This window comes from Nomascus leucogenys, chromosome X (genome assembly GCF_006542625.1).
Source record: "Nomascus leucogenys isolate Asia chromosome X, Asia_NLE_v1, whole genome shotgun sequence".
NCBI lineage: Eukaryota > Metazoa > Chordata > Mammalia > Primates > Hylobatidae > Nomascus > Nomascus leucogenys.
The window spans coordinates 33,224,943-33,369,121 of NC_044406.1; the positions used below are offsets into that span (position 1 = coordinate 33,224,943).

The following is a 144,179-nucleotide window of genomic DNA, read 5'->3' on the forward strand; positions in this document are numbered from 1 at the left end:
TTGCCAGACATTGTTTCAAATGCCTTATACACATTGACTTGCTTAATTTAATATTTACAACAAGCAATTAACAGATGAAAAAGGTCGCATAACTTTGTAAAAGGCAGAGCCAGATTCCAACCAAGTTAACGTCTTCGATCGCTATTCTTAATCTTTCTGCAGGGTCTGAGTCTCTTTATTTCTTGTCAGCATGGGTTTCTCTGTTTCTTGCTTCAGGGACTTCACGACTGGTCACAAGAAATTCTTGACCTTGGTTGGTTCTGACATGGCTGCAGCATGGTCTTTCTGACAGGAATGCATAGCAGAATATCAAGTTCTCCTAAGCCCTGTGAAAATCATAGAGCACATACAGCATAGATTTTGTTTAAAAAAATCTCTTTTGGTGCGTATATTCTTCTTGTTTAACGTCTGAATTGATATTTGCACACTGCTATAACGTCTCTCATGAAGCATTACCTATTTTCAAAGCTACATAAGGTGCTGTTGTAATCATACGGTTTTGTTGTATACATAATCCCGCTTTAATTATTCATCATTATTTATTTTCCTTTTGTTATTTTAATTATAAAAACAACACATACTCATTTTAAGAATTCTAATAATACAGATCTGTGTGTTGTTGTTGGTGAAAAGTCTCCAGTTTTTTTCATCCCTTTTCTTTATAATTTCCAGCATAATGCCATAGAAATAGACGACACTCTCAGCGGGCTTATTCTGCATTCACTGGCCATGGTGATTTGAGGGTTAACTTTAAGAAGCACTCTCTCCTTTTCAGCTGACTGCTACATCCGGGAGAAAAGCGCTATTGCCTGGGAAACTAAGTCACGTGAGAACCTGGGGACACTAGGTTCCGGAACCTGACCTGCGCTGGGGCCTGTGCTTCCAGTGGGTGGTGGGGGGCCTGGTGTGCTGGCATCAAGTAAGCGGACTACCTCGGCAAAGGCTTAGGGACAAGAGACCGGCAGCCTGAACTGGCTGGGGCATCCGGAAGGCTTAGATCTTGTGGCCAAGAGTTCAGACCGTGGCGAAGTGGAGAGTGACATGCAGTTGGATGGCGGTGACTGCGTGGTAAGTTGTATTTGCACACCCAGCTGGAGACAAGAAGTGGGGATGAGCTAGGACTCATCCTCCCTTTATTGAATAATTTGCCTTTTTCCAGAGGGAAGGTAGCCAGACCAGCTAGCAGGACGCCAGGGGTAGGAGTGCGGGAAGAGAATAGGTGTCTGGAACAGGGCAGAGGGGGAGGGGGACCCTGAGGCGCAAATTCTTTTTCCTTACATGGCTTTTTCTTCTCGTTTTTCTCCTTCTTTCTCACCCTCTATGTCCCCATTATTCTTGCTCTTTCTTTTCCTGGTTACGCATTTTCATTAATCCAGAGCCTTAATTCGAATGTAAACATTTTGGCTCCTGATCCAGTTCTCCGTTAACTTTCCTGGTATTTGTGATTTCGTGTTTGGTAGCATAATAGGACGACTAAAGTTAACAATAATTTATTATGCATTTCAAAATAACTAAAAAGCGGAATTGAGATGATTCTAACATAAAGAAATGATAAATGCTTCAGGTGATGGTTATACAAACAACTCTGATTTGATTATTACACGTTGTATGTTCTAATCAAAATATCACATGTACCCCATAAATATGTACAACTATTATGTATCCATAATAATTAAAACTTCAGAAATGTTAACAAAATGGCAAAAAATCAGAAGAAGTTATTCAAGTATGGTGAGTAAACGTTTAAAAAGTGACTCAGCTTCACTAATAAATGCACATGAAAAAACGGAATAGCAGATTATGATTGACAAGGGGATAAAAAGATTGTTTATGCCCAGTGTTGTGCAGAGTTTGGGGACACTGGCACTCATTTACAGTATTAAGTGTGTTAATTAGTATAATCATTTATTGTTGGCCAATTTGGTATATGTAACAGACTTGAAAACCTCTTAGTCTTTGACCTAGAAATTCCACCCTTAGGAATTTTTTTTCAACACAGTTACTACTGAAAATACACACAAGCATGCACATACACATATAATGTGTTAATTGCAGCATTATTTGTAATAGCACACTTTGGAAATAATCTAAATGCCCATCAATAGTGATTTGGTAAAATAAATTGTGGTATAACAATATGATTGGATAGAATACAGCCCTTTTAAATGGCACTGATTTGGTGCCTGTGAAATAAGTTACAAAATAGGTTTTCTAGTAGTAGTCATAATATTATCAAATGTTTCTTTACAATATATGTGAATACATACTTCTATCTGAACAGAAAAAATACTGTAGGAAATTATGAACAAAACAACTAGCAATGAAAATCTCTGGGTAGTGGAATTGTAGCATTTGTTTTTCCTCCCCTCTTCTGCTTTCCTTCTCAACGTCCTTCCCCAACTTTCTTTCTTTTTTTCTTAACGATCCATGTACATTTATTTCAACATTAATTTTTATGCTCCAGATACTATTTACTTTCTTTTTTAAAGTATTACATATTAAGCAATACACAAAGTTGTAAAGAAAATTTCAACCGATACCATTGTAGCCTTAGCTCAGTTTAACAAGTAAAAATTTGATCAATGCAGCTGAGATCTTCTGTGTAGCCTTCCTTAATTCCATTACTCCAATCATGAATTTGGTGTTTATTTTTTCTATGAATAATTTTTTAAATTTTTTACCACATGTACATTTATATCTCAGAAATATATAATATTTTACTTCCTTTAAAATCTAATATAAATGGTATACTGTATATATTCTTCTCAACTTGTTTTTAGTCAAAATATAGTTTGGAGCTTTATGTTGATAACTTTTATTAACAGTTAATTTATTTTCCCTACTGTACGGTTTCTAATGTGTAACTCTACCACAATTTATTTTTCCATTCTATGAATGACCACTTTGATTGTTTCAGTTTTTAGTACATGTATTTATGTTAATTGACATTGTAATGCATTTCCTTGCTCTATGAATTATTTGATGGATTACTTTGGAAAAGTTATTTCACTTTTTTTTTTTGAGACAAAGTCTCACTCTGTTGCCCAGGCTGAAGTGCAGTGGCACAATCTCTCCTCACTTCAACTTCTGCCTCCTGGGCTCAAGCAGTCCTCCCACCTCAGCCTCCTGAGTAGCTGGGACTACAGGCACCCATCACCAGGCCCAACTAATTTTTGTATGTTTTTGTAGAGATGGGGTTTCACCATGTTGCCAAGGCTGGCCTCAAAATTCTGAGCTCAAGTGATCCACCTGCCTCGGCCTCCCAAAGTGCTGTGATTACAGGTATGAGCCACCATGCCAGGCCTAGCAATACTTCTATTTTATCAGTTGTAAAATGGGAATAATGGCTACCTAATTCTCAGGGTATTGTGAGCCATGAATGAAGAAGCTGTGTAAAGGGTTTGAGATAAATTAACTTTCAATGATTGCACTCCTTTCCCATCTTCCTGTCATAAAAGAGATGACTTTGGCTTAAACTGAAAAGCGTAACTAGCATACATTATTTTTAATTTTTTAATTTTATGTATACATAATAGTTGTATGTGTTTATGAGGTAAATGTGATATTTTGATACAAGCATGCAATGAATAATGATCAAATCTGGGTAACTGGGATACCCATCACCTCAATCAACTATTATTCCTTTGTGTTGGGAGCATTCCAATCTATTCTTCTGCTTATTTTGAAAAGTACAATAAATCGTTGTTAACTATTAGTGGCCCTATTGTACTACTGAACACTAGACTAGATCTTCCTTCCATCTAACTGTATTTTTGTTCCCATTAACCACCTGTCTTTATCTCCCCCCACCCAACTGAAATTCCTAGCCTCTGGTAACCACCATTCTATTCATTACCTCCATAAGGTGAATTTTTTAGTTTCTATATATGAGAACATGTGACATTTGTCTCTGTTTGCCTGGCTTATTTCACTTAGCATAATGTCCTCCAGTTCCAGCTATGCTATGGTAAATGACAGGATTCTATTATTTTTTGTGGCTCAATAATTCATTGTGTATATATGCCATATTTTCTATATCCATTCATCCACTGATGAACACCTAGGTTGATTACATATCTTTGGTATCATAAATAGTGCTGCAATAAACCTGGGAGTGCAACTATCTGTTCAATAACTAGCATAGAGATCTTTTAGAACAGTAAGGGCAAGAAATAGCCTGTACCCAATGATGTTATTTATGGGCTTTATTGTTTTGTGCAGTGAGTTGTGGTATTAGAAGAAGCTTATCTGGTTTACTACATATCTTGTTTAGTTTTCTGACCCCTTATTTTACCTTCCATGTTAGCATCAGGGAAGATATATTTCCAAAATGACAAGATACTACAGAACTAAGATAATGAAGGACCTGTTATGTACAATCTTTTAGTGAGTGTTAGGTGATCTGATTCCCATTACTATCCTGTAGCATCTTGGGTAAATTATTTCACCTCTGATCAATGATTGGTATCATTGTAGTTGTTAAGGTTCTTTTTTGTTGATGTCTTAGTTTGTTTGGGCTGCTATAATTAAGTACCACAAACTGAATGACTTATAAGGAACAGAAATTTATTTTTCACAGTTCTGGAGGTTGGGAAGTCCAAGATCAAGGTAGTAGCAGATTTGGTGTCAGGTAGAGGAAGTTCCAATTAGCTCTCAGAATCAAAGGAGTGAATACCCAAGCTGGAATAGGGCACTTCTCTGTCCAAGGATGTTAGCAACAATAATTTTCTATATTTTCTTTCTAAAGTGCTGCTATTAACATGATTTCTCTCTCTGTGTCTCCAAGTTAAATTTCCAGTGAAGAGATTCTGATTGCCCAGCTTGAGTCACAGGTGGCTGTGAAGGCAGGTTAAATAACATCGACATAACCATTAGGTAATCTTATGAGCCAGGAAGCCATCCTAATTGTTGTCTAGCAGCATCTACTATTCTATTCACCATTTTTTTGAGATTAATATATGTCAATTTTATTACCAGATGAAATATAATAATAAATTATTTTCGAAGTAGCTTATATGTGGTGGCACACATAGAAAATGTTTTTTTTTTACTTTTTTCCTCATCTTAAAAATACATCTTTAAGGTACATAATAAACTGTTTAAAAAATTTTTAGGTTGCCAGTCACAAGGTGCCTTTTAGTAAGGTACACAATACCTTCTATGAAATATTTTTGCCAGAAAAGTTCACTCAAATCTGATCAAGCTCTAAATTTAATAATTTATGGGAAATGCAAAGCACAGAATTACATGACAAATGACATCATTGAATGCAGTCAGAAAAATCCAGCCTGTGGGAAACTCCGCAGTGCAAATACGGGTTTTTAGACAAATACATTTAAATAAAAAAAGACAGGGATTGGAGTAGTTCAGAACACCTAAGATTAAAAGAGAACTAAGAAACGTATCAACCACTTGCAATGTATGGAGTTTATCTGGATCCTGATTTAAGCAAGCATATTGTTAAAGACAGATAAGACATTGCTGGTGCCAATGCAAGCTAGTATAATGCTTTTGAAAGCATTGCTTCTAGGTCCTCTCAGTGAACAAAGCTAGGAAATATATGCATGTATACACCCACACAAATATCCACATCTACATTTATTTTTGTATCTATCCTATCTATACCTAACAAATAATACAGCTTTATCTTTTGGCTTACCAATCCCATTTCTAGAAGTTTTCCCTGTAGATACACTTTCAACAATACAAAAGTGAATATGCACAGAGTTATTCAGTGAATATGCAACATTATTTATATTTGCAAAATATTGAAAATAACATAAATACCCATATACACTGTGACACATTCATACAGTGTGGTGGCATGAAGCTGTAAAAAAGCAAATGGAAGATCATTATGAGCTAATATGGAGTGATTTCTGGAACATATCATTAAATTAAAAGTGTTAAAGGCAAAAGAATATCTGTAATACGTTACCCTTCATGTGATGAAGGAGGTGTAAAAACATGCACATATATCTGCTTAATTGTGCAAAAGAAATAAAGGAAGCCAGAGACTTAATGAGAGGCTACCAGTAGTTAGTGTGTATGGGGTGCAAAGAATGAGAGAATGAGAAGGGGGTGGTAGAAATGAGGGGGAGCAACAGTGCTGTGAATATACTTTTTTGTGTAGCTGTAACACTTAGAGCCATGAGAATGTTTCACATACCCTCCAAAAATAAACAAATAATTAAAATCAACCATGATTTTGCAACAAACAAAAGTCCAGTGCAATTCATTACAAGGGATCCTAGCTATATTACAAATGAGTAATATAACCACACTGAAGTGAGTGGGGAAGAAAAAAAGTAAGCTAACCTAAGTAACTATGGAAAGTACTATTAAAAATGCATACTGTAAGTCTAAAGACAAAAATAAATGTACATAGCAGTTGTACTCTAGTGAAGAAAGTTGGTTTTTACAATGGTGTGTGTTAACAATTTTATAATTACTTAATGGGTATATTAGGACTGGACAAATGTTGTGAGTAATAAGAGGTTTCGTAAAAGGAGTTACAAACAAGGGAAAGGGAGAAGGCTAAAATGAACTATGTGAATTAGAATCAGAGATATCAGTATAAATGTGTGTATATATGTATATGTTGTATATATGTATATATAAATGTAAATGTAAGAACATTATCAATATGTAAATGTGTATATATCAATATATACACATGTGCATACATAAGGATAGATATAGAAATAAATGTAGATGTGGATATTTGTGTGGGTGTATACATACATATATTTCCTAGCTTTGTTCACTGAGAGGACCTAGAAACAATGACAAAACATTAGCTGTGATCATACTTAATGCCTGGATTGTGGTTTCTAAATTTTTTTTTACCATAAAAATAATTAGGGCTTTTTGGAGTCATGGTTGATTTCAAGCCTGGGGCAGGGAACAAAACAAGAGTAGCCAGAAACATCTTATGTTGCCAAAATGTAAGGAAGGATAAATAAATGATGGGGGCATGTTGAAAAGACGTGGACAAAGCTTGAAGGAGCTCCCAGTCAACAAATCTGTGATAATTTGAACAAAAAAGTAAATAGTAATAGTCTTGGATTATAATATAATACAATGGATACCCATAAATCTATAGTCATATAAAAAATAAATAAATGAATAATAAAGTTAAGATTTGGGAAACAGCTCTTCTTGCAGATGAATTTCAATTAAAAATGTACAAAAGTGATAGAAATAGCCACCATTAAGCACAAACCACAGTAACATTTATTACAGGCAAGAATCATCAATGGATGCTAAAATTAGTGGGTGGAAAGATGAGACATAGGGTATCTGTGTAGTCTCAGACTGTCTCCCCATAAGATGCGTATTAATTGCAAGGAAAATATAGTAACTTTACAATGGAGAAACCTGGCGGAAACCACTGTAAACCAAATCATTAAAGTCATCATCACCAGTCACCAATAAAAGACATGTGAACCTTGTGCGCCTTCTGATACTATGTGCCGAGAAGGATATAACATCACCTCCATGGTGTTCTTGCCAAAATGCACTCATGAGACAACACCACTATTTATTTTTACAAAGACATTGTGAAAATAACTGCTTGGCATACCATACTACTTCAGAGTGTCAAGGTCATGAAAGATATAGAAAGACTGAGGGGCTGTCATTGACTGGAGGAGGCTAAGGAGGTATGACAACTAAAAGCAATATGGGATCCCAGATTGCAATTGAACCATAGAAAGGAAATCAGTGGGAAAACTGCTGAAATTCTAATAAGATCTGTAGATTAGTTGATAGTACTGTTTCAATGTTAATTTCCTGATTTAAGTAGTATTTTAAATTATGATCCTACACATAATATTAGGAGAAGCAGAAAAGAGTATTCAAGAAAGTTCTGCACTATTTTTTACAAAATTTTTGCAATTTTCAACTAAGACAAATTATCCCAATATTGAAAGATTAAAAAATGAGATGATTGGGGATATCTGAACACTGGATGGGTGATGATATTAAATAATTATTATTAATTTTTACCTGAGATAATAGGATCATGGTTTTTAAAAATCATTGTCTTTAGAGATTAATTCAGAAATATTTACATATGGTATAATATGAAGCATGGAATTTGCTTGGAAATAATAAGTGTTGGCTAATGGGCCAGGAATAGATGAATTAATAATTGTTGAAGCTCAGTAATGGGTATATGGGGGAGTTCATGATTATTATTCTCTCTAGTTTTGTATGAGTTCAAGACTTCCTACAATATGTTAAAAAACTAATTCAATGTAGAAAACTGGAAAATTGCAGAAGAATATAAGTAAGTAAAAACCATCTATAAATCCTCTAGATATTTATAATCAGTGCTACATGTTGATGTGTGTGGTGTATGCATGGGGGATTGGTGCTCAGCATTTGTTCTACCTTCTTGCTATAACTTCATGCACTTCAGGAAAAGGAGTTAAAAGTACAAACTCAAATCAGATTGCCTGGGTGAGTGTCCCATTATTGTCATTTACTAAATGTCTGATGTAGAATAGACTACTTAACTTCTCTGAATCTCAGTTTCCTCATTTATGAAATGAGAGCAATACTGTATGCTGTCACAACCAGTAAATAGAGGTTGAGTATGCCTTATCTGAAATGCTTGGGACAAGAAGTGTTTGGGTTTTGGATTTTTTTTTTTCGAATTTTGGAATATTTGCATTATACTTACCAATTCAGCACCCCTAATCCAAAAATCTCAAAAGACGTGAATCTTAGAATTGAGGAAATACAGCAGTGCCAACCTCACAGGCTTTTTTTGTGACAAGTAAATAAGTTTATAAATGCAAAGTGCCAGACGTGGGTATTCAGCAAATATTAGTTACCATTATCATCCTCATTACCATCATCATCATCATAAATATGCTACTTAAGAGTGTTCATGGAGGCCTCTCTGCATATTTGTCCCTTTCAAGCAAGGAAACCAAATTATCTGGACCTCGTTGAGGATTTAATAGCCATTACTTCTGGGAGATAGATGTTTTTGTAATACTCTACATTGATAATGTATAAGAATGTTCATTGCAGCATGGTTGGTAGAAGCAAAAATATTTGACATAGCCTAAGTTCCCATCAACAGGAAATGGTCAAATACATTGTGGAGATATTCCCACTGCAATACTATACAATGTTGCAAGAGAATGGCCGGGCGCAGTGGCTCAAGCCTGTAATCCCAGCACTTTGGGAGGCCGAGGCGGGCGGATCACGAGGTCAGGAGATCGAGACCATCCTGGCTAACACTGTGAAACCCCATCTCTACTAAAAATACAAAAATTAGCAGGGCGTAGTGGCGGGCGCCTATAGTCCCAGCTACTCGGGAGGCTGAGGCAGGAGAATGGCAGTGAACCCGGGAGGCGGAGCTTGCAGTGAGCCGAGATTGTGCCACTGCGCTCCAGCCTGGGCAACAGAGCCAGACTCCATCTCAGAAAAAAAAAAAAATGTTGCAAGAGAATGAGGGAGTAGTAGTAGTAGTGTAGTGACATGGAAAGATGTCTGTTATGTCGACTAGTAAAGAAAGCAAATCATAGAACCAAATGTATAGTCCCATAGCACTCAAGAAGAAAAAAGCTTATTTATTTGTGTGTATTTGCAGACAGATAGATAAATATGTTCCAAACGTTTAAAAGTGGAAAGATAAATATGTTACAAGCGTTTAAAAGTGGTTGCCTCTGAGGGATAGGATTCAGATCAGAGGGAGTCGAAATGAGGCTTTCACATTTTCCCCTTGTATATCTAGGTATGATTTGATTTTTATACTATGTATTATTTTGTATTTAAAATGCGTTTTTTAAAAGTTGGGCAAGACATTTTTTAAGAGTATGTAAATGTACTCATTAAATTTCCTTCTAAGTAAGATTTGTTCTTTTAGCATCTTATTATAGGCATATACCATAAAACTTAAGAATGAAAGCATAGGCCGGGTGCGGTGGCTCACACTTGTAATCCCAGCACTTTGGGAGGCCGAGGCAGGCGGATCACGAGGTCAGGAGATCGAGACCATGGTGAAACCCCGTCTCTACTAAAAATACAAAAAATTAGCCGGGTGTGGTGGCGGGCCCCTGTAGTCCCAGCTACTCGGAGAGGCTGAGGCAGGAGAATGGCATGAACCCGGGAGGTGGAGCTTGCAGTGAGCCGAGATTGTGCCACCGCACTCCAGCCCGGGCGACAGAGTGAGACTCCGTCTCAAAAAAAAAAAAAAAAAAAAAAAAAGAATGAAAGCATAAAGTTTAAAACTGTGTATTTTTGTCCAGGCTACCTTTACAAATTGTGAAGTCCTTGTAGCCAGCACATTGTTGTCAGTGTTCGTAGCTGTTAGGCCTGTTCATAATGGTCCAAGCATACTATTAACATAGCAACATATTGCTATCATAATAACCTTTTAATTCCATTTTTCTCAAAGTAAGATTTTATAAAGGATGTCATAAAAATTAGGGTCTTTCACATTAAAGTGGAAAAACAAAATTCATTTCCAGTTATAGTGAATTAGGACAATTTATAAGTTACATATGTCCCACAGAATAGATTTTTTAAAGTCTTTTCAAATAATTCATTGTGAAATTTGAGCTCCCTATACTCTGATTCCCTCAAGTTGATTACTCCCATATACCTCACAAGCACATACTTCAAAAGTGTAGTTTGTACCATCAGAGAATACTATAAACACCTCTATGCAAATAAACTAGAAAATCTAGAAGAAATTGATAAATTCCTGTATACATACACCTTCCCAACACTAAACCAGGAAGAAGTCAAATCCCTGAATAGACCAATGTCAAATTCTGAAATTCAGGCAGTAATTAATAGCCTACAAACCAAAAAACAACCCAGGACCAGATGGAATTACAGGTGAATTCTAGCGGAGGTACAAAGAGGAGCTGGTACCATTCCTTCTGAAACTATTCCAGGCAATAGAAAAAGAGGGACTCCTCTCTAACTCATTTTATGAGGCCAGCATCATCCTGGTACCAAAACCTGGAAGAGACACAACAAAAACAGAAAATTTCAGGCCGATATCCCTGATGAACATCGATGCGAAAATTCTCAATGAAATACTGGCAAACTGAATCCAGCAGGACATCAAAAAGCTTATACACTACGATCAAGTTGGCTTCATCCCTGGGATGCAAGCTGGTTCAACATATGCAAATCAATAAACTTAATCACATAAACAGAACCAATGACAATAACCACACGATTATCTCAACAGATGCAGAAAAGGCCTTCAATAAATATTAACATCCTTCATGCTAAAAACTCTGAATAAATTAGGTATTGATGCGACGTATCTCAGATAAGAGCTATTTACGTCAAACCCACAGCCAATATCATACTGAATGGGCAAAAGCTGGAAGCATTCCCTTTGAAAACTGGTACAAGACAAGGATGCCCTCTCTCACCATATTCAACATGCCCTCTCTCACCTATTCAACATAGTATTGGAAGTTCTGGCCAGGGCAATCAGGCAAGAGAAAGATATAAAGCATATTCAAATAGGAAGAGAGGAAGTCAAATTGTCCCTGTTTGCAGATGACATGATTGTATATTTGGAAAACCCCATCGTCTCAGCCCAAAATCTCCTAAAGCTGATAAGCAACTTCAGCAAATTCTCAGGATACAAAATAAATGTGCAAAAATCACAAGCATTCCTATACACCAATAATAGATAAACAGAGAGACAAATTATGAGTGAACTCCCATTCACAATTGTTACAACGAGAATAAAATACCTAGGAATACAACTTAGAAGGGATGTGAAGGACCTCTTAAAGGAGAACTACAAACCACTGCTCAAGGAAATAAGAGAGGACACAAACAAATGGAAAAACATTCCATGCTTATGGATAGGAAAAATCAATATCGTGAAAATGGCCACACTGCCCAAAGTAATTTATAGATTCAGTGCTATCCCCATCAAGCTACCATTGACTTTCTTCACAGAATTAGAAAAACCTACTTTAAATTTCATAGGAAACCAAACAAGGAGCCCATATAGCCAAGACAATCCCAAGCAAAAAGAACAAAGCTGGAGGCATCACACTACTTGACTTCAAACTATACTACAAGGCTACAGTAACCAAAACAGCATGGTACTGGTACCAAAACAGATACATAGACAAATGGAAAAGAACAGAGGCCTCAGAAATAATGCCACTCATCTACAACTATCTGATCTTTGACAAACCTGACAAAAGCACTGGAGAAAGGATTCTCAATTTAATGAATGGTGCTGGGAAAACTGGCTAGCCATATGCAGAAAACTGAAACTGGACACCTTCCTTACACCTTATACAGAAATAAACTCAAGAAGGATTAAAGACCTAAACGTAAGACCTAAAACCATGAAAACCCCAGAAGAAAACCTAGGCAATACCATTCAGGACATAGCATTGGCAAATACTTCATGACTAAAACACCAAAAGTAATGGCATCAGAACTCAGAATTGACAAATGGGATCTAATTAAACTAAAAAGCTTCTGCACAGGAAAAGAAACTATCATCAGAGTGAACAGGCAACTGACAGACTGGGAGAAAAGTTTTGCAATCTATCCATCTGACCAAGGGGTAATATACAGAATCTATAAGGAACTTAAACAAATTTACAAGAAAAAACAACCCCATCAAAAAGTGGGCAAAGGATATGAACAGACACTTCTCAAAAGAAGACATTTATGCAGCCAATAAACATATGAAAAAAAGCCCACCATCACTGGCCATCAGAGAAATGCAAATCAAAACCACACTGAGATACTATCGCACACCAGTCAGAATGGCGATCATTAAAAAGTTAGGAAAAAACAGATGCTGGAGAACATGTGGAGAAATAGGAACACTTTTACACTGTTGATGGGAGTGTAAATTAGTTCAACCACTGTAGAAGACAGTGTGGCGATTCCTCAAAGATCTAGAACCAGAAATACCGTTTGACCCAGCAACCCCTTATTGGGTATATTACCAAAGGATTATAAATCATTCTCCTATAAAGACACATGCACACGTATGTTTATTGCAGTACTGTTCACAATAGCAAAGACTTGGAATCAACCCAAATGCCCATCAGTGATAGACTGGATAAAGAAAATGTGGCACATATACACCATGGGATACTATACAGCCATAAAAAAGGATGAGTTCCTGTCCCTTACAGGGACATTGATGAAGCTGGAAACCATCATTCTCAGCAAGCTAATACAGGAACAGAAGACCAAACACTGCATGTTCTCACTAATAAGTGGGAGTTTAACAATGAGAACACATGGACACAGGGAGGGGAACATCACACACCGGGGCATGTCGGGGGGTTTGGGGGCTAGAGAAGGTACAGCATTAAGAGAAATACCTAATGTAGATGACGGGTTTATGGGTGCAGCAAACCACCATGGCACATGCATACCTATGTAACAAACCTGCACGTTCTGCACATGTATCCCAGAACTTAAAGTATAATTAAAAAAAAAGTGTAGTTTGGTAAAAAGTCTTTTCCTAGTGATCTGAACCTGAAATGTGACTTTACAATCCCCCTCATGCCCCACACATCTAGCAAAGCATTTTTATGTATTTTAAATCTAAACTTGAAGAGTCTGGAATTTCTTTCAGTTCTCAATATGAATGTAATACATAATTTCTAAATATATTCTAAAATAGGTGTTACCATGATTAGTATTATGTTATTATTAGTTTTTGCTATTTTGTGCTTTGAGAACAAACAGCCCTAAAAGCTCAGTGACTTACAACAACAAAGATTTGCTTCTTATACACATTACTTGTTAGCTCTGGAGGTGTTCCCTGTATCATTTTTGTTCCAGGATCTAGTTTGGAGGAGCCCCCCAATCTGAGACAAGCTATTTGTAGAATGAAAAGAATGATGAACTCATGCAATGCCTCTTAAAAAATAAACATGACATATGTCAATATCAAGCTTGACATGCACAGGGCAAGAAAATATAATCTTTTCATGGGGAGAGGTAACAAATAATTGGGAACATTAATACAATATACTGCAATGATTTTGCCACACTTTAATAATTTTGAAACATACCAAATCTTGTAAGTATGTATGCCTTAATATATATGAATCTATATTAATAATAAAAATTATTCCAGATAATTTTACAATGTAGTATTTCAAAAGGAACTGTATGTTAGAAAAACATGAATCAAATAAATTTTGACTATAAATTTCATAGACTGGCTTAGCATGATATTGTAATTATTATTGAGTTATTAGTAATAATCATTATTCAGATCAGTTAAATGGATATGATAATGCAGCCATTTTTCAAAATATATTTCAGATGTTTTTATCTCCTATTTATCTCTGATCTGCAACTATTCCTGCGTATTAATATCTGTTTAATGGGGTTTGAGGAAAAGAATAATTACTCAAGAAACACAATGTTAAGAGCAGGGACCTTGTTTTTTAAATTTGTTTTGTTTTGAAGTATTTCAAATTTACAGAAAAGACAAAAGGACTAATACAAAGAATATTCTCAACAGGTTATCCCGCTCACCAATGAATATGCTTATCATGGGATACTACTCACCAGATTCACATTGTTAATCTGGTTAATCTTGTCTAGTCCACCCAAAGATTTTCTGAACATATATATGGCCTTCCCTTTTGGGAAAATGTAGAATTTTCTTCATCTGAAAGTTCCTCATCATGCATTTATCAGGAAGAAGAACATATTTTTAAATTTTACTTTAGGTTTGAGAGCACGTGTGCAGGTTTGCTATATAGGTAAATTGCATGTCACAGGGGTTTGGTGTACAAATTATTTTGTCACCCAGGTAATAAACATAGTACCCAATAGGTAGTTTTTCAATCCTTACCCTCCTCTCACCCTTCACCCACAAGTAGGCCCCAGTGTCTATTGTTCCCTTCTTTGTGTCCATATCCACTCAGTGATTAGCTCCCACTTATAAGTGAGAGCATGTGATATTTGGTTTCTTTTTCCTGTGTTACCTTGCTTAGGAAAACAGCCTTCAGATGCATCCATGTTCCTGCAAAAGATATTATCTCATTCTTTTTTATGGCTGCATAGTATTCCGTGGTGTACATATACCACATTTTCTTTATCCAGTCTACTACTAATGGGCATTTAGATTGATTCCATGTCTTTGCCATTGTGAATAGTGCTGCAGTGACCATGTGCATGCATGTGTCTTTCTGGCAGACTGAATTATACTTTTGGGGGAAATATACCCAATGATAGTGATTGCTGGGTCAAATGTTAATTCTGTTTTAAGTTCTTTGAGAAATTGCCAAACTGCTTTCCACACTGGCTGAACTAGTTTACATTCCCAGCAGCAGTGGATAAGTGTTCTCTTTTCTCTACAACCTTACCAGCATCTTCTATTTTTTGACATTTAATGATAGCCATTCTGACTGGTGTGAGATGGTATCTCTTTGTGGTTTTGATTTGCATTTTCCTAATAATTAGTGATATTGAGCATTTTTTCCATAGCTTGTTAGCCACATGAATGTCTTCTTCTGTAAAGTGTCTGTTCATGTACTTTGCCCACTTTCTTAATAAAGTTGTTTGGTTTTTTTTGTAAATTTGTTTAAGTTTCTTATAGATGCTGTATGTTGTTATAGGTGCTGGATAGTATACTTTGCAAATATTTTCTCCTATTCTGTAGGTTGTTTACTGTGTTGATAGTTTATTTTGCTGTGCAGAAACTCTTTAACTTAATTAGGTATCTTACAATTTTTTTTGTTATTGTTGCAGTTGCTTTTGGCACCTTTGTCATGAAGGCTTTGCTAGGTCTTATGTCAAGAATGTCCAGAATGGTACTTCCTAGGTTATCTTTCAGAGTTTTTCTAGTATTCGGTTATACATTTAGGTTTTTAATTCATCTTGAGTTAAGGGGTCCAGTTTAAATCTTCTGCATATGGCTACACAGTTTTCCCAGCAACATTTATTGAATAGAGAGTCCTTTCCACATTTCTTATGCTTGTGTATTTTCCTTAAAGATCAGATAATTGTAGGTGTGTGGCAATATTTTTGGGCTGTCTGCTCTGTTCCATTGATCTATGTGTCTTTTTTTGTACCAGTGCCGTGCTGTTGTCATTGCTGTAGCCTTGTAGTATAGTTTGAAGTAAGGTAATGTGATGCTGCCAGCCTTGTTCTTTTTGCTTAGGATTGCCTTGGCTATTCAAGCTCTTTGTTGTTGTTGTTGTTCCATATGTATTTTAAAATACTTTGATTTAATTCTGTGAACAATGTCATTGGTACAGTGATAACATTGACTCTGTAAATTGGTTTAGACAGTATGGCCATTTTGACAATACTGGTTATTCCTTTCCATGAGCATGGAATGTTTTCCCATTTTTTTTGACATCTCTTATTTTTTTGAGTAGTGTTTTGTAATTCTCATTGTAGAATTCTTTTGCCACCTTGGTTAGTGGAATTTCTAGATTTTTTTTTTTTTGTGGCTATTGTGAATGGGATTACATTCTTGATTTGGCTGTCTGCTTAGATGTTGTTGATGTGTAGGAATTCCACTGATTTTTGGACATTGTTTTTGTACTGTGAAACTTTGCTAACCTTCTGTATCAGATCAAGGAGCTTTGGGACACAGACTATAAAGATTTTTAGGAATAGAATCATAATGTTTGCTAACAGGGTTAGTTTGACTCCCTCTATTCCTATTTGGATGCCCTCTATTTCTTTCTCTTGACTGATTGCTCTGCCTGGGACTTCCAGTACTGTGTTAAATATAAGTGGTGAGAGAGGGCATCCTTGCCTTTTTCTAGTTCCCAAAGGGAATGTTTTCAGCTTTTGCCCATTCATTACGATTTTGGCTGTGTTTTTCATAGATGGCTCTTAATATTTTGAAACATTTTTCTTCAATGCCTTTTTTTTTTTTTTTATTGAGAGTTTTTAACACAAAGGAATGTTGGATTTTATTGAAAGCTTTTTCTGCATCTGTTGAGATAATCATGTTGTTTTTGTTTTTAGTTCTGTTTATGCAGTGAACCACATTTATTGATTTACATATGTTCATCCAATCATGCATTCCAGGGATAAAGCCTACTTAATTGTGATGGATTAACATTTTATTTTTATTTTTAATTCGGGGGTACATGTACAAGATGTGCAGGTTTGGTACACAGGTAAAACATGTGCCATGGTGGTTTGCTGCACGTATCAGTCCATCACTTAGATATTAAGTCCAGCATGCATTAGCTATTTTTCCAAATGCTCTTCCTCCCCCACCCCACCTTCTGGCAGGCCTCAGTGTGTATTGTTCCGCTCCCTGTGTCCATGTGTTCTCATTGTTCAGCTCCCACTTATAAATAAGAACATGTGGTATTTGGTATTCTGTTCCAGCATTAGTATGCAGAGGATAATGGCTTCCAGCTCCATCCATGTCCCTGCAAAGGACATGTTCTCGTTCCTTTTTATGGCTGCATAACATAGCATTCCATGACGTGTGTGTACCACATTTTCTTTATCCAGTCTATCACTGATGGGCATTTGAGTTGATTCCATGTCTTTGATATTGTGAATAGTGCTGCAATGAACATACATGTGCATATATCTTTGCAATAGAATGATTTATATTCCTTTAGGTATGTACCCAGTAATGGGATTGCTGGGTCAAATGGTATTTCCAGTTCTAGGTCTTTGAGGAATTGCCACACCATCTTCCACAATGAATCGAATTAATTTACATCCCTACCAACAATGAAAAGCATTCCTATTTCTCTGCAACCTCACCAGCAATTGTTGTTTCTTGGCTTTTTAATAAACACCATTCTCACTGAGGTGAGATGGTACTTCATTGTGGTTTTGATTTGCATTTCTCTAATGATCTCTGATGTTGAGATTTTTTTAAATATATATTTGTTGGTCACATGAATGTCTTGTTTTGAGAAGTGTCTGTTCATATCCTTTGCCCAGTTTTAATGGGGTTGTTTGTTTTTTTCTTGTAAATTTGTTTAAGCTCCTTGTAGATTCTGGATATTAGACTTTTGTCAGATGGATAGATTGCAAAAATTTACTTCCACTCTGTAGATTGCCTTTTCACCCTGATGATACTTTCTTTTTCTGTGCAGCAGCTCTTTAGTCTAATTGGATCCCATTTGTCAATTTTGGCTTTTGTGGCAATTGCTTTTGGCATTTTCATCGTGAAATCTTTGCCCTTGCCTGTGTTCTGAATGGTATTGCCTAGATTTTCTTCTAGAGTTTTTATAGTTTGGAGTTTTACATTTAAGTCTTTAACCCATCTTGAGTTAATTTTTGTATGAGGTGTAAGGAAGGGATCCAGTTTCTCTATTCTGCCTATGGCTAGCCAGTTCTCCCAGCACCATTTTTTAAATAGGGAATTCTTTCCCAATTGCTTGTTTTTGTCAGGTTGGCCAAGATCAGGTAGTTGTAGATGTACAGTCTTATTTCTGAGTTCTCCATTCTGTTCCATTGGTCTATGTGTCTGTTTTTGTACTAGTACCATACTGTTTTGGTTACTGTGTAGACTTGTAGTATAGCTTAAAGTCAGGTAGCAAGATGCCTCCAGCTTTGTTCTTTTTGCTAATGATTATCTTGGCTACATGGGCTCTTTTTTGGTTCCATATGAATTTTAAAGTAATTTCTTCTAATTCTGGGAAGAATGACAATGATAGTTTAATGGGAATAACGTTGCATCTATAAATTACTTTGGGCAGTGTGGCCATTTTCGCGATGTTGATTGTTCCTATCCATGAGCATGGAATGATTTTTCATTTGTTAGTGTTCTCTCTGACTTTCTTGAGCAGTGGTTTGTAGATCTCCTTGAAGAGGTCCTTCACTTCCCTTGACAGTTGTATGCCTAGGTATTTTATTCTCTTTGTAGAAATTATGAATGGGAGTTCATTCATGATTTGGCTCTCTGCTTGTCTGTTGTTGGTGTATGGGAATGCTTATTAGTTTTGCACATTGATTTTGTATCCTGAGACTTTTCTGAAGTTTCTTACCAGCTTAAGAAGCTTTTGGGTGAATATAATGGGGTTTTCTAGATATAGAATCATGTCATCTGCAAAGATAATTTGACTTCCTCTCTTCCCATTTGAATTCTCTTTATTTCTTCCTCTTGCCTGATTGCACCTAGCCAGAACTTCCGACACTATGTTGAAAAATGGTGGTGACAGAGGGCATCCTTGTCTTGTGCCTGTTTTCAAGAGAAATGCTTCCAGCTTTTGCCCATTCAGTATGATATAGGCTGTGGGTTTGTCATAAATGGCTCTTATTATTTTGAGGTATGTTGCATAAATATCTAGTTTATTGAGTGCTTTTAACGTGAAGGGATGTTGAATTTCATCAAAGGGCTTTTTTGTGTCTATTGAGATAATCATGTGGTTTTTGTCTTTAGTTCTGGTTATGTGATGAATAACGTTTATTGATTTGTGTTTGCTGATCCATCCTTGTATCCCAGGGATGAAGCCAGCTTGATCATGGTGAATAAGCTTTTTGATGTGCTGCTGGATTTGGTTTGTCAGTATTTCATTGAGAATTTTTGCATCAATGTTCAGCAGGGATATTGGCCTGAAGTTTTCTGTTGTGTCCCTGCCAGGTTTTAGTATCAGGATGATGCTGGCCTCGTAAAATGAGTTAGGGAGGAGTCCCTCCTTTTTAATTGTTTGGAATCATCTCAGAAGAAATGGTACCAGCTTCTCTTTGTAACTCTGATATAATTCAGCTGTAAATCCATCGGTTCCTGATCTTTTTTTGGTTAGCAGGCTATTTATTACTGCCTCAATTTCAGAACTTGTTATTGATCTGTTCAAGGATTCAGCTTCTTCCTGGTTCAGTCTTGGGAGGGTGTATGCGTTGAGGAATTTGTCCACTTTTTCTCGATTTTCTAGTTTATTTGCATTTTTTTTCAAAAGACAGCTCCTGGATTTGTTGATTTTTTGAAGCGTTTTTCATGTCTCTATCTCCTTCAGTTCCACTCTGATCTTGCTTATTTCTTGTCTTCTGCTAGCTTTGGGGTTTGTTTGCTCTTGGTTTTCTAGTTCCTTTAGTTGTGATGTTAGACTGTCAATTGGAGATCTTTCTAGTTTTTTGATGTGGGCATTTAGTGCTATAAATTCCCCTTTTAACTCTACTCTTTTTGCTTATGATAGTCCTGCTTATACAAGCTATTTTTTTGGTTCCATATGAATTTTAAATAGATTTTTCTAATTCTTTGAAGGATGTCAATGGTAATTTAACGAGAATAGCATTGCATGTATAAATCGCTTTGGACAATATGGCCATTTTCACAATATTCTTTTTATCCGTGAGTATGGAATATTTTCCATCTGCTTGTTTCCTCTCTGATTTCCTTGAGCAGTGGCTTGTAGTTCTCCTTGAAGAGGTCCTTCACTTCCCTTGCTAGCTGTATTTTTAGGTGTTTTATTCTCTTTGTGGCAATTGTGAATGGGAGTTCATTCATGATTTGGCTCTCTGCTTATCTGTAATTGGTGTATAGAAATGCTTGTGATTTCTGCACATTGGTTTTTGTATCCTGAGACTTTGCTGAAGTTGCTTATCAGCTTAAGAAGCTTTGGGTTGAGTCGATGGGGTTTTCTAGATATAGGACCATGTCATCTGCAAAAAAAAAAAAAAAAAGACATTTTGACTTCCTCTCTTCCTATTTGAATATCCTTTATTTCTTTCTCTTGCCTTATTGCCCTGGCCAGAACATCTGACACTATTCTGAATAAGAGTGGTTACAGAGGGCATCCTTGTTTTGTGCCCGTTTTCAGGGGGAATGCTTCCAGCTTTTGCCCATTCAGTATGATATTGACTGTCGTAAATGGCTCTTATTATTTTGAGGTATGTTGCATAAATACCTAGTTTATTGAGAGTTTTTAACATGAAGGGATGTTGAACTTTATCAAGGATGTTTTCTGCAGCTATTGAGATAATCCTGTGTGTTTTTTTTTTCTTTAGTTCTGCTTATGTGATTAATTACCTTTATTGATTTGTGGGTGTTGAACTAGCCTTGCATCCTGGGGATGAAGCCAACTTGATCATGGTGGATAAGCTTTTTGATGTGCTGCTTGTCTCAGTTTACCAGTATTTTATTGAAGATTTTTGCATCAGTGTTAATCAGGGATATTGGCCTGAAGTTTTCCTTTTTTTGTTCTATCTCTGCCAGATTTTGGTATCAGGATGATGTTGGCCTCATAAAATGAGTTAGGGAGGGGTCCCTCCTTTTCAATTGTTTGGAATAGTTTCAGAAGAAATGGTACTGGCTCCTCTTTGTGCCTCTGGTATAATTCAGCTGTAAATCCATCTGGACCTGGGCTTTCTTTTGTTGGTAGGCTATTTATTACTGCCTCAATTTCAGAACTTGTTAGTGGTTCATTCAGGGATTCAGCTTCTTTCTGGTTCAGTCTTGGGAGGATGTCTGTGTCCAGGAATTTATCCATTTCTTCTAGATTTTCCAATTTATTTCCCTAGAAGTGTTTATAGTATTTTCTGATCATTGTTTGTATTCTGTGGGGTCAGCGGTGGTATCTCCCTTATCTTTGTTATTGTGTTTATTTTAATCTTCTCTCCTTTTATTTTCATTAGTCTCACTAGTGTTCTGTTTTATTGATTTTTTTTCAAAGAACCAGCTCTTGGATTTGTTGATTTTTTTGAAGGGTTTTTCGTGTCTCTATCGCCTTCAGTTCCTCTCTGAACTTGTTTATTTCTTGTCTTCTGCTACCTGTGGAGTTTATTTGCTCTTGGTTCTCTAGTGCTTTTAGCTATGATGTTAGCTTGTCGATTTGAGATCTTTCTGGCTTTTTGATGTGGACATTGAGTACTATAAATTTCCCTCTTAACACTGCTTTAGCTGCATCCCAGAGATTCTGGTACATTGTCTCTTTGTTCTCATTGGTTTCAAAGAATGTCTTTATTTCTGCTTTAATTTCATTATTTACTCCAATGCCATTCTGGAGCAAGTTGTTCAATTTCCATGCAGTTGTGTGGTTTCAAGTGGGATTCTTAATCTTGAGTTCTAATTTGATTGCACTGTGGTCTGAGAGACTGTTATTTTTTCAGGTCTTTTGCATTTTCTGAGGAGTGTTTTACTTCCAATTATGTGAACAGGTTTAGAGTAAGTGCCATGTGGCACCAAAAAGAAAATATGTATCTTCCATTGTTTTGGGGTGGGGAGTTCTGTAGACATATATCAGATGCACTTGGTCTAGAGCTCAGTTTAAGTCCTGAATATCTTTGTTAATTTTCTGTCTTGATGATCTAATACTGACAGTGGGGTATTAAAGTCTCCCACTTTTATTGTGTGTGGGTCTAAGTCTCTTTGTAGGTCTTTAAGAACTAGTTTTATGAACCTAGGTGCTCCTGTATTGGGTGCATATATATTTGGGATAGTTTTTCTTAACCCTTTACCATTATGTAATGCCCTTCTTTGACTTTTTTGATCTTTGTTCATTTAACGTCTATTTTTGTCATAAATTAGGATTGCAACCCCTACTTTTTTCTGTTTTCCAATTGCTTGGTAAATTTTCCTCCATCACTTTATTTTTGAGTGTACGTGTATCTTTGAATGTGAGATGTGTCTCTTGAATACAGTACACCAATGGATCTTGTTTTTGTATACAGCTTGCCATTCTGTGTCTTTTAGCTGAGACATTTAGCCCATTTTCACTTAAGGGTAATATTGTTATGTATGAATTTAATCCTGTCATGATGCTGCTGGCTGGCTAATTTTGCAGACTAGTTAATGTAGTTTCTTCATAGTGTTCTTGGTCTGTTTACTTCAGTTTGTTTTTATAGTGGATGGTAACAGTTTTTCCTATCCATGTTTAGTGATTTATTCTGCAGCTCTTGCAAGGTGGGCCTGGCAGTAACAAAATCCCTCAGCATTTGCTTGTATGAAAAAGATTTTATTTCTCCTTCGCTTATGAAGCTTAGTTTGGCTGGTTATGAAATTCTTGGTTGGAATTTCTTTTTTTAAAAATGTTGAATATTGGCCTTCAATCGTTTTTTACTTTTCTGGTTTCCACTGAGAAGTCCACTGTTTGTCTGATAGGCTTCCCTTTGCAGGTGACCTGGCCTTTCTCTCTGGCTGCCCTTAACATTTTTTTCTTTATTTCAACCTTGGAGTATCTCATGATTATGGCTTGTAGTAGATCTTTTCGTAGAGTATCTTACTGGGGTTCTCTGGATTTCCTGAATTTGAATATTGGCCTTTCTTGACAGGTTGGGGAAGCTCTCCTGGAGGATCTCCTAAAGAATATTTTCCAAGTTGGTTCCATTCTCCCCGTCTCTTTCAGGTACTCCAGTCAGTCATAGCTTCAGTCTTTTCACATATTTCCATAGTTCTTGGAGGTGTTGGTTGTTCCTTTTCATTTCTTTTTTCTCTAATCTTGTCTGCCTGCCTTGTTTCAGCAAGACAGTCTTCAAGCTCTCATCTTCTCTCTTCCGCTTGGTCAATTCAGCTATTGATACTTGTGTTTGCATCATGAAGTTCTCATGCTGTGTTCTTTAGTTCCATCAGGTCATTTATGTTCCTCTCTAAATGGGTTATGTTCCTCTCTAAACTGGTTAACAGCTCCTATAATCTTTCATTATGGTTCTTAGCTTCTTTTCATTGGGCTAGAACATAATTCTTTAGCTCATAAAAATTCATTATTGCCCACTTTCTGAAGCCTACTTCTGTCAGTTCATCCATCTCAGCTTCAGCATTTTTCTGTGCCCTTGCTGGAGAAGTGTTGCAGTCATTTGGAGGAGAAGAGTCATTCTGACTTTTGAAATTTTTGGGGTTTTTACGTTGTTTGTTTCTCATCTTCGTGAGTTTATCTACCTTTGATGTTTGAGGCTGTTGACCTTTGGATTGGGGTTTTTGTGGATGTTTGTTGTTGTTGTTGCTTTCTGTTTGTTTTGATTCTAACAGTCAGGCCCCTCTTCTGCACATCTGCTGCAGTTTGCTGGGGGTCCACTCCAGAGCCTGTTTGCCTGGGTATCACCAGTGGAGGCTGCAGAACAGCAACAATTGCTGCCTGCTTTTTCCTCTGGAAGCTTCATTCCAGAGGGGCACTGACCTGACGCCAGCCAGAACTCTCCTGTCTGAGGTGTCTGGCAACCCCTGTTGGGAGGTTTCACCCAGTCAGGAGGCATGGGATCAGAGATCCGCTTAAGGAGGCAATCTTACTGTCCTTTAGCAAAGCTGGTGTGCTGTGCTGTGGGAATCCCCCTCGTCAGGATCAGCTGGTATCTTCAGAACCAGCAGTCAGGAAAGATTTGGTCCACTGAACCTGAGACCGCAGCCATCTCTCCTCCCATGTGCTCTGTCTCAGGGAGATGAGGGTCTGTCTCAAAGCCCCTGACTGGAGCTGCTGGAATTCCTGCAGGGAGGCCTTGCCCAATGAGGAGGGGTGGATCCAGGTCTCACCTAAAGAAGCAGTCTGGCCGTGATTTGTCACAGCTGCAGTGCTGCACTTTGGGGAATACTGTCCAAACCTCCCAGTCTCTTTGACACTGGCAGGGGGAAACCCACCAACTAGAGCCACAGTAATGGTGGTCGCTCCTCCCCCCGGGAACTTGGTCTTCTTAAGCAGACTCCAGACTGCTGTGAAGGCAGTGGGGATTTCAAGCCAGTGGGTCTTAGCTTGCACGGTTCCATGGGAGTGGGACCTGCTGAGCAAAATCGTTTGTCTCAGCCATTTTTCCACGGGAGTGGGTGGTTCTCTTGCCTCACTTGAGTTCCAGGCACCGCTGGAGTATTTAAAAACTCCTGCAGCTCAGTGCCTAACAGCCGCCAGTGGGAGTGGCTGTCATTTCTCTGCCCAGTTTTGTGCTTGAGACCCAAGGCCCATGAGGAAATCTCCTGATCCATGAATTGCAAAAATCTGTGGGAAAATCATGGTACCCTGGCAGGTAGCACAGTCCCTCACCACTTTTCTTGGCTGGGGGAGGGAGGTCCCTTTGCCCCGTGTAGCTCCTAGGTGAAGCAATGCCCCAGCCTGCTTTTCCTTGGTCTCTGTGGGTCGCACCAACCACCTAGTCAGTCCCAATGAGATGAACTGGGTACCAGAGGCTAGGAAGGATAGTGGGAGGATTTGGGGGAGGTGGTGATGGTTAATGAGTACAAAAATTACTTAGAATTCATAAAAGCTACTATTTGATAGCACAACAGGGGAGTATAGTCAATAATAACTTAATTATACATTTTAAAATAAAGAGTTCCAACCTCAGTTGGAAATGCAGAAATCATTTTCCTTTTGCGTTCGTCTTGCTGGGAGGTGCAGACCAGAGCTGAATATCTTGTCCCCTCCCCTTAAGTTTTTATTTTTATTTTTAATATATGTGGGTACATAGTAAGTGTATATATTTATGGGGTACATGAGATGTTTTGATACAAGCATACAATGTGGTATAAGAACATCAAGGAGAAAGGGGTATTCATCCCCTCAAGCATTTATCCTTTGAATTACAAATAATCAAATCATACTCTTTATTTTAAAATGTATAATTAAGTTATTATTGACTATACTCCCCTGTTGTGCTATCAAATAGTAGCTTTTATGAATTCTAAGTAATTTTTGTACTCATTAACCATCCCCACCTCCCCCAAATCCTCCCACTATCCTTCCTAGCCTCTGGTAACTGTCCTTCTACTTTCTGTGCCCATGAGTTCAACTGTTTTGATTTTTATATCCCACAAAAAAGTGAGAAAATGCAATGTGTGTCTTTCTGTGCTTGGCTTACTTCACTTAATATAATGATCTCAAGTTTTACCCATGTTCTTGCAAATGACAGGATCTCAGTCTTTTTATGGCTAATACTCCATTGTGTACGTCTACCACATTTTCTTTATCCATTCATCTGTTGATGGACACTTAGTTTGCTTCCAAATCTTAGCTGTTGTAAACAGTGCTTCAACAAACATAAGAACCCTTCAAAAAATTAATGAATCCAGGAGCTGGTTTTTTGAAAAGATCAACAAAATTGATAGACCGCTAGCAAGACTAATAAAGAAGAAAAGAGAGAAGAATCAAATAGATGCAATAAAAAATGATAAAGGGGATATCACCACCGATCCCACAGAAATACAATCTACCATCAGAGAATATTACAAACACCTCTGTGCAAATAAACTAGAAAATCTAGAAGAAATGGATAAATTCCTTGACAAATACACCCTCCCAAGACTAAATCAGGAAGAAGTTGAATCTCTGAATAGACCAATAACAGGTTCTGAAATTGTAGCAATAATCAGTAGCTTACCAACCAAAAAGAGTCCAGGACCTGATGGATTCACAGCCGAATTCTACCAGAGGTACAAGGAGGAACTGGTACCATTCCTTCTGAAACTATTCCAATTGATAGAAAAAGAGGGAATCCTCCCTAACACATTTTATGAAGCCAGCATCGTCCTGATACCAAAGCCTGGCAGAGACATAACCAGAAAAGAGAAATTCAGACCAATATCCTTGATGAACATTGATGCAAAAATCCTCAATAAAATACTGGGAAACCGAATCCAGCAGCACATCAAAAAGCTTATCCACCATAATCAAGTGGGCTTCATCCCTGGGATGCAAGGCTGGTTCAACATAAGCAAATCAATAAATGTAATCCAGCATATAAACAGAACCAAAGACAAAAACCACATGATTATCTCAATAGATGCAGAAAAGACCTTTGACAAAATTCAAAAACCCTTCATGCTAAAAACTGTCAATAAATTAGGTATTGATGGGACGTATCTCAAAATAATAAGAGATATCTATGACAAACCCACAGCCAATATCATACTGAATGGGCAAAAACTGGAAGCATTCCCTCTGAAAACTGGCACAAGACAGGGATGCCCTCTCTCACCACTCCTATTCAACATAGTGCTGGAAGTTCTAGCCAGAGCAATCAGGCAGGAGAAGGAAATAAAGGGTATTCAATTAGGAAAAGAGGAAGTCAAATTGTCCCTGTTTGCAGATGACATGATTGTATATCTAGAAAACCCCATTGTCTCAGCCCAAAATCTCCTTAAGCTGATTAGCAACTTCAGCAAAGTCTCAGGATACAAAATCAATGTACAAAAATCACAAGCATTCTTGTACACCAATCACAGACAAACAGAGAGCCAAATCATGAGTGAACTCCCATTCACAATTGCTTCAAAGAGAATAAAATACCTAGGAATCCAACTTACAGGGGATGTGAAGGACCTCTTCAAGGAGAACTACAAACCACTGCTCAATGAAATAAAAGAGGATACAAACAAATGGAAGAACATTCCATGCTCATGGGTTGGAAGAATCAATATCATGAAAATGGCCATACTGCCCAAGGTAATTTATAGATTCAATGCCATCCCCATCAAACTACCAATGACTTTCTTCACAGAATTGGAAAAAACTACTTTAAAGTTCATATGGAACCAAAAAAGAGCCCGCATTGCCAAGTCAATCCTAAGCCAAGAGAACAAAGCTGGAGGCATCATGCTACCTGACTTCAAAGTATACTACAAGGCTACAGTAACCAAAACAGCATGGTACTGGTACCACAACAGAGACATAGATCAATGGAACAGAACAGAGCCCTCAGAAATGATGCCGCATATCTACAACTATCTGATCTTTGACAAACCTGACAAAAACAAGCAATGGGGAAAGGATTCCCTATTTAATAAATGGTGCTGGGAAAACAGGCTAGCCATATGTAGAAAGCTGAAACTGGATCCCTTCCTTACACCTTATACAAAAATTAATTCAAGATGGATTAAAGACTTAAATGTTAGACCTAAAACCATTAAAACCTAAAGAAAACCTAGGCAATACCATTCAGGACATAGGCGTGGGCAAGCACTTCATGTCTAAAACACCAAAAGCAATGGCAACAAAAGCCAAAATTGACAAATGGGATCTAATTAAACTGAAGAGCTTCTGCACAGCAAAAGAAACTACCATCAGAGTGAACAGGCAACCTACAGAATGGGAGAAAATTTTTGCAACCTACTCATCTGACAAAGGGCTAATATCCAGAATCTACAATGAATTCAAACAAATTTACAAGAAAAAAACAAACAACCCCATCAAAAAGTGGGCAAAAGACATGAACAGACACTTCTCAAAAGAAGACATTTATGCAGCCAAAAAACACATGAAGAAATGCTCATCATCACTGGCCATCAGAGAAATGCAAATCAAAACCACAGTGAGATACCATCTCACACCAGTTAGAATGGCCATCATTAAAAAATCAGGAAACAACAGGTGCTGGAGAGGATGTGGAGAAATAGGAACACTTTTACACTGTTGGTGGGACTGTAAACTAGTTCAACCATTGTGGAAGTCAGTGTGGTGATTCCTCAGGGATCTAGAACTAGAAATACCATTTGACCCAGCCATCCCATTACTGGGTATATACCCAAAGGACTATAAATCATGCTGCTATAAAGACACATGCACATGTATGTTTATTGTGGCACTATTCACAATAGCAAAGAGTTGGAACCAAGCCAAATGTCCAACAACGATAGACTGGATTAAGAAAATGTGGCACATATTCACCATGGAATACTATGCAGCCATAAAAAATGATGAGTTCATGTCCTTTGTAGGGACATGGATGAAACTGGAAAACATCATTCTCAGTAAACTATCGCAAGGACAAAAAACCAAACACTGCATGTTCTCACTCATAGGTGGGAATTGAACAATGAGAACTCATGGACACGGGAAGGGGAACATCACACTCCGGGGACTGTTGTGGGGTTGGGGGCAGGGGGAGGGACAGCATTAGGAGATATACCTAATGCTAAATGACGAGTTAATGGGTGCAGGAAATCAACATGGTACATGGATACATATGTAACAAACCTGCACATTGTGCACATGTACCCTAAAACCTAAAGTATAATAAAAATAAAAAAAACAAACAAACATAAGAATGCAAATATTTCTTTGATATATTGATTTCCTTTCTTTGGGGTATATACCCAGCAGTGGGCTTGCTGGATCATATGGTAGCTATATTTTTAGTTTTTTGAGTAAACTCTCAACTATTCTCCATAGTGGTTTTACTAATTTACATTCCCACCAACAGTGTGGAGGCTTCCCTTTTCTGCACATCCTCACCAGCATTTGTTCTTGCCTTATGTTTGACTGTAAGTCATTTTAACTGGGGTGAAATAACATTTCATTAAATTTTTATTTGCCTTTCTCTGATGATCAGTGATGTTGAGCACGTTTTCGTATCCCTGTTTGCCATTTGTAGGTCTTTTGAGAAGTGTCTGTTTAAATCTTTTGCCCATTTTTTAATCAGATTATTAGATTTTTTTCCTATAGAATTGTTTGAGCTCCTTACTCTGGTTATTAATTCTTTGTCAGATAGTAATTTGCAGTCATTTTCTCCTATTTTGTAGGTAATCTCTTCATTTTGTTTATTGTATCCTTTGTTATGCAGAAGCTTTTAAACTCGTTGTGATCTCATTTGTCCATTTTTTGTTTGTTTGCCTGTGCTTGTGGGTAGTGCTCAATAAATTTTTTTTGCCCTGACCAATGTCCTGGTGATTTTCTGCAATGTTTTCTTGCAGCAGTTTCATGGATTGAGGTCTTAGACTTAAGTCTTTAACACATTTTGATTTGACTTTTTATTTGGTGAGATATAGGGGTCTAGTTTCATTCTTCTGCATAAGGATATCCAGTTTTCCCAGCACCATTTATTGAAGAGACTGTCTTTTCCCCAGTGTCTGTTCTTGGTACCTTTGTCAAAAATGTGTTCACTGTAGGTATGTGGATTTGTATCTGGGTTATCTATTCTGTCCTATTGGTCTATGTGTTTGTTTTTATGCCAGTACCATGTTGTTTTTGTTACTATGGCTCTGGAGTATAATTTGATGTCAGGTACTGTAATGTGATTCCTCCCGTTTTGTTCTTTTTGCTTAGGAAAGCTTTGGGTATTCTAGGTTTTTCGTGGTTCCGTTTAAATTTTAGGATTGCTTTTTCTATTTCTGTGAATAATGTCATTGGTATTTTGATAGGGATTGCTTTGAATGTGAGATTGCTTTGGGTAGTATGAACATTTTAACAATATTGATTCTTCCAATCTGTAAAGTTGGAATTTTTTTTATTTTTTAATGTCCTCTTCAATTTCTTTCATCAGTGTTTTATATAATTTTTATCATAGATATCTCTCACTCATTTGGTTATTTTAATTTTATATGTCTGTTGTAAATGGGATTACTTTTTAAATTTCTGTTTTACGTTGTTCACTGTTGGCATATACAAATGCATCTGATTCTTATATGGTGATCTTGTGTCCAGCAACCTTCTTGAATTTATCAGTTCTAATAGTTTTTTTTTTCTGTTGTCTTTAGGTTTTTCCAAATATAAGATCATATCTGAAAAAAAGGATAATTGTATTTCTTCATTGCCAACTTGGATGTCTTTATATATTTATCTGGTCTCATTGCCTTACTTAGGACTTTCAGTATTGTGTTGAATAACAGTGGTGACAGTGAGCATCCTTGTCATGTTGCAGATCTCAGTGGAATGACTTTAAGTTTTTTCCTTATTCAGTAATAACACTAGCTGTGGGTCTCTTGTATATGACTTTTTTTTTTTCCTTTTTTTTAATTATACTTTAAATTCTAGGGTACATGTGCACAACGTGCAGGTTTGTTACATATGCATCCATGTGCCATGTTGGTGTGCTGCACCCATTAACTGGTCATTTACATTAGGTATATCTCCTAATGCTATCCCTCCCCGTTCCCCCAACCCCACGACAGGCCCCGGTGTGTGATGTTCCCCTTCCTGTGTCCAAGTGTTCTCATTGTTCAATTCTCACCTATTAGTAAGATCATGCGGTTTTATTATGTTGAGGTATGTTTTTTCTATTCCCAGTTTTTTGAAGGTTTCTATCATGAAGGGATGTTGAATCTTATCAAATGACTTTTCAGCATCGATTGAAATGATCACATGGTTTTCATCCTTCATTCTGTTTATATTACATTGATTCATTTGTGTGTGTTGAACTATCTTTGCATCCAAGGGATAAATCTCACTTGGTCATGATAAATGATCTTTTTAATATATTGTTGAATTCGGTTTGCTAGTATTTTGTTAAGGATTTTCACCTCAATATTCATCAAAGATATTGGCCTGTGTTGGTTTTTTTCTTTATGTGTCTTTGTATGGTCTTGGTATCAGGGTAATACTAGCTTCATACAATGAGTTTGCAAGTATTCCCTCCTCCTCTGTCTTTCATAATAGTTTGAGTAGGATTGGTATTAGTTCTTCTTTGAAAGTTTGATTGAATTCAGCAGTGAAGCTGTCAGGTCCTGGGCTTTTGTTTACTGGAAGAATTTTTATTATGGCTTTGATCTCATTAACTGCTACTGGTTTCTTCAGGTATTAGATTTCTTGGTTCAATCTTGGTAGGTTGTATGAGTCTAGGAATTGTTTTATTTATTCTAGATTTTCCAGTAGTTGCTCATAGTAGCCACTAATGATCCTTTGAGTTCCTGCAGTATCAGATGCAATGTCTCCTTTGTCATTTTTGATTTTATTTACATGAATATATCTCTTTTTATTAGTCTAGATAAAGTTTTGTGGTTTTTTTGTCTTTTTTATGATATAATTAGAACATAAAGTGTCCTGGTTTTTTATTATTATTATTATTAATATTATTATACTTTCACTTTTAGGGTACATGTGCACAATGTGCAGGTTTGTTACATATGTATACATGTGCCATGTTGGTGCACTGCACCCATTAACTCGTCATTCAGCATTAGGTATATCTCCTAATGCTGTCCCTCCCCCATCCCCCCACCCCACAACAGTCCCCAGAGTGTGATGTCCCCCTTCCTGTGTCCATGTGTTCTCATTGTTCAATTCCCACCTATGAGTGAGAATATGCGGTGTTTGGTTTTTTTGTCCTTGCGATAGTTTACTGAGAATGATGGTTTCCAGTTTCATCCATGTCCCTACAAAGGACATGAACTCATCATTTTTCATGGCTGCATAGTATTCCATGGTGTATATGTGCTACATTTTCTTAATCCAGTCTATCGTTGTTGGACATTTGGCTTGGTTCCAAGTCTTTGCTATTCTCAATAGTGCCGCAATAAACATACGTGTGCATGTGTCTTTATAGCAGCATGATTTATAGTCCTTTGGGTATATACCCAGTAATGGGATGGCTGGGTCAAATGGTATTTCTAGTTCTAGATCCCGGAGGAATCGCCACACTGACTTCCACAACGGTTGAACTAGTTTACAGTCCCACCAACAGTGTAAAAGTGTTCCTATTTCTCCACATCCTCTCCAGCACCTGTTGTTTCCTGACTTTTTAATGATGGCCATTCTAACTGGTGTGAGATGGTATCTCACTGTGGTTTTGCTTTGCATTTCTCTGATGGCCAGTGATGATGAGCATTTTTTCATGTGTTTTTTGGCTGCATAAATGTCTTATTTTGAGAAGTGTCTGTTCATATCCTTTGCCCACTTTTTGATGGGGTTGTTTTTTTCTTGTAAATTTGTTTGAGTTCATTGTAGATTCTGGATATTAGCCCTTTGTCAGATGAGTAGGTTGCAAAAATTTTCTCCCATTTTGTAGGTTGCCTGTTCACTCTGATGGTAGTTTCTTTTGCTGTGCAGAAGCTCTTTAATTTAATTAGATCCCATTTGTCAATTTTGGCTTTTGTTGCCATTGCTTTTGGTGTTTTAGACATGAAGTCCTTGCCCATGCCTATGTCCTGAATGGTATTGCCTAGGTTTTCTTCTAGGGTTTTTAGGGCTTTAGGTCTAATATTTAAGTATTTAATCCATCTTGAATTAATTTTTGTATGAGGTTTAAGGAAGCTATCCAGATTCAGCTTTCTACATATGGCTAGCCAGTTTTCCCAGCACCATTTATTAAATAGGGAATCCTTTTCCCATTGCTTGTTTTTGTCAGGTTTGTCAAAGATCAGATAGTTGTAGATATGCAGCATTATTTCTGAGGGCTCTGTTCTTTTCCATTGATCTGTGTCTCTGTTGTGGTACCAGTACCATGCTGTTTTGGTTACTGTAGCCTTGTAGTATAATTTGAAGTCAGGTAGCGTGATGCCTCCAGCTTTGTTCTTTTGGCTTAGGATTGACTTGGCGATGCGGGCTCTTTTTTGGTTCCATATGAACTTTAAAGTAGTTTTTTTCCAATTCTGTGAAGAAAGTCATTGGTAGTTTGATGGGGATGGCATTGAATCTATAAATTACCTTGGGCAGTATGGCCATTTTCACGATATTGATTCTTGCAACCCATGAGCATGGAATGTTCTTCCATTTGTTTGTATCCTCTTTTATTTCATTGAGCAGTGGTTTGTAGTTCTCCTTGTGGAGGTCTTTCATGTCCCTTGTAAGTTGGATTCCTAGGTATTTTATTCTCTTTGAAGCAATTGTGAATGGGAGTTCACTCATGATTTGGCTCTCTGTTTGTTTGTGATTGGTGTATAAGAATGCTTGTGATTTTTGTACATTGATTTTGTATCCTGAGACTTTGCTGAAGTTGCTTATCAGCTTAAGGAGATTTTGGGCTGAGACAATGGGGTTTTCTAGGTATACAATCATGTCATCTGCAAACAGGGACAATTTGACTTCCTCTTTTCCTAATTGAATACCCTTTATTTCCTTCTCCTGCCTGATTGCCCTGGCCAGAACTTCCAGCACTATGTTGAATAGGAGTGGTGAGAGAGGACGTCTCTGTCTTGTGCCAGTTTTCAAAGGGAATGCTTCCAGTTTTTGCCCATTCAGTATGATATTGGCTGTGGGTTTGTCACAGATAGCTCTTATTATTTTGAGATATGTCCCATGAATATCTAATTTATTGAGAGTTTTTAGCATGAAGGGTTTTTGAATTTTGTCAAAGGCCTTTTCTGCATCTATTGAGATAATCATGTGGTTTTTGTCTTTGGTTCTGTTTATATGCTGGATTACATTTATTGATTTGCATATGTTGAACCAGCCTTGCATCCTAGGGATGAAGCCCTCTTGATCATGGTGGATAAGCTTTTTGATGTGCTGCTAGATTCCGTTTGCCAGTATTTTATTGAGGATTTTCCCATTGATGTTCATCAAGGATATTGGTCTGAAATTCTCTTTTTTGGTTTTGTCTCTGCCAGGCTTTGTTGTCAGGATGATGCTGGCCTCATAAAATGTCTTACGGAGGATTCCCTCTTTTTCTATTGATTGGAATAGTTTCAGACAGAATGGTACCAGCTCCTCCTTGTACCTCTGGTAGAATTTGGCTGTGAATCCATCTGGTCCTGGACTTTTTTTGGTTGGTGAGCTATTGATTATTGCCACAATTTCAGAGCCTGTTATTGGTCTATTTAGAGGTTCAACTTCTTCCTGGTTTAGTCTTGGGAGGGTGTATGTGTCCTGGAATTAATCCATTTCTTCTAGATTTTCTAGTTTGTTTGCGTAGAAGTGTTTGTAGTATTCTCTGATGGTAGATTGTATTTCTGTGGGATCGGTGGTGATACCCTTTATCATTTTTTATTGCGTCTATTTGATTCTTCTCTCTTTTCTTCTTTATTAGTCTTGCTAGCAGTCTATCAATTTTGTTGATCTTTTCAAAAAACCAGCTCCTGGATTCATTAATTTTTTGAAGGGTTTTTTGTGTCTCTATTTCCTTCAGTTCTGCTCGGATTTTAGTTATTTCTAGCCTTCTGCTAGCTTTTGAATGTGTTTGCTCTTGCTTTTCTAGTTCTTTTAATTGTGATGTTAGGGTGTCAGTTTTCAATCTTTCCTGCTTTCTCTTGTGGGCATTTAGTGCTATAATTTTCCCTCTACACACTGCTTTAAATGTGTCCCAGAGATTCTGGTATGTTGTGTCTTTGTTCTCATTGGTTTCAAAGAACATCTTTATTTCTGCCTTCATTTTATTATGTACTCAGTAGTTATTCAGGAGCAGATTGTTCAGTTTCCATGTAGTTGAGCAGTTTTGAGTAAGTTTGTTAATCCTGAGTTCTAGTTTGATTGCACTGTGGTCTGAGAGACAGTTTGTTATAATTTCTGTTCTTTTACATTTGCTGAGGAGTGCTTTACTTCCAACTATGTGGTCAATTTTGGAATAGGTGTGCTGTGGTGCTGAAAAAAATGTATATTCTGTTGATTTGGGGTGGAGAGTTCTGTAGATGTCTATTAGGTCCACTTGGTGCAGAGCTGAGTTGAATTCCTGGATATCCTTGTTAACTTTCTGTCTCGTTGATCTGTCTAATGTTGACAGTGGGATGTTAAAATCTCCCATTATTGTTGTGTGGGAATCTAAGCCTCTTTGTAGATCTCTAAGGACTTGCTTTATGAATCTGGGTGCTCCTGTATTGGGTGCATATATATTTAAGACAGTTAGTTCTTATTGTTGAACTGATCCCTTTACCATTATGTAATGGCTTTTCCAACGGGCTTGGAAAACGGCACACCAGGAGACTGTGTCCCGCTCCTGCCTCGGAGGGTCCTATGCCCATGGAGTCTTGCTGATTGCTAGCACAGCAGTCTGAGATCAAACTGCAAGGTGGCAGGGAGGCTGGGGGAGGGGCGCCCGCCATTGCCCAGGCTTGCTTAGGTAAACAAAGCAGCCAGGAAGCTGCTGGGTGAAGCCCACCATAGCTCAAGGAGGCTTGCCTGACTCTGTAGGCTCCACCTCTGGGGGCAGGACACAGAAAATCCCATCATCTCAGTCCAAAATCTCCTTAAGCTGATAAGCAATTTCAGCAAAGTCTCAGAATACAAAATCAATGTGCAAAAATCACAAGCATTCTTATACACCAATCACAGACAAACAGAGAGCCAAATCGTGAGTGAACTAACATTCACAATTGCTTCAAAGAGAGTAAAATACCTAGGAATCCAACTTATGATGCCGTTTTCTTGATATACAATCATATCTTCTGCAAACAGGGACAATTTGACTTCCTCTTTTCCTAAGACTTTCTCAATATAACACAGTGAAATCAAACCTAGAGCCCAAGGAACTCAATTTTATACAATCCTCTGTGTACACTTTCAGAATAGAAAAGGTAAATTCTAATTAATTATTCCCAAGCTGATTTCCTACTAGACTCTGAATTAATGAGGTTTTATTGTTTAGAAGCATAGAAAATTTGACTATATTTTCTTACCTTATGCAAATGTCACTGACTGAAGTTATAAGACATAAAATGTTTTAAACTTGGGCTCCCTACATTTTCTCCCTGCTCTAATTTGTCTTTCCAGGGCAGCTGAAGGAGATGTTGAAGACATCCTGCTTTCAGTAAGGCAACTGGATCCTCCTGTGGTTAGTTCACTTTCTGTCTGAGGCTCCAACTGTCCCTGACATTGTATTGGCACAGTCTCCATATATCATATCTCAGGCTCAGTAAATTGAATAAAAATATTTTATTGGTTGATTTATAGGAATAAGCAATATATCCCTGAGTTATCAGAAAATACTTGCAGTTGACATTGTAAGAGTTTGATATTTTATAGAAAACATTGTTTACTGTCTCTCTGGGCACTAGGAAACATCATCTCTTAAAAAGGATAGTTTGCTCCTGTCTAAAACCGTTGTTTTGTTTTCCCCTGTGACTGATTTCTTGAGGTCATTTTAGAAGGCCTGATCATTGTAATTGTTAATGAAATGTTTAAAATGTATATTTAATTGTGTATTGGTAAGAGTTAAATATACATATAGAATGCCAATTTTTGCTAAGAAGCTTTTTTTTGAGATTACCCAGTAACAGCAGATGTTAGGCATGCTTGCCTGTAGGTAAAATAGGGATGTTTTAAAATACTTGAATTTACTGTTAGCATGAGCACCGAAAATATGTAAAAATGATTGGCTCCCTGCTTCCCTGGATCCACATCTCTTCCTAAATGATAAAATGTAAGCTGCCGCTGTGCTTCAGTTAAAATTGGGGCAGTCACTTTAACAGAGCCTTGTGTCCTGATTGCAGTGGTGTGTGGCTGCTGTACTCCAGCTGGGGGGGGGCCTTGCCCTCTCATGCAGGGAAACAGATGACCCGGGGGCTAGAGGTTCTGGATTCACATTCTCCTTGTTCTCCACCTACTGTGCCAACATTTAGGATTAAAAGTGTGTGATGGTGTGTTTCCTTCTAAAATTCTCTATCTCTTCTTTGGGAGTCTGGAACTTAGGGATGGCGAGTGTTAGCAAAATAGAGTATATTTGCTTTTGTTCACTCAAGATTTAATACAGAGGAAACTTAATCTTCATACATTTTGTTTTCACATAACTCTAAATAGATTCCTTTGAGCTAGAATTGGCAGCTATTTCCTGATATATAATGGAAGCATATGCACCTTAAAGAGGATTTATAAAGGAATCAGATGATATGAGGAAGATTCCCATTAAACAAGGTGAAATTTGACCATACATCCTTGGTAGTATTTCATGAGGCAGAAAGAAAATATTGTTGAGAAGAGACCAATGTAGTAGCATAACATCTTTTACAGAGTAAACTTTTTAGGTTATTATTGTAAGCACTCTTACTAAGTGAGAGTAATGCAGACTTAAGAACGTTTCCCTTATTACTCTTAATTAAAGCCTAGTGACAGCACCAAGGCTAATGGCGAACAAAGCAAAAATACCTAGTATTGCAATGTATTTTTTCCTATCCTTTCTTCTCTTCGTTCCATCCTTCTGAGTTACATGGATCTTATAAAATAACATGATGGAGTAATGAAGGTCATTATGGGAGCCACGATTTATTGCTTAAATCAACTTAGAGCAGAATCATTGCAGGATTTGCCAATGTCAATATCCATGTCTTTAGTTACCATATATTAAGTTACAATATCAGTGTCTTTAATTATTTCAGGTATGGAAGAAAATTCAGCTGAAATTTGCTAGAAAATGAGTTGTATTGGAAAGAGACTGTAGAGACAGGCAAATGGAAGAAGAAAGCTTCTGTGCCCCCACAGATACCGACTGAAAAGTGTTAGCATGAGCAAAAGTTCCTATCTAATACTATACGCTTTCCTTTGCTCCCAGGTAAGGTCGTGCTGTTTTGAAAAGGTTGTTTTCTTACCTTTGTCTTGCATGCATAAGAAACACTACCTTTTCTTCTTGACTGTCCAGAATGGTTGATACTGTTTTTAAAAGGCTCCTTGTCCCCTTAGTTTTATCTTTAAAGTCTTTCAAGCTATTGGCAGCTATACCAAATTTTCTATTAACTGCTAATATAGTAAACTGTTTTGTAATGCATTTTTTCATAAAAAATAGAAGCTTGATCTTTTTGAAATTGAGGCATTGATTAAATGTTCCTGAAGACATTTATGATATAGATACCCAAAAGTAATACTCAGATTAAAAGCCACTCACCACTAATGAAATCTGGATTGAATGTTTAGTTTGTTTTAAATTTAGAATTAATATTAATGTAACTGCTGTTTCTCTCTAGGTATTTTTATAGTCAATTCAAATTACATTTGTTTGGCTTCTTTCTCTTTTTAAATTAGGGAATATCCCTCAAACGGGCATGTGCCGAGGTGAATATGACTATGTTTGCAAATAATCAGGGCAGTTGTTTTTAAATTATTGCATAATATGATTTAGAAAATTTCTTCATCAGTACAAAAATATATACTTGGTCTAGAAAACATTGTCAAATTCATTGTTGTTCTCAACTGTCAAAGAGTCTAAGTTCTACTGAATTCTGCTATGTATGTCTTGATCTATACTTAGCAAAACCAGCTAAAACAGGATATACTATTCTTTTTTCATCTTACATTTCTTTGATTTCCATAGAGGAAAAATAATTTTTATATGTTCTCTGATAACTACCTTCTCTCAGCAAAATAATTTTTGTTAAGTTCTTTCCTGTTGCTCTAGCAACCCCTATTGCTTAGTGCTGCTCTCTGATATTCAGGTATTCTGTTGTGCCAACCGTTTTTAGGAAGCATCCCGTTGTATGCTGTAATTAGCAAAAAATGTTCCCTTGGAACTTACAATGGTCATGTTAAAAGGATAAATTGAGATTCCAGTTTGTAAATTAGCTTTGTGGATAGGGTATACATGAATACATTTGGGGTTTGATCACAATAGCTTGAACTAAAACACAAAAAGGTGTTTTTTTTTTACAGTGCAGAGCTGAGGACAAAACTAGAGAAGCAGTAGCTGTGTAGTTAAGCCAACCCAGTTAAATTTCACTTATCTTGGGTGATTGTATACCATACATACTATATGTCCAATACTGCTAAACACTAAGGGTGTTCTGGAAGTACAGATCTTCTGCCTCAGGGAATTTATATTCTAGTTAGGAAGTTTAAGCACTTAGAGACAGCAATAAATTGAATGCTAATGCATGTAATAAATAAGTACTGAGGAATGTAGAAAAGAGAAAAACTCCACCTGAACTTTAAAAATAATACTGTCGAAATGCTCATTTTATGCTTAGAAAAATTGAGGCCCAAAACTGTTAAGGGACATGGCCAGGATCACACAGTTTTTTAGCTTCACAAAAGGAACTGGAATCCAGATCTGGCTCATTCCAGGCTTCTTTACACTAGAGACGTCTCCTAATTTAAGCCTCAGTTATTTCTTTGACAATGATTTCAAGTCAGTCCTTAATTCAGATGCTTATTTCCCGAAGTACAAAGTAATATTTTGACATAAAATTCCCAGAAACCCATTTAATACAATGAAATATCAAAATTGATAATAAAAAGAAATGAAAATTAAATAAAACATCTATATTCATTTACAGATGATTATTAAATACATAAAATCAATTAGTGTAAAAAAGCTGCTTACGTTTCTTTCAGATAAATATTCTGTATGAGCTATATCAACTGAGGGTACTTAAATATGAATCCAGTGAAATTGGGAATGACAATGCCTTGGAGCGATTCATTGTTCAAGAATGTCTGGACTGAATTCAAAATTAGGGATTTCTACTTGAATTGTTATTTGCAATTTTATACATATACACATATTGGAGAGAGGCAATTTCCAAGACAATGTCTTCTTCCCTGATCTCTTGCTCTCCCATTTCTATAGTAGTTAGCTGAGTCACTGTAGTTGCAGACAGGCTTGTCAGTGATTGCAACTGATAGAGTAAGGAGTTATTTGGGCTTCAGTGTTAACATCAGCACAGTTATTAGGCAATCTCAGTGGAATTTTGGCCACAAGAGAGGGAGCACAAGTCAAAGTATTTTAAATCAGAGATTTCCAATATACTTTATTGGATATGAGAGTTGAAGAAGAGGAAGGAATCAAATTCAGGCCTAAAGACATGGAATTACTGTGTCTTAAACAAAAGTGGGAAAAATAGAAAGGAAATTCTGCCTCTGCTACTGATACAAAGAGGCATGGATGTTTGCATTGAGATGTACTGAGGCAATAGTGAATGCTTTTATTGGAATGGATCTTTGGCACACTTTGCTTGATAGTGTATCTATGCCATTATACTGACAGTCCACCTTGAGCTCACACACATCACTCTTCCCATCATACATCATTCCACAGAGGCCAGATCATGGCTTCCTCTGCCATTTGGAATGCTCTGACCTTAAGCAGTTGTCTCAGCAATGCTTTTTATTTGTTTTTCCTTCAGGCCATGCCAAAGCAAAGCTCACTGAGGTATAGCCAAAACTGCCAGATGTTGCTGGATGTTATTTTGTGCTCTCTGGGGAAAGCATTGTTTTCCAGTGAAACTCGTCAATTATTTCCTCCAAAAACTTTCTGAAAATTTTACTGAAATAAGTAAAAAATGGAACAAACCTTCAGAGATATGAGATTCTATGAGACATTGTTTCTGTGTCTCAGATACATCTGCCTGGTGTCAATCCCAAAAGAAGAGGCTGAAGCACAAAATATGATTGAAAGAGTTAACCTGAGCCAAAGTAAGGAAAACTGCCTGGAAGACTCAGACCCAAGTAACCTTGGATATGAGCTCCATTTGGCCTTTGTTCCAAGCAGGTTTTTAAAGGCAAAGAAGGACAGGCAGTGGGCTGTCACAAAGTTGTTTGTCAGGAATTTTCACTGGTTTACAGAAATTACATTGGTTGGCTATATATTTTTATGGTATAGAGTGTTGGATATCATGTCCAGTGTAGCATTATTAGATTAATTTGTAGCTACTTGTGGCAAGAGTTTGCAGTTTTTATAGATAAATACACAGCTCCAAATGGGGGGAAGTAGGATGTGATTGTTATTTCATTTGAATGCCTTTCTGGGCCTGATAATTTGAAAGGGCTCACATTCCTCAGAAAGAAGTTCTTTTCTTTACTCATTTCCCTTTTTTGATAAAAAATCTTTCTTCTTGAAAACATTGATGATCAAAATCTGTGTGTCAAGATGTCCCCCATTGCAGGAAAAGCTCATTCCTGGATAGTTCTTTCAAAGTCCCAATGTGAAGATGTCCCTCATCATTGGGAAAGCACATTCGCTGGTAATCTCATTCCATGCTAGGTAGAGGGAAGGAAAGGAGACATCTCAGCAAGGAATTTTGAAAAGCACCCAAAAGCCAAATTGGGATGGTATCACAGAGTGGCAAAAAATGAGACCTGTCAAGTCACTGATCTACAGCTGGTGTCACTTGCTGAATAATCTCTATTCTTTGGAGAACCATGAATGTAGTTTTCTCAGAAAATGAAAAGAAATGAGAAATACATAACATTAATAATTTGAATGGTAAAAATGTAATGTACATAAGAATTATAATCAGCAAGAAAATTTATATGCCAAATAGAAAAAGGGAAACTATTTCCTCACGGAGCAAACTAAAACCATCAGGAAGAAAATTAAATCCTGGTTCTTCTTTAGAGATTTGCTATAGTTAAGTGGCTTCTTTTCTAATTTTCCATAGATGATTTCTACTTCATAGGAAGTGTTTATGTATATACAACAAAGAATATTTGCCACCACACATATACATCCCTGTTCAGCTAATATATAAAGCAATGTGATTTTCTAGTACAACCTTAGCTAGTGAATTAGTAGGTTTTTTTGATTTGCTGAAGAAGTAGCAGTTTCATTAGCAATCTTTCCTAAGGTTGTAGAAAGACTTCTAATCATGTGTTAATGGGAAGCAACAACCTGCCAAGGCAAAAACATTCTCCCAAAAGCATGCATGGAACTATCTTCTTGATGGTCAGTCAGATAATTAACAGGTTTCCCTCAAACAGAATCTTTATCTCAAATAGATCATTAGTCATGCTTAGAGAAAAGTTTGAAGGAACTAGTCCAATATTGGATTTCTTCTGAGCCATATATATATATATATATATATATATCTCCAAATATTTTAAAAGACACTACCATTCCTCATTCTATGCCCTTAGACATTTTTATATCCATGGATATAAAATCTCCTTCACAGACAAAAGTAAATGTCTGTGATCTCCTTCACAGAAAAAAGTAAATCCTAGTGGAGTAGAGGTGAGTGTACTATAATTTCAATATATCAGTTTTGGGACATTTTTAAACCATGGGTCAGAAACGTTAGATCAAGAGAAAAGACTGGATCCTGATAGCAGGAGGGATTGTTTTTCTTTTAACATTCTAGCAGCATCATGGTTTTTACCACTGTCATTTCAGAGTGAGGCAGCGGTTGTTTTGACTGTGAGATTCTGATGGGTTAAATTGAAACATGGCAGGTTAGAATGAATCAGACAGACCTATTTGGTTTTGCTTTATGTGACCCCTGAATTGGGTTATGAGTACAATTAGAAATACTGGTGGCATTTAGGACAGAATGTAGCAATGGGTCACTGTAGTTAAAAGTTGTTTATGGTTTAGGGTGGCAAACCCAGCATCTTGTTAGATTTCCAAATGTAATAGCAGTTTGTGAGATTTGGACCAGAGAACTATTTCTCCATGCTGTAATTCAATTAATTAGGGACAGTAAAAACTGAAGCTTGATCATGGGCATGTTGCTAAAGTACATATATTAACAATAAGACTAGTATGCTATATCTTAAGAGAATGTATATATATATGTGTGTGTGTGTGTGTGTGTGTATAAATGTGTATATGTGTGTGTGTATATATATGTGTGTGTGTGTGTATATATATATATATGTACACATATATATGATGATTATTTTACCAAAACCACCAAGAGAGGATTCTTACAATATGAAGGCAGCCTAAAAACATAATATTCCAGTCAACAGAAAAAGGAGATGAAAATTTCAGGCACAGTAATCATTGGAATCATGAGGAACTGGTTATACAGGCCTGAACCAGTATCTTAAGCAGAAGCAGACTACAACAAATGCCAGTTACTTGCGGTGCTGCTCAGGAAGATTGCAGGTCAGCTTTAATTGAGCATGTCTGGTGATAGAAAATGCCCACTCTGGTAGAGCCGCTTTTATAAAATGAGAAACATGAATCCTTGAGTCAACACTCTTAACTTTGGCAGCACAAGGATTGGTCAATACGTGATATGATCCCTTCCAGTGGGGTTGCAGGGAATCTTTTATTTGATGTTGTTTTCAGTTAATGAAATCTCCAGGTTGTAGGCCGTGGTCTCTGATATCTTTATCTCCCTGGAGCTCATTGTGAAAGGAATCCTTTATTAATTTGGAATTCATGGTAAGAAGTTTTGTGAGACCTTGGCAATAATGGAGGATATCACCTTTAAGAAGTACAGGTTCATAAGCTCTTTTATCTAGCCACATAGGCCTTCTTGTTGTTACTTCAAAGAGAGAGAGTTGATGTTTTATGAGTGGGGTGGATTGTAGGTTGAGCAGAACTAATGGGAGAGATGTTGGCTAGAGAAAGTTAAAAATTTCTGTTAGCTTTGCATTGAGCTTTTTAGTATCATTTGTTCATTTCACCAGTTCAGAGGATTGGGGGTGATGGGCACAACAGAAATGATGGAATATAGGCCAAATGTTACAAATGGATAAAATTACCTGACTAGTGAAGTGTGTTCCTCAGTCGCCATGGAGCTCAGATTGAACTACCTATGGGGGAAAAAAAAAAAAAACCCTTTTCTAATAACACTTTACCTATTACTTTGGCCATGACTTGTCAGCATGGAAATGTTTCAACCCCCAATGACAGAAACGCAAATTAATACCAGAATACACTGGTAACCCTGAGATAGAGGCAGCTGGATAAAGTCCAGTTACAATATCTCAAAGGATCCAAAGGTGAAGGAAAATGCCCCTGTGACCCATGAAGGGGATTTGCAGGATTATGTTTGGGACAAACAGTACAGTGAGAATACATTGTTTGTGCAATAGTAGGAGATAGTTTTTAATATTTTTTTCCTCGTGCTATCATTTTGTCTAGATTTCAATGAGTGAGCTCAAGAACATACTATAAGACATGTAATTGAAGCCTTAAGGGAAAGATCAGTCTATCATCAAGTCCATAACATAAGCCCATTTCTGGGGACAACTTGCCTTCTTTATCTTTCCAGAGCTCTATCTCCTTCTTAGGAGCTCCCATTTGTGCTTGTAAAATTGTAAATGGGTAGTAAGTTTGTAAGGTCATTTCAAGACATGCCTGATATAACCTTCAGGGCTGCATGCTTACCTAAAGTGTTAGTGAAATGGTTGTGCTTGCTCTCTGGAGTTTCTAATGTCGAATAACCAGAGATTTTGGTGATGGCCAATGATTTTGGTTTGGGGATTGCTTCCAAGAGGTTGGAGACTTGTTGACCATTTTTGATGGGTTGACTTGATGAAATCAGATATCCACGTTGCTTCCAAAGCATTCCACAATCATGGGCTACTTCAAGTGCATATCTGGGGTCAGTATAAATGTTAACCAATTGACAAGCATGAGTTGGGGCAGTCAATTCTGCCTGCTGAGCTGATTTAATAATCTGGAAGAGGATTATTCTCCCCCATTTGGAAGAGGATTATTCTCTATAATCCCAGTTAGAGACACAATGGCATAAACATCCCTGTAAGTTCCAGATTTATCTTTCAAATAAGAATTATCGGTGAACCAAATTACATCAGCTTTATTTGTAACTGTTTCTTGTAGGTCCTGTTGAAGTGTAAGAATTTGGTTGGTCAGGGTGATAAAGTAGTGTGGTGTCTTGTCAGTAGGAAAAAGCAAAAGAGTGGCTGGGTTAATACTATAACAACAGGAAATAGTAACCTTAGGTGAGGGCAGAAGAAAACCTGCATAAGAAACAATTCTATTAACAGAGTAATGTTGGACATGAAAGAAGTTCATAAGAGTTTCCGCTGAATGAGTTAAGTACATGGTGAAAGAGGACCCCATATCTAAAGAGGGTGGCAGTAGCAGAGATTGCTCTTAGGCAAGGTGGCATCCTAGCAACTGCATCAGGTTGCCGGCTGTAATATCCACCAGGTGCATTATAATCCCCATGTTTCTGAGTTAGTACTCCCAGAGCATCTCCCTTGTCTTCATGAATGAACAGGGGAAAGAAAAAGCTGTCAATAGGATGACCTAAGACAGTTGCTTGTTATAAGACATTCATTGATGACTTATGTGGCTTTTAGTCTCTCTGAAGACCAGACACAAAGATCAGGTTGATCCATTTCCAGGAGGGTATATAAAGGGTGAGCTATTAAAGAAAAAATATGTATTTAATTTTAACAGTATCTAGCCAATCCCAGAAATCCTCAAACTTGCTTCTTTGTTGAGGGCTTAGAGAAAAGTAGGATGTCTTTAATCCTGTCTGGGTTTATGAACAACCCTTCCTTAGAAATAAAATATCCTAAGTATTTTACCTGTATCTGGCAAAATTGGAGTTGCTTTTTAGAAACTTTATGTCCCTTAGATGCCAATTATTGTAAGAAATTTATGCTATCATCCTTAGAAGTTTGCATATTTGGAGAACAAAGGAAAAGATTATCCACATATTGGACAAGCACAGATCCCTCTGAGAAATATACATTAGCCAAGTCAGATTTCAATAATTGAGAAGAATTGGTAGGACTCCCAGTATAATCTTGGGGCATAATGGTCTGGGAATACTGGCAGTTGTCATAAGTAAAGGCAAATAAATATTGACTCTCTGGCTCTACTGGAATGCTTAAAAAAAAAACTGCATAAATCAGCCACAGTAAATTTCTCACTTTCAGGAGGGACTGCTGCCAAAAGAATATGGGGGTTTTGTACCATCGGATGTCTTGGGACCACAGCGTTGTTGATAGCTCTCAAATCTTACAGAAAATGCCAGCCCTTCCTGTTCAGCTTCCTATGGAAAGGGTCAGAATGTTACATGGGCTGATACAAGGAATAGTTATACCTTATTATAGGTCTGGTTCCTTCCATTGCTTCAGGCCCTAATGGGTATTGTCTGATATTGGGTAAATCTTAAGCAGGTTTACTTTCACTTTGATGGAGGTAGTTGAATATATCTTTTCTTTTGAGACAGAGTCTCACTTTTTCGCCCAGGCTGGAGTGCAGTGGCACAATCTTGGCTCACTGCAAGCTCCGCCTCCCAGGTTCATGCCATTCTCCTGCCTCAGCCTCCCGAGTAGCTGGGACTACAGGCGCCCGCCACCACGCCCGGCTAATTTTTTGTATTTTTAGTAGCGACGGGGTTTCACCGTGTTAGCCAGGATGGTCTCGATCTCCCAACCTCGTGATCCACCCTCCTCGGCCTCCCAAAGTGCTGAGATTACAGGCGTGAGCCACTGCGCCCAGCCAGTAGTTGAATACATCTCAATGTTAATGGAAGATTGGGACCATAAGTGGTCCAGCAAAGCTTGCAATAAATTATTAGTGCCATTTCCTATTCTTGGTTTAGAAAAAATGTGTCAGATCTGTAGTTTTATAATCTCAGTAGTTTAATTCTCTTTCTGTAATTGTTCCATTAGCTCCTTCTACTCTAAATTTAACATTTCACCTTTCTGAGAGAGGGAAATGTATGTATTGCGAAGTTCCAAAAAATCTCTGCCTGAGAGGTGTATAGGAGCCAAGGGACCATGCAGAAAGGAATGAAGGTTACTCAATGAGCCTTCATGAAATTCTAAGGGTTTGGACTTAAATACAGTCACAGGTTGATTAGATACCCCTACTATTTGTATAGTTTATTACTCTGAAGAAGGGGACAATTTAAGGAGTGTAGGGTTGAAGACCTAAAGTGACTATGAGTGTGCATGTCTGTTCTCCATTTATGAACATTTCCACTTCTCCTAATGGGAAAATCCCATTTTGATCCTCAGAGCAACCCTGTTCATCTTATGGCATCCTGTGCTTTTGTTGTTCCTGCTATTATTTAAGTTTTCTACAATCCTTTCCGGAAATGGCCGGGCTTTTTGAAATAGAAGCAGACACCTCTTTTATCATTAGAAAGAGGCATTTGTCTTTTCTTAAAAGGCCTGGTTTAAATAGCCAGTTGTTGAGGTGAAAATTAATAATCTTTGAAGCATTAGTTCTATCTTTTTTCTGAATCATTTTGGTCTGAAAGCTTACTAATTCATGGGTTTGTATATTCACCCAGTTAAGAAGCTGGTGTCTTTTAGCTAAGGTAACCAAGTCCTCATTTAAGCAATTGAAGAAAGTAGAGTTTATGAGAAAATTGTTCTGGTAATCTTGGAGGCTAGTGTCAACCGTTTTGGAATATTGTTTAAAGCTTATCTCATTACCATTCCAAATATCTACAGATTCATCTGGCCTTTTGAGTACGTTGCTCAACTCCCTTCCAATATACATTTTTTTAAAAGAAAGACCTGGGGAATGGCATCATGGAGAGACTTGGACAAAATGCAGACCCCTTCATGGTCTGCTTCAGTCTGTTTTTGAAAATCCTCTAAAGGATTATTTCAGTTTGCCTTTTTTAACCACCCAATGGCCTTGCCTTCTGACACCAGCATGTGGATTAATTGATATAGGTGAGAATATCCAGGCTCATAAGTTCAAAGAGTCAGATCAAATTCTTTCGCAAACCATATAGAATCTTGGAACAGGTCAGGGAAGCCTTTGATAACACTCTTAAATTCAGTTTTTGCCCAAGGAGTATTAGACCCACCTCTTCCTGTACATCACACCTTGAAAAAGGCTGCCAGAATGGAAGTTTCAGGGAGGGGATCAGAGACATGGAAAGTTCCCTCAGGTACTGGTGCTAGAAGAAGTAAAGCAAGACAGGAAGGTTCAGATAAAGGAGAATATGAAGATGCAGGGGTAGGAGAAGAAGGAGCAGTTAGAGTTGAAATGGAAAACGTGTTTCCAATGGCAGTTGTTTCTTAAAAGAGTGTTCAGAGTTTGAAGCTTGATTTCCCATAATTTAGGAGTTTTTCAAAAGTCACCAAGGTCATGAATATGTTTTGTGTTTCAAGTATACTTCTTATGAACATCACTCCTCTAGATGTCACCCAAGAGTCATGAATAGCTTTCTTGTGTATCCTAGACTGTTTCTAACTGCTTGGTGGCAGCAGGGTACTCAACATATAGGGGACCAGTCCCTCATATTATATCCTAGTGGAAGAGCAGAAAAGGGAGTTCATAAAGATATTCTTCTGGGGGAGAGGGCCCCATGGGGAGTCAGAGGCAGCAGAGTCAGTTTTGTTTTTGTTTTGCTTGTAACCCAAATATCTTACCTTTAGGGTAAAGATGGAAAACCTCAGTTTTGAGGTTTGGAAAGTGAGGTTTGGAAAAAAACACCTCAAGCACAGTCTAGACCTTCAACCAAAAAGTGGGAAGGACCAGATGTCAGCAGGCCTCAACACTTCACATTCAATAATTTCTCAAAGAGTCAAAATAAATCAAGAGGTTCAGAGCTGACCAAATGCTGAGTCAAGGAGGAATGTCAGATGGTCAGGGGTGTGTTGCTCTGAATCCTGCTCACAGCACCAGATATGTCACCCTAAAAGAAGGAGAGTGAAGGACAAACTATGATTGAAAGACTTTATTTCAGACAAAGTAAGGGCAGCTGCTGGGAAAACTCAGAGCCAAGTAATCTAGGATAGGAGCTCCATTGGGCCTTTGTTACAAGCAGATTTCTAAAGGCAAAGAAGAGGCACAGGGAGTTGGCTGATACAAAGTTGTTTGTCAGGAATTCTCATTGGTTTACAAAAATAACATTGATTAGTGATTGGCTATACATTGTTAAGCTATAGGGTATGGGATATAGTGTCCAGTGCCACATTATTAGGTTAATTCATAGCTACTTCATAGCTACTGAGCACTTTTAATAGATGAATAAATGGCTCAAAAGGGGGGAGTAGGACGTGACTATTGCCTTACTTTAATGCCTTTCTGAGTCTGATAATTTGAAAGAGCTCATATTCTTCTACAAAAGTGCTAACTTTTCTTCTGTAGGCAGAAGCATATTGATGAGCAGACGGTGGGCAGGGTTCATGCAAAGAATAGTGACGCTTGGTGTTACTGTGTTTTATTTCTCTCCATTCCCACTCCTGACAAATTATTTGATTATGAACATTGAAATTAAGCATAATCCTCCCAGTAGGATCATACATCTTCCAGAGTTTGCCTGCATTATATAGAGCTTGCTCTAGTCTTTGACTCCACCTGTCTTATTCCCTTTCTGAGATAGCATGAGCTTTTTAAGGGCTATTTCTTATTCCTTACTATGCCGAAGAAGTCCCTAGGATAGGCAGTTGCATAAAGTTAGGGCCCAATGAGTGTTTGTTGAAATGATTTACATGTTTTCCACGAGGATAAAGCAAGGTATGAAAAAAATAGGAAAGGAAGTAATAATGGGGAGGTAGTCAGAGGACAAACATCTACAGGAATAATGGCATTAGAGTGAAGCGGGTTTTGAGAAAATTTAAATAGTAAAGGAGATTAGAGAAAATTATCAAGGGGAAGAAAAAAGAAACTAACGTAAGAGTCTGACATCAGTTGTGGAAGGGCTGTGAGAGTAAGGATTCATTTCTTGTATGTGATGCATGATTTCAACTTTTTCTATCTTGTTTTTAAAATTGGTAGTCACAATTTAATATTAAATAGTCACAGAGTAATTAGCTGTGGATTTTAACATGTATAAAAGTATCTTTCAGGCTGGGCGTGGTGGCTCACACCTGTAATCCCAGCACTTTGGAGGCTGAGCTGGTGAATTACCTGAAGTCAGGAGTTCAAGACCAGCCTGGCCAACAGAGTGAAACCCCATCTCTACTAAAAATACAAAAATTAGCTGGGTGTGGTGGCACGTGCCTGTAATCCCAGCTATGTGGGAGTCTGAGGCAGGAGAATCACTTGAACCCAGTAGGCGGAAGTTGCAGGGAGCCAAGGTGGAGCCACTGATCTCCAGCTGGGGTGACAGAGTAAGACTTGCCCCTCCCTCTCAAAAAAAAAAAGTATCATTCAAATGCAAATTTTAGGAGAAAAAAATATTTTTCTACATGAAAAATAGGCAGATTGCAATTATTGGTGTTTAAAGAAAATTTTATAAGACTATTAAAATAACCATTTATATTCAAAGATGTGCTGTGCCTTCAACAGATTTTACATGAGTTTCGGAAATTGATTTTAGCTTGTGGTAGGACAAATAATGGCTTCCAAAGATATCCAGGTCCTAATCCCCGGAATCCGTGCATGTTACCTTATAAGGTAACTGAGACCTTGCAGATGTGATTAATTAAAGGATCTTGAGTTGGTGAGATTATTCCGAATTATCTGGGTGGGCCCTGAATGAAATTATAAGTGTCCTTATAAGAAGAAGGAAGAGGCAGATTTGAGGCAGAAGACAGTGTGTTACCAGTGAGGCAAGATGTTATTTTGCTGGCTTGAAGACAAAGGAAGGAGTCACTAGCTAAGGAATGCAAGGAATGCAGCTCTAGAAGCTGCAAAGGCAAAGTCTTTTATCCCCTAAACCCTCCAGGGAAAGTGTGGTTCTGCCTACATTTTGATTTCCCTCCAGTGAAGCTGATTTCAGACTTCCAATCTTCAAAACTGTAGGAGAAAAAATGTGCATTGTTTAAGTCACCGAGATTGTGATAAATTGTTAGAGCAGCCATAGAAAAGTAATACATAGCCCTTTTAGTTACTATTTAAATTATGCCAGAGTCTCTGAGATATTCTTTGAAAGTGGCTTTACTGTAGAAATATATTATCTAACTATAGCTTACTATTAAAATCTTTTACAAATATAAATATAATTCCTCAAAAATTCTGTAAAATATATTATTTTAGGCTTATTTAATCTCTTTGAAAACAAAATTTATTCTTCTAAATATTTTCAATCTTAAATATCTTGAATATGTAAAGATTATCAGTGATTTTTCTTACTTTTTACCACATTTTAAAATTAATCAAAAATACAAACATAAGTTTATGTGTAATAAAATGTATTTAAACCTAAGTTGTGTGAATATTGTAATACTGTTATCTAAGAAGAGTCCTACTCTCTCTCCAACTTCAATTTGTCTTTACAAAAAGGCACTAAGAAAGGAGAAGAAAAAAACTTTAACATTGTGTCAATATATGTAATACATTGTGATAGAGAAAGAGGAAAATATAATGAGAATAAAGAGTAAGGATGTTAAATTAGCTGCAGTTTTTTAAAAAAATTTTTTAGGCCAAGCACCATGTCTCAAGCCTGTAATCTCAGCACTTTGGGAGGCCGAGGCAGGTGGATCACAAAGTCAGGAGCTTGAGACCAGTCTGGCCAATATGGAGAAACCCTGTCTCTACTAAAAATACAAAAATTAGCCAGGCGAGGTGGCGGGCACCTGTAGTCTCAGCTACTCGGGAGGCTGAGGCAGGAGAATCACTTGAACCTGGGAGACGGAGGTTGCAGTGAGCCGAGATCCGACCACGGCACTCCAGCCTGAGCCACAGAGCGAGACTCTGTCTCAAATAATAATAACAATAATTTTTAAAAACTTATTTTTGAGGATACCTCACAGTGTATCCTGGATATAGATAAGAATAAAGTTCCTCAAAAGGTGAATTATAAAACACATTTTGGTACAAAAAATTTAGCTATAATCTATTTAGCTATTATGTAATAATGTAAATTTTTACAAGTTTTTAAAAATTTATTATGTAAATAACAAGTTTAGCTGTTATGTAATTGGAAGTGTATCCTTGTTTAAAGTATTTAGTAAAAGATAGAAATAAACATTAGTTACCTCACATTTTCTCTTCACTAATTGAGAGTACTTCTCCCAACTCTTTACACCTCAAGCCATGCTCTTGCAGCTAGAGCAAGAAAATTTTACCCAATCTCTTTTTTTAAAATTTTCTAAGACCTTTACCTCCATAGCAGCACATAAATTTATGAAGTTTTTATTTTTTCATTGACAAATAAAAATTGAATATATTTATAGTATACAACATGAACTCTTGAACTATGTGTACATGGTGGAATGGCTCAATTGAGCATGCATATATATATATATATAAATAAGTAGGATATATATATATATAAATAAGTAGGAGATATATATATATATATGTATATATATATATCTCCTACTTATTTTTTTGGTGAGAACACTGAAAATCTACTGTTTTAACAATTTTCAAAACATTAAAGCTATATTAACCACCTTATATAATAGATCTCTTAAACTTATTCTAGTTGAAATTTTGTATCCTTTGAAAAAACTTCCCCCAACACCCAGTCCCAGTAACCACGCCAAGTCTCAGGTAACCATTATTCTACTCACTACCTATATGCATTCAACGCTTTTGGATTCCACATACAAATAAGATAATGCAGTATTTATCTTTCTGTGCCTGCCTTATTTCACTTTACCTAATGTTATCTAGGTTGATCCATGTTATTGCAAAAGATAAAATTTCCCTCTTTTTAAGACGGAAGAGTATTCCACTGTGTGTGTGTGTGTGTGTATATAAGTATAAAATACATTCTAATATATATAATATATTCTTCATTTATTCATCAATAGATACTTAGGTTGATTCCATGTCTTGGCTATTATGAATAATGCTGCAATGAACATGGGAGTACAGACATCCTTTTGAAATACTGATTTCATTTCCTTTGGATATACTTCTGGATCATGAAGTAGTTTTATTTTTAATTTATTGAGGAAACTCCATACTGATTTCCATAACGGCTGTACTAATTTACATCTCCACCAAAAGTGTGCAGGGGTTCTTTTTTCTCCACATCCTTGTCAACAATTCTTTTACCTTTTTGATAAAAGGCATTCTAAAAAATGCGAGGTCATATGTCATTGTGGTTTTAATTTGCACTTCTCTGCGGACTAGTGATTTAGAACATTTTTTCCATATGCAAGTTGGCCATTTATATTTCTTCATTTGAGAAATGTCTCTTCAGGTCCTTGTCCCATTTTTTATTTACTGTTATTTTTATTTTATTTTTTAAATTTTTTTATGTTTGTGTGTACTTAGTAGGTGAATATATTTCTGCAGAACATGAGATATTTTGATACAAGCAAACACTGCCTAATAATCACAGCAGGGTAAATGGGATATGAATCATTTAAGCATTTATATTTTCTTTGTGTTACAAACAATCCAATTATAATCTTTTAGTTCTTTTAAAATGTACAAGAAATTATTGAAGACTGTAGTTACCATGTTGTGACATCCAATACTAGATCTTACTCATTTTATCTAGCTTTATTTTTGTAACCATTGACTTTCCCACTGCACTATTCTTTCTGGCCTGTGGTAACCATTGTTTTACTCTCTATCTCCATGAGTTCAATTATTTTAATTTTTAGCTCCTACAAGTAAGTGAGAACATAAGAATTTTGTCTTTCTCTGCCTGGCTTATTTCACTTAACATAATAATGTCCAGTTCCATCTAAGTTATTGCAAAGGACAGAATCTCAATCTTTTTATGGCCGAATAGTGCTCCATTGTGTATATTTAGCACATTTTCTTTATATATTCATCTGTTGATGGACATGTAGATTGCTTTCAAATATTGGCTATTGTGAAAAATGGTACAATAAGCATGAGAGTGCAAGTATTTTTTCAGTATACTGATTCTCATTCTTTTGGGTATATACCTTATAACAGGATTGCCAGATCATATGGTAGCTCTATTTTTAGTATTTTTAGAAAACTCCAAATTGTTCTCCATAGTACTGTACCAATTTATATTCCCACCAACAGTGTATGAGGGTTCCCTGTTCTCCACATCCTCACCAGCATTTGTTATTACCTGTCTTTTGGCTATAAGCCATTTTAACTGAGGTAAGGTAATATCTCATTGTAGATTTGATTTGCATTTCTCTGGTAAGCATTTATGATGAGGAACTTTTCGTATACCTCCTTACCATTTGTATGTCTTCTTTTGAAAAATTCAGATCTTTTGCCCATTTTTTAATGAGATTATTAGATTTTTCCCAATAGAGTTGTTTGAGCACCTTAGATATTTTAATTATTAATCCCTTGTCAGGTGGAGAGATTGCAAACATTTTTTTTCCCAACCTGGGTTGTCTCTAGACTTTGCTCTTTGTTTCCTTTGTTCTGCAGAAGCTTTTTAATTTTAACATGATCCCATTTGTCCATGTTTGGTTTGGGTGCCTGTGCTTATAGGATATTACTCAAGAAATCTTTGCCTATTCCAGTGTATTGGATAGTTTCTCCAAGGTTTTCTTTTAGTAGTTTCATAGTATGAGGTCTTAGATTTAAGTATTTAATACATATTCATTTGATTTTTGCATATGGTGAGAGATAGGAATCAAGTTTCATTCTTCTGCATATGGGTGCACAGTTTTCTTATTGGTCTATTCCGGGATGCAACTTCTTCCTGGTTTAGTCCTGGGAGGGTGTATGTGTCGAGGAATTTATCCATTTCTTCTAGATTTTCTAATTTATTTGTGTAGAGGTGTTTATAGTATTCTCTGATGGTAGTTTGCATTTCTGTGGGATTGGTGGTGATATCCCCTTTATAATTTTTCATTGCATCTGTTTCTTTCTTCTCTCTTTTCTTCTTTATTAATCTTGCTGGCAGTCTGTCAATTTTCTTGATCTTTTCAAAAAACCAGCCCAGGATTCATTGATTTTTTTGAAGGTTTTTTTGTGTCTCTATCTCCTTCAGTTCTGCTCTGATCTTAGTTATTTCTTGCCTTCTGCTAGCTTTGAAAGTGTTTACTCTTGCTTCTCTAGTTCTTTCAATTGTGATTTTAGGGTGTCAATTTTAGATCTTTCCTGCTTTCTCTTGTTGGCATTTAGTGCTATAAATTTCCCTCTACACACTGCTTTAAATGTGTCCCAGAGATTCTAGTAGGTTGTGTCTTTGTTCTCATTGGTTCCAAAGAACATCTTTATTTCTGCCTTCATTTTGTTATGTACCCAGTAGTCATTCAGGAGTAGGTTGTTCAGTTTCCATGTAGTTGAGCGGTTTTCAGTGAGTTTCTTAATCCTGGGTTCTCGTTTGCATTGTGGTCTGAGAGACAGTTTGTTATAATTTCTGTTCTTTTACATTTGCCGAGAAGTTCTTTACTTCCAACTATGTGGTCAATTTTGGAATAAGTTCAACGTGGTGCTGAGAAGAATGTATATTCTGTTGATTTGTGGTGGAGAGTTCTGTAGATGTCTATTAGGTCCTCTTGGTGCAGAGCTGAATTCAATTCCTGGATATCCTTGTTAACTTTCTGTCTCGTTGATCTGTCTAATGTTGACATTGAGGTGTTACAGTCTTCCATTATTATTGTGTGGGAGTCTAAGTCTTTTTGTAAGTCTCTAAGGACTTGCTTTATGAATCTGGGTACTCCTCTATTGGGTGCATATATATTTAGGAGAGTTAGCTCTTCTTGCTGAATTGATCCCTTTGCCATTATGTAATGGCTTCTTTGTCTCTTTTGATCTTTGTTGGTTTAAAGTCTGTTTTATCAGAGACTAGGATTGCAACCCCTGCCTTTTTTTGTTTTCCATTTGCTTGGTAGATCTTTCTCCATCCCTTTATTTTGAGCCTATGTGTGTCTCTGCGCGTGTAATGGGTCTCCTGAATACAGCACACTGATGGGTCTTGAGTCTTTATCCAATGTGCCAGTCTGTGTCTTTTAATTGGAGCATTTAGGCCATTTACATTTAAGGTTAATATTGTTATGTGTGAATTTGATCCTGTCATTATGATGTTAGCTGGTTATTTTGCTCATTAGTTGATGCAGTTTCTTCCTAGCATCGATGGTCTTTACAATTTGGCATGTTTTTGAAGTGGCCGGTAGCGTTTGTTCCTTTCCATGTTTAGTGCTTCCTTCAGGAGCTCTTGTAGGGCAGGCCTGGTGGTGACAAAATCTCTCAGCATTTGCTTGTCTGTAAAGGATTTTATTTCTCCTTCACTTATGAAGCTTAGTTTGGCTGGACATGAAATTCTGGGTTGAAAATTCTTTTCTTTAAGAATGTTGAATATTGGACCCCACTCTCTTCTGGCTTGTAGAGCTTCTGCCGAGAGATCCTCTTTTAGTCTGATGGGCTTCCCTTTATGGGTAACCTGACCTTTCTCTCTGGCTGCCCTTAACTTTTGTTCCTTCATTTCAACTTTGGTGAATCTGACAATTATATGTCTTGGAGTTGCTCTTCTCGAAGAGTATCTTTGTGGCGTTTTCTGTATTTCCTGAATTTGAATGTTGGCCTCCCTTGCTAGGTTGGGGAAGTTCTCCTGGATAATATCCTGCAGTATTTTCCAACTTTTTCCATTCTCCCTATCACTTTCAGGTATACCAGTCAGGCATAGATTTGGTCTTTTCACATAGTCCCATAGTTTTTGGAGGCTTTGTTCGTTTCTTTTTACACTTTTTTCTCTAAGCTTCTCTTCTTGCTTCATTTCATTCATTTGATCTTCAATCACTGATACCCTTTCTTCCAGTTGATCAAATCGGTTACTGAAGCTTGTGCATTTGTCATATAGTTCTCGTGCCATGGTTTTCAGTTCCATCAGGTCATTTAAGGACTTCTCTACACTGGTTATTCTAGTTAGCCATTCTTCTAATCTTTTTTCAAGGTTTTTAACTTCTTTGCCATGGGTTTGAACTTCCTCCTTTAGCTTGGATTAGTTTGATTGTCTGAAGCCTTCTTCTCTCAACTCGTCAAAGTCATTCTCCCTCCAGCTTTGTTCCATTGCTGGTGAGGAGCTGCATTCCTTTGGAGGGGGAGAGGCACCCTGATTTTTAGAATTTTCAGCTTTTCTGCTCTGTTTTTTCCCCATCTTTGTGGCTTTATCTACCTTTGGTCTTTGATGATGGTTACGTACAGATGGGGTTTTGGTGTAGATGTCCTTTCTGTTTGTTAGTTTTCCTTCTAACAGTCAGGACCCTCAGCTGCAGGTCTGTTGGAGTTTGCTGGAGGTCCACTCTAGACCCTGTTTGCCTGTTTATCAGCAGCAGAGGCTGCAGAACAGTGAATGTTGCTGAATAGCAAATGTTGCTGCCTGATCGTTCCTCTGGAAGCTTAGTCTCAGAGGTGTACCCGGCCCTGTGAGGTGTCAGTCTGCCTCTACTGGGTGGTGCCTCCCAGTTAGGCTACTCAGGGGTCAGGGACCCACTTGAGGAGGCAGTCTGTCCATTCTCAGATCTCAAACTACGTGCTGGGAGAACCACTACTCTCTTCAAAGCTGTCAGACAAGGACGTTTAAGTCTACAGAAGTTTCTGCTGCCTTTTGGTCAGCTATGCCCACTCCTATGTGGAGTCTACAAAGGCAGGTGGGCCTCCTTGAGCTGCAGTGGGCTCCACCCAGTTTGACTTTCCTGGCTGCTTTGTTTACCTACTCAAGCCTCGGCAATGGTGGGTGCCCCTCCCCCAGCCTCGCTGCCACCTTGCAGTTGGATCTCAGACTGCTGTGCTAGCAATGAGCGAGGCTCTGTGGGCGTGGGACCCTCCAAGCCAGCCACAGGATATAATCTCCTGGTGTGCCGTTTGCTAAGACCCTTGGGAAACCGCAGTATTTGGGTGGGAGTGACCAGATCTTCTAGGTGCTGTCTGTCAAGGCTTCCCTTGGCTGGGAAAGGGAATTCCCTGACCCCCTTGCACTTCCTGGGTGAGCTGATGCCTCACCCTGCTTCGGCTCTTGAAGTGGGCTGCACCAACTGCCCTGCACCCACTGTCCGACACACCCCAGTCAGACGAACCTGGTACCTCAGTTGGAAATGCAGAAGCCAGCCATCTTCTGTGTTGCTCATGCTGGGAGCTGTAGACTGGAGCTGTTCCTATTTGACCATCTTGGAACCACCCCCAGTGTCTTTTCTTCATCACTGATTTTATTTATTTGGACCTTCTCTCTCTTTTTCTGGGTCTGGGTAAAGGTTTGTCAATTTTGTTTAACTTTTCTAGAATCCAATTTTCATTTCATTGATCTTTTATTCATTTCAATTATATTTCTGCTCTGATCCTTATTATTTCCTTTTTTTCTTCTATTAATTTTGAGTTTTCATTGTTCTTGCTTTCCTAGTTCTTTAAGACACCTCATTAGGTTATTTACAGTTTTTCTACTTTTTTGGTGTAGGCACTTATAGCTACATATTTTCTTCTTTGTACTCTTTTCACTGTATCCCATACGTTTTGATATCTTGTGTTATCATTATCACTGGTTTTAAGAAATTGTTCATTTTTCTTCTTAATTTACTCAGTCACTCAGGAACATATTGTTTAATTTCCATGTGTTTTTATAGTTTCCAAAATTTCTCTTGGTATTGATTTCTGGTTTTATTTCATGTTTATCAGAGAAGATATGTCATATAATTTCAATTTTTTTAAATACTTTAAGAATTGTTTTGCAACCTAACATATGTTCTATCCATGAGAATGATACATGTGCTGAGGAGAAAAATGTATTTTCTGTGCCCATGAATCCAATGTTCTATAAATATCTATTATGTCTATTTAGTCTGTAGTGCAGATTAAGTCCAATGTTTCTTTGATTTTCTGTCTTTATGACAGAATGCTGAAAATAAGCTGCTGAAATCTCCACCTATTGTATTGGAGTCTATCTCTCTTTAGGTGTAATAATATTTTCTTTATATAACCAGGTGCTCCTTTGTTGGGTGCATGTATATTTATAATTCTTATATCCTCTTACTGAATTAATTGACCCTTTTCTCATTGTAGAGTGACCTTCTTTGTCTCTTATAGTTTTTTTTCCTTAAGTATGGCAATTTGTGCTCTTTTTTGGTTTCCATTTCCATGGAATGTTTTTTCATCCCTTTATTTTCAGTCTCTGTGTGTTTTTTATATGTAAAGTGTGTTTCTTATACGTAAAGTGTGTTTCTTTTAGGCAAGGGATCATTGGGTCTTGTTTATTTATCCATTTAGCCACTCTATGTATTCTGATTGGAGAGGTGAGCACATTTACATTCAAGGTTGTTGACAAGTAAGGACTTACTCTTGCCATTTTGTTATTTGTTTTCTGGTTGTTTTGTGGTCTTCTTTACCTTCTTTCCTTCCGTCCTTCCTGTCTTTCTTTAGTGAAGGTGATTTTTCTTTGGTGATTTATTTTAATTTCTTGCTCTTTTTTTTAAATATATCGTATGTTTTTTAATTTGAGGTTACCTCATGGTAATAGTGTCTTATAACCTGCTACTTTAAACTGATGACAACTCAACACTGATTGTCTCAACAAACAAGCAAACCAGCAAAAAGAAAATTAATAAAAACTCTACCTTTAACTTTTTTCTTCCACTTGTTAACTTTGTGTTATTTCCATTTATATTTTGTTGTACTATCTCTCTTGAAAAGTTGTTGTTTATTATGTTGATTTTTTAGTCTTTTTACTAAGATGTAAGTAGTTTACCTGCCATAATTACAGTGTTATAATATTCTGTATTTTTCTGTGCACTTACTATTACCAGTAATTTTTACACTGTCAGGTGATTTCTGATTGCACATTAATTTTGTTCTCTTTCAGAATGAAAAACGCTTTAGCATTTCTTGTAGGACAAGCTTGGTGTTAATGAAATCCTTCTACTTTCTATGGCTGGGATGGTATTTCTCCTTCATGTTTCATGGATATTCTCAGTGGATAAAATACTTTTGGATAAAAAGGGTTTTTTGTTTTTTTGTTTTTCTTCAGCATATTACATATGGCATGCCACTCTCTCTTGGCCTATAAGGTTTCCACTGAAAAATCTACTGCCAGACGTATTGGAGCTGCATTGTATATTACTTGTTTTTGTATATTACTTGTTTTTGTATATTACTTGTTTCTTTTATCTTGCTGCTTTTAAGATCTTTTTTTTATCCTTGACTTTTGGGAGTTTGATTATTAAATGCCTTGATGTAGTCTTCTTTGCATTAAATCTGCTTGGTGTCCTATAACCTTTTTGCACTTGTATATTGATATCTTTCTCTAGTTTGGGGAAGTTATCTCTTATTATCTATTTGAGAAAACTTTCTACCCCTATCTCTTTCTCAATGACCTCTTTAAGGCCAATAACTCTTAGAAGTGCTTTTTTGAGGCTATTTTCTAGATCTCATAGGTGTGCTTCATTCTTTTTTTGTCTCCCCTGACTATATTTTCAAATAGCCTATCTTGAAGCTCACTAAATTCTTCTTTCTCCTTGGTCAGTTCTTCTAGTGAGAGACTGACATATTCTTCAGTATGTCAATTGCATTTTTTCATCTCAAAATTCTGCTTAATTCTTTTTAATTATTTTAATCTCTGTTAAATTTATCTATTAGGATTCTTAATTTCTTCTCTATGTTATCTTGGATTTAGTTGTGAATCTTCAAAACAGCTATTTTGAAATCTCCGTCTGAAAGGTAACCTATCTCTGTCTCTCCAGGATTAGTTTCTGGTCCTTTATTTAGTTCATTTGGTGAGGTCATGTTTTCCTGGATGGTCTTATGGATGTTCATCAGTGTCTGGACATTAAAGAGTTAAGTATTTATTGTACTCTTTACAGTCTGGTCTTGTTTGTACCCATCCATCTTGGGAAGGCTTTTCAGTTATTCAAAGGGACTTGGGTGTTGTTATCTAAGTTTTGGTTTTCTGCAGCCATATCTACATTAGGAGGCCCCACAAGTCCAGTTAAGCTGTGGCTCTTACAGACTTGAAGAGGTATTGCCTCAGTAGTCTTAGATAAGATTTGGAAGAATTCTCTGGATTACCAGGCATGGACTCTTGTTCTCTCCCCTTACTTTCTCCCAAATAAATAGAGTCTCTCTCTCTCTCTTGCTCTCTCTCTCTCTTTTCCTCTGTGATTAGCGACCTGGAGCTGGATGAGGGGTGACACAAGCACTACTGTGGTCCCCACCACTGGGACTGTGATGGGTCACACCTGAAGCCAGCATGGTACTTGTGTGATGGGTCAGACCTGAAGCCAGCATGGTACTTGGTCTCGCTCAAGGCCTTGGGTAACCACTGCCTTGTTCGCACAAGGTCCTAGGCCTCTGCAATCAGAAGGTGGCAAAGCCAGCCAGGTTTGTGTCTTTCCATTCAGGTTGGCAAGTTCCCCGCAGCCCCAGTCAGGTCCAGAGATGCCATCAGGGAGCCAGGTTCTACAGTCATAAACCTTAGAAATCTAGCCAATGCTCTTTCTACTGCAGCTGAACTGGCATCAAAAAGGCCCAAAGGCTCTGCCTTCAGCTTGTGATGAATGCTGCCAGGCCTGGAATTCTCCATTCAAGGCAGTGGACTCCCCTTTGGCCTGAGGCAGGTGCCTCAGGACTCTGCTTGCTGCCCTGTCCTACTGTGGCTGAACTGGTATCCAAGTTGCAAGACAAAGTCCTCTTTACTCTTCCCTCTCCCATCAAGCAGAGGGAAGGAGTTTCTCCTGGAGCTGCTATTTGTGCTTCCTGGGATTAAGGAAGGGGTGGAACAAGCACTCCCTTGGAAACCCAAGCGGTGTCCCACTAGGTCATATTCCCCTCAAGTCCACTGGCTCTGAGCCAAGCACAGAACCAGGACTTGCCCAAGAATTGCAATTATTATTTCACAGACTGCCTTTCCAGTTTGTTTAGGGTTCCAGAGGATTTTATCCCATGGTGAGAGGCTTGCTGGAACTTAGGTTCCTACTGCTGGGATTGCTGATTTCTAGAGCTGGTTTAATTGCTTTCTCTGTGGACACAATGTGAGTTCTGCCTGGTGTTGCTTTCTGTTGGGACAGGGCAGCACTGAGTTCCAATGGAAAGTTCCACAATCAGCGTGCTCTCCCTCCCCTAGATGCACAGATTCTAAGTGCCACGTAGCTACTGTGATGACATCAAAACACCATATCAAATAACGTTTCAAATTAATGTTCAATTTTCTGTGGTGTTTCATAATCCTGTATGAATTTTATATCTTTGTCCTATTTATGTAATTTATTAACCTTGTTCTGTCAGTGTCAACTGAAAATGAAATATCTCTAGTTTGGCCAAGTATAAAGGCAAAATATGCAATGTTTTTCACTACAGGTACAATTGTTAAATGTATTCTAATTATTGAATCTAGGGCAAACCGGAGAAAAACATTTATTTTTACGCTGTTAGCTGAAGTTATGCAACTGTAACTAAATCATACATTATAAAGCAATAAACTATATATCTGATTTCATTTTTCTCCTCACCACTTTCATCAGTTAGTGGACAGTCTGTTTGTCTGTCTTATAGCCACAAATAAGGTGCTTTCTGACTCCTCCTACAATTAAGATCCATTGCTAATTAACACAGTGCTCCTCTTGAATGCAGTGCTCGTCATAGAATTCAGAAAAGAATCTGAGTGACTGGGGGAGTTTGATAAGGATGATAAAGGGGTCTGGACCCATGGCTACTGCTTGCACCACAACCATATCTGTTTCCTCTGCAAGTTTTAGCATATATTGGAAATTCTTTTTCCAATTTTCAAAATTTTATTCTCAAAAAACAAAACAAAAAAAACAAACAAAAAAAAGCAAATCCAGACTGGGTGCGGTGGCTCACGCCTGTAATCCCAGCACTTTGGGAGGCCAACGCAGGCTAATCACCTGAGGTAGGGAGTTTGAGACCAGCCTGACCAACATGGAGAAACCCCGTCTCTACTAAAAATACAAAAACTAGTTAGGCGTGGTGGCACATGCCCATAATCCCAGCTACTCAGGAGGCTGAGGCAGGAAAATAACTTGAACCTGGTAGGCAGAGGTTATGGTGAGCCAAGATCACACCATTGCACTCCAGCCTGGGCAACAAGAGTGAAACTCTATCTCAAAAAAAAAAAAAAAAAAAAAAAGCAAATTTGTCAGTTTGATTTGAAATTTTTCTTATCCAAAAATATTATTATATCAGAACATTAGCATACCTCAGAGAGATGGCACCTTGTTCAAACTGGCTACAAGGATCATTTGTTCAACTAGACAGCCATAGTGTGTTCACTCAGAATGAGGATATTTATCCGCATTTCTGTGAATCCCAATTTGTAAAGAGGGCATGATAAGATAGATTTGTGAGGTATTTGCAGTAAACAAGATGTGAACCATACAAGATAATAATTAACTGACTTCGGCCTGCAGATAAGATTCTGTGGAACAGTAAGAATGTCCAGAGTTCTCTATGTGAGTAGAGGGCAAATCATTGGAGACCCAAGACCTCATATATATGACATAAAATTTCAAACTTGTACAGTAACTGCTAATCTTATTCTCAATTTTGTTTAAGTGTAATCACTTTATCTCTCTGATCAAGCCATGCCAGAGGCAAGTCTTCCCTGGGAATTTGCAATTAGGGAGACAAAATTTGATCTTTTTGGCCAGGCAAGGGGGCTCACGCCTGCAATCCCAGCACTTTGGCAGGCTGAAGCAGGTGAATCACTTGAGGTCAGGAGTTCAAGACCAGCCTGGCCAACATGGTGCAACCCCATCTCTACTAAAAATACAAAAATTAGCCGGACATGGTAGCATGTGCCTATAGTACCAACTACTTGGGAGGCTGAGGCATGAGAATTGCTTGAACCTGGGAGGCAGAGGTTGCAGTGAGCTAAGATCGTGCCACTGCACTCCAGCCTGGGTGACAGAGCAAGACTCTGTCAAAAAAAAAAAAGTATTTTTACTTAACTCACTTGTGATTGGGTTTCCTGTCATTTGAAATCAAAATAATCTTAATACAAAAAGGAGGATAATTATCATTTTTTCAACTTTTATTTTAGAACCAGTGGGAGCATGTGCAGGTTTATTACAAAGGTTTATTGTGTGACGCTGAGGTTTGGGATACGACTGAACCCGTCAACAAGGTAGAGAGCGTACTATCCAAAAGGTAGTTGTTTAGCCCTCCCCCTCCCCCTTCTCTCACACCCTAGTAGTCCTCAGTGTTTATTGTTCCCATCTTTATGTTCATGTGTACCGTGTTTAGCTCTCACTTATAAGTAATAACATGTGGTACTTAGTTTTCTGTTTCTGCATTAGTTTGCTTAGCATAATGGCCTCCAGTTGCATCCATGTTGCTGCAAAGGAAATGATTTCATTCTTTTTTATGACTGTGTAGTATTCATGGTGTATATGGATTACGTTTTCCTTATACAATCCACCATTGATGAGCACCTGGGTTGATTCCCTATTTCTGCTATTGTGGATAGAGCTGTGATTAACATACAGGTGCATGCATCCTTTGGGTGAAATGATTCATTTTCCTTTGGATATACACCCACTAATGCGATTGCTGAGTGGAATGGTTGTTCAAATCTTGGTTGTTTGAGAAATCTCCAAAATGCTCTACTCAATGGCTAAATTAATTTACATTCACACCAAAAAGGTATGTGTCCTTTTTGCACAGCCTTTCTGCACAGCCTTGCCAACATATTATGTTTTTATTTTTCCACAAAAGAAATTCTGACTGGTTTGAGATGGCATATCATTATGGTTTGATTTGCAATTCTCTTATGATTAATGATGATATATTTTCATATGTTTGTCGGCCACTTGTATGTCTTTTTTTCAGAAGTGTCTGTTCACGTCCCTTGCCCAATTTTAAATGGAGTGGTGTTTTGCTTATTGATTTGTTTAAATTCCTTATAGATTCTGCATATTAGACCTTTGTTGGCTGCATAATTTGTGAGTATTTTCTCCCCTTCTATAGTTTGTCTGTTTACTTCCTTGATAGTTTCTTTTGCTATGCAGAAGCTCTTTAAATTAATTAAGTCTTAATTAATCAATTTTTATTTTTGTTGCAATTTATTTTGAGGACTTAGCCATAAATTTGTTGCCAAGGCCAATGTCAAGAAGGGCATTTTCTAGGTTTTCTTCCAGGATTTTCATAGGCTGAGGTCTTACATTTAAGTCCTTAATCCTTCTCAAGCTAATTTTTGTATATGGTGGTAGGTAATGGTCCAGTTTCATTCTTCTGCATATGGATAGCCAGTTCTCACAGCACCATTTATTGAATAGGGAATCTTTTTCCTATTGCTTGTTTTCCTTAAGTTTGTTGAAAATTAGGTGGTGGTAGGTGTGCACCTTTGCATCTCAGTTCCGTTTTCTCTTCCCTTGGTGTATGTGTCTTTCTTTGTTTTTGTTTTTTGTACCAGTACAATGCTGTTTTGATTACTGTAGCCTTCTAGTATAGTTTGAAGTCAGAAAAAGTGCTGCTCCAGCTTTTTTTTTTTTTTTTTTTTTTTTTTGCTTAGAGTTGCTTTGGTTATCCAGGTGCTTTTTTTCGTTCCATATGAATTTTAGAAGTCTTTTTTTCTAATTCTGTGAAAAAATGATGCTGGTAGTTTAATAGGAATAACATTGAATCTGTCAATTGCTTTAGGTGCTATGGCCATTTTAACAATATTAAGTCTTCCGAACATGAGCATGGAATGTTTGTTTATTTATTTATATCATCTCTAATTTCTTTCAGCAGTGTTTTGTAATTCTTTTTGTAGTAATCTTTCACCTCCTTGGTTAGCTGTATTCCTAGGTATTTCTTTTGTTGTTGTTTGTGTGGATTTTTAGAAATAAGTATTTTTTGTTTTATTATACTTTCAGTTCTAGGGTACATGTGCACAACGTGCAGGTTTGTTACATAGGTATACATGTGCTGTGTTGCTTTGCTGCACCCATCAACTCATCATTTACATTAAGTCTTTCTCCTAATGCTATCCCTCCTCCAGCCACACACCCCCCGACAGACCCCAGTGTGTGATGTTCCCTGCCCTGTGTCCAAGTGATCTCATTGTTCAATTCCGACCTATGAGTGAGAACATGCGGTGTTTGATTTTCTGTCCTTGTGATAGTTTGCTGAGAATGATGGTTTCCAGCTTCATCCATGTCCCTGCAAAGGACATGAACTCATCCTTTTTTATGGCTACAGAGTATTCCATGGTGTATATGAGCCACACTTTCTTAATTCAGTCTATCATTGATGGACATTTGGGTTGGTTCCAAGTCTTTGCTGTTGTGAGTAGTGCGGCAATAAACATAGGTGTGCATGTGTCTTTATAGTAGCATGATTTATAATCCTTTGGGTATATACCCAGTAATGGGATTACAGGGTCAAATGGTAATTCTAGTTCTAGATCCTTGAGGAATCACCACACTGTCTTCCAAAATGGTTGAACCAATTTACACTCCCACCAACAGTGTAAAAGCATTCCTATTTCTCCACATCCTCTCCAGCATCTGTGGTTTCCTGACTTTTTAATGATTGCCATTCTAACTGGTATGAGATGGTATCTGATTGTGGTTTTGATTTGCATTTCCCTGATGACCAGTGATGATGAGCATTTTTTCATGTGTGCATTGGCTGCATAAATGTCTTCTTTTGCAAAGTGTCTGTTCATATCCTTTGCCCATTTTTTGATGGGGTTGTTTTTTTCTTGTAAATTTGTTTGACTTCTTTGTAGATTCTGGATATTAGCCCTTTGTCAGATGGGTAGATTGCAAAACTTTTCTCCTATTTTATAGGTTGCCTGTTCACTCTGATGGTAGTTTCTTTTGCTGTGCAGAAGCTCTTTAGTTTCATTAGATACTATTTGTCTATTTTGGCTTTTGTTGCCATTGCTTTTGTTGTTTTAGTCATGAAGTCCTTGCCCATGCCTATGTCCTGAATGGTATTGCCTAAGTTTTCTTCTAGGGATTTTATGGTTTTAGGTCTAACATTTAAGTCTTTAATCCATCTTGAATTAATTTTTGTGTAAGGTGTAAGGAAGGGATCCAGTTTTAGCTTTCTACATATAGGTAGCCAGTTTTCCCAGCACAATTTATTAAATAGGTAATCCTCTCCCCATTTCTTATGCTTATCAGGTTTGTCAAAGATCAGATGGCTGTAAATATGTGGCATTATTTCTAAGGGCTCTGTTGTGTTCCATTGGTCTTTATCTCTGTTTTGGTACCAGTACCATGCTGTTTTGGTTACTGTAGCCTTGTAGTATAGTCTGAAGTCCAGTAGTGTGATGGCTCCAGCTTTGTTCTTTTTCCTTAGGATTATCTTGGCAATGCAGGCTCTTTTTTGGATCCATATGAAATTTAAATTAGTTTTTTCCAATTCTGTAAAGAAAGTCATTGGTAGCTTGATGGGGATGACATTGAATCTACAAATAACTTTGGGCAGTATGGCCATTTTCATGATATTGATTCTTCCTATACATGAGCATGGAATATTCCCCCATTTCTTTGTTTCCTCTTTTATTTCATTGAGCAGTGGTTTGTAGTTCTCCTTGAAGAGGTTCTTCACATCCCTTGTAAGTTGGATTCCTAGGTATTTTATTCTCTTTGAAGCAATTGTGAATGGGGGTTCACTTGTGATTTGGCTCTCTGTCTGTTAATGGTGTATAAGAATGCTTGTGATTTTTGCACATTTATTTTGTATCCTGAGACTTTGCTGAAGTTACTTATCAGCTTAAGGAGATTTGGGGCTGTGACGATGGGGTTTTCTAGATATACAATCATGTCATCTGCAAACAGGGACAATTTGACTTCCTCATTTCCTAATTGAATATCCTTTATTTCTTGTCTTGCCTGATTGCCCAGACCAGAGCTTTTCACATTGATGTTCTTCAGGGATATTGGTCTAAAAATCTCTTTTTTGTTGTATCTCTGCCAAGTTTTGTTATTGGGATGATGTTGGCCTCATAAAATGAGTTAGGGAGGATTCCCTCTTTTTCTATTGATTGGGATATTTTTAGAAGGAATAGTACCAACTCTTTATGTACATCTGGTGGAATTCTGCTGTGAATCCATGTGGTCCTGGACTTTTTTGGTTGGTAGAGTATTATTTATTGCCTCAATTTCAGAGCCTGTTTTTGGTCTATTCAGAGATTCAACTTCCTCCTGGTTTAGTCTTGGGAAAATGTGTGTGTCCAGGAATTTATCCATTTCTTCTAGATTTTCTAGTTTATTTGCATAGAGGTGTTTATAGTATTCTCTGATGGTAGTTCATATTTCTGTGGGATCAGTTGTGGTATCCCCTTTGTCATTTTTTATTACATCTATTTGATTCTTCTCTCTTTTCTTCTTTATTAGTCTTGCTAGCGGTCTATCAATTTTGTTGATCTTTTCAGAAAACCAGCTCATGGATTCATTGATTTTTTTAAAAGGTATTTTTATGTCTGTGTCTCCTTCAGTTCTGCTCTGATCTTAGTTATTTCTTGCCTTCTGCTAGCTTTTGAATGTATTTGCCCTTGCTTCTCTAGTTCTTTTAATTGTGATGTTAGGGTGTTGATTTTAGATCTTTTCTGCTTTCTCTTGTGGGCATTTAGTGCTATAAATTTCCCTCTACACACTGCTTTAAATGTGTCCTAGAGATTCTGCTACATTGTGTCTTTGTTCTCATTGGTTTCAAATAACATCTTTATTTCTGCCTTCATTTTGTTATTTATCCAGTAGTCACGCAGGAGCAACTTGTTAGGTTTCCATGTAGTTGTGCAGTTTTAAGTGAGTTTCTTAATCCTGAGTTCTAGTTTGATGGCACTGTGGTCTGAGAGACAGTTTGTTATAATTTCTGTTCTTTTACATTTGCTGAGGAGTGCTTTATTTCCAACTATGTGGTCAATTTTGGAATAGGTGTGGTGTGGTGCTGAAAAAAATGTATATTCTGTTGATTTGGGGTGGAGAGTTCTGTAGATGTCTATTAGGTCCACTTGGTGCAGAGCTGAGTTCAATTCCTGGATATCCTTGTTAACTTTCTGTCTTATTGATCTGTCTAATGTTGACAGTGGGGTGTTAAAGTCTCCCATTATTATTGTGTGGCAGTCTAAGTCTCTTTGTATGTCCCTAAGGACTTGCTTTATGAATCTGGGTGCTCCTGTATTGGGTGCATATATATTTAGGATAGTTAGCTCTTCTTGTTGAATTGATCCCTTTACCATTATGTAATGGCCTTCTTTGTCTCTTTTGATCTTTGTTGGTTTAGAGTCTGTTTTATCAGGGACTAGGATTGCAACCCCTGTATTTTTTTGTTCTCCATTTGCTTAGTAGCTTTTCCTCCATCCCTTTATTTTGAGCCTATGTGCATCTTTGCATGTGAGATGGGTCTCCTGAATACAGCACACTGATGGGTCTTGACTGTTTATCCAATGTGCGAGTCTGTGTCTTTTAATTGGGGCATTTAGCTTATTTATATTTAAGGTTAATACTGTTATGTATGAATTTGATCCTGTCATTGTGATGTTAGCTGGTTATTTTGCCCATTAATTGATGCAGATTCTTCATAGCATCAATGGTCTTTATAATTTGGCATGTTTTTGCAGTGGCTGGTACTGGTTGTTTCTTTCCATGTTTAGTGCTTCCTTCAAGAGCTCTTGTAAGGCAGGCCTGGTTGTGACAAAATCTCTCAGCATTTGCTCGTCTGTAAAGGATTTTGTTTCTCCTTCACTTATGAAGCTTAGTTTGGCTGGATATGAAATTCTGCATTGAAAATTCTTTTCTTTAAGAATGTCGAATATTGGCCCCCACTCTTCTGGCTTGTAGGGTTTCTGCTGAGAGATCTGCTGTCAGATCTGAAGTCTGATCGGCTTCCCTTTGTGTGTAACTCTACCTTTCTCTCTGGCTGTCCTTAACACTTTTTCCTTCATTTTAACCTTGGTAAATCTGACAATTATGTGTCTTGGGGTTGCTCTTCTCTGGGAGTATCTTTGTGTTGTTCTCTGTATTTCCTGAATTTGAATATGGGCGTGCCTTGCTAGGTTGGGGAAGTTTTCCTGGATAATATCCTGCAGAGTGTTTTCCAACTTGGTTCTATTCTCCCCATCACTTTCAGGTACACTGATCAGATGTAGATTTGTTCTTTTCACACATAGTCCCATATTTCTTGGTGGCTTTCTTCATTTAACTTTTTTTTTCTCTAACATTGTCTTCTCACTTTATTTTATTAATTTGATCTTTAATCACTGATACCCTTTCTTACACTTGATGAAATGTTCTATCGAAGCTTGTGCGTGTGTCACGAAGTTCTCGTGCCATGGTTTTCAGCTCCATCATGTCATTTAAGGTCTTCTCTACACTGTTTACTCTAGTTAGCCATTCATCTAATCTTTTTTCTAGGTTTTTAGCTTCCTTGCAATGGCTTCAAACATCGTCCTTTAACGGCTGGGTGCAGTGGCTCATGCCTGTAATCCCAGCACTTTGGGAGGCCAAGGTGGGTGGATCATGAGGTCAGGAGATCAAGACCATCCTGGCTAACATGGTGAAACCCTGTCTCTACTAAAAATACAAAAAATTAGCTGGGCATGGTGGTGGGCACCTGTAGTCCCAGGCACTTGGGAGGCTGAGGCAGGAGAATGGCATGAACCCAGGAAGTGGAGCTTGCAGTGAGCTGAGATCACGCCACTGCACTCCAGCCTGGGTGACAGAGTGAGACTCCGTCTCAAAAAAAAATAAAAATCCTCCTTTAGCTTGGAGAAGTTTGTTATTGCTGACCTTCTGAAGCCTACTTCTGTCAACTCGTCAAATTCATTCTCCATCTAGCTTTGTTCTGTTGCTGGTGAGACGCTGCAATCCTTTGGGGGAGAAGAAGCACTCTGAATTTTAGAATTTTCAGCTTTTCTCCTCTGGTTTCCCCCCATCTTTGTGATTTATCTACCTTTGGTCTTTGATGTTGGTGACCTACAGATGGGGTTTTGATGTAGATGACCTTTTTGTTGATGTTGATGCTATACCTCTGTTTGTTAGTTTTCCTTCTAACAGTCGTGTCTCTCAGCTGCAGGTCTGTTGGAGTTTGTTGGAGTTCCTCTCCAGACCCCATTTGCCTGGGTATCACCAGCGGAGGCTGTAGAACAGCAAATAATGCAGAACAGCAAATATTGCTGCCTGATCCTTCCTCTGGAAGCTTCGTCCCAGAAGGGCAGCCACCTATATGAGGTTTCTGTTGGCCCCTACTGGGAGGTGTCTCCCAGTTAGGCTACACAGGTTTCAGGGACCCACTTTAGGAGGCAGTCTGTCCATTCTCAGAGCTCAGACGTTGTGCTGGGAGAATCACTGCTCTCTTCAGAGCTGTTAGACAGGGACGTTTAAGTCTGCAGAAGTTGTCTGCTGCCTTTTGTTCAGCTATGCCCTGCCCACAGAGGTGAAGTCTAGAGGCAGTAGGCCTTGTTGAGCTGTGGTGGGCTCCACCCAGTTCAAGCTTCCCAGCTGCTTTGTTTACCTACTCAAGCCTCAGCAATGGCAGACACCTCTCCCCCAGCCAGGCTGCCACCTTGCAGATTCATCTCAGACTACTGTGCTAGCAGTTAGCAAGGCTCCGTGGGCCTTGGACCTGCTAAGCCAGGCACGGGAGAGGATCGCCTTGTCTGCTGGTTGCTGAGACCTTGGGAAAAGTGTAGTATTTGGGTAGGGAGTGTCCCGTTTTTCCAGGTAGTCTCTCACGGCTCCCCTTGGCTAGGAAAGGGAAATCCTCCAACCACTTGTGCTTCCTAGCTTAGGCAACATCCCTCCCTGCTTCAGCTCGCCCTCCATGGGCTGCACCCACAGTCCAACCAGTCCCAATGAGATGAACTCAGTACCTCAATTGGAAGTGCAGAAATCACACATCTTCTGCGTTGGTCACAATGGGAGCTGCAGACTGCAGCTGTTCCTATTCAGCCATCTTGGAACACCCCCCCACCCAGGTATTTCATTTTCTTTGTGGCTATTGTAAATGGGATTGAATTGACATTCTTGAATTGGCTTTCAGCTGGAGTACTATTAGTGCATAGTAATGATACTGATTTTTATGCTTTAATTTTGTATCCTGAAACTCTACTGAAGTCATTTTGTGGTTCTAGGAGCCTTTTGGCAGAGTCTTTAGGGTTTTCTAGGTATATAATCATATTGTCAGCAAAGAGAGGGAGAGTTTAACTTCCTTTCCTATTTGGATGCCTTTTATTTCTTTCTCTTGTTTGATTGCTCTGTCAAAGACTTCCAATACTATGTTGAATAGGAGTGGAGTGGTGGGAGTAAGCATCTTGTTCCAGTTTTGTCTTGTTCCAGTTTTCAAGGCATATGATTTCAGCTTTTGCCCATTTAGCATAATATTGGCTGTAGGTTCGTCCTATATGGCTCTTATAATTTTCAGATATGTTTCTTTATTTATTAAGGGTTTTTATCATGAAGGGATGTTGGAGTTTATTGAATGCTTTTTCTACGTCTATTGAGATGATCATATGGTTTTTGTTTTTAATTCTGTTTATGTGGGGAATCACATTTATTGATTTGCGTATGTTGAACCAACATTGCATCCCAGGAATAAAGCCTGCTTGATCATAGTGAATTAATTTTTGATGTGCTGAAGGATTTGGTTAACATTTTGTTAGCATTTTATTGAGGATTTTTGCATCTATGTTCATCGAGAATGTTGGCCTAAAGTTTTTATTTTTCGCTGTGTCTCTGTGAAATTTTGATATCAGGATGATGCTTGATTCATAGAAAGAGCTAAGGAGGAGTTCCTCCTCCTCCTCAATTTTTTGGAATAGTTTCAGTAAAACTGATAACAGTTCTTTGTATGTCTGCTAGAACTCTGCAGTGAATCCGTCTGTTCCAGACCTTTTTTGGTTGGCACCTGTTTTTTTATTGTTGTTCTCATTGTTTTGTTTGTTTGTTTGATTGTTTTTCTGATTCAATTTTGAAACCCATTGTTGGTCTCTTCAGGTTTTCACTTTCTTCCTAGTTCATTCTTGGGAGGTTCTTTGTTTTGAGGAATTGTTATCCATTTCCTCAATATATTTTAATTTGTGTGCATTTAGGTGTTCATAATAGTCTCTAAGGATCTTTTATATTTCTGTGGGATTAGAGTGTCATCTTTGTCATTCCTGATTGTGCTTATTTGGATCTTTTATTTATTAATTTATTTTTTGTTAATCTAGCTAGCAGTCTATCAATCTTACTTACTCTTTCAAAGAACCAAATATTGTTTTTATTGATTTTTTGTATAGCTTTTTACACCTTGATTTCATTCTGTTATTGTCAGATTATAGTTATTTCTTCTTTCTCTTGGCTTTGGGGTAAATGTCTTTGTTTTTTCCTTTTAAGTTCCTCTAGGTGTGATACTAGATTGTTCATTTGAGACCTTTCTAACTTCTTCATGTTTGTATTTAGCACTGTAAACTGTCCTCTTCACACTGCTTTAGCTACATTCCAACAATTTTGATATATTGTGTCTCCATTTTCATTCATTTCAAATAATTTTTAATTTTTACCTTAATTTAGAATTTTTAAAATTTCTATGTACTTGTGTAGTTTTGCGGGATCTTGTTATTGATTTCTATTTTTTTTTTCACTGTAGTCTGAAAGTGTTTGGTATGATTTCATTTTTAATTTATTGAGATGCACTCTGTGGCCAAGCATGTGGCTGATTATAGAATATGTTCTGTGTGCAGTTGAGAAAAATGTGTAATTTGCATTTAGTGGGTGGAGTATTTGTTGATGTCTGTTAGGTTCAATAGGTCATGTATTGAGTAAAATTCCAGTATTTCTTTGTAAGTTTTCTGCCTCAATGATCTATCTAACACTGCCAGTGGGCTATTTAAGTCTTCTACTATTATAGTGTGGTTGCCTGAGCCTTTTCATATATTGAGAAGAACATATGAACCCCTGACCTCAGGTGATCCACCTTCCTTAGCCTCCCAAACTGCTAGGATTACAGACATGAGCCACCACAACCGGCCCATTAAGGACATTCTTGATCCAAGGGAGGAGATCAAAATGTCAACATTAAGAGGAGTTTGGAAGATGCTGATTTCAACCCTCATAGATGATTTTGAGGAGTTCAAGACTTCAGTGGAAGAAGTAACTGAAGATGTAGTAGCAATAGCAAGATAACTATAATTAGAAGTGGAGCCTGAAGATGTGACTGAATTACTGCAATCTCATGATAAAACTTTGACGAATGAGAAATTGTTTCTTATGGATGAGCACATAAAGTGGTTTCCTGATTTGGAATTTACTTCTGATGAAGATTCTGCAGACATTGTTGAGATTACAACAAATGATTTAGAATATTACATAAACTTGGTTGATAAAGCAGGGGCAGATTTTGAGAGGATTGACTCTAATTTTGAAAGAAGTTCTGCTGTGGGTAAAATGCTATCAAACAACATCACTTTCTATGGAGATACATTTCATGAAAGGAAGAGTCAGTTTATGTGGCAAATTTTATTGGTGTCTTATTTTGAGAAATTGCCACAGATGTTGCAGGAATCAGGAGGACTAGAGAGACCTCGGGGTAAAGCGGGAGGATTTATTGAGTGCACTCAGATCTAGTGGTTTAACATCTTGGGACTGGGCCTTAGAACAAAGACAGCACTTAACCTTTATACACACTTCAAAAAGGGGATGGGCTGGCCTGAAATAAGCTTACAGTGGCTCAAAGCGTACTGGCACAAAAGCAAGGATACAGAGGCAGAACAAAGGCAGTTAATTAAATTGTGACAGGTGCATAACTCAGGATTACACATGACTGTTGCTATACAGCCTAGATGGCTGTTATCTATGCAGCCTAAATGGCTGTTATCTAGGCTTGCTCAGAAGAGCATGGCACTGGCTTGTCTCATAACCTTCACTATGGCACCCAGGTGGCTGTAGCTCAGGCCTGCTTGGACAGCTCATGACTTTCATTGTACTGCTTAGATAAAATGGAATACTTAAAGTTACTAGTTACAGATATCAGGAACCTTTATAAACTCATACTATAAAGAAAGGAAATTTTCTTTTTTTCTTCCTTATGTTGAGGGAGTGCTGGGAGTCTCTAGAACACATTCTTTTGTGTCTTAGCTTCTCAGATAGTGTTTATCTAGGCTCTTCTTGGGTCTGGGCTGTGCCTGTTGTTGCCTCTGGGATAAGTCAGCCTAATATAGGAAAGCTTATTTCTTTTTCTTTTTAATTTTATTTTTCTTTCTTTAATTTCCTCCTCACAGACACTCCAGTTTTCAATAGTCACCATGCTGATTAGTCAGCAGCCATCAACATCAGTATAAGACTCTCCACCAGCAAAAAGATTGGGACTCAACTAAAGGCTTAGATAATCATTAGCAACAAAGTATTTTTAAATTACAGTGTATACATTGTTTTTTAGATATAATTCTATTGCACTCTTAATATACTATGGTATAATGTAAACATAATGTTTATATGCACTGGGAAACCTTGTGTAACTCACTTTATTGTGATATTCCCTTTATTGTAATGGTCTGAAACTAAGCCCATCATATCTCTAAGGTACTGAACAAAATGGTAGTTTTGCTAATTACCTCTACCTCTAATCTGATTTTTAAAAGCTCAGTATTGATGAAATGGCCCTCTGAAGGATAAAGAGGCCTATTTGTAAGACTTTCAATTTTAGAAGAGTATACAGATGATTTAAAAATTAACATCAAAGCATATTGCAGTGCTCAAGTTTGTGCATGTTAAGAATGTTGGCCGGGCGCGGTGGCTCACGCCTGTAATCCCAGCACTTTGGGAGGCCGAGGCAGGTGGATCATGAGGTCAGGGGTTCGAGACTCAACCTGACCAACATGGTGAAACCCTGTCTCTACTAAAAATACAAAAATTAGCTGGGCTTGGTGGCGGGTGCCTGTAATCCCAGCTACTCAGCAGGCTGAGGCAGGAGAATTGCTTGAACCCGGGAGGCGGAGGTTGCAGTGAGCCGAGATCGTGCCACTGCACTCCAGCCTGGGCAACAGAGTGAGACTCTGTCTCAAAAAAAAAAAAAAAAAAAAAAGAATGTTTTCCTGGAAAATAAGTAAAAACGTGCCCAAACATAAATTCAAAATTTATTAAAGTAACACTTCTTGGCTAGAGAGATAAGACAGAAACTTAGATGATATTTTATATCTTCATTGTTGTGTTGAAATTTACAGTGTTTAAGATTATGCACGAGTCGTTGATTTATGTGCATCTGTAATCTCTATGTAACTATGTTAGTTTCATTGTGAAAAGAGATAATGGATGCATTCTGGTAAAACCAGAAGGAAGCTGTTTATTTCTTGCAAGAAAAGGGTGATGGGGAAAGGAACTGTTACATAGTAAACATTGAATGTTTGTTCAAAATCCATGGCTATTCTGTAAGGGTTAAGTCATTGCTCTTTCAGCCTTTTAAAACAGTTTTCAGAGGTTGTAAACATTTATGGAGTCAACATTCAAGCCATTTTTATTGTTTTGGAACAAAATCTAAATAAAATTTAAAGGTAGAAAATCCAAGGATTTTGAAATTATGGATAGCACTTTTATGCTTAGATTTTTTTCTTGTATACTTTTTCTCAATGTTCATGTGGACTTACTCAGCTTGGAGACAGAAAATCTTTTTAAAATTAGTGTAGAGAAAACACTTTATTCAGATTTTCTACATTTTTACAGATTTACCATTTGGTAGTTCTATCACTTTTTTGAATTATTTTGAAGATATTTTTTGCCTTTACTTTTTATGAGTTTGATTATGATATGTTTTTGTGAGGATTTCCGTCAGCTTACTTTTGCTTCTGTAGGGTTCTCTCACTTTCTTGTATCTGTAAGTTTGTGTCTTCTCTAAGTTGTGGAGTTTTCAGCCATTATTTCTTTCAATAATCTTTCAACCCCAATTTTTTTCCTCTCTTTTTTGGCCACTGATGGTTTAAATGTTGTGTCTTTGTTATTTTCCCAAAGGTCCTTGAGTTTCTGTTTTTATTATATTTGTTTCTGGTTGTGTGTGTGTGTGTGTGTGTCTTTTGTTTTGTTTTTGTTTTTGTGTTTTTGAGAGGGAGTTTTGCTCTTGTCACCCAGCTGAAGTGCAATGGTGTGATTTTGGCTCACTGCAACCTCTGCCTCCCAGGTTCAAGCAATTCTCCTGCCTCAGCCAGCCAAGTAGCTGGAATTACAGATGCCCACCACCATGCCTGGCTAATTTTTGCATTTTTAGTAGAAATGGGTTTCACCATGTCAGCCAGGCTGGTCTCGAACTGCTGACCTCAAGTGATCCACCCACCTTGGCCTCTGTTTTTAAGATTTTATATATGTGGCCAGGTGTGGTGGCTCATGCCTGTAACCTTAGTACTTTGGAAGTCTGAGGTGGGGGGTCACTTCATCTCAGGAGTATAAGACCAGCCTGGGCAACATTGTGAAATTCTGCCTCTACAAAAAATAGCCAGACATGGTGGCTCTTGCCTGTAGTTCCAGCTTCTTGGGGGGCAAAGGTGGGAGGATCACTTCAACCTGAGAGGCAGAGGTTGCAGTGAGCTGAGATTGCACCATTACACTTCAGCCTGGGCAACAGAGTAATACCCTGTCTCAAAAAAAAAAAAAAAAAAAAAGATTTGATCTACTCTGTTGATCTTTCTTCAAGACTGTGGTTTCTATCTTTTATCATTCTACCTCTTCTATTATGTCTGTCCAATAAAGTTTATTTTTTTTTCTCTTATTGTATTTTTCAGTTCCATAGTTTACATTTGGTTCTTTTTAACATCTATTTATTTGCTGAAGTATTTTAATTTTTTGTTCTTTCAAAATAACTTGTAATTGCTTTTAAAAACATTTTTTAAAGGCTGATTTAAAGTCCTTGCCAATTAATTCTAGCATCCAATTTCTCTGTGTTGGAGTGTGTTGATTGTTTTTTGTCATACAAGTTGTTATTTTTCTGCTATTTGGTGTGATGGGTAATTTTCAATTTTGTTGTAGACATTTGGGATATTATGATAGAAAATACATGGTCATGTTTAGATCTTTAGTTTTACCAATATATGATTCTGTTTAGGCGTATCATACAGATCCTGGCATACTTTTATAAACTGGTTTGCTACTACATGTGAAGGTGGAAAGAGTTTCCATAGTTCAGGCTGTCAGGTATCTCTAGGTGAAGGAAAAGAGTCTCTGGTATAGGGGGATGAAGAGATTTCCTACACTAGGCCACTTATAGGCCCAATATTCCCTTTTCCAAATCAGCCTTGTTGCCAACTTTCTCTTGATGTGAGAAGGGAATCTCTCACCTGTGACAAGAGGCTTTTCAGTCCAGGTCACTTGTTGTGGCAAGGTCCTCTTTGCTGATACCACCTGTCTACCTGGTGCATATCAGTGAGGGAGGGCGTTTCAGTCCCAGTTGGAGAGAACACTTCCACTGACTACTTATTATCAGTGGTGGTTTTGATGAATTTCTTTTTTTTTTTTTGCCAGTCCTATTGCTATTACTATTGTTGTCAGCTGGTAATTTGCTTTATCGGGTGGAGAGTTGAGCCTCCTCAGATTGCAACCTACTATTGCTTATTGAGATGTCAGAAAATGCTAGTCTTGAGTCACCTTCTTTTGGTTGGAGGTTATAAAACACCCAATTATGTTGCAATTTCAGTACATGGGTCCCTAACCAGTTGACTTTCCTCTTTACACTTCTCAGATTTTTTTGTTTCTCATTTTTGTTTTGTTTTGTTGGTTTGTTGTTGTTGTTTTTGTTGTTGCTCCTCATGTTAATGCAAAAGTTTCTCAATATACATTTGGGAGAGAAGCGGCAAGAAAGGAGTCCGTGTAATCTTGTCTGCAACAAAGACTCAAACAATTTTAAGGTATATTTAATTTCTTGAACCTGAAAATAAGAATCACTGAGGAAAACAATCTAAAAACTTATGAAATGCAAAGAATTTAAATTATAATATTTTTCTGATGTTAAGGTGAGACAGGCAAGTATAAAAGGGTCCCCAGAGAACCTCTGATCACCCTGTGCACTGGGAGGAATGCACAGTGGGTTGGAGCCTCAGGAAGTTTGCACCATTTGCAGCAGGGCGGAACCTGGACCCTCCTCTTCCTGGGGGGAACCTGATATTCAATCTGCAAAGTGGGAAGCATATACTAGCAGGACGCTCACTCTGCTGAAAGTTCCTGTTTCCATTTTTGCCAAATAAATTTCATTTTTCTCACTTTTCAAAGTGTCTTCCAGCCTAATCTCTCATGGTCATGTGACAAGAACCCAGCTTTTAGCTGAACTAAAGAGAAAGCTCTACAACAGCTTTGGTGCCCAATGTGGGGCTTGAGAAGGGGAGATGCAAACCAAGAAATCTCTTTCCCTCTCATTTCTAAGCCTTTTCATCCTCAGACATCTGAGGGTAAGGCAAACTGCCCCCACCCCATTGCTCGCAAGAGTCAGGGGCCTTTCCATTGCTCTTTCCTTACTTTTTCAGGACAGACAGGGAAGCAGTGGCTCCTCACCACCCTCCCCTCCTTGCCGGGGCTGGAACACATGGCCCAAAGCACCCCAGGTGGCTTGCTGGCATTCCCTGCCACATGCCTATGAAGTCTCCCCATCTCCCAGCCAGGGAGTCTAACTCCATCCCACAACAGTTAAGCTTTTCTTCCGGGTGGAGGAACCAGTTGCATAAGAATAGGAGATTATTCCCCCAGGCATCCTTTTTCTTCTCCACATTGTCCAACAGTTAACTTTTAAATAAGTTTTTTTTTTCCTGTTGGAAGATGTTTTACTAGGCTAGGAATGATAAAGATCACATTTTATATTCTCTGTAAAGTTTTGGTTGTGTAAAAGGATCTTGTGGGAGGTTGGATTTTCTTCTGCCTGTCTATGTAGTTATATATGTGTTGTGTGTGTAATTTATACAAAAACAGCTCTAATTAGGCCTAAAGGAAGGCAAGCACTTGCATCAAATATTTCTTAAAGGGAAGGTAAAAGCTCTAGTACCTTTCAGTTCACGTGACTTTAATCTTTGAGAAATCAAAACAGCCTTAAATATTATTGGTAAAAAGCAGACACCATCCAAATATAAATAGATGGACTAAATTATGCAGGTTAGGTACTAGGCTTCCTAAATGTTTTAAGGTTATAAATTTCCCTTTGGGTTTTAAGAACTATTTAACTTGCCAGCTTCACAATTGGTAAGGCCTGGGGACATATGGAACTAACTATGCTCTTAATTATGCCGGAAGGAGTCAAACCTTGACTGCACCTAGCACACAATTAAAACAACTTACCAGGTTTTAGATTAAAGGTAAAAATTGCTAGGACTTACCATTATGACATATAATTAAGATTACTGGAAATAGATTTATATGCAAGGTTTGTAAGAACAATAAAATGTGTTCTTTAGTTAAAGATTATAAGAAGGCATACAAATGTAAATTTCTGCCTAGGGTTGAAGAATTATTTTGAATTAGAAAGGATAAAACTAAAAGTTCGAACAAGTGGTGGAAGGATTGTAAAAATTAATCTTGCAAAATTCTGTGTATGAACATATTGCATAAATTCGAAATGATATTATATGGTTTTTATGTAAATTGAGCATTAAAACAAAAGGTTATTTGCTTATTTAAAATTTCTGAGTCATCATTTTGGCAAAATAATTAATTTATGGTAATCTAGAATTTTATTTCATAAAATCGAGTGTTTTAATCCTCTAACTTATTTAACAGGCTTCCCAGAATCAAACTTCAGTTTCAAAACTGTCTTTCCTGACACCTGGCTTTCTGGAGGCTCCAGAAGGGCCACTGGAGTGTTCAGAAAAGAGGGGTAAACAGGATTATTTAACATGTTTAGGTACATGGGAATGCCAAAATGGTGTTCAATCTCCTTTCTGTTATATTTTGGTGAATAATACTAATATATATTCCAAAATTGTATGGGATTTCTAAAATTCTAATGTCTAAGTATCTGCCTCAACCATAATTAAGGTTAAGTTATTGTAAACCACTGAGATAATCAAACTACTTTGTCTATTGTGTTTCTAACTGTAATTACCCTGGACATTTTGTTATACATAGACAATTGTCTTGTTTTAATCCTTTTCAAAAGATGGTTTATAGTAAGTAATAAGATTGACAGGTGCTTTCAAATACCGGTTTCTGATATCTTTGAACATTGTGACATTGGAATAAAGGAAAATGTAGAGCACTCATTAAGAGCTGAAATGTTCACAAGTATCAGGCAAAATAAGAGTTAACTAAGTGGACTGAACTCAGGAAGCTGAACCAAATATTTTTAACTTTTGCTTGGAATATTGCTGATCCTTGTTTTGTTTCTCAGAGTCAAGGAAACTTATTTTGAACTATATATGACCTTTAATAATTGAATAAGGTATACTCCTGTGAACAAAATTTGTAGCATGTTTGTTTTTCTCTGCCTGATTATTCTATAATTTGGAAACTATCTGTGAGTATTCTTAACCAGGTAATAGAGTTGTTTGCATCAGTGCAATAGGAATCCATTTTTCTTTTGCAACAGGGCACAATTGAAGAAACTGGTTATTTTACCAAGGCTTTGACTGGAATCATATGCTTCCCTTTAAGGAGACAACCTCAACTTGCAGAGTGGGTAAAAGCCCTGTGGGAGAAACTGGCCTCATTCCCTTGCCTACACAGTCCCTGTACAGGCTTCCTGACCTGTGGTCATTAACAAATGTCACTTTCTAACAGGCCTAGCAGCTCCAAGTTTATCTTGGGAACTTAAGAGGTGAGGATTACCCAACTCACAGTTATTTGAGGATACAAGCACGTGGTTGGGCTTGGCTTTAAAAGGTCTTATCTGAGACTCCTTGTGGAACAGAGTTTCTTCAAAGCCAATCTAAAGGGCCTATGTAGAAATAGTTATTCTTGCTGCACTTTATGCAAATAATCAGGCCAAATATAAGACTAAAGTCTGTTTTGCAAACCACTTAGCCCTATCATGATTTGAGTTTCTTAGCGAAATTTAGAACTAGATATAAAGAAATTATGTTTCAAAAGTTACCATACATTTGTCATTAACTTCTAAACTCGCTAGTTGTTTTTAAGTTTTGCCTACATTTTAAACTAACCCTACTTGTTCCTGTGAACCAATCAGCAATCTCTGGCTGCACCTCAGAAATAACAAGAGGGATGGGCAATGTAAAAATCTGGATCAGTACTCAAGTTCTGAGCAATTATCCTGCAAATCCTGCCAGGTAATGGGAATAAATAGGATGCCCACCACTCGGAGGTTTCCTTTTTGGGAAAGTAAGACCAAGGGAGCTAAACAAATACAAGCACCCTGCACCCAAAATTTACCAAGCATAACTATAGCCACCAGTTAATCTGGTCATGTCACAAGACATCTTTTTGTCTCCCTTGTTGAAGGAGGACTCAATTCTACAGCTTCACCTTAGCATTTGGCTTATTATAGGAGTCCATGCAAACCCCCAAGACAGATTTTTCTCCCAAACTCAATTCCAAGCTTCAGATCAAAGCCTTAGGAAGAAAACTGGACCTAAGGGATCCAGAGACAGATGACAACGGAGGTTAAAATATGCAGCACAGACGAGCATTGCTAATTCCTGCCAATCAAGCCAAGCCTCTTGTTTCATGGATAAAAGTAATGCTGGTATCCATGGCATAAATGAGGTCTAGGGAACATCAAAGCTACTACAGTAGTTGTGATAGAGATATAGATGAGAGCAGATAATTTCTATTTTCTAGGCCCTCCCTGCTTCATGGGTGCAAGCCATTTTGGCACCCAAGGTTCCCAGAACTTGGGGATGCAAGGACAGAAAAGGGAAAGCGGATGCTCTTCTTTCTCTCCCTAATGCATTCTGGGTATCTGCTAGGAAAAGAAGGGAACCAGGAATGCCTGCTCCCCTCTTTCTATATGGGTAGCCATTCATCTTGAGTCTGTACGTCTTTCAAATGCATCCTGATCCCTGGGACTCCTTTGAAAACCTCCTTTTTTCTATTCTCCTCCTCTGTCCTCTCTTCACTGATAGGTAACTGTGTCTCCATACTATAGGACACTACCCTCAGATGAATCCTCCAAACTGGAAAGAGTTAATTTCCCAAACCTTAAACTGGTTGGCTTAGGATTGGGCTCAAGGGAAGGGAACCCAGAAGCCCAACATGCCAGAAAAAGGGTAAAGGTGTTTGTTTGTTTTACCAATCAGGCTTTCAGCCTTCCTCTTCCTATGCCAACTGGTAAAAGGCCTTGGGATTTTTCAGCTGTCCTTACCCCTCCCCTCATTTCATTTTCATACATGTTTTGTAATAACCTGGTTTGTCTCTTCTTGGCTTTAGGCCATCAACTACAAACAGTCATGCAACTGGAACCTCAGAGAATAGTCCCGTTTGCTGGGAACCCTTAGATAGGCCTTTAAGGGAGGTCTGACTGCAGTTTTTCCCAAAATAGCACCCCCTGTAAGCAGGAAGCAGTTAAGATTAGTCTTCGTCCTTACCCTTATCTTTATTCTAATGGCAGTTAGATGTACTTCCTTAGTGGGGGAGTGAAACAGCCAAGTATAAAGGGGTCCCCAGAGAACCTCTGACTGGCCTGCACACTGGGAAGAAAGTGCACTGAGGTGCATCACTCTTTTCCATTTTATTTATTTTTTTTAGTGCAAGGTAAAAAACAGTTACCACAAAAACATTTATGAAAAGTCAGTAACACAGCAGAAGTGTGGTCATTTATGCAGCTAAAGATTTTTTTTTTTTGAGACAGAGTTTTGCCCTTATTGCCCAGACTGGAGTGCAATGGCACAATCTTGGCTCACCACAACCTCCGCCTCCTGGGTTCAAGCGATTCTCCTGCTTCTTCATCCTGAGTTGCTGGGATTATAGGCATGTACCACCACACCTGGCTAATTTTGTATTTTTAGTAAAGACAGGGTTTCTCCATGTTGGTCAGGCTGGTCTCTAACTCACAATCTCAGGTGATCCACCCACCTCGGCCTCCCAAAGTGCTGGGATTACTTGAATGAGCCACTGCACCCAGCCTGCAGCTAAAGATTTTTAAAAATCGAATACAATTTATATCAGTAAAATGGCAGACTAGGAACTTTGAGGGAAAAAAGCAAGGAAAAAAAAAGAAAAAATCAACACTGTAGGAACTCTGTAAATTAATCAAATGTGTATGGAAACCTAGGGAATAAAATGGAGAAAAATGGCTGAATACCATTAAGAATAGGGAGCTTTATCCATTTTAACTTCTATTGATACTATTCCCTATATTCCAGCTTGTCTGAACCCGTGGAAAATATAACAGTTCACCTTATTGATACTAAAGAGAGCATGTCAGTGGTATACATCTTTCAAAGCCATATTCCCAAAGAAGAGTCACTATTTAACATGTTTTGTTGTCCCTGGAACACCCAACTTGAAAATCTAGTCATTATTTTGCCTGATTTAGGACTCAGTATTAAAAACCACTTTCTGTGGACATGACTCAAAAACATTTAAATACAATTGTTTTAGTTGCTCCAGCCTGAGATGATGGACATTAGGCAAACAATAGATTGCCCAACAAACTTAAGAGGAAAAGATGAGGAGTGAAAAATGTATATGGGCTTTGAAATGTTTCAACCAATTTGGGGGATACTAAAAAGACAAATGCATGCATAGAAATATGTGCATGCTAAAGAGAGATCTGAACAGGCCCTAAGTTATGACTTCTGGCTGACTTTTAGTATCTAGGTAAACAGAAAGTGAAGACTAAGAAACAGGTGCAAACCATCTGGCTGAGTGTTGAAGTCAATGCCCCAGCATGCACACTGAGACCCTTGGCAAAAGGGGATTATACTATTAACAATAAAGGAATAAAATGTGTCATAAAAAATACTGTGAACAATTGTATGACAAATTGAATAACATAGATGAAATGGACAAATTCATAGAATGACAGAAACTGTTGTAAATTACTCAAAAAGAAATAGAGATTATGAATATATCTGTAAGGCATAAAGACGTTTAGTAGGTATCTTAAATACTTCCAACAAAGAAAAGCCGAGATTAGATGTAACCACTAAAAAATATTACCAAATGTTTAAACGATGAATGGCACTACCCCTCAAACTATTCTAAAATATAGAATTAGAGGGAATAATTCTTAGCATATACTATGGGGCCAGTACTGTCACAATGCCAATGCCAGACAATGAATTAACAAGAAAAGAAATCTTCAGAATGCACAAGCTTCAGTAGCTGATTCGATCAACTGGAAGAAAGGATATCAGTGATTGAAGATCAAATGAATGAAATGAAGTGAGAAGAGAAGTTTAGAGAAAAAAGAGAAAAAAGAAATGAACAAAGCCTCCAAGAAATATGGGACTATGTGAAAAGACAAAATCTACGTCTGATTGGTGTACCTGAAAGTGATGGGGAGAATGGAAGCAAGTTGGGAAACACTCTTCAGGATATTATCCAGTAAAACTTCCCCAACCTAGTAAGGCAGGCCAACATTCAGATTCAGGAAATACAGAGAACTCCTCGAGATACAAGATACTCCTCGAGAAGAGCAACTCCAAGACACATAATTGTCAGATTCACCAAAGTTGAAATGAAGGAACAAATATTAAGGGCAGCCAGAGAGAAAGGTCAGGTTACCCACGAAGGGAAGCCCATCAGACCAACAGCGGATCTCTCAGAAGAAACTCTACAAGCCAGAAGAGAGTGGGGGCCGATGTTCCACATTCTTAAAGGAAAGAATTTTCAACCCAGAATTTCATATGCAGCCAAACTAAGCTTCATAAGTGAAGGAGAAATAAAATTCTTTACAGACAAGCAAATGCTGAGAGATTTTATCACCACCAGGCCTGCCCTACAAGAGCTCCTGAAGGAAGCACTAAACATGGAAAGGAACAAACACTACTGGCCACTTCAAAAACATGCCAAATTGTAAAGACCATCGATGCTAGGAAGCAACTGCATCAACTAATGAGCAAAATAACCAGCTAACATCATAATGACAAGATCAAATTCACACATAACAATATTAACCTTAAATGTAAATGGCCTAAATGCTCCAATTAAAAGACACAGACTGGCAAATTGGATAAAGAGTCAAGACCTATCAGTGTGCTGTGTTCAGGAAACCCATCTCACGTGGAGAGACACACATAGGCTCAAAATAAAGGGATGGAGGAAGATCTACCAAGCAAATGGAAAACAAAAAAATACAGGAGTTGCAATCCTAGTCCCTGATAAAACAGACTTTAAAACAACAAAGATAAAAAGAGACAAAGAAGGCCATTACATAATGGTAAAGGGATCAATTCAAGAAGAGCTAAGTATCCTAAATATATATGCACCCAATAGAGGAGTACCCAGAGTCATAAAGCAAGTCCTTAGGGACCTACAAAGAGACTTAAACTCCCACGCAATAATAGTGGGAGACTTTAACACCCCACTGTTAACATTAGACAGATCAATGAGACAGATAGTTAACAAAGATATCCAGTAACTGAACTGAGCTCTGCACCAAGAGGACCTAATAGACATCTACAGAACTCTCCACCCCAAATCAACAGAATATACATTCTTTTCAGCACCACATCCCACTTATTCCAAAATTGACCACATAGTTGGGAGTAAAGCACTCCTCAGCAAATGTAAAAGAACAGAAATTATAACAAACTGTCTCTCAGACCACAGTGCAATAAAACTAGAACTCAGGAGTAAGAAACTCACTCAAAACTACTCAACTACATGGAAACTGAACAACCTGCTCCTGACTGACTACTGGGTATATAACAAAATGAAGGCAGAAATAAAGATGTTCTTTGAAACCAATGAGAACAAAGACGCAACCTACCAGAATCTCTGGGACACATTTAAAGCAGTGTGTAGAGGGAAATTTATTGCACTAAATGCCCAAAAGAGAAAGCAGGAAAGATCTAAAATTGACACCCTAACATTACAATTAAAAGAACTAGAGAAGCAAGAGCAAACACATTCAAAAGCTGGCAGAAGGCAAGAAATAACTAAGATCAGAGCAGAACTGAAGGAGACAGAGATACAAAAAACACTTCAAAAATCAATGAATCCAGGAGCTGGTTTCTTAAGACTGTTAGCAAGACTAATAAAGAAGAAAAGAGAGAAGAATCAAAAAGATGCAATAAAAAATGATAAAGGGGATTTCACCACCAATCCTACAGAAATACAAACTACTGTCAGAGAATACTATAAACAACTCTATGCAAATAAACTAGAAAATCTAGAAGAAATAGATAAATTCCAGGACACATACACCCTCCCAAGACTAAACCAGGAAGAAGGTGAAGCTCTGAATAGACCAATAACAGGCACTGAAATTGAGGCAATAATTAATAGCTTAACAACAAAAAAAGTCCAGGACCAGAAGGATTCACAGCCGAATTCTACCAGAGGTACAAGGAGGAGCTGGTACCATTCCTTCTGAAACTATTCCAATCAATAGAAAAAGAGGGAATCCTCCCTAACTCATTTTCTGAGGTCAACATCATCCTGACACCAAAGCCTGGCACAGACACAACAAAAAAAGAATTTTAGACCAATATCCCTGATGAACATCGATGCAAAAATCCTCAATAAAGTACTGGCAAAGTGAATCCAGCAGCACATCAAAAAGCTTATCCACTATGATCAAGTGAGCTTCATCCCTGGGATGCAAGGCTGGTTCAACATATGCAAATCAATAAATGTAATCCAGAATATAAACAGAACCAAAGACAAAAACCACATGATTATCTCAATAGATGCAGAAAAGGCCTTTGACAAAATTCAACAACCCTTCATGCTAAAAACTCTCAATAGATTAGGTATTGATAGGACATATCTCAAAATAATAAGAGCTATTTCTGACAAACCCACAGCCAATATCATACTGAATGGGCGAAACCTGGAAGCATTCCCTATGAAAACTGGCATAAGACAGGGATGCCCTCTCTCACCACTCCTATTCAACATAGTGTTGGAATTTGTGGCCAGGGCAATCAGGCAGTAGAAAGAAATAAAGGGTATTCAGTTAGGATAAGAGAAAGTCAAATTGTCCCTGTTTACAGATGACATGATTGTATATCTAGAAAACCCCATCGTCTCAGCCCACAATCTCCTTAAGCTCATAGGCAACTTCAGCAAAGTCTCAGGATACAAAATCAATGTGCAAAAATCACAAGCATTCCTATAGGGCAATAACAGACAAACAAAGAGCCAAATCATGACTGAACTCCCATTCACAATTGCTTCAAAGAGAGCAAAATACCTAGGAATCCAACTTACAAGGGATGTGAAGGACCTCTTGAAGGAGAACTACAAACCACTGCTCAACGAAATAAAAGAGCATACAAACAAATGGAAGAACATTCCATGCTCATGGATAGGAAGAATCAATATTGTGAAAATGACCATACTGCCCAAGGTAATTTATAGATTCAATGCCATTCCCATCAAGCTACCAATGACTTTCTTCACAGAATGGGAAAAAAACTACTTTAAAGTTCATATGGAAGAAAAAAAGACCCCACATTGCCAAGTCAATCCTAAGCCAAAAGAACAAAGCTGCAGGCATCACGCTACCTGACTTCAAACTATACTACAAGGCTACAGTAACCAAAACAGCATGGTACTGGTACCAAAACAGAGATACAGACGAATGGAACAGATCAGAGCCCTCAGAAATAATACCAGACATCTACAACCATCTGATCTTTGACAAAGCTGACAAAAACAAGAAATGGGGAAAGGATTCCCTATTTAATAAATGGTGCTGGGAAAACTGGCTAGCCATATGTAGAAAGCTGAAACTGGATCCCTTCCTAACATCTTATACAAAAATTAATTCAAGATGGATTAAAGACTTAAATGTTAGACCTAAAACCATAAAAACCCTAGAAGAAAACCTAGGCAATATCATTCAGGACATAGGCATGGGCAAGGACTTCATGACTAAAACATCAAAAGCAATGGCAACAAAAGCGAAAATTGACAAATGGTATCTAATTAAACTCAAGAGCTTCTGCACAGCAGAAGAAACTACCATCAGAGTGAATAGGCAACCTACAAAAACCATCAGAAAGTGAGCAAAGGATTTGAACAGGCACTTATCAAAAGAAGACATTTATGCAGCCAACAGACACATGAAAAAATGCTCATTCATCTCATCAGAGAAATGCAAATCAAATCCACAATGTGATACCATCTCCCACCAGTTAGAATGGCCATCATTAAAAAGTCAGGAAACAACAGGTGCTGGAGAGAATGTGGAGAAATAGGAACACTTTTACACTGTTGGTGGGACTGTAAACTAGTTCAACCATTGTGGAAGACAGTGTGGCAATTCCTCAGGGATCTAGAACTAGAAATACCATTTGACCAAGCCATCCCATTACTGGGTATATACCCAAAGGATTGTAAATCATGCTGCCATAAAGACACATGCATACGTATGTTTATTGTGGCACTATTAACAATAGCAAAGACTTGGAACCAACCCAATGATAGACTTGATTAAGAAAATGTGGCAAATATACACCATGGAATACTATGCAGCCATAAAAAATGATGAGTTCTTGTCCTTTGTAGGGACGTGGATGAAGCTGGAAGCCATCATTCTGAGCAAACTATCGCAAGGACAGAAAAGCAAACACTGCATATTCTCACTCACAGGTGGGAATTGAACAATGAGAACACTTGGACCCAGGGTGGGGAACATCACACACTGGGGCCTGTCATGGGGTGGGGGCAGAAGGGAGGGATAGCATTAGGAGATATACCTAATGTAAATGACGAGTGAATGGGTGCAGCACACCAACATGGCACATGTATACCTATGTAAGAAACCTGCACGTTGTGCACATGTACCCTAGAACTTTTAAAGTATAATAAAAAAAATTCTAGAAAATAAAAATTCATTCCATTAAAAAAATAATTAGTAAATGTACATGTTTCCTTATTTCCACAAGCTGTCCTACCCAAGTAAACCTAAGTTGGGAGCTATGGGAATTCTGATACATAGCTGGACACTCAGAAGTACAGGTGACAACCTGCTACTTCCAATTAGTGTTGAAGCGGGGACATTCCTGTGAGATAGAGACCTCAACCTGTGAGGGCTCCATCTCACAAGATTTAGCACACTAGATCTTGTGAGATATCATCTTGTGATATCTCACAAGATCTGACACTATCCAACCCAACTAAATACTGTCAGAATTGAATTGAATAATGGAATACCCATTGGTGTCCAATGAAGAATTGCTTGGTGTGTGAGGAAATAATCCTCACATATTAATAATAGAAGTGTAGTGTTCTGTGCTGTGTTAGGTGAGCATAAAAGGAAATAAAGTTTGTCTTTTCCTCTAAGTTTCTCTGAAATCCCTTTCAAAACTGCAACAGTCTTTTCTTTGCAGAAATATACAAGCTAATCATAAAATTGGAAAATTGGGGCTCAGTATTGCCAAAACAATCTTGATGGAGCAGAGGAAATTTGGAGAACCACACTTCCCGTTTTCATAAATTACTACAAAGCTATAGTAGTTAAGACAATGTGCTACTGTCATAAGGGTAGACCTATATAAGGTAATATAATAGAATTCAGAGTCCAGAAATTAACCCATGCATTAATATTCCATTGATCTTAAAAAGGAGTGCCAGGACGATTTAATGGGGAAGGAATAGCCTTTTCAACAAATGGTCCTGGAACAAATGGATACGCACATACAAAATAATGGAGTTGCACTCATATTTCACATGTATGGAAATTAACTAAGAATAGATCAAAGGCGAATGTGAGAGGTAAAAGTATAAAATGTTTAGATAAAAAATGAAAATTTTAATGACATTTGATTAGGCACCTTTTTTAAGTATGACACAAAGATCAAGCAAGAAATGACAAAACAGATAACTTTGACTTCAAAATTTATTTTGTACATTGAAGGACACTACCATGAAAAGACAATCTTCAGAATTAGTGAAAACATTTTCAAGCCATCAATGTATCTGATTAGAGTCTAGTGTACATAACATACAATGAACACTTAAAACAACAATAAAAAGAGAAAAACAAAAATAATTTGATCAATTAAAACATAACCAAGTTATGTGAATAGATACTTCTCCAAAGAAGACATATATGTGACAAATGAACACACAAAATTATGTTCAACATCATTAATCATATAGGGAAATGCAAACCAATAAGATATTCGTTATATCCACCTGGATGGCTATAACTATTTTAATAAGGAAATAAATGGTATTGGTGATTTGCAAAATTTGAATCCTCATATATTGAAGGAGGGAATGTAAAATAGTGCAGCTACTATGGAAAATACTTTCACAGTTTATAAAATAATTCACTGTAGAATGCCAATGTGACCTATCAATTCTAATCCTAACTCTATAACCATAAGAATTGAAACCATATGTTCAAACAAAATCTTGTACACACAAAAAAAAGTCCATCAATGGTTAAACAAAATGTGGTATAGCAAAACAATAATGTATTGGGCCATAAAAATAAATTAATTACTGATATGTGCTCCAAAATGGATGAATGTTGAAAAGATGCTCCCTGGAAGAAAAAGGATGTCAAGTGTAGGCAATTTCATGGAGATAGAAAGTAGATAAATGTTTGCCAACGACTTAGAGATGAAGATGATGGAGAGTATATGTTAGTGAACATGGGAGTATGGAAAAACATTCTCTAATTAGATAGTGGTAATAGTTGCACAACATTGTGAATATACTGAAAACTGCTGAAGTACACATTTTAAAATAGTAAAATTTATGTTACATATCAATAATAAAAAATAGAAAAATAATATACTCTAATATATTTCACATTGTACATGCATACCAGTAGGCTGTATGACTCCATTTTATTTTATTTGTATAAATTTATGGGGTACAAGGGTAATAATGTTACATGGATATATTGTATAGTGGTGAAGTCAGGGCTTTTAGTATATCCATCACCAGAATAATGTACATTGTATCCATTAATTAATGTTTCATCTGCCAAATTCCCATCCTTGAGTCTACATTGTGCATTATTCTACACTCTAAGTCCATGTTTACATGTCATTTATCTCCTACTTATAAGTGAGAACATGAGGTATTTGTCTTCCTGTGTCTTACTTCGTGGGTCTCTTGAAGACAGCATAGTTTTAGGTCTTGTTTCTTTATTTACCTTGCCACTCTGTGACTTTTAATTGGGGCATTTAGCATATTTACATTCAAGGTTAGTATTGAGATGTGGATTTGATTCTGTCATCATTAGCTGGTTATTTTGCAGACTTATTTATGTGGTTGCTTTATAGTGTCACTGGTGTGTTTTTAAATCAGTGTGTTTTTTCAGTGACTGGTAACTGTTTTTCTTTTCCACATTTAGTGCTTCCTTCAGGAGCTCTTATAACGCAAGTCTGCTGATAACAAATCCCCTCTGCATTTGCTTGTCTGAAAAGGATTTTATTTCTCCTTTGCTTATGAAGCATAGTTTGGATGGATATGAAATTCTGGTTTTAGAATTTTTTTTTTTTAAGAATGTTGAATATTAGTCCTCAATCTCTTCTTGTTTGTAGGGTTTCTGCTGAGAGGTCTGCTGTTAGTCTAATGGACTTCTTTTTGTAGGTGACCTGACCTTTCTCTGTAGCTGCCATTAACATTTTTTTTATTTTGACCTTGGAGAATTCGATGATTATGTGTCTTGGGGATGATCTTCTTGTAAAGTATCTAACTGTGCTTCTCTGCATTTCCTGAATTTAAATGTTTGCCTTTCTATCTAGGTTGAGGAAGTTCTCATGGATGATATCCTGAAATATGTTTTCCAAGTGATTCCATTCTCTCTCCCCATCTCTTTCAGGTACACCATTGAATCGTAGATTTGGTTGCTTTACATAATCCCATACTTCCCAAAGGTTTTGTTCATTCCTTTGCATTATTTTTATGTCTGTTCTTGTTTGCCTGTCTTATTCCAAAAAGATAGGCTTCAAGCTCTGAGATTCTTTCTTTCTACTTGGTCTATTCTGCCATTGATACTTATGATTGCATTGTGAAGTTCTCACAGTGTGTTTTTCAGCTCTATCAGGACAGTAATGTTATTTCCTATACTGGCTATTTTGTCTGTCAACTTCTGAATTGTTTAATCATGATTTTTACCTTCCTTGGATTGGGTTTCAGTGTACTCCTGTAGCTCAATGATCTTCATTCCTATTCATATTCTGAATTATATTTTTGTCCTTTCAGCCATCTCAACCTGGTTCAGAACTCTTGCAGGAGAGGTGATGTGGTCATTTGGAGGAAAGAAGGTACCCGGGCTTTTTGAGTTGTCAGGATTCTTGGGTTGATTCTTTCTCTTCTTTCTGTGCTTATCTTCCTACAATCTTTGCTGTTGCTTATTTTATTTTATCCTATCTAATTACTTTGAGGGCTTGATTGTGGTATAAGTTGGATGCAGCCATTGATGAAAAGCATCAAACTCCGTAAAATATTTTAAGAGATTTGTCCTGAGCCCAATATGAGTGACCATGGCCTGTGATACAGCCCTCAGGAGGTCCTGAGAACATGTGTCCAAGGTGGTTGGGGTGCAGCTTGGTTTTATACATTTTAGGGAGGCATGAAACATCAATTAAATACATTTGAGAAATACATCGGTTTGGTCGAGAAAGGCAGGAAAATTCGAAGAAGGGGCTTCCAGTCTATAGGTAAATTTAAACATTTTCTTGTTTACTCTTGGTTGAGTTTGTCTAAAGACCTGGGATTAATAGAAAGGAAATGTTCAGGTTAAGATAAAAGATTACGGAGACCAAGATTTCTGAAGTCTCATAGTGGCTGCCATTAGAGACAATAGATGACAAATATTTCCTATTCAGATCTTTAAAAGGTGCTAGAATGTCAGTTAATATCTTCAGGATTGGGACAGCCTGGAAGAAAAAGATCTAGCTATATTATTAGAGAGTGTTTACATGCGCAAATTTCCCCCACAAAGGATGGCTTTGAAGGGCCATTTCAAAATATGACAAAGAAGCATTTTGGGGTAAAATGTTTTTATTTTCTTCTTTGTCACATAAGGTTATGCCAGAGTCAGATTGGAAAGTAAGTCACAATATATAGGGTTAAATAAAACCCATCAGATGATAATTTATAGTTTGTAGGGCATGACTCCTCAGATCCCTTACATAGGAATTTGGACAAGATTTAAAAATATTCAGATCTTAGTCCTTACAGCCAACTGGCTTCATTTCCGAAAGATTTTAGGTGGCCAGTGCTTACCTCCCAACTTTTGGACTGCATTCTCCAACTGTGGGGAACTTGTATTGGGTCTCAACTTTGTTCTCTGCCTCCTTGAATTTAGGAATTTACTGCGCTATGAGGGCCAAGGTGCTCCTAGACTGCTGTTCACTACACTCCAATGGGTAGTGTCAGCCAAAGCGTTTTATAGTATGTTTACGGCCAGATCCTTCCTCATTCACACATGCCAGCAGCAGCAGTAGCAGCAGCTACAGCAGTGTGGTAAGTTGGTGCCAGGGTGCCTGCCTTTCTGCAAATGTTCACCACAGTGGTGAAGGCAATGCAGGGTGGGAGGGAGGTACAGGCAGCCCCTGATGGTGGCTGTAGTCATGCTGGCAATGTTTTCGGCTCAGATGTTGGCTCATGGGGCACGTGGTCATGCTGGAGATGGTGCTGGCTCAAGGGTGGGCTTCTGGCAGGCACAAGTCTGGGCGCCTTCTCAGTGCTCCACAATCAGGAGTGGTTGCTCAGGGCAGGGAAGTATCCACTGTTTTCTGTTCAGTGTTAGTGCAAGAGCTCCAGCATCATTGATTGAAAAGAGGGTCATTCTTCAATGTATGTTCTTGTCAATTTTGTCAGAGATCAGTTGGCTGTAGACATGTGGCTTTATTTCTGGGTCCTCTATTCTGATCCATTAACATATATGTCTATTTTCATACCAGTTTCATGCTGTTTGGTTACTATAGCCTTGTAGTATAATTTGAAGTCGGGTAATGTGATGCCTCCACCTTTGTTCTTTTCACTTAGGATTGCTTTGGCCATCTACACACTTTTCTGGTTTTGTGTGAATTTCACTATTGTTTTACTAATTCTGTGAAAGAGTAACATTTATATTTTGACATGATTGGATTTAATCTCTAGATTGTTTTGATCAGTATGATCATTTTAACTATATTAATTTTTCCAATTCATGAGCATGAGATGTTTTTCCATTTGTATTATCTATGATTTATTTTTGTCAGCGTTTTGCAGTTTTTCTTTCACTTTCTTGGTTAAATATATTCCTGAGTATTTATTGTAGATATTGTGAATGGAATTTCCTTCTTGAGTTTGTTCTCAGTTAAGATTACTGTTGTATAGATAGGCTACTGATTTTTATACCTTTCTTCTGTATCCTAGATCTGTATTGAACTCATTTATCCAATCTAGGAGAGTTTTGGTTGAATCTTTAGGATTTTATAGATACATAAGCATAACATCTGCAAATGGCAATAATATCACTTCCTCTTGTCCAACTTAGATGGCTTTTATTTCTTTCTCTTTCCTGAATGCTCTGGCTAGGACTTTTAGTTCTATGTTTAATATGAGTGGTGAAAGTTGCGTTCTTGTCTTATTTACGTTCTTAGAGGAAAAGATTTCAACTTTTCTCTATTGACTATGATGTTGGTTTTGCATTTCTTGTATATGGTCTTTGTCATTTTGAGTTATGTTCTTTTTATTCTTAGTTCATTGAGGATTTTATCATGAAGGGATGCTGAATTTTATGAAAGGTTTTCTCTGTGTATATTGAGATGATCATATGATTTTTATTCTCAACTATTTTTATATAACGTATCACATGTATTGATGTGTGTATATTGAACCATCCTTTCATCTATGGTATAAAACCCACTTGATCACTGTGTAATATCTTTGTGATGTGCTGTTGGATTTGATTCACTAGTATTTTGTTGAGGATTTTTGCTTCAATGTTCATCAGTGTTATTGGTCTGTACTTTTTCTGGTTTCTATTTTCTGTGTCTTTGTTTGGTTTTTATATCAGGATGATACTGGCTTCTTAGAATGAAGTAAGGGAAATTCTCTCCTCACATTTTTGGAACAATTTCAGGAGTATTGGTATAATTCTTCTTTGTAGGTTTGGTAGAATTCAGCTGTGAATCTGTATGGGTATGGATTTTTTTGTTTTTGGGGTTTTCTTTTATTACTGTTGCAATTTCCTTCTTCATTGTTGGTCTGTTCTGAATTTCCATTTCTTTTTCTTTTTACAGTTTTTGGGAGGTTAATTGTGTCCCAAAATGTATCTATTGTCTTTAGGTTGTTAAGTTTGTGAGCATTTAGTTGTTCAAAATAGTATCTGATGATCATTTTTATGTGTGTGGTATGAATTGCAGTGGTTAGTCAAGCTAGTGGTTTATCAGTTCTGTTTATCAATTCTTTTTGTTTTGTTTTGTTTTGTTTATCAGCACAAAACAGAAATCCTTTTTGTTTTGAAGAATGAGTTTTTTGTTTTATTGATTCCTTTGTATTGGTTTGGTTTTTGATGTAGTTTATTTAGTTCTGCCATGATTTATTTGTTTATTTATTTTCTTCTGCTAATTTTGGGTTTGATTTGTTCTTGGTTTGGTTGTTTCTTGAGGTGTAACATTAGGTTGTTATTTTTTGATTGTTCTACTTTGTTGACGTAGGCATTTACTGCTATAAACTTTCTTCACTTTGCTATATCCCAGAAGTTCTGGTATATATTTCCATTTGTATTCATTTCAAAGATTTTCTTAAATTTCTGTCTTAACTTTATTGACCTAAATATTCAGGAGTGTGTTGTTTAATTCCTATGCATTTGTATATTTTCAGTGTTTCCTCTTGGTATTTCTGTTTTCTCCATTGTGGTCTGAGAAGAAACTTGATATGATTACAGTTTTTAAAAATGTGTTGACTTGTTTTGTGGCCTAACATATGGCCTGTCTTGGAAAATGTTCCGTGTGCAATGAGAAGAATGAATGTTTATTCTGCAGTTGTTGGGTAGAATGTTCTATAAATGCCTGTTAGGTCTATTTGGTCTAAAGTTCAACATAAATCCAAAGTTTCCGTGTTGTATTTTTTGCCTCATTGATCTGTCTAGTTCTGTAAGTGGGGCGTTGAGGTCCCCCATTATTAATGAATTGCTGTATATCTCTTCTTTAGGTCAACTAATATGTGTTTATGAATGTTGGGAGCTTTGGTGTTGGGTGCATATAAATTTAGAATTGTTATATCCTCTTACTGAATTGATTACTTGGCCATATTTTTTATAATATGATTATCTTGCCCTTTTTTACTGTTTTTGTTTTAAAGACTGTTTCATCTGATATAAATATCGTGACTCCTGCTTTCTGTTTCTATTTGCACATAATTTTTTTCCACACTTTACTTTCAGTTTAAATGTATCTTTACAGGTAAACTGAGTTTCTTGTAAGCTTCATATGGTTGGATCATAATTTTCTAAATCCATTTTGTCAATCTGTGTCTTTTAAGTGGAGCATTGAATCCATTTATACTCAGGGTTAATAATGTGTTTAGTAACATTTAGTTACTGTCATATTGTTAAAAAAATAAAAATGTATAAAAGTATTCTCCAGGCCAGGCGCGTGTAATCCCAGCACTTTGGGAGGCCGAGGCAGGCAGATCACGAGGTCAGGAGATTGAGACCATCCTGGCTAACATGGTGAAACCCCGTCTCTACTAAAAATACAAAAAGTTAGCCGGGCGTGGTGGTGGGCTCCTGTAGTCCCAGCTACTCGGGAGGCTGAGGCAGGAGAATGGTGTGAACCCAGGAGGCGGAGCTTGCAGTGAGCCAAGATCACACCACTGCACTCCAGCCTGGGCAACAGAGTAAGACTCCGCCTCAAAATAAATAAATAAATAAATAAATAAATAAATAAATAAATAAATGAAAGTATTATCCAGCTGTTTCATAAATTGTTACTCTTTGGTGATATTCTATTGAATCACCATTTGATTTATTTCTCTTCATCCTTTGTGTGATGGTTTTATAATACCTGTGAGGTTAGTTTTTCTGGGTATTTCCATGAGGGTGAATATTGACTTTTAATTTCCATGTTTAGGATTCCTTTGGGAATTTCTCATAAGTTAGTGCAGTGGTGATGAATTTCCTCAGCATTTGCTCCTCTGGAAATTATTTCTCCTTCTTTGAAGCTTAATCTAGCTGGATATAAAATTGTTGATTGCAGCTTTTTCTTAACCGTTTGATAATACTATCCCATTCTGTTCTGACTTTTAAGTTTTCTGCTAGTATGTCTTCACTTAGTCTGATAGGGTTTCCTTGTGGGTCAGTAGACACTTTCGATAATTTTACAATTCTTTTTTTCACATTTTTTGACAGTCTGATGAAAGTATGCTATAGTGAATTCCTTTTTATAATGTATTTTCCAAGAGATTGTTGGTCCCCCTGTATGTGTATGTCTACATTTCTTTGCATAATCTGGAAGCTTTCATCAATTATTTCTTTAAATAGGTTTTATATCATTTTTAAAATTTTTATTCCTTTTTGGGAATACAAATAATTTGAAAGTTTGGTAGCTTTTAGTCCCATGAGTCTTGAAGGCCTTTCTCATTCTTTTTTATTCTTTTTAAAAGTTTTTGTCTTCATGGGCTATTTGAACACACCTGTCTTCAAGTTCTGAGATTCTTTATTTTGCTTGTTCTGGTATATTGTTGAAAATTTGACATGATTTTTTAAAGATATTTATATTCTTGATAAGTTGATTGTTTGTATTCTGAATTGATTTTGTATTTCTTTGTATTGGTTTCAGATTTTTTCTTGCATTTCATTGAGCTTTTTAAAAATCAATATTTTGACTTATTTGGTATTTTGAGGATTTTTTGTTAGAATCTATTGCTAGAGAATTACTGCGATCCTTTGAAAGTGTCATATACCTTGCTTTTTCATGATTCTTGTATCTTTACATTGATCACGGCATATCTGGAGTATTAGTCCTTTTTTATTTCTGAATGTACTTTCATGGGGGAGGCTATTCTTGATGTGACTCTGGTGTATGTTGTGTAAAGCTGTTTGGCTGTGTGCAGTGGCAAAGATTGTATGATTTCCTTGCTTCTAAATACCCTTAATATGATCTTTCACAAATGCCAGTAATCTTTCTCAAATGCCAAGTATACTAAATGGGTGAGTGCTCTCATGATTTCCTGAACTGAACAGCTGGGGTGGCATGCCTCATGCAGGTAGCAGTGGTCATAAAAACATTTTATCATTCCTGAGTGTTGTGCTCTTATGTCAACTGTTATTGTAATGGGCTGTGCAGATTCACCTCCATGCCAGTAGTTGGTGCCTGCAGGTTAGAGCCAGCTAAAGTGATAGCAGAAGTATTTATGCCCAACCTCTTTATCTGAGAAAATTGCTCAAGTGGCCCAGGTGGTGCATTATACCATGGAATGTTCAGGGGCATGAGTCTCATGTTCTGCCTTGGGTTGGAGGTGAAACTAACTGGAACCAGGCTTGGGAAGCCTACACTCAGGATCCTCAATGGTGGATTAAAGCACCAGCCCTATTGGGGGTGGCATCATGGTACTCGGGCCTCTGTAAAAATGCATGGGTGAGGGGCAACTGCTTCTTCATCAAGGTCTCAGCACAAAGAGGGAGGGGTGGTGCCAGTGCCACATTCTTAACCAGTGGAAGTGAAATGTGCTTCCCCCTCACACCCCAGACCTGACATCATTCACTCTCCTGTACCAATTGTGGTAGGCAGTTTGAATATTTGGCTAGTCACTACAATTTGCTTCTAGTTTCCAACAAAGTCCCTAGTATTAGAAGTCACTGACTTGGTCAATACCATGCCTCCCAGGAAATTCTCTTCCTGCTCTGGTCCCAGGAGAGAAGCTCAGTTCTGGTACCAGTAGCTGGAGTCCACACTACACTTATGTCTCTGTTCTGGCTGTGGGAGCTCCTCCTGTTTGAGCCCTAGTTGTCCATGCCCCAGTGCAAGTCTCTCTAATGCCAAAGACTACCACTGCCACAAGCTCCCTTAACCCCACAGAGTTTGCCAAGAGTTAAAATCTAGAATGTCATTTTTCTGTAGGTACCCAAGTCTGGGGAAGTACATGGAACGCTTCCCAGAGCAGTTCCTTCTTACAGTCGCCTGGCCATTACCCAAGTTAGATCTAGGGATTCAGAGAGTTCAGGTGCTCTCCTGTGGCCTGGATTTCACCATTCCGCAGTGGAAAAGTGAACTGCAGAGAAGCATTCACTCATGTTTTCCCATGTTGGGGATTTGTACCCAGTATTGAGCTGGTCCCAGCCAAGAGAACTTCATGCCTTCCTTCTGTTTCCCAGATTCAGAACTTTTTTTCAGTTTTCTACTTAACTGCTGTGTTCCTTGTTATATATTTTTCAGAGAAGAACCGCTATTTTTGCTCGTCTAAATGGATTAGGCATGTTGGAAAAATCTCTAGTCAGTAATCTTGAGGAAAATAAAGTATATGTATATTTCTTAGACTCATCTTCTATATTGTATTTAAAATAGACTTTTTTAAATACTGCTTTTAGTGCTTGTCCAATTTTTAATTATTTTTCATTTTTATTTCTTTGTGTTGGCAATATTGGGATAAATATTTTCCTTGTTTCTTTTTCATTTAAGTGAATTGCATGCTAGTATCAAAATTTTACCACACATATTTATTGTTCCAATCCGAGAGGTTTTATTTCACCCTATCATTGATTTATAGATAACACAAACAACTGCTGGGTTGTTAGAAATAAATAGTCACTTTGTTGTATCATTTGCTCATTTCATTTCAGAAATTGATCTGTAATTATTTTACTCAAACATTTTATTATAAAATATTTAAAAGTTCAGAAATATTGAAAGAATTAGGTTTTGAACATCCAAATATTCATAGCCTTCTAATATTAACATTTTACTATAATTGATTTTTCATCATATTATGTATTTATATTGCTATAAATTTATTAATATACCGTTTTATCTTTGCAAAATAGTATTTAACATTAATAATGAAATATTTCTAACAGGCACAATAGTAAAGTGATTAACATAAATTCCTAAATGCATACCATCCAACTATTAAATTATAACATTTTTATACTTGCTTTAGCTTCTCTTTAAACAAATAATTCATTACAAATGAAATTAAAATATTTTTTGTGCTATAATGTAATCTTATTTCCCTCTCCTTCTTGTGTTTATTTTTCCATGTATATTATTAAGATCCTAGTACATATTTTAGTATATAAGAATAACATTTATGTTGTTTTGCATGTTTTCAGTATTTACCAAAACAGTTTCATTTTGTGTATTATCCTGGGGTGTTCCACCCAATATTTTGTCTGTGAAATTGATGCATGTTGATCGTGTTAGCCTAAGCCACGCCATTTTGCAGACTACCACCATTTTACAAACTCTGGTCAGAATGGAAAATTCCACCAGGGCCTGAGCTGTGAGAAACATCCTGTTGGAAAGGTCCCAGGCCTAAACCCTGAGGGCAATAAATTCATCCTGTCAGACAGGTTCCAGGCCTAACCCCTGACCGCAGTAAATTCCTTCCTAAAGGATTTTCTCAACAATCCCCGATTTTCTCAACAATCCCCGACCTCTCCTGCCCAGGCCTAGAACTGCCCCAGCCTGTAAGAAGGACTGGGGCTCTGACGCTAGCTGGCATCCCCTATCTGCAGGCCTTTCTCCCAATAAACCTGTGTTGCCCTTGAGCCGCCTCTGCTCCATTCCTTTCTCCCTTTCATTCTAACATTTGGTGGCAAAACCTGGGATGGCGTCTGGATCCCACAAGGGAGAGATACTTCCTTGCAACCTGGGAAGAAAGAGGCAGCGGCAGCTCGCCCTGGGCTAATTCCCAAATCCTGATTGGCCCCCGGTTCCCAGCCCTGTCCACTTTCGTCTTTCTATGGAGGAATCCTTTCTCTTGGCCCAATCCTCCCACCGCTTTCTCCTTCCCCCTCTTTCCTCTCTGTGGCTCTGGCAAGGACCACTCCCATTGCATCCAACACCAGCCTCCAATTGTGGGTGAGGTTCCCTTTCCACCCTCTGGATTCGTCTCATATTTCTGCCTGTTAGCCAGAAAACCCCAGCCAGGTAAGAGGATTCCCCGGTCACCACTGGGTGACCCTGGCCTGCCTTCTCAGGGGATGCCCTCAAAATACACACGCTCTGACCACTTTGGTTTCTGGGGGACCGTGAAGAGCTACGGGGGTGCCCCGGCTCTTCTCCAACCCTTCTCATGGTTAGAACTGGGATACTCACTCCCCTACTCCACATTTTTCACCCTCCCAGCCACTCATATGGGGCAGGGCTCCTCAAAATCCCCTCAAGACACCCCTCTCAAGATGTCTCATCTGGAACCTCCAAGCACTGGGCTTGGCCGACTCCATTAAAACTAAATGCCTTATTTTCCTTTGTAATGTGGCCTGGCCCCAGTATAAGCTGGACAATGATGGCTGCTGGCCCAAATGGGACTTTTGACTTCCAAATTCAACATGATTTAAAAAATGTCCTCCAGCACAATGGCAAGTGGTCCGAGATGCTCTAGATCCAGGCTTTTGCCAATTCCCTCTGTCAGTCCTGTTCACCTTACCAGCTGCTCCTCTTAAACAAGAAATCTGCCAAATTGCCTCCCCTTCCAGACAAGCCCTCCTCCTCCTCTGATTTTTATCCAGACGACGAATCCCCACCCGCCCCCCAGCCCCACTCCCACCACCGCCTCCTCCTCCTTCCCCTTCAGCTCCCCCACCCACTTATTCCAACCCCCCTCTCCTCTGCCCTCTCCCCACCATAACTGATCTCATACTCAGCCCCCTTCTGCTGCTGAAAACCAGGCACAGGCCCTTGTGGGAGGTTATGGAGACTGAAGGCATAGTCTGAGTTCATGTTCCTTTCTCTGTAGCTGATGGCTCTCAGATTGAAAAGAGACTTGGCTCCTTTTCCACAGACCCCACATCCTTCTGCAAGGAATTTCTGTATATCACTCAATCTTACGACCTTACCTGGTATGACATTTCTGTCATCCTCTCCTCCTCCCTCATCCTGGGGTACAGGGAACATATCTGGATCAGGCCCAAGCAGACACCTTCCACTGACTAGATGCTGCCCATAACCCAATCACAACCACAGCTATTCCCAGAACTGACCCTAGTTGGGATTATCAGGCGGCTTCTGCAGACAGACAGAAACTAGGCCGTATGATAACATGCCTCCTAACTGGCATGAATAAAACCGCCCTTAAGGCTGTCAAGTATGAAAAGATAATTAAATCACTCAAGGCCCCTGACAAAAACCCTGGTCTTTTTTTCTCCTGCCTTTCAGAGGCCGTGATTAAATATACCAGCTTAAGCCCTGACACTGCCGAGGACAGAATCTACCTCCACTTACACGTCATTTCCCAGTCAGCCCCCGACATCCAAAAGAAACTCCAAAAACTGGAGGATGGCCCTCAAACCTCCCAAAGAGACTTAATCAAAGTAGCCTTCAAGGTCTTTAACAACAGAGAGGAAGAAATAAAAACCCAAAAGCTTAAAAGAGACCAGGCTAAATACCAGATGCTGTCAGCTGCCATACAACAGGATTTCCCAATGCATACAAAAATCCTCAACCTCATGACAGTCCCCATCAGGAGTCTGTTTTAAGTGTAGCCAATAGGGTCCCTGGGCAAGAGTCTGCCCCAATCTTGTGCCGCCCTCAAAACCTTGCCCCATCTGTGGTATCAAGGGACACTGGAAGTCAGATTGCGCTCAACAAGACTCTTCACCCCACTTGACCACCTCTAACTCAAACAGGTCCTGCAACACTGGTTCCAGTCTGGCAAGCATTCTAGACCTGGCTGCTGAAGACTGACGGGGCCCGGGGTCCACTGCCCCCACCGCCATCACCACCTCGGAACCCAGGGTAACACTGTCAGTCTCTGGTAAGCCCACGCTCTTCCTTTTAGATCTGGGGACTAGTTACTCAGTTTTATCAGAATATTCTTGACCCCTCCTCAGTTCTTCTGTCTCTATTGTGAGAGTTAATGGAATACCCTCTAGGCACATACTGGTCCCCTATTATGCAACCTATTCAATACCCCCTTCATCCACTCCTTCCTAATTATCCCTTAGTGTCCTGCCCGTATCTTGGAGTGGAATATACTGAGTAAATTCCAGGCCCCCATACAACTAGCCTCCTCCAATTCTACCCCTTTTATTTTACTCTGCTACCCAGATGCTTCCCTCTCCTCCCCCTCATCTTCGCTATCCACCCTGTTACCTTCTGTCAGTCCTGAAGTGTGGAACGTTTCTAAACCCACAATAGCCACACATCACATCCCAGTCAAAATAACCTTCCAAGACTCCTCCATTTTCCTTCATCAGCCTCAATATTCCCTTAGCCTAGCCAGCCTCAGAGGCCTCAAACCTATTATCTGTAAGCTTTTACAAGCTCAGATTCTCAAACTTGTTAACTATCCCCACAACACCCTTGTCCTGGCTGTCAAAAAAAGACAGATTCTACCACTTGGTCCAGGATCTCCATGTCATTTACCAAGTGGAGGTACCAACCTATCCAGTGGTCCCCAACCCCTATACTCTACTCTCCCATATTCCCCCATCTACCACACACTTCTCTGTATTGGATCTAAGGGACTTTTTTTTTTTTTTTTTACTATTCCCTTGGATCTGGCTTCCCAAAGTCTTTTTGCTTTCACCTGGTCAGACCCAGATACTCACACATCTACCTAACTAACAGACTGTACTCCCACAGGGGTTCCAGGATAGCCCCCTCTTATTTGAGCAGGCTCTCACCAAGGAACTAATTGAGCTTCCCCTTGTTCCTAGCAGCCTCCTTCAATACATCGATAACCTCCTTATGTGTAGTCCCTCCTTTGATCTATCCATCAACACATCACCTAACTTCTAAATTTCCTCCATGGCCAGGGATATCAGGTTTTACCTACGAAGGCTCAAGTAGCCCAAACCCAAGTCACTAACCTTGGACTCACCCTAACCCCTAATTCTTGAGCTATGCCAGCCCGATGGAAGGAGCTAATACAGGATATTTCCCTTCCCCACACCAAGAAGGACCCTTCCTTTTTGGGCCTTGTGGGGTACTTCCAGCTGTGGATCATTAACTTTGGCCTGTTGACCAAACCACTCTGCACAGCATCACGTGGGTCCATCCTAGAAACTTTTGGACCCAGCTTGCCCATTAACTCCCACTTCTAAAAACTGAAAGATGCCCTTTTAATGTCCCAGCACTAGGACTACCCAATCCCACTAAACCATTTACCCTGTATGTTCATTGTAATCAAGGCCTTGCCCTTGGACTTCTCTGCCAAACCTGTGGCAACACTCCACAAGCTATTGCATACTTCTGAAAACAACTGGACTCTGTCATCCAAGGCTGGCCTCCATGCTTGAAAGTTCTGGGTGCAGCTACATAGCTGGCCTCAGAGGCACAAAAACTCACCCTCTACCAGCACATTACTATTGCATCTTCCCATAACTTATGGGACCCCATGAGCCATTGATCTCTTCTTTTCCTCCCGCCATCCAGCTTACAGCAACCCTCTAACACCTTCCAGAGATGTAAAATTCTAAACCCAACCACCCTCCTCCCTATAAGTACTTCCAATTCTGAATCCCCCACTCTTGCCTAGACCTCTTAGCCTCCCCCTCTTCCCCTTTCCAACACATTTCAGAAGCCCCTTTGTGGAAGGAACCCACATGGTTCATTGACGGAAGCTCTTTTAAGGAACCATATCTGGCATCTGGCTATGCCATCATCGCCGAAAACAAACTCCTAGAATCCAATGCTCTCTCACTGCATGTCACCACACAACAAGCAGAACTATTTGCCCTAACCAGGACCCTCACTCTAGCAAAGGGAAAGAGGGTCAACATTTACACCAATTCCAAATATGCATACCACGTCCTACAGTCTCACACTGTAATCTGGCAGGAAAGGGGTTTTTCTAACTACAAAAAGAACCACCATAATAAATGGCAAACTCATTCACAAGCCACTGGAGGCAGCTAAACTACCACTAGAGGCCATCATTATCCATTGCAAGGGACACCAAAAGGCTACAGATGCCATAACCAAGGGAAACTTCTTAGCAGATTCGGCAGCCTGACAGGCAGCCCTTAGAACACTATTGTTATTGCCCATTTTCCCTAGCATACACCCAAGAAGAAAAAAGTGCCTTGCTGGCTCCAGGGCTGTTCATAAGGAAAGCTGAATTTACTTAGACTACAAACTCATCCTACCCAAGACCCAAAAACTTTCTCTTCTCACCCACATCCATAACCAATTCCATATGGCTTATCTCCCATTGCTCCAATTTCTAAAAACCTGTATATATTCCCTTACCATGGCCATCAGCTTGGACCGCCTCACTAAAGGTTGCTCTGCCTGCAGTCAGACTTCCCCTCAGGGGCCCTTAGACTGCTTCCTTTTCCCTCCCTTCAGGCCCAAAGGCCAGTTGCCGGGACAGGATTGGCAAATTGACTTCACTCATACGCTCCCCCATAAAGAAAGTCTGATATCTCCTCACAATAGTAGATACCTTTTCAGGTGGATAGAAGCCTTTCTTACTACCACTGAAAAGGCACACACCATTGCCTCTACCTTCCTCACACACATCATCCCTTGATTCAGCCTCCCCTCATCTATACAACTGGACAATTGACCAGCACTTTTCTCCCAAGTCACTCAACAGGTTTCTAAGGCTTTTAAACATCATGTGGGTTTTTCACATTCTCTATCATCCCCAATCCTTGGGTAAATTTGAACAGGCGAATGCCCTCTTAAAACAACAGTTAACCAAACTTTCCCTAGAGATCAAAATGAAAACTGAATATCACTTCTTCCCTTAACCCTTATGTGCCTCAGGGCCCTCCCCCGAAAACCTCTAAATCTAAGTCCTTTTGAACTTATGTATGGACATTCTTTCGTCCTACAGAACTTTGCTCCATCCCCTCCCTTACAGGACACCTGGCCAGCACTGCACCTCACTCAACACCTAGTCCGACAGTACACTGACACTCACCTCCCCAAACCTGAGGATTCTTCCCAATTCACTTTCTTACCCTTACAGCCGGGAGACTGGGTCTGGGTAGCAGACAGCAGACCCCTCCTCCCCTCTCCAACAAAATGGAAGGGTCCCTATCAGGTTATATTCACCATCCCTGCTGCTGCAAAGTTAACATCCTTTGCCTATTGTATACACCATTCCAAATTTAAAAAGGCACCCGACCCACACCCCGAAGTCTCCTCACCCTGGAAATATTCTTCCTTTCCCACAGGACCAACCTTGCTGTGCCTAACAAGAATTCCAGAAGTCACCCATCCGAAAGGCACTGGCCCATGACACTCTCCACTTCCAATCTTAAATCTTTTACTTCATACCTTGTCTCAGATCTCTCCTGGTACCCCTTCCCCACGCCCTTAGATAATCCATCTCAATTCCTCATGCTAATTGAGGAGCTATGGCTGCAAGGCACCTTCCAGGATTTCACACCTACACAAATCTCCTTTTTCTCCTTCTGCCTTCTCTGCTTATGGGATATTCTGAGTCCCCACCCCCAATCACTGACAGCTGGGCCCCCTTCGTCAGCCTCACACACCACGTATTAAGTCAGTCACAGTCTCCCCTCTCCTCTAACTGTTGGATTTGTCTTTCTACACACACCCAATGATTCACAGCTCTTCCGGCCGACCTACTTACGTGGACACAGTCCAACATGAGCTTACACATTTTTTACTTGGCTATACCATTCTTGGCTGATTCATTTCTGAAACTGGTTCATAACCTGGAAACTCAACTAAACACCTTTCCTCCAAACTCAGCTCTCTCAGCATGGTTTCAGGTAGGGCTGTTGCCCTCCTTCACCTAATCGCTTCTGGACTAACATCCATACAAACCAACACAACATCATCTAAACCACCAATATGGGGGTACCATTTCTGTGCAAACTTCCTTAATATCCCCACCCCCCTTATGTCTCAGCTGAACCTACCCTAATCCAGCCCACGCCACAATGGTGGGACAGGTTCCCCAGTCCCTATGTGGTCTTATTTTTACCCCTGCACTCCCTGTAGACCATCAATTCTACACCCTAATTGCAAAATCAGATCCACCTCTGCCTGGCAGAAGGTGTTACGCTTTTCTGGCTCGTCTACCATCCACACATCCCTACACCTTGCCACCGGATCCTCTTTTCTTTCATTCCATCCAATTCCTGGCTTCCCCGCTGCCAACTCTGCTCTCTATGTCTCCAGTTTAAAGGTGCCCCCTGGAAAAAATGTAACAATTCCCTCACCTGCGACTGGTACCTGACAGCCACCACACCAGGGCAGCAACGGCTAACAGTTGATAAAGACAATGTCTTTCTCTCTCCAAAACCAAACAGCCTTCATCAACTCCCCAGCCAAGACTCCCTATCAGGCCCTTACAGGTGCCGCTCTGGCTGGCAGTTACTCAATTTGGGAAAACGAAAGCACCCTTTCATGGCTACTTACCTTTACCTACAACTTCTGCCTGTCCACCCCCAGTCTCTTCTTTTTGTGTGGTACAAACTGATATCTTTGCCTACCAGCTAACTGGTCAGGAACTTGCACCTGGTCTTTCAGGCTCCAACCATCAACATCCTACCCCCTAACCAAACTATTCTAATTTCTGTAGAAGTCTCTATCTCCTCTTCACCCGTAAGAAATAAATGGGCTCTACATCTCATCACCCTGCTAACAGGATTAGGCATCACTGCTGCACTAGGCACTGGAATAGCAGGCATAACCACCTCAATCACCTCATACCAAACGCTATTCACAACCCTTTCTAACACCGTAGAAGATATGCACACTTCCATTACCAGTCTCCAATGACAATTAGACTTCCTCATAGAAGTCATCCTTCAAAACTGGAGAGTGCTGGACCTACTAACCCCTGAGAAAGGGGGTACCTGCATATACCTCCAGGAAGAATGCCGTTTCTGTGTTAATGAATCTGGCATTGTTCATATCGCAGTTTGTAGGCTTCATGACATGGCTGCAGAGCTTTGACGTCAAGTCGCTGACTCATGGTGGCAAGGATCATCCCTTCTGAGACGGATACCCTGGGTTGCCCCCTTCCTAGGACCCCTGATCTTCCTCTTCCTGTTACTAATGATTGGGCCATACATATTTAACCTTGTATCCCGCTTCATTTCCCAAAGGCTGAATTGTTTTATCCAGGCAAGCATGCAAAAACACATTGATAATATCCTTCACCTTTGCCACGTCTAATACCAGAGCCTACGAGGAAGCCATTCGGAAGCTCCAGAACCCAGGCCCTAATCACAACGCCCCTATCCAGCAGGAAGCAGCCAGATGATCAACGACGCCCTTTTTCCTTTTTATACTAAAGTAAGAAATAAGAATGTTAGCCCAAGCTGCACTATTTTGCAGACCCTCACCATTTTACAAACTGGTCAGAGCGGAAAATTCCACCAGGGCCTGAGCTGTGAGAAACATCCTGTCAGGCAGGTCCCAGGCCTAACCCCTGGCTGCACTAAATTCCTTCATTATCAGCAGCCAAACACACCGCCCCCACCCCATTTTCACAACAATCCCAGACCTCTCCTGCCCGGGCCTGTAACTGGTCCAGCCTGTAAGCGGGAAGGGGGCTCTGGTACTAGCTGGTACCCCCTCTCCGCAGGTCTTTCTCCCAATAAATCTGTGTTGCCATTGAGCTGCTTCTGTTCCGTTCTTTTCTCCCTTTCATTCTAACAGATCAAACTACTTTATTCAATTCTGACTGAGGTATAAATATTCCATTTTATGAAAATCATATACTTAATCCATTTTACTTTAGTTGTATGTCATTTTTTGCTACTACAAACAGTATTCATTCAATAAACATTTTAGAATATATTTCTTTTTGCACCTGTGCAAAAGTTTTACTTCAATGTAAATATCTTAAAGTAAAATTATTTTATTGAAGGACATACATTTGTGTTTTATCCCATGGAACTTGAACAGGAAAAAAGATCTTCAAAATATGGACTCCCAGGGATGTGAGTTTAGTACACCATAGTATAGTAGATCGTACTGATTGTTACCAATAAACACAAAGGCAATTGGAAAAATTTAAGATTTTCTACCTAGTACAAGGATGAAATACCAAGGTCTGCATAAAAAATACACATAGTAGTCATAAATGATGAGAGATTATTATGACAATTTTTTCCAAAGAGCCCCAAGGCCAAGCCCCTGGCTTTATAAAAGAAGCCTTTGAGATTCCCACCTTGTGCTGAAGTATCTAATCATGAAAGACTCTGTGGATGACTGATTGTCAGACTGTAAGCCTAAAAATCTATGAAAATAATGTTTCCCAAAAAGTTCACTAGGCTAGAAACAAAAGACAGTTATAAAATTTTGACTGATACTGGCCCCAGTGATGTCTTTCTTTAGCTTCTTTTGCACTTACTTACATTTTAGCACCTACTTGTTATTTTCCATGTTTCTCTTTTGTCTTTAACTTACTTGATAACAGAGTTCCTTTGCATTCTCACACAGCAATTATTATAATACTTATATATTGTATGCACTCAATAAATATTTGTGTCTAATTGTTTAAAACCTATCAATGAGCTTCCATCACTGTCAGAATAAATTCCAAATTCTAAAATTCTAGCCAAGGCCTTTCGCTGTCTGATTAAGAGGTACTTATCTAGCCTTACTTCTCAAAACAATCCTTAACTACTTCAATTCCTGGAAATCCCCGTGGTCTTACCACATTTGGTCTTAGGGATGTTGAAACATGGTGCTCTTTCTGCCTAAATGATTTTCCTTCATTTCCCATTTACTCACAGGTTAGATGTCATTTCTTAAGGTAAGCCTTTTCTTATCCATTGGAATATGATAAATGTCCCTTTCATGTGTTTGCATAGCACTGTATACTCACATTTGTATTGTAATTGCCTATTGACTTATGTCAATCATCGAATACATGAAAGCCTCTTAAAGGCAAAGACTAAATATGATTTCCATTGCAGATGGCATACCAGAGTTTAGGTGCAAAAAAATTCTTAAATCTTTTCTGTAATTAAAAATTTATGAAAATAATTACATCAGCATATGGTGGAGTCTGCGATCAAGCCTTCCTGTTCCCACAAAGAGCAACAATTTGTTGTGAATAAAACTAAATGGAAGAGCTTAGGGGTCCACTTAAGAGCCTCTGAAATACAGTGAAAAAAAAAACTGAGAAGAACCACACAAAAAATCATTTCATTTCACCTGCATTAACCCATTCCTCAAGCTGGCACTTCTCAGCATGGAGTGGGAACTCTCTGGCATGCCTGCCCACCTTGCACAGAAAAGAAGAGGAGGATGTATAACCAGCTTCCTCGGGCTTTTGGAATTTTGCCCAAATGACAGCTTCAGTTTCACTCCACACAGATCAGTGGGAGAACTGGTATGGCTGAGACATTTGGATGTGGCAGAGAAAAAGAAGGGGGACAGGCTCAATCAGTATCAGCCATGTGAATAGTCTCAGAGTGAACCCTAGTGGTCTGCTCAGCACAGGATTCTAGCAGACATCTCCACTGAGGACCTCAACAACCCTCCTGGTGCATGTGCAGCCCCTGCAGCAATCATTGCCCACAACTACTCCATGATCTTGATTACTAACATCATTGACTTGCTCTACAGAGGAGCCTAGCGGCTTTCACCACTGAGGAAAACTGCCAACAAAAGAGCAGAAAACCCTCTGTGGTTTTTGCCACAAAAGGCCCTGCAGTATTTTTTCTTCACAATCTCCATGTACCTTAGACACTCCCTATTCCTGGAGTCACCCAGAGTCACAACTGCTGCTGCTGCAGTCACCAGGGCCCAGGGACTCATCAAGCAACATTGACAGTCACCAGATGCCTGACCAGATGATGTTCTCTCTCTCTCTCTTTTTTTCTTTCTCTTCCCTCCTCTCCCCTCCCTAGAGCCACCTGAGCTACTCTCACCATAGTTAGCCCAACTAGGTGACTCACTACTGTATCCATTGGTATTTTCCAGGGGACTAAACCATGACTCTTTCTTTGTGGAGTCACCCCAGCTGCTGCCTCTGCAGGTGCTTTGTCCCAGAGACCCAGTGCAGCTACTGTGCTTGTGCCCACAAATAGTCCCAGGGCCCGTGCTGAAGGCTCTAGCCCCACCATCTTGCACACCCAAGGCTGGCCACTGAAGCTAGGCTGTTGCACACTGCCAGCCCAGCCCCACAGTTGAGCTTGAACAAGCACCTTGCCATGCCTCTTGTCCCCTGCCTCCAAAATACTGCCTACACACACAGCTGGCTCCTGCGGCTGCACATGTGTGCACACTTCCAGCTTATTCCTGAAGCTGCCCATGCACGCACACATGACTTCATCTTACTGCTGCACCTCAGATGGCCTGTTCAATCATTCATGTGCAAGCTGACAGCAAGCACTGCCACATGTGCACTCATACTCAGCCTCAACTCATACCTCTGAACCCAGCCCTCTAGGTGGCCTGTGCTGGAACGCTCATGATTACAACTAGTTTCTGCAGTGAAACATGTACACATCACTGGCTACAGCCTTCATGATTGCCAGCCCTAGAGCCTAGTTACTGGGCAGAGAGACACAGATGAGTTTACTGACACCCCTCACAGATACTGAAGATCTCCCACAGGTCTTGCCAACAAGGATCATTCAGGTGACAATATTAAGGTCTGATATAAGTATAGCCAACCCTGTTATAAGATGTTTTACATTACCTTCGTGGTAACTACAAAGCAAAAATGTATATTAGACATACAAAAGAAAAAGAAAAAGGAATTAAAGCATAATATTACAGAAAACCGTCAAATCACAAAGGAAGACATTAAGAGAGGAAATAGGAAACAAAGGATCTACAAAACAGCCAGAAAAGAATAATTACCTTGAATATAAATAAATTTTCCCATGGCGTGAATGGATTAAACAATAAAACACCCAACTGTATGTTGCTTACAAGAGGTTTAACTTTAAGGACACACAGAGACTAAAAGTTTAGTGATGAAAAAATTTATTCCATGGACTTTGAAACCAAAGAGAGTAGTGATAGCTACTTATATCAGACAAAATATGCATTAAGTAAAAAAACTGTAAAAATTTTAAAAGTTCAATATAAATAAAAAGTCAGTCAAGGTGATGTAACAACTTTTAATATAGATGCAACCGATTTCGCATCACATAAATATGTAAAGCAAATATTAGATCTGAAGGGAGAGAGAGATTGCAATGCAATAATCGTAGGGTAGTTAAATATCACACTTTAACAACAGGTAGATTAGTGAAACACAAAATGAAAAAGGAGCCACTGTACTGAACTGTTTTAGACCAAATGGACTTAGCAGTCATGTATAGAATTTTGACAAAATTTTACATCTTTTCATGATAAGACTTCTCAACAAATTAGGTACAGAATGAATGTAACTCAATAAAGGCCATATATGACAACCCACAGCTAACATCATACTCAATAATGAAAAGTTAAGTTTTTCTTAAAATCAGGAACAGGACAAGGAAGTCTAATCAGCACTTCTACACCACTTCTATTTACAATAGTACTTGAAGTACTAACCAGAGCAGTTAGGCAAAATAAATGAATAAAAGGCATCAAAATTGGTAAGGACAAAGTGAAATTTTCCTTGTTTGCTGATGACATGATTATATATAGAGAAAATCCTAAAGGCTCCATCAAAAACCTGTTAGAAATAATAAACAGATTGAGTAAATTTACGGGATACAAAATCAACATGCAAAATCTGTAGGTTTTTTTTGTTTTGTTTGTTTGTTTGTTTGTTTGTTTTTTGAGATGGGAGACTCACTCTGTCACCAGGCTGGAGTGCAGTGGTGTGATCTCGGCTCACTGCAACCTCCGCCTCCCGGTTTCAAGGGATTCTCCTGCCTCAGCCTCCCGAGTAGCTGGGACTATAGGCACACGCCACCACGCCCAGTTAATTTTTGTATGTTTAATAGAGATGGGGTTTCACCAGGTTGGCCAGGATGATCTCGATCTCTTGACCTCATGATCTGCCCACCTCTGCCTCCCAAAGTGCTGGGATTACAGGCATGAGCCACTTCACCTGGCCTGTAGCATTTTTATAGAGTGATGATTAAGAATGTGAAAAGGAAATTAAGAATACAATTCCAGGCCAGGCACGGTGGCTCACACCTGTAATCCCAGCAATTTGAGAGGCCAAGGCCAGCGGGTCATCTGAGGTCGGGAGTTCAAGACCAGCCTAATCAACATGGAGAAACCCCATCTCTACCAAAAATACAAAATTAGCTGGGCATGGTGGTGCATGCCTGTAATCCCAGCTACTTGGGAGTCTGAGGCAGGAGAATCACTTGAACCCGGGAGGTGGAGGTTGTGGTGAGCCAAGATCATGCCATTGAACTCTAGCCTAGGCAGCAAGAGCAAAACTCCATCTCAAGGGAAAAAAAAACAAAGAAAAGAAAGAATACGATACCATTTACATTAGCATAAAAATAAAATAGTTAGGAATAAATTTTACCAAAGCTGTGAAATATTTGTATACTCAAAACTATAAAACACTGATGAATAAAATTGGAGAAAGAAATATATATAAAATGAGAAAGACATGAGACATTTTCAAACAAAACCAAGAAAGCATGTGACCACTAGAGGTGCCCTACAAGAAATGCTAAACAGAATTCTTCAGGTTCTAATTAAAAGATGCTAGACAGTAACTAAAAGATATATGAAGATATAGCTTTTGTAAAGGTAAACACATGGGCAAATGTGCATATATAAACATATATATATAATATATACATTATATCCATAAAGTCTATTTATATATATACATATAAATAGGATATATAACTAATATCCATCCATCTATGTAGTATTATAATTTTGGGTTGGACCCCACTTTTTTGGTAGAGATTTAAAAGGAACATGCAAAAAATTATTAATGCATTGATAGGTACACTATACATAAGGGTGTAATTTGTGACATCAAAAACATAAACCGTGAAGGATAAGGAGCTGTAAAAGAGAAGAGCTTTTGTATGTAATTAGTTTATATTAATTTAAGAGGATTGTTATAACATGAAGATATTATATGTAATCCCTATGGTAAGCATAAATATATAGACAGAATATTTATTAAAAAATTAAAAAGGAATAAAAAGACATCACTACAAAATTTTATTAACACGAAAGGAGGCTGCAATAGAAAATTGAGCAAAAAGCATAAGACATACAAGAAACAAATAGCAAATTAACACTTCTTTAAATGTCAAATGATTCAACTCTAATAAAAATTCAAACTCACGACACTTTCGAGAGAATTAAATAATTCTCAAATAACAAGTTTCAATAAAAAAAGAAATTTATGAAATGTCAAAATAATTCAAAATGATATTTAAAAGCTCAGTGAGATACAAGAGAAGACATCTTAACAACAAAAAATTGAAAATCAATTCAGGATATGAATGAGAAATTCAACAAAGGGATAAATATTATAAATTTAAAAATAAGCAAACAGAAACCCTGGAATTAAATAATTCAATAAATGCAAAATATACATTTGATGGCTTCAAAATTAGACTAAATCAACGGAAGAATGAATTATAGAACCTGAAGACAGATCTTTTGAAATTACACACCAAAAAAACTGAATAAAAAACAAAAAATAAATAAAGCATATTTGACATATGGGGCACCATAAAGTAATCAAATATTCAAATTTTGAGTGTTCCACAGGTGAAGAGAAAGGCAAAGGCATAGAAAGTCTGTTTAACAAAATAATACCTAAAAACTTCTGAAGTCTAGAAAGAGATTTATACAGCCATATATAGGAAGCTCAGAGATCCCCAAATAGATACACCTCAGAAAGTTTTTTTCCAAGTCAAACTGTCAAATGTCAAAGACAGAGATTTCTAAAAACAGCAAGATAAATGCATCTACTCACATATAAAGGAATCCTCATCGGACACACTGAATTTTTCAGGAGAAACCCATGCAGGTCAAGAGCAAGTGAGATGACATATTTAAACTGCTGAAAGAAAAAGAAGAAAAAAACCCTGCTAGTCAAGAATAGTATGCTCATCAAAGTAAGCCTTCATAACTTCAGAAGAAATAAATTACTTCCAAGACAAGCAAAAATTAAGGGAATTCGTTACCACTACACTGGCCCTACATGAAATGCTTAATGAAATCCCACGCCTGGCAGCAAAACGATACCTATCATCATGAAAACACACTGAAATATAAAACATGCTGGTAGAGCATGTGCAAATAAAGAAGAGGAAGGACTCAAATGTTACCACTTACCAAAAACTACCAAACCGAAATCATAAACAACAAGAGAGAAATTAAGAGAAAAAGAATATTCAAAACAACCAGAAAACAATTAACAAAATGACAAGAATGAGTCCCCCTATATCAATAATAACCTTGAATTTACATTGATTTAATTTTAATTAAAAGATATATATTGGCTGAATATATATATATATATATATATATATATATATATATATATATATCCCAACTATATGGTACCTAGAAGAAACTCACTTCACCTGTAAAAACACATATAGACTGAAAGTACAGGAATTGAAAAATAAATTCCACACAAATGGAAATCAACAGGAAGTAGTAGTAGCTATCTTCATGTTAAATAAAGCAGACTTTAAGTCAAAATAGTAAAAAGAGGCAAAGAAGGTCTTTATACAATTTTGCAAGAGTATATAACAATTATATATATATATATATGCACCTAACACTAGAGCAGCAAGATACATAGAGCAAATATTACCATATCTAAGTGGAGATAGAGACTCAAACAGTAGTCAGAGACTTCACCACCCCACTCTCAGCGTTAGACATATTAGACAGAAAATTAACAAAATGCTTTGCATTCAAAGTACACTTTAGGCCAAGTAGACCTAACTGACATTTAGAGAATATTTTATTCAACAACGGCACCTGCTGCTGTTTATTTTGACACGTGGAGCATTCTCCTAGATAGAGCATATATTAGGCCAAAAAACACGTCTCAACAAATTTTTAAATTCAGTCATAAAAGGTATCTTTACAGATGACAATGAATTAAAACTAGAAATCAATTACAACAAGAACTTTGGAAATTAAACACTATATTCCTGAATGACTATTGGGTCAATGAACAAACTGACAAAAAGATGCTTGAAACAAATAACAATGCAAATACAACATTCCAAACCTAAGGGATACAGAAAAACCAGTGCTAAGAGGAAAGCTTGTAGCAAGAAATGCCTACTTCATAAAAGTTGAACAATTTCAAATAAACAATTTAATCATGAAACTCAAGGAGCTAGAGAAGAAAGAACAAACACAACCCCAAATTAGTAGAAGGAAAGAAATAAAATCAGAGCAGACTAATTGAAGGTAGAGACTAAAAATACAATATAAAGATTCAATAAAATGAATAGCTGCTTTTTTGGAAAAAAAATAAAAAATCAAATTGGCAAATCACTACCTACACCAACCAAGAAAGAGAAAACACCCAAATAAAACCAGAAATCACAACTGATGTCACAACATATGAAATATCATCCGTGTAAACCAAAAATAAAATTCTGAACTCCCCCTCCCAACCATCTAAATGGTCTTCTTCCTTGGCTAGGGCACTCTACCCTGAAACACTGGTTCAGGCCATGACAGGAAGTGGGGGTCAGACATGCCTCATTATACCTCTCCAGCATTAACATCAACACAGATCTTAAGTCTGATAAGTAACATTTACAATCTATTCTCTTCAAAGCCTGCTAGACGAAGGCTTTATCTGCACGCTAAACGTTTGATCTCTACAATGTCTTATTGCAACCCAGACATTCCTTTCTATTGATAACTCTTTCAACCAATGGCTAATTAGAAAAAGTTTAAATCCACCTATAACATGGAAGTCCCCACTTTTAGTTGTCCTGCCTTTCTGGACCTAACCAATGTATTTCTTAAATGTATTTGATTGAAGTTTCATGTCTTCCTACAATGTGTAAAATCAAGCTGCACCCCAACTGCCTTAGGCACACGTTCTCAGGAGCTCCTAAAGGCTGTATCATGGGCCATTTAAAACGGAATAAATCTGTTTAAATATTTTACAGAGTTTGACTCTTTTCATCAGCATTGGAGACTATTATGAAAAACTATATAATAACAAACTGAAAAACAGAAAATGTATACATTCCTGGAGAGATACAATCTACAAGACTGAATGAGGAAAAAATAGAAAATGTGAACAGACAAATAGTGAGTCACAAGTTTGAATCAGTATTAGAAAGACTTTCAACAAAGAAAAGCCCTGGACTGTATGGCTTTGATGCCAAATTCTACCACACTCATAAAAAATAAATGGCCAGGCATGGTGGCTCACGCCTGTAAAACCAACACTTTGAGAGGCCGAGGTGAGCAGATCACCTGAGTTCAGGAGTTCAAGATCAGCCTGGCCAACGTGGCAAAACCCAGTCTCTACTGAAAAAAAAAAACAACGAAAATTAGCCTGGTGTGGTGGCAGGCACCCGTATTCCCAGCTACTCAGGACGCACACTAGAACCCAGGAGGCGAAGGTTGCAGTGAGCCGAGATCGTGCCACTGAACTCCAGCCTGGGTGACAAGAGAACAAGAGGGAGACTCCATCAAAAAAAAAAAAAAAAAACAATTTCACCAATTTTCTTCAAATTATTAAAAAATGTTAAATATTGGCCAGGGTTGGTGGCTCATGCCTGAAATCCCAGCACTTTGGGAGGCCAAGGCAGGAGGATCACGAGGTCAGGAGATCAAGACCATCCTGGCTAACACGGTGAAACCCCATCTCTACTGGAAATACAAAAAATTAGCTAGGCATGGTGGCGGACGCTTGTAGTCCCAGCTACTCGGGAGGCTGAGGCAGGAGAATGGCATGAACCTGGGAGGCAGAGCTTGCAGTGAGCAGAGATCACACCACTGCACTCCAGCCTGGGGACAGAGCAAGACTCTGTCTCAAAAAAAAGAAAAAGTTAAATATTAGCAATTTCTCCATAACTGATTCTATGAGGCCTGAATTACTTTTATACTAAAACTAGATATAAACAAAAAAAAAAATTATAGGCCAATAGCTCTGATAAATATAGAAAAAAATCCTCAACAAAATACAAGCGAAGGGAATTCAACAGCGCATTAGAAAGATAACACGTCATGATCAAATAAAATTTATTCCAGGTGGGCAAGGATGATTTATCATACAAATTAACAAATGCGGTAAATTACCTCAACAGAATGAATGACAAAAATCATAATCATCTCAATAGGTACAAAAAATATTTGAATGAATTAACCATCCCTTCATGATAAAAGCTCTCAACAAACTCGGTATAGAAGGAACATATTGTGACATAATAATGGCCATATATGGCAAATGTACAGCTAACATCACATTGAATGGAGAAAAGTGGTGTAGCAGGATGAGCCACAGACAAAACTCCTCAGACACCGAGTTAAAAAAGGAACGGGTTTATTCGGCCGGGGGCATCGGCAGGACTCCTGTCTAAAGAGCCGAGCTTGAGTGAGAAATTCCTGTCCCTTTTAAGGGCTCACGACTCTAAGGGGGTACGCATGAGAGGGTCATAATCGATTGAGCAAGCAGGGGGTACGCGACTGGGGGGCTGCATGCACCGGTAATTAGATCGGAACAAAACAGGATAGGGATTTTCACAGTGCTTTTCTATACAATGTCTGTAATCTATAGCTAACATAACCGATTAGGTCAGGGGTCTGTCTTTAACTACCAGGCCCAGGGTGTGGCGCCAGGCTTTCTGCTTGTGGATTTCATTTCTGCCTTTTAGTTTTTACTTTTTTCTTTCTTTGGAGGGAGAAATTGGGCATAAGACAATATGAGGGTTGGTCTCCTCCCTTATTCCTCCCCTTCGAGACTCTCACTTAATAGTGGGAGTTCTCACTTTCATTTTTACTACCCGTGTCTTCTTGCAAGACAGATTGATAGTGATTCATATAGTACACTTATGCTGAAGCATTTTGGTGAACTAACATAGCGATGAAGCTTTTTATCATTTGAAGAAGTACAGGTAGCAAACAAGGAGCAGTAAGCAGGTTCCTATTACTATTATAACTCTTATAAGAGTTTTAAATCCTCCTAGCTCTGGGAACCATGTGCACAGGCACATGTGCCAGTTTTGTCACATCTCTAAGTATGTCTTCATCTACTTGCCCTTGATTATCTATGTGTAGGCAGCAATTAGTAAGGTTAAATTTCCTACAGACTTCTCCTTCAGCTGCTGGCAAGTAGTCGAGAGCTAATCTATTTTGATAGATAGCATTTTTCATTTGAGTTTCTTGCCGGGCCAGAATAGTCAAGGCTCTGCCAGTTTTATTAGTGATTTTTTTTTTTTATACTTTAGGTTTTAGGGTACATGTGCACAATGTGCAGGTTTGTTACATATGTATCCATGTGCCATGTTGATTTCCTGCACCCATTAACGCATTAGTGATTATTTTTAAGAAGGTTGTAACCGTATGATTCAGTTGATATGTAAATGGGGGTCTGGTATCCCCACGAGCCATCTTGTGCCTAAGTAGCAGGCCGATAATATTGTATGATTCTCTCAGAGGGCCATTTATCATTTTTTTTTCAATTTCCTATAGCTATGCTTCTCTTTTTGCGGGAAGCATAGACAGGGAAGCCCAGGAGTTCACCTGTTTCTATGGGCAGTAGGAAGAAAGATGGTTTAATAGTGCCAATAACACAACTACCTGCCTACTTGTCAGGTAATTTGGCATAAGCTCTATGCCTGCATATCCAGTATAATCCAGTGGGGGCTGTCCAGTCCTGGTGGGACTCTGGGTGGGTCCACATGGTTTGCAACTTTGGGAATTTACTAAATGGATTTCTCTCTGTGTGATTTGAACTCCACCAAGTGACTGTTTTTGTGGTACCATTATACAGTTTCTGTCTCAGACAACTAAGTCATCCTACGGGGTGAGTGAATTCTTTTGCTTTTCTAGCTATGCAATATTGTCCAATAATTGAGGCTTTTAGGACCCAGAAATTATCAGGGTGATTGTTTTGAGCTGGGAATTCATCAGGAACTGGGTCTGTAAGTACTAATTCTCGGGCTTTCCATGGCCATTGATCTCCTATTACAGTTTCTCCACATACATAACATGAAGTGACATTGATAGACTGGGCTACGTGCTCAGCTAATTGCAAAAACAAATTTCTTGTTTTTCCTGGAATTTCTGGTACTGGCACATTTAGTTCATCATAGAAAGTTTGAAACATTGGCTCAGGAGAGCCATCGATTCCTAAGGTCACACGCTCCTCTTTTTTCCAGCGAGGATCAAGGGGATTGGTTATTACTAGCTCTAAGGGGTTACATTGTCCTTTAGTACAGGAAGGGCCATTTTTTCCTTTCTGAAGGTGGACTGGATCCTTTTCTTTTTTTTTTTAATTCAAGTGGCCTAAATGACATAAGACCAGTATTTACATTTATTTTCACACAGTCCTAATTTATGACAGATGTACTTACTTTCTGTTATATAGCCTCTTTTCTAATTAAGAGAAGCATACCTTCTTCCTAACTTATTACTATTAATGACAGCACAGGCATCAAATTTTAAGGTGACTTGTTTGAGCACCTCTTTTTCTTCTGTTTTGGCTAACACTTTACTCGTATCCTTTATAAGCCCCCACCAGTCCTCAGTCCTTAATCTTATTTTAAAAACTGTGGTCATAGGAGGCTCAGATGGGTCATAACACACATCAGGTTGGTCATTTCCTGGGCTACATACCTTGTATAGAATAACATTATACAAACAAGTTCTTTTTAGAGTTCCAGTACACTTATAATAACCATAAAATAGTAGGACCATAGCAATCTTTTGTCCTACCTCTGTCACTTGATGTACAGTGGGAACAGTCCTCAGTCTGAAGAAGGTCAGTTGAAGTCCTTACTAAAAAAGTCCAAATTTTAAGGAAAATGAGTCCTGCAATGAGTTTTCTCATGCTTCAGACATGCCTGGACCAGTCAGCTTCTGAGTGTGACTGAAACAGGGCTTGTCGTCTTCTTCAGAGTCACTTTGCAGGGGTTGACGAAGCTGCTCCTGTCCACATACTGCTCACAGTCTACGGATGTTTAAGGATGGTATCAGAGGTTGGGCCTACTAGAATAAATCAGTCCAACACCTCTACACATTTATGTTCAACTGGGCTCTCTGGTACCGGGAGCAAGGTGGTGGGGTTTAAGGTGTTGCAAACTTCAATAGTTATGTGGGGATTTTCACATAGCAAGCTTTGGTACTTGGTTAATCTAGCATTTGTTAACCAATGATGTCTTTTGGTAGTCATTAAAGTTACCACAGCATAGGGGGCCTTTATATTCAGGTTTTGCCTAAGGGTTAGTTTATCTGCTCCTTGTGCTAACAGGGCCATTGCTGCTAGGGCCCTTAGACCTGGGGGCCAACCTTTGGAAACCCTGTCTAATTTTTTGAGAGATAGGCCACTGGCCTCAGCCAGGGCCCCACATTCTGGGTTAAAACTCCAACTGCTATTTTTTCTCTTTCCGACACATAGAGTGTAAAGGGTTTTGTCAGGTCAGGTAGTCTCAGGGCTGGGGCCAACATGAGTTTTTCCCTTAACTCATGAAAAGCTCGTTGTTGGTGGTTGTAATAGATGTAGTTTATCTAATCTACATTTTTATTAACTGTCACCTACCAAAATATTGACTCAAATCCTGCAGCTATTTGATTTCAAGCTTTAAATTGATCTGGTGTTCCTCATGGGACTCCAATTGCATCTAAATAGACATGAGAGTTGAAAGATCCATAAGGGGCTTCTCTGGCTTTATGATGTCTTATTTCTTTTCCTTCTGGTTGATGAAATGCCAAAGTGAAAGGGATAACCAATTGGACTAAAGTACAAGTGCCACTCCAGTTATTCGGCAGAGCGCCCAGTAAAGGTCCACCACAATACCAGCACACATCCACTTGGGGATAAACAAGGGCTGACTGATTGATAAGCTCTTGAAAATTCTTAAGCTCACTGCATCTTTTCAGATCTCCAAGGAACGCTAAGTTTCCTCCCTGTCATGAGAGACACGAAGTGAACTTAGTGTTGAGAGATGGAAGCTGGATGGCCCTCGGGGGCTGACCTGCAGGGTGCCGGACTTTGGGATATAGCAGAGAGAGCTTGGCATGACTTATTATTCCAGGCTGTAGAATCCTGGAAAAGAGCTGCCATGCAGCCCACACCTGGTCAACTGGAGGACCACCTTAGTGGAAAGGGGACAATCTAGGCCTCTGACCTGCCATGTGCACAAGCATAGCAATTGCTTTTATTTAGTGTGCAGGTGGAATATTTGATCCCTTTTAACCAGGCATTTGCATCTTGGTATCCTGTCTTAATTGCTAAAGTTTAAGTCTTTAACTTCTATGATCCTCTAGTAAAATGAATATATGGTTTTAGGAAATTACAAAAACCAGTTTGGGCAGTCCATCTGTGCTCTTTAGTGGTCCACAGAACGTTGGACCAACTATGGCATGAAAGCGCTACATCGGGGAGAAAGACTCCTGGTTGGCACTGGGGTCTTTATTGAAATATCCCTGGATTAAATGGTCCAGTTCACTAATGCCCAGTCTGAGGAAAGTCAGGAGGGACAGAAGTACTTTTCTGAAGTAGAGAGCTGTCTTTGACTTGGCAAGTCCCCACAGGGTATAACAAGGCAAGCATTAAATGCAATAGTTTGAGGCAAAATTGACTTGGTTATGTTAATAACTAGATAGTCAGCAATAGAAGGAGGAAAGAAAAAAGAGTAATAGAATAGATGAAAAGAGTTAAATTTTTCTTAGCTTTAGTTTGGTAGGGTTTTCCCCTGGGACTATGGCCCTTGACTCTGGAGGGGGTGGTGTTTCTTGACTCGGGTGTGATGAGTCCATCCACTTTTTTTTTTTTTTTTTTTTTTTCTCTATGAACAGCAGTCTTGGTGGTTAGCAGCACAAGGCAGGGTCCTTCCCAGGCTGGCTGGAATTTTTCTTCTTTCCACCCTTTGATGAGAACGTGATCTTCAGGCCAGTGCTGGTTTACCGGAAATTCTAGGAGTGGTACATGTGCTAAAAGACTTTTAGTTTTTGAGATAAAGGAAAGTAGAAGATAAACCAAGTATATAATTTTTAAGAAATTGACCTTTTGTTTTAAATGTGGGAACCTTGGCAGTGGACTTTATAATGCCTCTTTAATGAGAAATTTCCTTTAGCACCTATTTTTATTAGTTTTTAAACCAAAGAAAGCCAAATACCATTTTACATTTAACGATGCTTCTCGTATGATTTTTATACAAGATAAGCTATATTTTATGTTTATATTAGTGTGTTATTAGCGTTAAACTTAATTTTAATAAAACCTTGTAGACATATTTATCTAATTTTTAATGTTTGACCATAAGGTAAGATTTCGGAGACTCTTTTCAACATTTTATAATTTTTGTGAAAGAGCAGGTTGGTGCTTTAAGAAAAACCTGTTATGCTTTTACTTTAATGTCCAGTTCACGGAAAAACTGGATAATACTTCTTTAACTTTAGCTAATCTGTTTACGCACAGAATTTTCTTTACAATTAACATTTTAAAACTTGCTTAAACCTTCAAAACAATAACTTTTTTAACTTTTTAATGTAGGTAAAAGTGTACATTCTTATGCTTCCTTATAATCCTTTTACCAAAGATATATTTTACTTTTCTTATACACCTTGCACATAAACTGTTGTTGTATTTTTAATAGTTTTACATTCAGGAGGCCTAGTTACTTTTAAATTATACAACATTTCTTGCATAAATTCTTTTTTTATAACATTTTTGTCTTTCATGACTTTTGCAGACAATTCTTCAACATGCCTCAACTTTCTGACTTATTACAAATATTTCTTTCTTTAAACAACCAGTTATTTCAGGACAAGAATTTACCATATAATACTCTTTCTATATAAATTCTGTCTCCCCTTTTTTTTTCCTTTTTTTTTTTCTTAGGATACTTCTGAACTGGTGAGGTGTGCTCACAGTGAGGTTTCCTCTAAAAGTTATTTTTTTTACTTTTTTGTTAGCAAAGCAATTGCTAACAAACAGATTAAATGCATTTGGGCCATCCATGAGTTACTGGGGTAAGGATTTTTGGTAGGAAGGCCTCAGTGCTTTTGGAATACGCCCTTGTTTACACTGACGACAAAGTGGTATTGGAGTGTTATAGGGTTATGGAGAATACCTTCAATTATCAATTATAGGTTTTAAATTTACCTTGGCTTTTAAAGGAATAGGGTACACTTTTTTTCTTAACTACTTGTATATCTCTCTCTTTCTCTCTTTGACTTTGTCTCTCTCTTTGACTTTCCTTTTGCCTCTGTCTCTTCCTCTTTCTCTCTGCCCATCTCTTTCTTTCTCTCTCTCTCTCTCTCTCCTTGACTCCCTCTTTGTCTGTCTCTTCCTCTCTGACTCTTCCTCTCTCTCTCTCCTTGACTCCCTCTTTGTCTGTCTCTTCCTCTCTGACTCTTCCTCTCTCTCTTTGCCTCTTTTCCTCTCTGTCTCTTTCCTTTCTCTCTCTCTGCTGGTCTTTCCTTGCCTCTGCCAGCTGCTTATGCTGCTCTTCTCTCAACCACTGTGTGTTGGGGGCAGGGGGTCTAAAACAACCTGTAACCAAGTGTCTGTATATGGGAACTGGTCTGGGTTCCCTGGCTTATAGGTTACCTTGTGGCATACCTTTGAAACAAGGGACCTGTCCAGGCTTCCTTCTAATGGCCAACCTACTTCTAATGTTGGCCAGTCTATCTTACACAAAGTTTTAAGTTTTCTTGGTGTCACAGTACTCCATAGTCTCCCTTAAATTCTTTTTTGAAATGTTTTAACATAGTTCCAAGTAGGGTGGGCTTATTTGTGCCTGACCTATGCTTCTTCAAGACAAAACACCATGCTCACACCACACTCACACCACAAAACAAAGAACGGGTAAAAAGGGCACACATACACTTTTGCAGTTTGAACCAAACCAAAATCAAAACCAAAATCAGAGTATCCAGAAATCCAAGCCAGGTCAAAATGAAAACCAAAGTATCAAGCAATCCAAGTCAAGTCAAAAACAAAAACCAAAGTGCCGGTACAGGCACTCTGTGGGTGATCAGGCCACGCTTCCACTCAAATGGAGTAGGGTCCAAGTTCCCCAAGACCCAGGTCCTATGTCAAGTCAATCCCAAACCAAGTCAAAACCAAAACCAAAGTACCAATAAATGCACGCCATGGGTGATCAGGACACATTTCCACTCAAACAGAGAGGGCAAGTTTCAGAGACTAGTTTTACCAAGTTTTAGATGCCCAGATTCCAAGTGTCCATTCCTTCCCGGTGTTCAGCCACTGCATTGATCCTCCACGGGGGCCTGCCATGCACTGCTGTGGCAAGGCATCCCACCAGGGCAAATGCCTACCCGGGAGTGCTCTCAAGATCCGCATCACTTGGGCTTGTCAAAGTCCCCCACAGGGATGTTCCACAGGGCAGGCTTAAGCCACCTAAGGAACTGCCTCAACCATCCTCCATTCACCTTGCTTCCCAGTCGGGGAACCAAGAAATGTAGCAGGATGAGCACAGACAAAACTCTTCAGACACTGAGTTAAAGAAGGAAGGGGTTTATTCGGCCAGGGGCATTGGCAAGACTCCTGTCCCAAGAGCCAAGCTCCCCGAGTGAGCAATTCCTGTCCCTATTAAGGGCTCACAACTCTAAGGGTGTGCGCATGAGAGGGTTGTGATCAATTGAGCAAGCAGGGGGTACGTGACTGGGGGCTGCAGCCACTGGTAATTAGATCGGGACAAAACAGGATAGGGATTTTCACAGTGCTTTTCTATACAATGTCTGTAATCTATAGATAACATAACTGATTAGTTCAGGGGCCGATCTTTAACTACCAGGCCCAGGGTGTGGCGCTGGGCTTTCTGCTTATGGATTTCATTTCTGCCTTTCAGTTTTTACTTTTTTCTTTCTTTGGAGGCAGAAATTGGGCATAAGACAATATGAGGGGTGGTCTCCTCCCTTAGTGGAAATATTTTTTTCTTTCTAAGAACTTGAAAATGACAAGGAGGCCCACTTTACCAGGTCTCTTCAACATAGTACTACAATTATATCCAAGCAGTCAGGCAAGAGAAATAAAAGCCTTCCCAATTGTAAAAGATGAGGTTAAACTGTCCCTCTCTATAGATGACAAAATGTTATATTTAGAAAAATGTAAAGATTTCATAAAAAACACTTTGATCTGATTAATAAATTTAGTAAAATTTCAGAATAAAAATCACCATATAAAAAACAGTAGTGTTTTTATACACCAATAATGAACTAGTTATAAAAAGGAAATCAAGAAGATGATACCATTTTCAATAGCTACAAGATACATACTGTAAACTAAAAAGTATCAAAGATTCCATTTAGACATTTATTTTGTTAAGGTTAAGGACATGCTTATGACACAGCCTCAGGACAATATGTGCCCAAGGTGGTCAAGCTACAGCTTGGTTTTATACATTTTATGGAGACATAAGACATCAACCAATACATGAAGATATACATTGGTTTGGTCCCCAAATGTGGAACTACTCAAAGTTGGGGTTTCCAAGTCATAGGTGGATTCAAAGATTTTCTGATTGGCAATTGGTTGAAAGAGTTTATCTAAAGACATAGAATCAGTAGAAGGTAATGTCTTGGTTATGAAGTGGTGGAGTCCAAAGAGCTTATTATGCAAATGAAGCCTCCAGGTAACAGGCTTCAGAGACAATAGATTGTAAATGTTTCTTGTCAGACTTAAAGAGTCTGTTATGGCAGTATTAAGATCTCTGTTTTAATGTTAATGCTGGTCAGGTGTGCCTAAATTCAAAAAGGGAGGAAAGTATAAAGCATGTCTGACCACCCATTCGTATTATGGCTATTGTTTCAGGTTTACCTGAGTAAGACTCTGGCTGAGAGGAGGGGTCCATTCAGTTGGATGGGGAGCTTTGAATAATTTTTTTGTTTGTTTATAGTGCACAGGAATAAATTTATTCAAGGAGGTAAAAAAACTATGGAACAGTGATTTAAAAAATGAAAGAGAACACAAACGATTAGAATGCCATCCCATCTTCATGGATCAGAATAAGTAATATTGTTAAATAGCCATATTTCTTAAAGCAGTCTTCAGATTCAATGCAATTCTTATCAAAATACTGATGATGTTTGTCACAGAAAAAGAAAGAAAAATTTCTAAATGTATATGCAATAAAAAAGAGCTAGAATAGCCAAAGCAATCTTGAGCAAAAGGAACAAAGCTGAAGACGTCACACTGCCTGACTTCAAATATATGACAAGGCTATTTCTATGGTTTGGATATTTGATCCATCCATATATCAGGTTGAAAATTAATCCCAAATGTTGGAGATGATGCCTAATTGAAGGTGTTTGGATAATGGGGGTATATGCCTCATGAAGGATTTGGTTTTATACTCACAGTAATGAGAATGTTCTTGCTTTATTAAGAGCTCTCCCAAGAACTGTTTGTTAAAAAGAGCATAGCAACTCCCTCCACTCTGTCTTTCCTTCTTTCTCATCATTGGATCTCCACACACTGGCTCTTTTTTGCTTTCTGCCTTGAGTGGAAACAGCCTGAGGCCCTTAACAGAAACAAATGCTGGCTCCATGTTTAGTGTGTAACCCACAGAACTCTGTGCTAAATAAACCTATTTGCTTTAAAAACTATCCAGCCTCAGATACTCCTTTATAGCAGCACAACCTAAAACAGCTATAATACTCAAACATCATGGTATTGGTATAAAAACAGACACAATGACCAGTGGATCAGAATAGATGACACAGAAATACATCTATGTATATATAGCCAACTAACTTTTGAGGAAGGTGCCAAGAACCAAAACTAAGAAAAGAACACCCTTTTCAATAAACTGTGCTGAAGAAACTGGGTGTCTGTATGCAGAAGAATGAAACTAAACCCCTATATGTCATTATATAAAAAAAAACTATTCAAAATGGATTAAAGACTTAAACATAAAACTTATAATTGTAAAACTACTAAAAAGAACATAGACAAAACACACTAGAACATGAATCCACACAAAGATTTTATAGCTTAGACTGCAAAAGCACCAGCAACAAAAAAATACAAATAGAAAATTGAACTAAACTGAAAAGCTTTTGTACAACTAATAAAACAATCAAGAGAGTGAACAGACAACCCAATAAGTGGAAGAAAATATTTGCAATCTATTTATCTGACAAAGGACTAATATCCAGAATACACAAGGAACTTAAACAACTCAACAGCAGGAAATCAAATAAACTCATTAGAAAGTGGCCAAAAAAAAAAAATAGACATTTCTCAAAAGAAGATATGCAAATATCTGTCAGATATTGGAAAAATGCTCAACATCACTAATCAACAGAAAAATGCATAGCAAAACCACAATGATATATCATCTTATCCCAATTATAACGGCTACTATAAAAATAAAAATAACAGATGCTGCTGAAGATGCAGAGAAAGGGGAATTCTTTTTTTCTTTTTCTTTTTTTTTTTTTGAGACAGAGTCTCACTCTGTCACCCAGGCTGGAATGCAGTGCTCAATCTCGGCTCACTGCAACCTCCGCATCCCGGGTTCAAGCAATTCTGCTGCCTCAGGCTCCTGAGTAGCTGGGACCACAGGTGCACGCCACAAAGCCCGGTTAATTTTTTGTATTTTTAGTAGAGATGGGGTTTCACTGTGTTAGCCAGGATGGTCTCGATATGATCTAGCAATCCTACTACTAGGTAGTTTTCCAAAGGAAAATAAATCAGTATATCAAAGAGATATTATCACTTCTATGATTATTGTAGCACTACTTACAACAACAAAGATAAGAAATCAATCTATGTCCATTCACAGATAAATGGATAAAGAAAATATACCATGTATACACTACGGAATACTATTTGTACATAACAAAGAATAAAATTCTGTCATTCGCAACAACATGGATTGAATTGGAAGTCATTATGTAAAGTGAAATAAGCCAGGCAGAGAAAAAAAAAATCACATGTACTCACTCGTATGTGGGAACCACAAAAGTTGATCTCATGGAGTTAAAGGAAATGATTATTACCAGAGGCTTGGATTGCTGTGTTTGAGGGAGATATGTAGAGAGTTTGGTTAATGGGTAAATACAGTTGGATAGGTGGAATAAATCTTAATGTTTGATAGCAGACTAGCACAACTATAATTAACAGCAATGTATTGTATATATTAAAATAGCTGTAAGAAAAAAACTTGAAATGTTTCCAAAGCATAGAAATGACAAACAGTTGAGGAGAAATAATATTCTAAGTACCCTGACTTGATCATTGCTCACTCTATGTGTGTACCAAAATATTACATGTGCCCCATAAATATGTATAAATATGTAACAATTAAATATTTAAAAGTTTCAGAGATTATAAATGGACTTTTAAAAACACTTGATATAGCTATCTGTTGTCTACATGAGACTCACTTTAGTATTAAGGACACACATAGGTTAAAAGTGAAAGAGTGAACAACAATATTCCATGCAATAGTTACCTAAGGAGAGCAGGATTGATTATACTAATACCAGACAAAATAGAATCTTAGTCAGCATATATTATAGGACACAAATAAGGGCATTATATATTGATACATGGGTAAATTCACAAAGAAGGTAAAATAATTAGAAATATACATGCACAAAACATCAAAGCTCCAAAAATATATGAAGCAAAAAGTGACAGAATCAAAGGACAAATTAGAGAGCTCTGAAATAGAGTAAGACTCTCACTTGCAATAATGGATGGAAAAACCTGAAAGAAGAACCACGAGAAAATGCAGGACTTAAATAACATTATGAACCAATTAAACCTAAAAGACATACAGAAAATGCTCCACTTTACTACAGAAAACATATTTTTCTCAAGTGCACATATAACATTCTTTGGGATAAATTATGTTAGGCCATATGAAAAGTCTTAATATATTTTAAAATATTGAAATAATGCAAATTATCTTTCCTGATGACAATGTAATGAAACTAGAAATCAATAGCAGAAGAAAAACTGGAAAAGTCACAAATATGAGGGTATTAAACAGTACACTTTTAAACTAGCAATGTGCCAAAGAAGAAATTTCAAGGGAAATTTTAAAATACCTTGAAATGAATAAAACTAAACAAACACCACAAATATAAGATAAAGAGGCAAAAGTGTTAATGATAGAGGAGAGAGGAAGAAACCAGTTTGGAAGGCAGTTGGTTGAATTCTTTCAAACAAAAGAACAGCCTGCAGGCACAGATGAGAGAACCTGCACAGGGAGGCTTGCCTAAGAGATGTCCACAGCTGCACAGATAAGAAAGGCTACACAGGTGACTTGGTCAGATGTGCCCACAATGGAAAATTTTGTCCCCTAACACATGCTCAGGAATGGGAAAAAAAGCAGTATGGAGTGACTCAAGCGAAGGGCCTGCATATGCACTAGGAGGATGGGGTGGAGCTACCAGAAATTTGCACCTTATGCAAATGAGATGCCCAGCCCTCACTGATTTGTTAAAAAAGCCTTTGCATTCAACTGTAAAAATGGCAACCCTCTTCTGGGTCCTCTCTGCAGCAGAGAGCTTTTTTCTTTAGCTTATTCAACTTTTGCTCCAACCTCACATTTTGTGTCCACAATCCTTAACTCTCTTGGTCCTGAGGCAAAAAACTTCAGGTGGTTTCTCAGAAAAAGAGACTACTACATTGTGGTGCATTGGCAAAACTGTATCAGAAGAAAATTTTTAGTTGTAAACATATTTAAAAAGAAAAAAGATCTCAAATCTATAATCCAAATGTACATGTTAAGAAAATAAGAAATAAAACAAACTAAATTGAAAGCTAGTAAGATGGAAATAATAAATACTAAAGCAGAGGAAATTAAAATTAAGAATGAAAAATCAATAGAGAAAAATCAGTGAAGCCAAAAGTTCGTTCTTCCAAAAGATAACAAAATGGACAGATCTTTAGATAGATTAAGAAAATGTAGAGAGGAATAAAACTGCTAGAATCATAAATGAATGGGAAGACTTTACAACCAATTTTACAGGAATAAAAAGGATTATAAGGTATCACTATGAAGAATTGTACACCAATAAACTGGATAATCTAAATGAAATGGACAAATTCCTAGAAGCACACAAATTACATTAGCTAACTTAGAAAAAATAGGAAATCTTAATAGATCTATAACCAATAGAGATTGAATTATTTATTTAAAACTCCACCAAGGGGCCAGGCGCAGTGGCTCATGCCTGTGATCCCAGCACTTTGGGAGGCTGAGACGGGCAGATCACGAGGTCATGAGATCGAGACCATCCTGGCTAACATAGTGAAACCCTGTCTCTATTAAAAATACAAAAAAATTAGCCGGGTGTGGTGGTGGGCGCCTGTAGTCCCAGCTATTCGGGAGGCTGAGACAGGAGAATGGCATGAACCCAGGAAGCGGAGCTTGCAGTGAGCCGAAATCATGCCACTGCACTCCAGGATGGGCGACAGAGCAAGACTCTGTCTCAAAAAAAAAAAAAAATTCCACCAAGGAAAATTCTTGAACCAAATGTCTTTATTGGTCAATTCTGTTTGATGTTTAAATAAATAACATCAATCTTTCTCAAACTCTTTCAACAGTGTGAAGAGGAGGGAACATTTTCTAACTCATTCTAGGAAGCCAGGATTGCTCTCAAAACAAAGTAAGATAAAAATACTACAAGAGAAAAAAACTCCAGAAAAAAAATCATTAAACAAATGTCAGTGGCATTTCTTTACATTAACAATAAAGAATCCAAAAAAAGGCTACCAGAGCAATTCCATTCTCAATTGGAAAATTAAAAAAAAACACTTACTTAGGAATTGATATGGTATAGTTATGGTTTCCCCTCACCAAAAATTGTTCTGGATTTCTATCACCAATATGGCAGTGTTGGAAAGTGAGACCTAGTGAGAGGAGTTTGGGTCATGGAGGCAGATTCCACATGAATAGATCAATATCCTTCTGTGGGGTTAAGTTTTCCCTCTCACAGAAATGGTTTAATTCCCAAAAGAATGGGTTGTTTAAAAGAATACAGCTCCCTAATTCTATTCTTTGCTCTTTCACCATGTGATCCCTTTGCATACATCTCCTGTTCTGTTTTCTGTCATGAGGGAAAGCAGTCTGAGGCCCTGACCAAGATGCAGCTGCACAATCCTGGACTTTTCAGCTACCATAATTGTGAGCCAAATAAACCTTTTTTTCTTATAAAATATCCCACCCTAACTACTTTGTGACAGCAACACAAAGTGGACTATGAAAGTTAGTACTGAGGAGTGGAGTATACCTACGCAGATATCTGGAAATGTGGAAGTGGCTTTGGACTGAGTGACATGTAGTGGCTGAATGAATTTGGAAGAACAGGGTGGAAAAAGCCTATATGGCAGTGAATAAAGCACTAATGGAGATTCTGGAAGGGGCTTAGACGATGAGCTGGGACTTCTTAGATAATTATTAAGTGATTGTGACCAAAATGCTGTGAGGAGTATAGACAGTGAAAGCCATTTTGACAAGGACTCAAATGGAAATAAGGAGAAAATTATTGGAAACCGAAGCAAAAGTCACACTTATTATACCTTACCAAAGAACTTGGCTGCATTATCCATGGCCTAGGACTTGGTGGAAGGCCAATTTAAGAGTGATGAATATTTGGCAGAACAAATTTCTGCCAAATGCAGAAAAGCATTCAGACAGCTGCTTTTTTACTTTTAACTTCAAATAGTTAAGATTTGGGAGCAAAGGCATGACCTAAAGTTATAATTTATAAGGATTTGGAATATTCCAAGCCTGGACATGTGGTAGAAAATGAAAAAGAATTTTCAGAAGAGCAATCCAAGGTTGTGACAGTGCAACCACTTGCTAAAGAGATTAACAAAGATAAAAGGAACTTAAGTGTTAATGCTCAAAACAATGAAGGAAAGGTCCTGGAGTCATTTCAGAAATCTTTGAGGTTGCGTCTGCCATCAAAGGCCCAGAGGCCTAGTAGGACAAAACTGTTTCAAGAACAAATTGAGATACTAGTGCCCTGTGCTGCCTTGAAACTCTGCTCCCCATATTTTGTCCACACTAACTGGAACAACTGTGGTTTATGTTGACAAAAAGAGTCAAACTGTAAAATATTTGAAGAAATTTATTATAAGCCAAATATGAGTGACCACGGCCTATGACACAGCCCTCAGGAGGCCCTGAGAACATATGTCCATGGTCGTTGGGGTACAGCTTGGTTTTATATATTGTAGGGAGGCATGAGACATCAATCAAATACATTTAAGTAGTACATTGGTTTGGTTCAGAAAGGTGGGACAACTCAAAGTGGGGGCTTCCAGGGTACAGGTAAATTTAAACATTCTCTGGTTGACAATTGGTTGAGTTTATCTGAAGACCTGGGATGAAAGGAAATGTTCAGGTTAAGATTAAGAAATGTGGAGACCAAGTTTTGTTGTGCAGAGGAAGCTATCAGATAGCAGACTTCAGAGAGAGCAGGTTGTAAAATATTTCTTATCAGACTTGAAGGGGTGCCTGGCTCTTAGTTGATTATCTCCTGGATCTGGAAAGGAAAGAAGGAAAATAAAGGGGAAGGGGATTCTCTATAGAATGTAAATTTTTCCCACAAGAGACTTTGCAGGGAAATTCCAAGGTATGGCAAGAAAATATATTTGGGGACAAAACATATTGATTTTTTTCCCTTGTATGCCAGAGTTAGATTGGAAAGTAAATCATGATATACCGGGTTAAGTAAAACCCATCTGATGAGAATTTATGGTTTGTAGGGCATGACTCCCCAGGCCCCTTAGAAAGGAGTTTGGGCAAGATTAAAAAAAAAAAAAATGAGAGCTTAGTCCTCACTTACATGACTCCAGGAACAACCTGGGTCATTTCTCCAAAGGATGCAAGGTCTAAGTCTTGGCAGCATTCATGTATATGTGGTGTTAATTCTGCTGGATAGAAGAATACAAGAGCTATGAGTGTGTGGAGGTGATGTAGAACTTTGCTCTTTAGTTCAGCTAAAACTGGGTTCTTGACACATCACCAGGAAGAATTAGGAATGCAGACACATTGAAGGGTGAGGGTGACAGAATTTATTGGGCAAAAAAGGAAAAGAAGGAAAAAAAAAAACTCCCAGCAAAGCAAGAGGGACTCCTGCTAACAGGCCCTCTATCTTGCAGATTAATTCTAGGCAACACACAGGAACTGAAGAGGCCAGGATCCTCCCCACACTGCACACAGCACAAACTTCCCATAGCTCCACCCCATTCTCCCAGTGCGCAGGAAGGTCAGAGATTCTCTGGGGACCCTCCCCCTTATATGCCTCCTGCATCTATCAGAGGCTTGGTGTTCTCCCCTGAGATTAAAAAGAATGTATAAAAAAGCATATGGGCCCAGGCAGACACTTTGCACATGTGTGAAGCCCCAACAGAAAGCTTCTACTAGGACAATACCAAGCAAAAATGTGGGGCCTGTTAGATTATGTTTTGCCTAAAGCTGCCTCCTTACGTATTTTAAGTTTGGGCTAAATGTTTCTCTGTATATCATGAACTATAGCCTACATGTAAGTGTAAACAAACTGTAGCCTACTCTTGTGTCAATCATCAAGTTTTGGTCAGTCAAATGTGGCCAGATGTTTGAAATTTGTTCAAATAAGGCAAAAGCCTAGCTACGACCAATCCAGCTGTTTCTGTACCTCACTTCCATTTTCTATACATCATGATCCTTTATCTGTCCATAAATCTTCTTTTCTCATGGAGCTGTGCTGCAGTCTCTTAGCCTACTCTGGCTCAGGAGCTGCCTGATTCACAAATCATTCATTGCTCAATTAAACTCTTACATTCAATTCAGCTGAAGTTTTTGTGTGTTTGTTTGTTTCTGTTTTAACAGATGACATCAGAAGTGGGATCCAAAGTAGGGCTTCTAATGACACCCAAGAGTGCTGAGTGACCAAGCAAGGTACCCACCAGGCCAATTATGTCCATTGTTCTCTTGGAGCAGCTGGTCATCAAGGTAAGTTCTCTCTCAGATTCAGAAGCTCCGCAGATTTGTGTTTTGAGCTCTCCAAGTATCTATGAGCCCATTTCTAATCCAAACTGCGTTTGGAAGTCATGCCAAAAACTGAACTGGGTCCAGAATCAAATTAGATCTGGTAATTAAGTGGCTTGGATCTGGTTAGAGGCCTCTTACATCTGACTGGGTCAGAAGAAAACCAGTAGTAAATGGCAATAATGCAAGGATAAAATTTGGCTTTCACTCTGGAACAAGATTTTCATGTAATATTAAAGAATAATGAATGATTTTTGTTCACCTTTGAATAAACTACAGAAAAAAAAGGAAAGATACAACAAAAGATTGTTTGGAAAGCTAAGTCTTCCCTCTATTAATGAATAAAGGTTTTTGCCTTTTCAAAATTTTCAAATTATTATTTTCACTAAATAAATAACTTACGGTGACCCAGAATCCTATTCTATAATATTAAGTGTTTTAAATCTATAACATAATTGACAGGCTTCCAAAATCAAATTTCAGCTTCAAAATTAAGTATTTTTTAACCTCTAACTGTGGGATGCTGCAGAGGGCCCATGAAGCATCAAAAAGAGAGGTAAACAGAATTATTTGACATGTTAAATTACAAGAGAAGCATTGTCAAAATAAGAAATAATGTTTAACCTTTTTCAGGTTATATTTCAGTAAATATTAATATATGTTGTAAAATCATGTTACATTCATCAAATTATAATATATTTGAGTATATGCTATCAATCATGATTATGGTTATTATGTTGTTATTGTAGGCCACAGAAATAACCAAATTTCCTTGTCATTTGTGTATTTAACTATAATTATTAAAGTCATTTTCAAAGTTCATTGCTTAATGCTGATGCAGTTTCTGAAGACTTCACAAGCATACAGAACCCTAGAATATGGTGTATTTTAGGAGGTTTATGAAAGGATGGAAGAGACCCTGAAAAGCACTCTTGAATACATGTTTCTGATAACTTTAGAATCATATCATTTGGACTGGGTAAGAATTCCTGGAACTTGGATAAAAAGACTGGTTTATAAAACTGCCAACCCAAGTAGTACAAAAATTAATTGAATACCAAGAAAATACTTTGCTAGATTTTCACGCTAAATCAGCCAATACTGAAATTGAACACCATGGTGTAAGTCAAATTACCTATGATAACCTATCAGTTATCGGTGCTATGCACCTAAATTGAAGAAACAACTGGTATTCAAGAGAACGTAAGTCCAATGTTAAGCACGGACTCTTGGAGAACCAGGACAGCCACCTTGTACTTCCTAAGTTCTTAAACCATTCGTTATTAAAAGTTATGAATTCCACGACACGTTGTGGAAAAAATAAAATGATCCAAATTAAATATATATTGGTGTAGTGACTTCTCAATTGCTAAAATAGTTTCCGACCAATGTTTGGTTTGTCAAACCCATATTGCTGGGAAGACAATGCTTCAGGTACATTCTGTTACTTGATGGCCCTCTGAAACATTTATAGATGGATTTCATTCAATTATCATTTCCAATGCATGTTTTCTGGTTTTATAAAAGCTTTCCCATGCAAGACAGCTAATTTTACAACAGCATCGTGTTATGCCACAGTGTGTTTTCACCAAGTAAAGAAAGCTTTGCATGATTCACTGACTGAGAACAATAAACCTCTTCTTAATCAAGAACCTGAAGATCGGATCTTCTGAGAACATCAGAAAAAGACTTCCCTTGCCATGCACACTGCAGCAAAACTTCAGGACCTTGAATGCTGGGTTCATAATTTCACAGCCTAGAAGGGACCCTCCACACTCTTGGAACTGTACACTTAGACCAAAATAAAATAGAGTCAGTCTTGCTAAATGTAACATAATCAAGCTAAGACTTTAAGGAAACAAGCAAATCCTAGAAAAGACCAGGTTTTGGTACTTTTTTTCCTCCTGTAAACAGTACCTTCCAACATAAGGAGGTACCCTCTACTCTAACACTTACAAAAAATAATAATAATAACCTGGAGTCCCTGTAAGGTGAAACCTTACAAACCCCACTGCTCTGCTATTTTCTAGTGGGTTTCAAGAGGAAATAAGTACTTTTACAGTGGTGATGGTGAAATCAATGACTAAAGTTTTGGTCAATCTCCCACAATTTAGAGAGTGACCAAAAGGGTGGAATTGTTAAATCAAGTTTATCCTAAATTGATGGGATCAATCATACTCCAAACCTTGACATCACACAATATACCCATGTAACAAACCTACACATGTACCTCCTGAATCTAAAATAAAAGTTGAAATTCCAAAAAATGAAATTATTCTGGAACTTTAAGATTCAATGCCTCTCTGCTGGGTTTTATACTTGCTTAGAACCTCTTACTTCTTTCTTTCTTTGATTCATTTCTCCCTTTTGGAATGGAAATGTCTAAACTATGTGCATTCCACCATTTTATCTCAGAACTAAATAACTTTTTTATAGGCTCATAGCTGGACTTTGGCCTTTTAAATTGGTGCTGAAACAAGTTAAGACTTTAGAGACTGATGGAATGATTGTATTTTGTATTTGAGAAGAACATGACTTTTAGGAGGCCAGGAACAGAATGCTGTGGTTTGGGTATAGTTTGTTCTGTTGAAACTCGTGTTGAAATTTGATTTCCAATGTAGCGCTGTTGAGAGGAGGATTCCAGTGGGAGGCATTTGAGTTATCGGGGTGAATCCCTCATTAATACATTAATGCCTTTTCATGGGGATGAATGAGTTCTCCCTCTCATGGGAATGGACTAGTTTCTAAGATATTGTGATGGTAAAATATTCTGGCTTCTTTAGTTTCTATATCTTGCTTCCTCTGTTGCCATGTGCTCTCTTTGCACACACACTCTCCTGTTCCTCTTTCTGCCATGAGTATTAGCCATACCTTTCCTGTTCCTTTCCTCCTATAACCTGTCTTGCCATGCTTCAAGTCTGAAACCCTCATCAGATGCAGCTGTCCAATCTTGAACTTTTCAGCCACTAGAAGCAAATAAACTTATTTTCTTCATAAATTGCCCAGCCTCAAGTGTTCTGTTATTGCAACATAAAATGAGCTAAGACTATAAATTTAATCAAGGTGGTAAAAATCTTATACACTAAAAACCATATATAAATGCTTTTTTAAAAAATCAAAAAACAGGAAATAAATGAAATGTCATCCAGAGTTCATGGATTGGAGGACTGAATACTGTTAAGAAGCCAATACTACCTAATGTGATCTACAGATCCAATGCAATTTCTATCAAAATGCCAACTTTTTTTTGAAAAATACAAAAATCCATTGAATTATTCATATGGAATCATCAGGGATTCCAATTGCCAAACTGTCTTGAAAAACAAAAACAAAATTTGCTGGGCACAGTGGCTTTCGCATGTTATCCCAGCATTTTGGGAGGCTGAGGCAGGATGATCTCTTGAGCCTAGGAGTTCAAGATGTAGAGATGGCAAGATTCCATTTCTACAAAAAAATAAAGAAACTAAGCTATCATTGTAGCATGTGCCTGTGGTCCCAGCTACTCAGAAGGCTGAGGCTGTAGGATTGCATGAGCCCACTAGGTTAAGGCTGCAGTATGTCATGTTCATGGCACTACACTCCAGCCTAGGTAATAGAATGAGACACCATCTCCAAAAATAACATAAAATAAAAATAAATATAAAATTTTAGGTCTCACACTTCCTAATTTCAAAAATTACTACAAAGCTACAATAATCAAAACAATGTGGTACTGGCACAAATACAAAAAATACAGACAAATGGAACAGAATAGAGAGCCCAGAAATAAATCCTTTTATATGTTCTGAAAAGATTTTCAGCATGGATGCCAAGATTATTCAATTGGAAAATGACCATCTTTTTTAAAAATGGTGCTGGGAATACTAGATATATACATACAAAAGAATAATGGTGGATCCTCATTTTATACAACATATTACAGTTCACTCAATTTTGATCAAAGGCCTAAGCACCAGAGATAAAAGTATACATATCTTATAAAAAAAAAAAAAAACAGGGAGAAGCTTCATGCCATTGGAATCGGCAGTGCTTTCCTGGATTTAACACCAAAAAACACAGGCAACAACAAAAAAAAATCTATGTATTATATTTCATCAAAATTCAAAACTTTTGTGCACCAATGACCATATTAATAAGTGAAAAAGCCAACCACACAATGGGAGAAAATGTTTGGAAATCATATAAGAGATTATATGCAAGATACTTAAAGAACACTTAAAACTCAACAGCAGCAACAAAGAAATATCTCAGTTTAGAAATAGGTGAGAGACTTAGACATTTCTCCAGATAATATATACAGATGGCTAATAAGTACATTAAAAGATATCATTAAACATTATGTTAATTAAGTCAAAACCACAGCAGAATAACGTTTTACACAAATTAGTCATTTGGATGGCTGTAAACCAAAAATATTTTATTTTACTCCAAAATACAGGTTTTTTGACATGTTTTGAGGTGGCTATTTAGAGAGCCTTCAGATAGAAATAGCCTGAAAAGCTGCCTTTTGTGGGGGATATTTGCATCTGTAGATAAAATCTACATTGGTAAAATAAACAGCTAGGCTTTCTGTGAGGCCTCCCTCCCTCATATGGATCTAAGAAAGAGGAATTTCACTATGGGCTACTATCTATTCTTTCAGAGAGAGAGTTCCTACCTGTGAAGTTTCATCTGCATGACAATACCACCTTTGCTAGCCATACTTTTCCTGTTCCCTTCCTCCTATAAGCTGTCTTGCCATGCTTCAAGCCTGTCTTCTTTCTGTAACCAGAAGTGAGTATAAAAATATCAACAATCTGGCCCTTATTCTGGGTGGTTCATATTTTGTATGACTCCCATGGACATGTGTGCACATTAATAAATTTTGTACACCTTTTCTCCCATTAATGTTACTGTTGTTAGTTGACTTTTCATGAACCCTTGGAGGACAAAGTGGAAGTTTTCCCTTGACCTCTACAGCTATAATACAAAATCAGAAAATAATTGTTGGTGATGATGTGTAGAAATTGGAACCCTTGTACTTTGCTGATGCAAATGTAAAATGGTGCATGCACTATGGAAAACCATATGGTGGTTCTTAAAAAAAAATAAACATAGAGTTACCATATGGCCCAGAAATTCCACTTCTGGGTGTATACATATCTCAAAGAATTAAAAACAGAGACTCAAACAGATATTTGTACAGCACTGTTCATAGCAGCATTAGTCATAAAAGCCCAAAAGTGGAAGCAATCCAAATATCCAAGGACAGGTAAATGGATAAACAAAATGTGCTATATACATACAATGAATATTATTCAGGCTTCAAAAGAAAATGGGGTTTTGATACATTTTACAACATGGATTAAACTTGAAAACATTATGCTAAGTGAAAAAAGCCAGACACAAAAGGATAATTTGTGTTTTATTTTACACATATGTGGTTTCTAGTGTAGTCAAATTCACAGAATAAAAATGTGTAAAGGTGGTTTCCAAGGTCTAAAAGGAGGGATAAATGGGAAGTTTTTGATTAATGGTGCAGGGTTGCAGTTTGGGAATATAAAACTCTTCTTGAGATGAATGGTTGTGATGGTTGCACAATGACGTGCAAGTACTTAATGTCACTATACTGTTCATTTAGAAACAGTTAAAATAGTACAAATTATGTATACTTTACGGTATCTTTTTAAGGATATTAAAGGAATACTATAAACAACCTTATGCCAACTAATTTGACAACTTAGATGAAATGGATAAATTACTTGAAATACAGAAACTAGTAAACTCACTGAAAAAAATGCATAATATGAATAAACTTATAGCTATTTAATAAATTAAAATTGTAGTGAGAAATCTTACCAAGAAAACACTGAGTCAAATTGCTCACTGATGGATGTTACCAAATATTTAATACCAATTCTACTTTAACTTGTCCAAATAATGAGTCAGAAGAAGTACTTCTCCAACCATTTTATGAGAAAAGCACCACCCTGTCAGCCTAAAGGGAAGAAGCTGAAGCAAAATTAATATAAGGAAAGGGTATATTTGGGCCAAACTTGAGCATTGCAACCCAGGAACATATATTAAAGTTGCCGAATGTGCACTCTGATCAACAGCAGTTACACTTGTCTGTTTAAAGACAAAAAATGGGCGACAGGGAGTGGGCTAATACAGTATTGTTTTTCAGGAATTCTCAGTGGTTTACAGAAATAACATTGATTAATGATTGGCTATGTATTACTAAACTATAGGGTGTGGGTTACAATGTCCTATGTGAATTAGGTGAATTTTATAGCTACTTGTAACAATAGCATGCACTTTCAAGAAATAAATACGTAGCTTCAAGGGGAAAGTGAAACATGATTTCTGTTTCATATTAATGTCTCTCTGGACCTGTTAACTAAAAGAATTTGTATTCCTCAGATGGAAGTTATTTTCTTTCCTCAACCCTGATACCAAAATCAGCCAAAGGCATTATAAGAAAGGAAAATAAAAAGAAAAAAATACAAATAAATATCCCATAAGAACACTGATGTAAAATTATGAAAAATTAGCAAATTGAATGCAACAATATTTTAAAAGTATAAAAAAGTCAGTTGGTATTTATCTTAGTAATCTATGTTTATATCCACATTTAAAATCGATCAGAGTAATTCTCCATATTAATAACACAGAGACAGACATATAACCATCTGAATAGTTACTGAATAAATTATGGCAAAATTCACTATCCATTCTTCATGAAACTTCTCTCAGCAAACTAGGAACAGAAGGAAACTTCTTGAACCTGAAGGGAACTTCCTTAAACTAATGATGGGCATCTAAGAAAAACATGCAACTAATATCATACTTGACCATGAAAGACTCAATGGTTCTCCTTAAGATTAGAAAAAAAACAGAAAGATTTGCTCTTTGCACTTCAGTTCAGCATTAAATTAGAGATTTGGCCAGTGGCATATAATAAGACACGGAAATAAAAGGCACCTATATTTGGAAGGAAGAAGTAAAACTCTTCTTTTCTCAGACAACATGATCATATATTTTAAAAATCTAAAGGAATATACTAATTTGTGTGTTTAGCAAGGTTGCAGGGTGCAAGATTGGTATACATTAAATTGTATTTGAGTATACTAACAATGAAAATGGGATATTGAAATTTTAAAAATTACTATTCATAATGAAATCAAAAATAAAAACACTTAAAAGTAAATCTGACGAAATATGTGAGAGACATATACTTTTTAAACTACCAAACCATGGGCTGGGCACGGTGGCTCACGCCTGTAATCCCAGCACTTTGGGAGGCCAAGGTGGGTGGATCACGAGATCAGGAGATCGAGACCATCCTGGCTATCACAGTGAAACCCCATCTCTACTAAAAATACAAAAAAAAATTAGCCAGGTGTGGTGGTGGGCTTCTGTAGTCCCAGCTACTTGGGAGGCTGAGGCAGGAGAATGGTGTGAACCCAGGAGGCGGAGCTTGCAGTGAGCCGAGATCAAGCCACTGCACTCCACGCTGGGCAACAGAGCAAGACTCTGTCTCAAAAAAAAGAAAAAAAAAACTACCGAACCATGATAAAGAAATGAAATAAGACCTAAATAATTTGAGAAATATACTTTGTTAACTAATCAGATGTTTTAATACTGTTACGGTGTCATTTCTTTTTAAATTTATGTATAACTTCAATGCAATCCAAGTTAAATTTCTGAAGTGTTTTTATAGAAATCAACAAACTGATTATACAATTTACATGGAAATGTAAAGCCCTTACAATAATTAAATAAATTTTGAAAAAGAACAAAGTTGGAGGGCTAAATCTACTTAATTTCAATAATTATTATAAAGCTACAGTTATCAAAAGAGTATGGGATTAGCCTAATGACAGAGAAATAGATCCATGGAACAAAAAAAAAAGTCTGGAAATGAACCCACACCTATAGAGACAACTGATTTTTAGAAAGATTTAATGGCAATTAACCATTAAATGGAGGAAACAGTTTTGTAAACAAATAAGGATGGAGTAATTGGATATATCTATGTAAATATTATAAACTTTTTAAAAAAATTTAGTTTTTGTGGGTACTTAGTAGGTATATATATTTATGATGTACATGAGATATTTTGATACATGCATGCAATGTATGGTATTCACATCATGGAAAATGAGGTATCAATCCCCTCAAGCATTCATTCTTTGTGTTACAAACAATCCACTTATGTTATTTTAGTTGTTTAAAAATAAATTTAATGATAA

At 38.0% G+C, this 144,179-nt stretch overlaps 1 long non-coding RNA gene across 2 annotated transcripts; it reads left to right on the forward strand.

Moving 5' to 3' along the window:
* The first annotated feature begins 804 nt into the window (after nt 1-804).
* On the forward strand, nt 805-109,493 carry LOC105738511. Of its 2 annotated transcripts, XR_004028711.1 has the most exons (5): nt 877-1,068; nt 36,198-36,258; nt 37,799-37,971; nt 103,570-103,697; nt 107,071-109,493. It is a non-coding gene; the product is annotated as an uncharacterized LOC105738511 (long non-coding RNA). The 2 variants fall into 2 exon arrangements; XR_001114324.2 differs by lacking the exon at nt 36,198-36,258 and having other exon boundaries at nt 805-1,068.
* Nucleotides 109,494-144,179: the final 34,686 nt, after the last annotated feature.